Source organism: Fistularia commersonii, chromosome 28 (assembly GCF_037954325.1).
Source record: "Fistularia commersonii isolate RoL2024-O1a breed Wild chromosome 28, RoL_Fcom_v1.0, whole genome shotgun sequence".
NCBI classification, from domain to species: Eukaryota; Metazoa; Chordata; class Actinopteri; order Syngnathiformes; family Fistulariidae; genus Fistularia; species Fistularia commersonii.
Window position 1 is genome coordinate 10,576,110 of NC_141311.1, and position 144,179 is coordinate 10,720,288.

Sequence of the window (144,179 nt, forward strand, 5' to 3'; positions counted from 1 at the left end):
ACTTAAAATGATTGAGTTATTTTCTCCAGAGCTGAAACAACTGATTTTAAACATCTGTGTCTAAACTGCATCAGATGTGACTAATGTGCTTTCGTCAGACATTTACATAATAGAGAGTGAGCAAATCTTTGACTAACAAATCCTTCTGTGGCTGTGGCGAAGCAGGCATAGAAGATTAGAAACAACTTTCCCAGAAATCCTCTATGGGAGATTTATAATCAGGATCAAATGGGGTTTTACCTTAAATTCATCAGTGCCACAGTGGGAGGATGGAGGATCTTCCATCTTCTGCAAACAGCCTGTGCGTCAGAGGACATGTCGATCGCAGCCTTGGGACCAGTAAAGAAAGTTGGTCAACCATATGGACACAATCCTGTTGCAGGACAGAGCTGAAGAAGGGTGTTACTGTCCCTGTCTTCAGTTTCTTTGCGGTTAAGACATCAAACTAACATAGAGAAATAGGAGTCAGATGTGTGTCAGCAGTAAGGGCATATCTTTAAATGACTAGAGTAGCATTTTACTGAACTTATTGTGAAATTTCTGCTGTATTCAGGGTATTCTGATAATATCAGAGAGTATACTTGGGAACTTGATATCATTTGAAATGTGAAGATACGAATCGCCTTTATTGTAAAAAAAAAAAAAAAAAAAAAAAAAAAAAGGTTTTTGTCAGAAATTTCCCACAGCAAAAGTATTAAAGTCTAAAAGGGGAATTTTTTTATGTGAAAAAAAACATCCTTCAACACATTATGAGCCTGTGTCCCACAGTGACGGTGGTGTTGAGGTGTTGGCTGCCCACGGCCCCAGGGGGGCAGGCTGCTCGCCTGGTTTGCCCTCATTCCACTGAATCAAGAGAAACACTTCCTGATGAGTTCCTCCCATTTATACAATAAATCTGACTTCACTGGAGCTCCACTGTCCTCTCCTGCACACGAAGATAATAAATAAATGTTATTTCAAACCTCCGCGTCCGCCTGACCTCAACACAGCAGGACTTCAAAAGGCTTTATTTTTCAGTTTCAGATACATTTAATGGCTTTGAGAAATGTATATCTGTATTAGTAGAAGGGAAATCAGTGACCAAACACTAACTTTAATGCATGTTATTAAGACAAAATAGATATAGCATTAAGTTGCAGCTAAAAAAGCCAAAGATAAAGAATATATTTGGTGCGTTTGCAGCAGTGAGTCCTAAGTATGTCATTCAGTTTCAAATTTTTCAGAGAAACGAAAGATTTCACCTGCTTCCAAACTGAGCGTTCAGGCTTTCAGCATTATGTATGAATACTCACTTTGAATGAACTGACAACAATGTGAAAATCCAAATATTCTGTCTACCACTGTGGTCTGGCCCATGTCTTGCGGATGGATGGAATTCTGTAATTGAGCCTCAAACCAGTCAACCAGAGAATGAGTCCATTATTATTGTATTTCTCAATATTTGTTCTCCGGCTGTTTTCCATTGGATGGTAAATTAACCGATGTTTATGTTTTAAATACCCCTTTTTGCAGTGGAGTTGGTTGGAATATAAGAGTATTTGTTGTCAGCCCGTGCTCACATGGACTTCCCTCTGCCTCAGGAGACTGATGTCTTGCTTAAACAGCATGATCCTCCAATTTGTTTTCTCGCCTCCCTCCTCTCTAACCCCCCACATCTGCACATAAAATTTTGATTGGATGGATGTTAAGATGCAACTCATGTTTCACTTACTCTCAGAGTTGACAGAAATCTCTTCCTGCTGCTCCTGCTGAGTTTTGTTTTTCTAATTTAACACCTAAACCTGAATATTTGACAGGGTTGGAGAGGAAATATGACATTTCATTGCGTGATTGAGAACAGCTTCATCTCTCAATCATGTTATCAGCCCTGCACAATGCCTCTGGCTCTGTGTTTAACTTGAACTGATCCTTCAGCTAAGTAAGTCCTAGCTACTTTTATGTTAAAGGCAGATCTCTATCATGTGCTGATGTACTAAAATAATGTGCCTCCTCAACTCCTGAGTTTCATTTCCATAAGTCTCCATCTCTATAAATCCTCCTCTGTTTTGTGAAAGCAGGCAGGGAATCATGGAGCAGACGCCCCTTTGTGGCCAGGAAGGCACTGCGCTGAGCGTGACATTCAGGAGCTGTTTGTAGACACACCTTGACAGCCAGGCTTTGAGTCTGAACTTCCTTCCTACGGGCAGTGAAGGTTGGATCCAGAGTGAAGGAGTTTACTCCTGCTGCTTCACCGCTGTTATCTCTGCAAGGTGACCTTTGAACAAATCCACTTCATGGACAAGTTCTCAAACATCGTTCATGCATGTTAGACTCCTCAAAGCATCATCACCATGATTAAAACGACTTAGTACAAGCGACTAAATGGTGAGCTAAACCAACTTGATGACTGAAAGACTTGGGTTAGACATGTATGAACTTTGCCCGATGAGGGATCGAGGGCTAAATGAGTTGTCACACCAACTGAAGCCAACTAAATGCATCAAACTCACAAGAGCAACAGTGTCAACAAGATCGGTAGTTTAGACAGTAACCCAACATGCACGACAAAAAGCTCACCATTGACTTTGTTCGCGCTGCTACCTGCTCTTTCTTCCATTAGTGTAGTTCTATTCCTCTCTGTCAGCCCTTTTCCCCCTTGCTGTTTGCCATTGTTGTTTTCGGTATTCCCACCAATGCCCGTTATGTACGTCTTCTGCTGCCAATTTTCCTGTGTCCCATCTCTTCTATTCCATTTGCTGTTGGCAACGTGTTTGCAGTTGGATCAATTCTCTGTACACACAACAGGTACATCCCAAAAAAGTAGAATATCATTAATCGACCAGGTATGGGAATGCATCAACCACTGGGGATGATCATTCACCGTCTGGGATGGAGGCAGGTGGTGTCAGGGGAGGTACTGAGTATGGTTTGATATGTGTGAGACTGGGTGGATATGCCTAATGGAGGAGGGAAACCAGAGGCATGCCACCATTATGTAGATGACTCACTCAATCTGGTAAGGGCCCTGGAACTGAGGGGCTCTGGGACTCCACTAGCAATGGAAGGTCCAAGAAGCAGAGCCACACCTGCTTTCCCAGCTTGTACTCTGGGAAACGGTGAACCATGCTCTCAGTGAACCATGATCTCAGAAGAAAACGGAGGCTGATGTGAGCACTCGACAGGGGAGAGGCTGGCGGCACGAGGGAGGGCTTTAGGCTCAGGTCGGCCTGATCTGCCTGGCCATTGGTCTGGAGATGGGAACCCAAGGAAAGGCTTATGGTAGTGCCAATCTCCTCGTAGAGGGCCCTCCAGACTTGAACTGGGGGTGAACTAAGTGCCACGGTTGCTCCCAGGAGTCCATGGAGACGGTACACGTTCTTCATATGGAGCTCTGCTCTGGAAAGCCACCAGGTGCAACGCTCTTATCAACCTTACTGCTGATGTCGACTAATGGCTCCCTGAGCACAGAGAAGCAAGAGTGCCAAAATATCAAGACACGGCCCTGCTCCTCCTCCTGACATGCCCTCTTCCACCACTGCCATGGAAAAGGAACCAATGGGATGAAGGTGCCTGACTGCTGTCACCAAGGCATACAGGAGAGGGTGGGGTCTATGTCTGTACTGTGGACAAGGGGAGCACTCCAGAAGAAGCTGTAGGCTCATCGCAAACCCAGGAACTCCAGGTGAGCCGAACTTTACAATTACACGATTTGGCATTACATTGCATTACATTACATTACATTGCATTTGGCAGACGCTTTTATCCAAAGCGACTTACAATAGAGGACATAGGGACTGCAAATACACTTGCAAATACACTGGCAAGGAGAAACACAGACAGGCAATGCTCTGATTGATTCAGGTCCCAATGACAGTTTTGACATCCAGTTCGCCAACCAAGCCAAAGTTCCACTGATCACCTAAAAGATTCCCATACCTGCTACTGCCCTTGACAGCCTTGATAGTGTTCCCATCACTGTCAGGGTTTGGCTTTTGGTAGATGTACTCTTTCCAGACACACAACACACTCCCACTGATTGCCTTGTTTTGGGAGCACTAACACTCATTACTGGAAATCAGGGAGAACTTTAAAGCTGGAGCTTTGCTCTCCGTTGTTGGTAGTTTGCTTCGTCTGTTTGTGCTTCCCACTTGCTTCTTGCACTTGCGTGGGGACTATCGCTCTCCAGTTTCTCTTGTTGTCCCTTTACCACTTTCAGTCTCATCTTTCGGTCCTCAGGGACTCCCATGTCCTAGCTCACTCTTGGTCATCAGGGACTCCCGTGCACTTGGCTGCATCCCTTGTCCTTCTCCTGGTGGTGTAAACCAGAGCATCTTGCCTGGCAGCCACTCCCCAGATGGGACCCGCTCCCGGCTTACCTTGTAGGTTTATGCCAACACCTCCCAGCCTGGCCATCCTTTCTCTGACCGGGCTCCCCTCAGACAAGCCAGGACCCTCGCTACAACCTAATGCCCAGCCGTGGAGTGTTACCGGAGTCCTACTGACACCACAGCTGAGCGTCCTCCAGCTGAGTCTTATGCTGGCGCTTGGGTCTGACCCCGCAACCCCGCACCTCCACAATCATATGTATCCCCTAATAATGACTGTTTCTGGAAACCACAGTGACAAGATTGCTTTTTGGTGTTGAGATCACCTGATACCACTCATTCCAAGCCCCTCCTGGCTGGTGCTACATGTCCCCCATGTGGATTATAGAGCTGGTGTGGGGTTTGGCGGGGCAGTGGCACTTAGCTCAGTGAGCTGGGATGTCAGCATGGTAATCTGGCTGATGTGGGTGCTTGCTGTTGGGCGAGCTGCTGGATTGTCTGGTTGCTCCGCTTGTTGCCAGCGCTGGAGGGTGCACCTTGCTCGAGTAGATGTGCCCTTGTCAACAGTCTCTGGAACAGGATAGGGGATGTCGTGGGGAAGGTGCAGGTCATTTCTAAATTGGAAAGTTGTGGTAAAACACCCTTATCAGCTGATTAACAGCTGAAGAAGCTGGTTGTTAACAGAGCGTCACAAGGAGTGGACTGAGGTTAAAGTCAGTGCATCAAGAGCCACTACATGCAAACATACTAGATATAGCTTACAAATGTTGCATTCACTGTGTCAAGCCACTCCTGAACCAGAGACAGTGCCAGAAGCATCTTACCATAGCTGTGTAGAAAAGAAATGGGCTCTTGCTTGGTTGTCCAAAGTGATTTTTTTAAGTAAATTTGCCTGTCATTTGGAAATAAAGGCCCCAGACTCTGGAGGAAGAGTGAAGAGGCACAGAATCCATAGATTTTACATTCAGAAATCATTGACAATAAATATTGAAATTTTTCATATTATTCAATTTTTTTGCAATGATTCTGATTGTGGTAAATGGTTAAAATCGAGTGAAACATCCCCAGCCTGCATTCCCAGGCTACATCAGCTGAAAGTTAGCTTGAAGACCAGCTGCAAGATACTAACTGGACTGGATTCATTTTGTCAGAGGTTCTCAATGTTTTGCTCAATATACTTTGTATCTTGTCCAAAAACATTTTACCTGCTGACCTTTTTTTTTCTCTGCAACCATAGAAATAGCTGTAAAATTTGGCCAGTGATTGATGAACGTTCATGAAGTTTGGTTCTCATTGTTTCTTATATATCATAAGTTTAATTGCAACTCAGTCTTGACCTGCCTGTGGAACAGTGACTCAGTGATGGGTGGGTGTGTGTGTGGGGGGTCCGATGAGATGTATTTTTTGGCTGGTTATTTTTTAATCTTTCAAGACAAAGCAGCATGACAGACTATTGCTCATGTTAAGTGTTTCCATCCTTCTGATGAAGAAAAAGCAAATATCCTGGTCTTGTTATTTTTCTTGTTTGTTTGCAGCTCTGGAGTTATCCACATGGTGATGGCCATCCTTCCATTTGAAGGGAGCTTCATGTCGCGTAAAGCCCAACTTGCTCATGGTCCAGTCCGTCCTCACCACGGCACAAGAGGAAAGGAGGGGTGTGTATCAGCATCGTTGTGCACAGAAAGTCACAGTAATGTCACTGGTGCTTCTGGTAAACGCTTTTGGTTGATGGAAAAATAAAACATGATAGATCATCAATATAGTAAATAGGAACAGGTGACATCAGATCAGAGGGACCAGGGAGCCAGGTTCAACAAAAGAGATCAAAAACACAGTGGGACTGATATGTGTAAACTTTTTCAAAAAGGTGGCAGCAGCCATAAACATAATGGAGAACATCCAGACATTGATTGATCCATCCATCCATCATCTACGGCTTATCCAGCATTAAGTGTTGCAAAGATGCTGGAGCCTATCCCTGCTGTTTTTGGACAGGAGTGGGGTTCACCCTCGACAGGTTGCAAGTCGATCGCAGGGCCACATACGGGGACAAACAACTATTTGCTATTTCATTCTCAAAATTTTCTTTACTTTCTACATGTTTGTGGAAAGGACAGTACAGTGGCGCAGTGGTTGGTGCTTCCGCCTCACAGCATGAAGGACCCTGCTCCAATTCCCACAGGATGATTGTCTGTGATAAGTTTGCATTTTCTCCCCATGTCTGTGTGTGTTTCCTCCTGTTCCCTCACAGTCTGAAAACATGCAGGAGGTTAATTGGAATGAATTGGAAAATTGCCATGATGTGCCAATGAGAGAGTGAGTAGTTGTCTGTCTCTTTATGTGGCCCTGCGATCGTTTGATGATATTGGGCATCTAGGATAGGCTGCAGAATCCCCACCACCCTAACTGCAGGAAGAAGCGGTAGATAATGGATGGATGTTTTTGGACAGAGGGAGGAAACCAGAGAACCTGGAGGAAACATGCAAACTCCACACAGAAAGGCCCCTGTGGAAATCAAACCAAGGTCTTTGCTGTGAGGCGGGAGTGCTAACCTCTGCACCGCCCTGATATGGATATGAAAAAGAGACATTAATTTGAAGGGGAAATGTACCCATTTATTAAAAAGCTGCGTTTCCAGACCAAGTCCAGTGGGCTAGAATCTACAGCTCAGGCCCAGGACAGAGTAAATCTGGAGCAGATAAACGAAACCAGATTAAACTTTCAATATAAAGTGTCCTTCAATGTAGTACAAACTAGATTCAGACTTTTATAGTGCAGTATCACACATCATGTTTTAGTTGTACTCGCCACACCAAAGTACCCCAGGATCACATCAGGAGTCATGCGTTCAGAAGAACTTCAAATAGAAAGGTCTCTGAAAGCATTCTTCCTCCTCAGCTCGCTCTGCAGAAGTGTGTGTGGGGGGGTTTGGGGTGGTTTGAGTCAGGTCAGCTGTTCAGAGAGCTGTCAGCTCGGTCATGTTTGTGCTCCGTCTGCAGCTGCTTCACTCGACAACCTGGATCCCTGTCACGCTGGGCTTGTTAGGTTTAATTGTCTCAGATTTGAACAATGTGCAATCACTTGTGTTGTTTTCAGGAATGCTTTAGTTTGTTGTTTCATACCCAGCTGTTTCTACTTTAGGTGAGTTTTATTTCAACACATTTCAGGGCGCATTAATGTTTTATATTATTCAAATTTAGGTTTTTCCGAGTCTTTCTTTATCAATTTCCCTTCCACCATCACATCTTTCTTTCTTCCTTTCCCCGTTTTCTTGGTTCTTTCCACTGCCTGTCCGAGTTCGTCTTGCTGTTGGAACAAAACACTTGCACAAATCGTTGAAGTTGATAGATTTTTACAACAGAGCCTCCAGACAACAACATCAATCTTTTATGTGTCTAAATTTTTTTTCTATCATCTTATGCAGTCATTGAATTTATATATTTGCTAGTTTTCAACTTACGCCAACACATTTTTATCCTCCCGGCAGCTTGACTATCTTAGTCCAAAAATGACTATATGGTGACTAAAATTGTCAAATTATTGTCCCGTACAAAGTCTACAAATTTGTTTAACTAGAAAGCAGAGGTTATTTGCCATAATTATCTCACGTGTCCGACAAACTCATGCACATCAGATGCGCAAGTAAGCTATGACTTTTACTCTTGATACCATCATAAGTTATTGTGTAATTTTCAATTTAATGATGCTGATCTGTTAAGCATCACATCAGGTCGGCAGCTTAGCTCTGCCCCCTCCCAATCAGACAAGCCCTGTCCCTTAAAGCATTTGACTTGGTCACCGTACGTTCCCGAGTCCACAGGCGGTCTCCCAGAGTGACAGAGTGTGTTGTAGGGTCTCCTCTGACGCAAGCAAAGCGTTTAGTTGTAGTGTCTGGTGTCAGAAGGACGCATAGCAACGCAAATTATGCCTATAAATACACTTCCAGGTCCAGGCTATTTAAAAACCAACAGTGTCAAACAGGATAGATGGACTTCCCTTTGGCTCGGAGAATTTCAGCCCTGAAACGTTGGATTATATGTGTATTCTAGCAACGGGTCATGGTAAGTCTACCTGGAGAGCCAGTTCACCCAAATGACATTCACAAAACAAAAAGTAACTCAAATCAACCCATAGCATTTTTTTGTCATCATCTTGGACATTATATGCACCAAAGCAAAACCTAACACTTTTTCAGCAACCGCTATCGGATCCAGGTAAAAAAAAAAAAAAAACCTGTAACGGTAGAGCCGACATGAAGCCGAAAGACCTTCGCCTAATATCGGTGAATGACCACGTAATACCGCGCCATGGTTTTTAACAATTTTAAAATTCCATTGGTCTCCATTTGACACTGTACTTTCATGGCCTCACAAGTCAAAGCCCGAGTTGATTATTCCCAGTGTTGTCTTAAATAACAACCCCGAGAGGCTGAGATTGTATATTGTATTTCGAAGGCACGCCCAAGTATGCAGAGAGGAAAAGAACTCTTTCCTTCAAATACAAGGACTTTTCACATCTTTACCCACAAGCCTCCTGAAAGAACAACAAACCGATCTGGCCTCGTCGGTTCTCACCGAGAGAGTACTCCGAGTCGATCACATATAATAGAGCCTTATTTCCACAGTTGTTTCAATCTGGACATTAATTGGGTTGAGAAATTAATTTGTTTACTTTCTTCCAGGCTTTAATTTGGGATTTATATCCACAGCACATCTGTGAGCCACATGAAAAGGCTTGCCGGTTGGGAATTTTAATGGACTATGCAGCTGCAAGTTGATGCTTGGCTAATTAAAAAAAAAAAGGGGAGTTTGAGTTGCTTTCCAGAAAAAAAAGATGCAACATTAATCTTTCAACCTAACCATCACACATTTATTTGGTGCCACCAGGATAGATTTTTTTAAATATTTGACCTGTTTTCAGAGACTGATACTAAGGTGTCTGCAGGGAAGTCCATCTTGTCAGTTCACCACCAAAAGATCAACCCTCCCCCATCTCTCAAACTCTGACACTATTTTCACCTTTTAATAATGAGGCGTTTATTAAACCTCAGACTGCGGTTCTCCAAACAGCTTAACATGCTCATGATTATATAAAGAATTCTACATTATTATCTTCCATGGGGGCGAAAAAATGGTCCAATGGCTGGGTAGTTGTACGCCATTTGTCAATAAATGTGATGTAATACTCACTAGGATGATTATGAATCAAAGTGCTGGAACAGGATACATGTTCGTGGTTAACTATTCCCTCACTAGACGAGTTCTGCGGAACGTAGCTTAAACAAAAATCAAGATCAAGTACCGTAAACCGTTTCAAAAGCATAAAGGCATTTGTAATAATTGGGTGCGATGTGAGCGAGGCCTTATAAACAGGGATGGGAAGGTGGAAGATGAAAGAGGCATGAATCACCATCCGGGACTTTCCAGTTTCCCTCTGCTTTCGATGAGTTTTTCGAACGCTCCAACTGGATCTGCCACCTCCACTGGTGACGTTAATAGTAATCCCCCCCCCACGACACTCTGCACAGTGGTAATTCATCTTAATTGTGATGCGTTCCATCTGGCTGCCTCCCCCGGCCGCCCAGATGCTGCACGTCTGTTTGACAAATCGAATCCCTCGTCTTCAAAGCTCGCCGCTTTGAATCTGCAGTCTGGTCTTGTTTCGGGACCGTCGTGGCTAACACCTGTCCACAGCTGGTAGTCCCCGTCCTAGCGAGGTGCCCCGCCCTCAAGAAAAAATACCCCTCTGGTTTGTCACCAGGACAGTTTGGCTTTCCCGCCGCCGCTCCTTCCTCCTCTCCAGTCTCACTTTCCAGCAGATGGCGCTCGAAGCGAGGAGGACCAACCCGGCCGAGAGAAGCACCAAACCGAAGTACGAGATGGTGGAGCCATGTGAGTTGAAGCCGTACGCCACGGCGGTGACCACCACACCGGCGATGAGGACCACCACGCCGAAGGGGACGGTGCAGCGATAGCACGACAGCTCTGCGCCGCCCGTGGCGGCTGCGAGCTGGACCTCGTTGACGAGCGGGACGTTTACCGACGTGGCGGCCGGCCGTTCGCCGTTACTGGGTTTCTCTGCCGGCGCTAGTGTTCTCATGGTGTCGGTGTTAGCTTCTTGCATTGCAGGAACCGGCTGTCTTTTCTCAATTAACTGTGGTTCCTTCACTTCTCCCTCGTCCTCGTCTGCGGACAAAGAAACAAGTCGCTAAAGGAAACGGATAAAATGCAATATCGCACCGATTTCTGGCCAAAACCCGGATTGGCCGATAGGAACAGTTGTGTGAAGGGAACGCTAATTGATTGTTAACCCTCTTATTATGTTAAGGGTCAATTTGACCCATTGGGTCAATGGGTGAAATGGGTCAAATTGACCCTTAACATAATAAGAGGGTTAAATGCTGCTAGTCTCCTGACACAGATGCTCGGACACAAGCCGACCCTTGAAAGCTCGGAAATTTCACATTTTCTTCATCATTAATGTTCCGATAATAAAAATGGAAGTGGTAGCTTATTAAAAATTTCAGGCCTTGAATTTTACGTTTTGCAAATCAACACGAGCAAAGCTGAAAGACGCGAACCATTTCCATCGAGGTAACCTCGTGATCCTGTGGATAACTAGTGACGGAGCGTGAAGCGAAGAGTGATGCCTCCGGGATGGATGCTTCATGTTTGCATCTGGAAGGGTGGAGTTCTGCAAGACAAGATTTTTTTAGGTGGCGCAGTGGTTTGCGCTTTCGCCTCACAGCACAAAGAACCAAGGTGCAATTCCCTTAGGGGCCTTGGTGTGGCATTTGCATGTTCTCCCCATCCCATGTACGCATTGGTTTTCAGGCTCACTGGAATACGTTGGGAAAATTGCCCAAATGTGTGGATGACAGGGTGAATGACCGTTTGTCTCTATATGAGGCCCTGCAATTGATGGGCAACTGTTCTGGGGTGAACCCTGCCTCTTGGCCAATGACAGTTGGCATAGGATCCAGCATCCCCGAGACCCTGACTGCAGGACGAGTGGTAAATAATAGATTAATTTCTTTTAGTGAATTTTTTAGTGGACTTTCGATTCAGTATGGATCACTGTGCCATCACATAAAAATGATTCTTAGGACTTAATAGCATGTCCCGAGAAGTTTAGAGATTTGAACGGTTCGATGTGACTTTCAGGGGGTTGGGAGGGGTCTCAGACTGGAAAATTAAGAATTTTCACCGTCTAAAGCCTGAATATTTCTGTTAGACCCCTTCCGCCCCCCCCTCCCTGCGGCTCAGTGGTGCTTGGATAAACCCATGTAACCTCCTTTCACAATCCTAGCCACCCCCCTGACTCAGAGGAGGTGTCTGAATGACGCAGGAGCCCCCCCACCCCCGGTCAGCACGAGCTGAGACATTCCCTGGAGAGCGCAGAATACGACATTACAGGCCGCAGCGTGAAATGCAAGCACCCCACCCCATGTCTGCGGCGTGCAGGGCTGGGTTTCAGATAGTCTTGTTTTTTTTGAACAGATGCTATTCCAACGTTATCGCCGAAAGTCTTTTCTTCCGTAGAAATGAACGTTAAGTGCCAACTGAGCTGAAACTCTAATCAGTCAATGGTAAGTTTTGTAATTCAGTTTGTAAATAAATAAATAAATAAATTCCGTTTACAGCCAATAATAATCCTCTGCTCCAGCACCACCACACGTAGATGATTTCAGTTATTTTTGATTAAAAAAAAAACATACCAAAACTTATCGTTCTAATTAATTGTTTCTAACTACAGCTTCCTGTCATCTGTCTCTTTAGCTAATTGATCTTAAAACTCGGGAAAATAATTAATTAAAAAATTAAAAGCAATTAAAAAAAAGGTTTTAAAGAACAAGCCACACATTTGGAGAAGGGATGCTATTTTTTCCTTCCTTGAAATTATTCAAAGAGTTTACCAGCTAACATACTTTTCAGACCCCAAATTCAAACTATTGGTGGGAGTTTGAATTCATTAAGTTTCAGAAAAGTCCATGGGTTAAAAACGTTTTTTTTACACAAAACACACTCACAAAAGACAGACAAATCTACTCTTATTCTAAAAATCTCTAACAAAAGTTGAACTCACTTTATGAAACAGCTTAGAGGTGGAAAAAAAATTGAAAACAAAAATTTAAACATGAAAGGTTTAAAGAAGGGATTTCTGGAAAGTGGCGCCTACTCAGAATTTTGTAACATGTATATTTTGTCATTTGTGTTTCTAAACAGATTTCCCAAATATGTAAACACAAAAAGAAGAAATAATTATGCAGTTTATTGCATAATTGTGGAGAACACTGCGGGTACAAATCAGACTTACTTCCATTAAGTGACTCCTGTTGGATCTAAAACCCAAAAACACTCATCAAATGCCACTTTCGATCAATTACAAGAAAAAAATCCTGAATCTTTTTTCTTTCTTTTCTCCTAACAATTGAGCCCAATCTGCATTTGTTAAATACACAGAGAAATATCTATACAACACAGGCGAATAAATAAGCGTGACAAATTATGAATAAAAGCTGTAAAGTGAGTGAAAAACTTTTATCCCGAGGAAGGGCAAACATTTTCGAGTACAACTCGATAAACTTGCATTCTTTGTACAGAAAGAAGAGTTACCTCAGAGGTTTTTTCCATGTCTCCGCTGCAGCAGCGACTTCCCCTCCCGCCGGAGCGCCGCTGCTTCCCCTCCGAGCCGCTACGGATCTGCGTCCGAGCGACCGCGACTCTGACGCCCATTCATGAGAGACGCCTCCCCGCCCCCCCCGCCGGAGCTCCGGCCGTCCCATTCAAAACCGACTATTTCCAGGATCGATGACTGGCGATGCGGGTGTGTAAGTAGAAATAGTTAGGCTATAAATCCTTTTCCGGTTTTTTTGTTTCACAATCAATCTCTTGTGCTTGCTGTGAAAGATGCCAAACACGTTTCTAGGCTTTTATTTTGAAATCATAAGATACTCATATCCGTTTTTTTTTTTTGCTTAATGGACTTTATTCCTTTCTATTGTACAGGACTGTCTCAGAAATTAGAATATTGTGATAAAGTTCTTATCTGTAATGCAATTAAAAAACAAAAATCACTTTTTCATGATATTCTAATATTTTGAGATAGGATTTTTGAGTTTTCTTAAGATGTAAGCCATAATCAGCAATCTTAAAATAATAAAAGGCTTGCAATATTTCAGTTGATTTGAAATGAATCCAGAATGTATGATATTTTTGTTTTTGTCATTGCATTACAGAAGATAAAGAACTTTATCACAATATTCTAATTTTCGGAGACAGTCCTGTATTCACTTTTTACGATTGTTGAAAATAGACTTGTTGTTGCACACATTTGTTTCTGTTTTTTTTAAGGGGAGCGGAACTTTCAAAGAACAAGGAATGATGAGCAGAATTAGTTCTGGACACGGGGCCGCTGTAGAGAATCTTATATTAATCACGATTAATACCCGTATGTTATTAATTGTGTTACATTTAATGGGGGCAAAAAGCTTTGTTTTTTAGTCAAACTGAAGAGGGAGTATAGTTTCAGGACTGCCTGATTAAAAATAAAACTAACAAACCACCCCATATTTACAAATAAATTTACACTTTTATAACTTTTTTAAATTAATCAATATCTATATTACAGTGTCCCTTGTTTAGCCAGCTGCTGAGATTGACTAACCCTTTCACCTTATCTGTGACCCCAATGTTTCATGCCGGGTTTCTGGTGCAAGCGGGCGTCAACATCACCAAAGATCTTGCAGACGGATCCCCAACAATTTGGCGGTGATGTAGTACATGAGGCAGGAAGTGCTTGGGTGAAAGGAAAACTCCTCCTGTGGAGTGCGATGACAACTTCACGTCAGTCGATTTTTATTCTCAGACTTTCCATTGCGAGGCTGCTATGTTGGTTTGGTTGTCGTCCATCTTGATCTAGTTGGTTCTACCACCAGTTTCAGCGCCAAAAGGAGCCAGTAGGTAGACTTGTGGGACTGTGAGTAGTTGAGCATGCTTTGAATTATGGCGGGTTGTTCTTTGCACCTCACCACAACACACCCAGGCTAATTTTTTTCTGACTTCTCCTCAGCCTTTAACATCCTGCATCATTCATCCTGGTGCAGAAGCTGATGACCCATTTCCACCTACACCAAGCATGACCAAAGTCCGTCCCGCGGGCCAAAAGCAGCCCGTCTTCAAATTTACACTGGCCCTCTATCATAAAATCAATAATAAAAAAATCAGTATGGCATTTTTCTATTTCGTATTTTTGGTCTGAGTCTAAAATTTAAGTCATGAAAAACGCTGCATTTCTCCATTTTAATAAGGAATAATAAGGATTTTGTACTTCTGAATAATATTTCTATTAGTCATATTTTCCCGTTCAGGTTTTGAATTTAGAAGTTCATAGTGAGTGTTTAACAGTGAATAATATGTCATGTTTCAAATTAACCTAGATATGTTTAATCTCTGAAAGTTTTTTCCTCCCAGACATACTTTTTCCTCATTTTATGTGGTATTTAAATGTAAAAAAAAACAGAATAATTGTGGGAAAAACTAGATTTGTGTTTTGCATTAAGACATGAAAATCCATTTGCAATTGAAAATTCCATGAAATAGTTCATTTGCATTTACTGTTAACGCTTCAGAGAATGTCAGGCCGGATGGTTGGCCCTCTTTGCAAAAAGTTTGGACTCCCTTAACCAACACCATCAGTGTTATAGGAGTGTTTGTTTGAGAAGTAATGCATTACACTGATAAGCCGCTTAAGTTTTTTCAGTGAAAACTCGGCAAACATTGCCAACAATCATCCGGCTTTGTGAAAGCTACTTCAGTAAACCAGCGCGCACCGCTATGTAAATAAAGTTATTCATTGTTGCAAATTGATCTATATTTCTTTCCTTTTTTCTTTTGATAAAAGTTTCATAGAGGTGCACAACTTCATTGACAAATGATGCGATTTATAGTATAGTAGCGGAGAGTGTGAGGAAAACAAAATGTTTTTCGCACCCAACAGGACTGCCACCTGGTGAAATACGTCGACGACACTTTCCTCCCGTCCCTGCTGTCTGTTCAGCCCTCCAGGACGTTGGGCTCGAGTGCTCAGCCTCCTGCCTGAAGCTAAACGTGAGCAAGACTAAGGACATGGTCCTTAGGAGATCATCAGAAAATGTCACCAACGGCATTACCCGCTCGGGAAGTTGAGGTAATTTGAGTTTAGCGGCACAATCTTAACCGCGTTCTATTATGTTGACGATGTAATGACCTTCTCCTTCACCTGCTGGCTCCGTTCCATCACCCGACACGACAGGAATCGCCCGGAGCGAAGCACTCCGGTCTGCTCCAAAATGACCGACCGACCCATGAGACCTCTCTCCAGCTTCTGTTGGGATCCGGGAATATGTGTGTGTGTGCAGCTCCTTTCACCTCACTGAGTCTGATTGAGCAGGAGAATGGATTTTATCTGGCGTTCAATGCACGCCTGCAGATCATCAGGTTTTATCAGGCTCGTGAGTGTTAAACCACAGTTGCTGCGGTCACAGGGATTCATCACCACAATTCCAGTAATCCCTTCCTGGTGGCTTTTCATCTCTTCAGTAAGATCCATCACATTACATTACATTACAGTCATTTAGTGGACGCTTTTAAGAATAAGAATAAGAATAAGAATAAGAATAAGAATAAGAATAAGAATAAGAATAAGAATAAGAATAAGAATAAGAATAAGAATAAGAATAAGAATAAGAATAAGAATAAGAATAAGAATAAGAACAACTTTATTTATCCCGAAGGAAATTGTTGTGCCAGAGTTTCAAGTAAAACATAACAATAAAAGATAATAGTAGGAAGGAGGGAGAATAAGAAAATCCAAAGCGATCTAAAGCGACTTACAAAAATTATCAAAAGCGACTTACAAAAATTGCAGTTCAATAACCAAAAATCCAAAATAGCAGTAGTCATTATTCAGAAGTCACTACTCTGCCGAATAACCATCTCAAAACCATATACATACATACATTCATCTCTTGTTTTTTTTGTCTTTTTTTCGGGATGGGTGGTGGGGGCTAAGTGCGATTAGTGGGGTAGTGCTTGGTGAAGAGGTACGTTTTCAGCTAACAGCGGAAGATGGGCAGCGACCCCGCTGTTCTGACCTTTTCCAGGAGTTCGTTCCACCACTGAGGAGCCGAGGCCGGTTCAATCGGCAGCCAGGGGCTCGGAGTGATGGGGTGGACGGTCGCCGAGAGGTGGCAGATCGGAGGCGACGGGTAGGGACATGTGGTTCGACCATATCCTGAAGATGTGACGGGGCTGTCCCATTCACTGCCCGGTGGGCGTGCACCAGGGTCTTCAACTTGATGCGGGCGGCTATATTCCATCCCATCCATTATCCTCTTTTTTGGTTGCCAAGTCCTTGTAAGTTCCTCGTCCCAGAGATCAACGCCTCGCCTTTCCCCGTTCCCAAGTCCAGAAACCTATTCCTCGTCTTTTCTCGCAAGTTCCGCTCCTGTGGCTCCAGACACAACTTGGACCCAGCACAGCCCACCATTCATCTCCTTTGTAAAGAAACCCGTCTAATGCCTCCTGTACCTCCTGACTGTCTTTGCATTTGGGTCGGGCACACCATCTGAAAAATGTGACTGTCAAATCTTAACAGCCACAGAAATCCTTGCAAATCAGTCCTATATTTTAAACCGGCCCTTTGAGTGGCTTGATCCAGAGCTTTCCAACTCCTCAATTCCCAGCAACCCTGCAAATACTGATATATAATTGCAGAGCATAGCTTACTTCAGTCAAGTACTTCAATGGTACAATTTGCACAATTCTGTGCAGTTTATTATACCTAGATATCCACCCGTTTATTTATCAGAATTTGATGCCACTACCTCAACTGTCCCTTGGGGACAGTTTTTTTTTTTCTTCCAGTTCAGCCACCAAGCAGGACCAAATTGGAACGGCCGATACGGACTGTGGAAAGAATCACAGGTGCCGAACAGCTTTTTATTCCTGGCTCTTCCAGAGTTGGGTACCTGGCAGTAAACATCACATCGGATGCATCAAACACAGCTTTTCCCCATCACTCTGCAATACATAAATCCCCACAACACCTGAATACATGTGATGCTTTACCTGAGCCTCATTTTTTTTCAAATTACCTCATTTGTGCAACAGGCACTGAACACAGACTTTGCTAACCTTCACATCAGTAAGAGACAAATTCCTCGCATTTTGACAGAAAAGATAGTTCTGATCTTTTTCCTAAAACGAACCCAGTCTTAAACTAATCCAATTATCGATGACCGATTGATGCTCTTCTCAGCACCAATCCATCAACTTTACTTCCGGTTTTCGTCATGACTTATTTTATTTTGAAAGGCCAGACCGGAAGTGCGGAAGTCGCTCCGTCTGCTCGGGATAGCAGCTATGTCGCCGCGGTTTTCGGAGGAAGAATTCCAGAGCGCCTGGAGGGAGCTCGATGACCCGCAACTGGACGGAGGATGGGAACTTTTTACCGAAACGATGGGAGTGAAGATCTACCGGCTGTACGACAAGGTACCTGAACACACATCACGCCCTGTCAAACAGGAAGCGACATCTCAACGTTCACAGAGCCGCCGGACTGAAACGTCGTAATGGAAGTGAATGTTATTCACTTAATGTTATTAATGTTATTCATCTGATCGGAAACGCTAGCAGAATCACCTGCGGGCTTCGATAATGTTCATTCATTGATCGTGTCTATTGATACCAGACCGTCCAGAACCAAAAGTGATCGGGCACTCCAAACCGGTGTCTTTTCCTGCTCGATTTCAGTTAAGACAGTGTCAAATCACAATTTCAGATGGAAAATGACCAACACTTGTTATTCCGATTGAATTTTATATATGTATATGTATATGATATGTATACATATATATGATCATAATTAATAATATGATACATATATATATATAAATATATATATATATCATATGTGTGTCTATGTATATGTGTGTGTGCGTGCGTGTATATGAGATGAGAACAACTTTATTAATCCCGAAGGAAATTGTTGTGCCAGAGTTTCAAGTAAAAACATAACAGTAATAGACAATTACATATATATATATACACATACACATATTTATTTATTTATTTATTTATTTATTTATTTATTAATATATATATATATATATATACAGGACTGTCTCAGAAAGTTAGAATATTCTGATAAAGTTCTTTATCTTCTGTAATGCAATTAAAATTACAAAAATTACTGTTTCATAATATTCTAATATTTTGAGGAAGGATTTTTGAGTTTTCTTAAGATGTAAGCCATAATCAGCAATATTAAAATAATAAAAGGCTTGCAATATTTCAGTTGATTTGTAATGAATCCAGAATGTATGTCTTTTTTCTTTTTGTAATTGCATTACAGAAGATAAAGAACTTAATTACAACATTCTAATTTTCTGAGACAGTCCTGTATAAAAAAATGTGATATGTTACATATATTATGTGAAATACACAGACACACATACACACACACACACACACACACACACACATTTATAATCCTCATTGTAAGAATGTAAGACCTGTCTGACTCTCTGTATTAATTTATTCATTTTGTTGTTATTTGACATACACAGTACTAGTGAATGGTGATATTGATTTTTGACCAAACAAGGGGTCTAAACAATACTTTAGTGTTTTAGTCAGGGAAACACCCTTAAATGTCTGTTTAATCAGCAATAGCTGTTGTTAGCCTCAGCCACGCCACACGAGCCTGTATAGTAGTATATAGCTGTTCCTGCTCAATTCCAGGTAAAAAAAAAAAAAAGAATTCATTTCACCCCAAACCACACCCAGATCCTTCCCAGCAACCCCAAAATCCCATTGAAAACAAGCATCAACATGAACCCCAACATTCGTGACTCGCTACAATACATTGCAGAACGGACTTCTAGCAACATGGAGGTGAGTCTGATACTCGCCAGGTTGTCTGATTGGGAGAGCAGGGAGAGTCCGATATACTGATGGTCAGAAGTTGATCAGGAATATCTTCTTAGTCCTTCAAGGCTTCCGTCATCTTAATAACCCCCAAAATAACACACATTTTCCACTGGATGGGTTGGATTATCTTCATAATTAAACAGAGCCGGCCTTAACCATTATGGTGCCCAAGGCGAGATTTTATGTGGCGCCACCCCTCCATCCACCATTTACACATGCGTACACATTGCTTCTTTTAACTGTTTGTAATATTGTCTGTCTGTAACTTATTGCTGCCTCTTGGCCGGGACTCCGTTGTAAAAGACGTTTTTAATCTCAACAGGACTTTTTCCTGGTTAAATAAAAGGTTAAATCAAAAAAAAAATGAAGTAGCATTGTTTTTACCATTGGGTTTAAATTATAAGATAACATGTCACCAAATTTTCTTAGTTGACAAATGATGAAGAAAGACAAAAAAAAAAAAAAATCTGAACTACAATAGAAATGGTCCTGACCAATTTGACATTGCTTTTCATTTAAATCCATCTGAGTTTTTTTCAGTATAAAAGTTAATAGTAATAACTAGCTTTAATATGAATTTAATGAAGGAGAATATTTTTCCCGAAATTATAGCGCCCCAGTGCCGATATCATTGGCCCTATAATCCCCAATGGGCACCGCTCTATAATTAAAGAAGCTTTTTATTCAGTATCATCTGAAATTGTTTTGGTGGAAAACTACAATGTGTTTTTAGGGGAAAACACTGACTGATGCTTTGCGGCTGCGTCTCAGTTACAGAGGAACCCCCGCTGAATGTGTTGTCTGGGTACAAAATAAATCTTGGTGGTATTTGCAGGTCACAGGACTTTACGAGTACAAAGTCTTTGGTTCGCTGAGCAGCTGCTCTCCGGGGCTGTGCGCTGACGTCTACATGGACCTGGCCTACCGCAAGCACTGGGATGGATATGTGAAAGGTACCGAGCGGGGGGCTTCTGGTTTCACTTTCTTTTTAAAAAGGAAGCGTCGTAGCGAGGGCTCAAAATAACTGTTCTTACTGTTCTGTCCTTCACGCGCCACTCCAGAAACCAGCAGGTAACAAGCTTCAATGAGATTGATCCAAATTTCCACCCTGATGGTAGAAATATAGAATCATCTCTTGTACTTTCCTTAAGTGTAGTATCTTTAGATGTGGCATTCCAACACCAGTGGCGTGCAGTCGGTGGGGGGGTTACCTAAAATAAATATTAATATTGGTCCACCGATTTGTGTTGTAAATAAATAGGTAAATAAATGTTGACATTTTCTTATGTAAAAATAGCTGAATTTACGCCTCCAATTTGAGCCTCTCCATCTGGTGTAATGTCCGTAATGTGTGTGACAGAATCATTCTGTCTGATCAGATAATAAACTGCCGAGAAAAGTCCCAGGGTGACAGAGACAGTACCTGTAGGGGGCGTATGTGAGCTGACAATAAGATTAATAAAACAAGATTAATAAAACTAAATAAGGAGGACTTTTACAACAAAGTAACAGAACTTTTCGTGGAGAAGGAAAGACGCATTGTCTTCTTAGACAAATAAAAGTAAGACCAAGAATGATTTTTAGTTTTCTAAAAAATGATATGAGAAAAAGTTGAAAAAAGAAAAAAAAACAATTGAAAAATAAATGCAGTTAAGTGAATTATTCTGTTCTTTTCTAGTTATCTTCCTTATGAGAAACCTGTATTAAATGATTGATTGATTAAAGCACCAGATTTTCAAAACCAAAGTTTTGAAAATCATTAAACAGTTTAACTTAGGGTCATAATTTAAATTGTGTTGTACATCACCCTATATTTTTATTTGTTCACAATGAGTACAAATTGTTTTGAACACATGGAATGTGCATAGCACATTTGATCTATCCGTTGTTTTTGCTGCGAAAAAAATACGCATTCTTTCTGGGCAAAATATGTTCCTGTGTGTGTGTGTGTGCGCGCCTGCGTGCGTGCGTGTGTGTGAGTGTGTGTGTGTGTGTGAGAGAGAGAGAGACAGAAGAATACTGATCAGAAATGACACATTACCAGTAGTCAATATACATGGCGACAATTTAATAGGGAAATAACATACTCACAATTTCTCAAGTCTCAAGCCATGAACCTCACTGCCACGCCACTGACCAACTCCTTGTAGAAAATCCTCCCGCTATTTTAAAAGTGCATTTTCCTATTTGCAGATTTGTGTTTTGTTTGACACAGATCTCCATGAGCAGGAGTTCCAGGGGCAGAGTGCCATCTACTGGGAGGTGAAATACCCATTCCCCCTGTCAAACAGGGATGTATCCTTCCGCTGCTCGGCCCTGGCAGGGCAGTTAGTTCTCTGGGCCAATGAAGAGTGTTATTGAGCGTGTTTTCCCTAACAGACACCCCTCCCTCCATCACCAGTACATCTACGTCAGGGAGCGAAGAGACCTGGAAGTTAATGGCAGGAAGATTTACGTGATTTTGGCCAAAAGTTCCCAGGAGACGCCGTGTCCCGAGAAGAGCGGCGTGCTGCGGGTCAAAGATTACAAGCAGAGCGTTGCCCTGGAATGTGACGGCGCCGGTGGCACCAAAGGTGAGGCACGATGGCGTTTCTAGTTGTCTTTGGTTTCAATATTGTCTGATAATATTTGTCAAAAAAAAGGATTCTAATTTATTTGTGGGAAACAGAATGTTTTTTTTCAGCTCCAAAGTAAATAGCAGGAAATAAAAGGGAGTTTATTGTAAACTTTACCTTATTGGAAGCTTTTTATTTTCTAGTTTATTTCTCTGCTAGGCTGAAGGCAGAAATAGGCATTTTAATCTAATATTTTCCCATAAATCCATTATCATTCGTATTTTATTGCAGGGGGGGCTCTCTTATTTTGATACCTTTAATTTTGAAATTAATTCTCAGAATGTCCTGGATGTTTTTGTCTTTTTAGTTTTCATGAATTACTTTGACAACCCCGGTGGGATGATTCCCAGCTGGCTGGTCAACTGGGCCGCGAAGGTGAGTTCTATGACTTTGTATTGGTTGGAAATTATTGCATATTTTAGCCAAATTATCACATAAACAACAAGACATTACCCTAAAAAAAAAGATTAAAAAGGGATGATTTTGAATTGGTAATTATAAGAAAAAAAAAAAGTGCAATTTTTTTTTTTTTTTTTTTAATCTGTGTATGGAAGTGAAAAGTCAACATTTCCACTTCATTTTGGGGGGGTTTGCGGATGCAGATCTGTGTGGGTTCACGTTTCGGCATCAGCGTACTGAAACCGAGCAAGTTTTTCTTGTGTTCCCGTATGAGCAGAGCGGAGTTCCGGGTTTCCTGACAGACATGCAGAAGGCCTGCAGCAATTACGGCTCCTACTGCGCCAACAAGTGATGGAGCCAGACCTGAGTCGCCTGCTTAGTCTTGGATATGTCTCAGGTTTGGGGTGAGGTGTGTTTCAAGATCGGTGGTGGTGGTGGTGGTGGTGTGCTCAGCTGTTCTGTGCATGCTGGCTGAACTTGTTTAGAACTTACAGGGCTTAAAAATATATTTCAGCCCATAAACAAATCAGTTAGGTCAATCCTGCCTGATTGGGCTGTTCCTGTTTTTTCCATTGTGAAAACAGGTTCTGGACAAATGTAGTTATTACGGATGATTTACAGTGAAGTGGAACTCAAATGTTGTTGCAGTATGAGTTTTTTTTTTTTTGTGTTAAATTTCTGTTTTGTTCCATATGCACATACTGGAAATCCCTCTGTTTAAAATGCAGATGACAAATCTCTGTCTATGATCAGGTGCTTGTTTGCTTGTGAGTCCTCTCATTCTGAAGACTCTGTGTGCTCTGATCAGCCGCTGCTGTCTGAGAGGCCCCCGCTGGAAAATGGGTTAATGCTGTGATATCTGATGCATATATAATCAGTTATGACAAGCCTATTACTGTGTAATAATGCTGTGTTAATAAATGAATGAATCTTTAAAATGAAAAACTTTGCTTGAAAGAAATGATTGTTTTCCTTCTAACAATGTAGTGATTTCAAAATATATTTCAGCACAAGAACAACTTTTCTTTTCTGGAAAAAATGGGCTATGGTGAATAAAAAGCCAGCAGGGGCACAAACAAACCCTTTCGTTTATTTTTTAATTTCAAACCAAATGGGTGTGTAAGGGCCAGTGGGCGTGGTAATCCATGCCTTCTCCGCAGGACATGTTTGTTTTGTCCCCCCTTATCCCCCTGATCCTTTCTGCTTCGTTCGTTTTTAATGGCGTCATAATTGTTTTGTTTTATTTTATATTAGAGAGTTCCCAATTTCAATGCAGCCTCAGGGGGGCACGGACCAGTGTCTCCCTGAGCTGGTCCCAAGCCCGGATAAATGCAGAGGGTTGCATCAGGATGGACATCCAAAAACTTTTGCCAAAACCAAACATGCTAATCAAACCTAATAATCTCATACTGGATCGGTCAAGGTCCGGGTTAACAACGACCACCATTGGTACTGATGACCTACAGGGTACCAATGGAAACTGGGCTACTGTAGGTCAAAGGTGAGGCGTGTTCAGAAGCAGAAAGAGAAGTGAAAAGGCAAGAGTCTGAGACTGAGAGTAGGGACTTTGAATATTGGGACTATGACAGGAAAAGGTAGAGAGTTGGTCGGTATGATGCAAAGAAGAAAAGTGGATATACTGTGCGTCCAGGAGACCAGGTGGAAAGGTAGTAAGGCTAAAAGCTTAGGAGCAGGCTTTAAGTTTTACTGTCATGGTACTGACAGGAAGAGAAATGGAGTAGGAGTTATTTTGAAGGAGGATTTTGTTTGGAATGTTCTGGAGGTGAAAAGAATGTCAGATAGACTTACTTAAAAGACAGGAACATAAGGTAACTTATAAGAGCGGAGGTAGGAGCACGCAGCTAGACAACATCTTGTATAGACGAGGTCACCTGAAAGAGATCAGTGACTGCAAAGTAGTGGTAGGTGAGAGTGTAGTCAAACAGCATAGGATGATGGTTTGTAGGATGACTCAAGAGGATAGCAGAATTTAAACTGTGTAACAGTTTCTCCTACCTCTTGTTTGCATGCTGCTAACCGTGCATGGGCTGCGTTGGCTGCATGCAGTGGTCTTGCTCTGTTCAATACTGCTTGTACAGCAGCCAGATAATCTCCAACCACAGGACCATCTGTTGGATGTTGAAAAATCCTTTGTTGGAAATTTCTTCCTGTGTAATCACCTCTACATCTTGCCCATTTTAATTGAAAGACAAGTTTAAATATTTGTTCCAACTCCAATCCATTCAATCTATATGACTCAGCTGCCTGGAAAACTGCATCTTGGAATGTCCCCCAGCCATCCTCAGGTTTAGGCAGAGCTGCTGCAGCTTCTTCTGCCTCAGTATGTGACCATGGTCTGTACACACACATGTGGGGGTTTGCCGCATCGTGTGGATTCGGAACTTGTATCATAGGATAAATGTCAGCCTCATCGACAGTATAACTCCTGTTATGGTCCTTTCTCCGTGTGTTGTATGGATGTATTGGTTTTACTTGTTCTTGTTCATCTTTTTGTATGTCCTCATATGCTGACAGCTTTTTATGATCTGGGTATAATGGCTCTGGAACCCCTCCCACTGCGCCTTGTGGCATCTCCTGTGGTGGCGGTTGCTGCAGCACAACTTTGACGACTGTTTCATTATCTTCCTTCTGCACAAACATAGTTTCTTTACTTTGATCTTTAATTTGTTCTTTTTTCTTCTTCTGTATATTCTGTGTTCGCATAGTGGCTTGTTCTATCCATTTTTTAACTTTTCTTACTTCGTCAAACTTTTAGTCACTCTTCTTCTTGTTTTTGCATTTTTTCTGTTCATCCGTAAGTTTTTCTCGTATTATTTTTAATGATTCTAATCTTAATTTTCCATCCCAGTTATATTTCTCTTTCCATTTTCTTACACATTTTACGTTGTCTGGATCCAATTTGTGCATGAACTTCACATCTCCTTCCAGGTCTTTTTCCTTTTTACTACTGGAGGAGTTTCTCATGTTACACGACAGGTTGTTGTGGTTAACGATCAGTCACGATGTTCACAGAGAACCTCGACTGTGTCAAGCTTCTACAGAACCTAGTGTTCTGCGGACACAGCCGGTCACTGCAAACCAACTTTCTCAATTTTAACCACAACCAAAAAAAGATTATGCACTTACTTCAGAGACTGACTCTAGTCAGTATAAAAATCTCTTTGAAGTAAGAACACACACACCAGTGCACTCTACTTTCTTTTCTTCAGGGCTAAAAGTATAAACCTCTACTTTCTTTCTACGGAAAAAGTATAAACCTCAACTTTCTTTCTACGGAAAAAGTATAAACCTCAACTTTCTTTCTACGGAAAAAGTATAAACCTCACCTACTTTCTTTTCATGGACAAAAGTATAAACCATACTCAGTGTGTTAATTTGGTGAATCCTCCTCGGCCTCCTCGGTCCGGTCGGATCCCGTCAATGCAGCGATGGCAGGTGTAAAGAGGAAGTTCTAACCACCGGCCAGGTAGAGAATTCACTCCCGGGTCTTTCTCTCAGATCATCAGATCTGGCTGTCGACAGACTTCGGCGTGTCCTCCTCCACCAGCCACTTCATCGGATGTGTTGGGATCCGGGTCACGGCATCAATTTTTGTTGGAGAGTAATTCTAATTCATGCTGGTCTAAGTTAAAACCTGTAAAGAGGAGACTGAGGTTATCATAAGAAATAACACAGTCAAGCGACTATTCTTTTGAGCTCTGCAGAGGGGGAGACTCAGCGCGCTCTTTGGAGCCAAGATCCAGAGAATCCCACCGGGTTCCTCCTTGCTCGGCTTTTTATTGTGTGAAAGTGTTTATTTACATAACAACATTCATTGGATAGTATAGTTCATGCATATGTTAAGTTGTCCAGGATGATATACAGGGGTGGGCAGGTTTCTCTCCAGAAGTGTTTATCCTCGTTTAGATTTACGTTTACGGGGGGTAGGTTCTTATCTAAAGATGTTTAAGACCATTGGAATCTTGGAGGGCCCAATTCTTGTTAGAGGACAAAGGTCTTTTGTGCTCTAGCATGTCCGGCTAACTTCATGTGAGTAGTCGAAATAACATAGTTATAGAAATAGAGAGAAAACTCAAACAAAAGTGGTTGAAGCTGAAAAGGGAGGAGTGTTGCATGGTTTTCAGGGAGGAGTTGAGAAAGGGTCTGGGTGGTCAGGGAGAGCTTCCAGATGATTGGACAACTACAGCTAACGTTATCAGGGAGATAGGTAGGAGAGTACTTGGTGTATCATCTGGAAGGAAAGTAGATAAGGAGACTTGTTGGTGGAATGAGGAAGTGAGGAGTATATACAGAGAAAGCGGTTAGCAAAGAAGAAGTGGGATACTGAGAGGATTGAGGAGAACAGACAGGAGTACAGGGAGATACAGCATAAGGTAAAGATAGAGATAACAAATGCAAAACAAAGGGGGTACAATGACTTGTATGCTCGGTTTGACCTCAAGGAGGAAGAAAATGATTTATACAGCATGGCAAAAGACAGATAAAGATGGAAAAGATGTACAACAGGTCCGGGTGACTAAGGACAGAGAGGGAAATGTATTGACAGATGCTAGTGATGGGAAGATGGAAAGAGTACTTTGAAGAGCTGATAAATGTGGAAAATGAAAGAGAGGCAAGGGTAGAAGAGGGGGCTATTCTAGACCACAAAGTAGCAGAGATTAGTAAAAGTGAAGTGAAGAAGGCATTGAAGAGGATAAAGAGTGCAAAGGCAGTTGGTCCTGATGATATACCTGTGGAGGTGGTGAAGTGTCTAAGGGAGGCAGCAGGAGAGTTTCTGACTCGATTATTCGACAGGATCTTACAGAGTGAGAAGATGCCTGAAGAATGGAGACAAAGTGTTATGGTGGCCATTTTTAAGAGTAAGGAGGATGTGCAGAATTGCGGCAATTATAGAGGGATAAAGTTGATGAGCCATACAATGAAGTTATGGGAAAGAGTAGTGAAAACTAGACTGAGAGCAGAAGTCAGCAGTTGTGAACAGCAGAATGGCTTCATGCTAACAGATGCAGTATTTGCTCTGAGAATGGTGCAAAGAAGGCCAGAATGAGATGCATTGTGTTTTTGTAGACCTAGAAAAAGCATATGACAGGGCGCCAAGAGAGGAATGTTGAATGTTCGCTGTGAGACAGTGGTGAGGTGTGCTGTAGGAGTCACAGAGAAGTTCAAGGTGGAGGTGGGACTCCATCAGGGATCAGCTCTGAGCCCCTTCTTGTTTGCAGTGGTGATGGACAGGCTGACAGATGAGGTTAGACAGGAATCTCCATGGACCATGATGTTTGCAGATGACATTGTGATCTGTTGTGAGAGCAGAGAACAGGTTAAGTAAAATCTAGTGAGGCGGAGGTATGAGCCGAAAAGGAGAGGAATGAAGGTTAGTGGCAGCAAGGGAGAATATATGTGTGTGAATGAGAGGAACTCGGGTGGAACGGTGAGGCTACAGGGAGTGGAGATCAAGAAGTTGGAGGATTTCAGGTACTTGGGGTCAACAGTTCAGAGCAGCGAAGAGTGTGGAAAAGAGGTGAAGAGACGGGTTCAAGCAGGTTGGAATGGGTGGAGAAAAGTGTCAGGGGTACTATGGGATGGAAGACTATCAGCCAGAATAAAAGGAAAGGTGTACAAGACAGTGGTGAGACCAGCAATGCTGTATGGACTAGAAACAGTGACAATAACGAAAAGACAGGAGGAAGAGCTAAAGGTTGCAGAAATGAAGATGCTAAGGTTCTCTTTGGGAGTGACAAGGATGGATACGAAATGCACGTTAGATGTTTTGTAGAGAAGGTCAGAGAAGCCAGGCTGAGATGGTTGGGTCATGTACAGAGCAGGGATAGAGAATATATTGGTAGACAGATGCTGGATTTGGAGCTGCCAGGCAGGAGGTCTGGAGGAAGACCAAAGAGAAGATTTATGGACGTAGTGAGAGAGGATATGAAGGCAGTTGCTGTGAGAGAGGAGGATACCGAGTTAACCAGTCTCCGTCCAACCACCCACTTCTTGTTCCCATGACCTTTCCAGGACCTTTGTACATATTTTTTAGCCCTAACCTTCATGCATTCTTTATGTCTTTATGTTTTTCACATCCGGGCACAATGACTTTTCAGTATGTATCAGTCTCGAACACATAGGTTAGTGTAAGCTCTTTGTGTGGTGGCATCATGGGGCGACAGACATTGTCTTATTTGTATCTGAATCGTCCTTTGTTTTAGGTGTATTTATTTTAGATTGAGACTTTCCATTCACCCTTACCCGCATTTCTTATGTTGTAACCTTTTTGCATATAAAGTAGATGCATCATATATTTTAGACACCACAAATGGAATACAATTTTATCAACTTGGACATGTATTACAGTATTTATTTTTGGGCCCTGCTCAATTCATATAAGGGTGACTCATATTTTGCAGCAGTTTTCAGTGGTTTAATCTGGTCCTTCTTTTTCTTTCGACTTTTACCTTCAGGTGTTGCCACAGCGAATCAACCTTATCCATCTAACCCTATTCTCTCACACCAACTCTTCTTCTTCTTCTTCTTCTTTCGGCTTTTCCCGTCAGGGGTCGCCAAAGCGAGTCAACTTTCTCCATCTAACCCTATTCTCTGTATCTTCCTCTCTCACACCAACTACCTTCATATCCTCTCTCACTACATCCATTAATCTTCTCTTTGGTCTTCCTCTAGTATGGGGGTGGGCAAACTACGGCCTGCGGGCCACATCTGGCCCATTGGTCTTTTTAATCCGGCCCGCCAAAGATTGGTACAGAATTCATACTTGATATAAATGATTGAATCGATGAATGTGGGCGCTCAAACAGGAGATTATTTTGTTTTCGGAGCTGCTTGAGAACACTTGAGAATTTTCCTGAGCTGAATCACAGATTGGCTTTGTGATTTAGCCTTTACTGTGGACATACTGACACAAATGAATGAGCTGGACGTGACGCAACAAGGGAAAAACCGGTTTGTGCATGAAATGCAAGCAAACGTCAGAGCCTTCAAAACCAAGCTGGTTTTATTTTCAAAGCAAATGTCAGACAATGGTCAGACAAATGTCAGACGGGACAGATATGTACTGTCAACAAATGTGTTTTTTTTATTTTATATGTATCGTGTCTTATGCTGAACCAGCCCCTAAATTTTCAATGCGGCCCCTGAGCCAAAAAGTTTGCCCACCCCTGCTCCAGACCTCCTGCCTTGAAGTACCTCTCCCAGCATCCATCTACCAATATATTCACTATCCCTCCTCTGTAAATGACCCAACCATCTCAGTCTGGCTTCTCTGACCTTCTCTCCAAACATCTACTGTGCTGTTCCTCTGATAGACTCATTCCTGATCCCATCCATCCTCATCACTCCCAAGGAGAAGCCCAACATCTTCATCTCTGACTGTCATATCCGGTCCAATGTATTGTTAAATCTTTGTTTTCATTGTTGTTCTTTAAAATACAAGCTATTTCATTCGTTTTTTTGTTTGGTTAGATGATGATTTCTGCTTACCTTTTGCAATGGCCAAAAAAAACAGCAATATTTTCCTTTAAAGGCTTTTTTTAAAGTCCCTTGCCAATGCAACTATAGCATTATTCTTACTTGGTTTTATTGCAAGAATTTTCATTTTTGATATTTGAAATACATTTTTGTAGAACGCTGCATTTACTATATTATTATTTCCATCAGTTCAATTTACTTGCTTGATTTGGTCATGATTGGAGACTGTTTTCCTCTTAGAATGTAATAGATGTTTGCATCTTTGCAGATATCTTCTTTTGCAGAATCCATTCATCATGATTTGGCAAAATAGGGGGCCCCCAACCAGCATCCTGCATAGGGCCCTCACAAAGCCATTAACTGAGACGACTCGCTCAGTTGACGCAATGGCATAACCATCTCTGTTACCATCTTAGGTAACTAAACTGGTCTGTTTAGTAATAATGGCAAGTATCTCACGGCAACCCCTGTACAGGCGTGAATTTGCGCCTCTGCCTCTCCCAGTATTGACACCAATCCTCTGTTCTGCCGATGTTTGGTTCCCCTGTCTGCTCACTGCTTTGTAAAGATTAGATTAAACTTTATTGTCTTTGAAAATTAGAGGAGTCACCAATGGAAAATACATTTTCATGTTGCATATATATGTAGTTCGTTATATAGTTAATTTGCTGTGGCAACCCTTGAAGGGAGCAGCTGACGGAAAAATATCAATGTAATTATGATGGTTGCAGAACAAATGGAAAAACATTCTCTATCCCCCTATCATGACAAACATGATAATACCACGGCATAAATGAGGTGCTCTTATTGTACTCCAGTTGCTTGGCATGGTAATGGGAATGGAATGGGAAAAAAATACTTCTGTATATTATAGTTGCATTATTTACAGGTATATTATGTGCCACACCCAAATGAGAGAGATTAGCTTAAAGTGATGTCATACAAGGGAAACCAGGCCAAGCGGTAAAACTCCCACACTAACAGATAGCAGAGGTCCATTTGCCCTTCATGTATGTCCGTAAATCTGTCTTCAACCACTTTTCTGAACCAGTGGGAATTCAGTGTCATCACCCAGCGATAAGCAAGTCGATAACAGAACAACTCCTCAGTGCCAAAGAAGAACTGACTGCATTCCTCAGCTGCTGTACACGTAAATCCATTTAAGGTGTGCTACAACATTTACCACTGTTGGTCAGCTTTATGTTTGGAAACTTTGACAAGGAATGAAAGAAATCATTGTCAATGGGGAAAATGAGAATCAGGGGACTTTGCCGGTTTTGTCAAATCAATTAGTTGCTCCTTGAGATCTTTGCTTCCATCTGGTGGCTCCAGTTAGAGATCAGTCCAACTCCCAATATTTCCCAATTGCGAAGCCCTGTTAAAAATTCATTACCACCGGGTTATGACCTTTAACATTTCCAGCGCTACTGTTATATATCCATCCATGGTCCTCCACTTATCCGGTGTCAGGTTGCAGGGGCAGCAGCTGAAGCAGAGAGGCCGAGGCTTTCCTCTCCCTCACCACTTGGTCCAGCTCTTCCAGGGGAATCCAAAGGCATCCCAGGCTAGCCGAGAAACATAGTTCCCGTTAATATGATAGAGAATTAACATTGTCGACACGGCACAGAGTCATATGATCATTCACCAAAGACCAAGAGTCTTTGGGAATGGTGCTGATGAGGGACTTGTTGAGGAGATGGCCTGAGGGAACAAAATATTCATATGTTTGGTGGTTTCGGTCCTGATGGACCTGTACCTGGGGCCTGATCGGAAGCTTGTGATAAGGCGGTGAGCTGGTAGTGATGGGTCTCCTCCAAGCCTTCTAGCCCACTGCCTGGATCTGCGATTGTGCAGAATATTTACCCGGTTCCTGTTGGTGGTCCATGAGATGACTGGCTGTTTGCACGAGCATTCCAGTCTGTGCTGGGTGTGGGCAGGGGATGCAGGGTACCACACAGTAATGGAGCAGGCAACCCCAGCATCCTTATACCAATATATTCACTTTCCTGCTCTGTACATGACCCAACCATCCCAGTCTGTCTTCTCTGACCTTATCTGCAAAACATCTAATATGTGCTGTCCCTCTGATGGACTTATTCCTGATCCTATCTGTCCTAGTCGTTCCCAAAGAAATCCTCAATATTTTCCTCTTTGCTCCCTCCAGCTCTGCTATCTGTCTTTTCCTCAGTGCCACTGTCTCTAAACCATACAGCATCATTGCCACTGTCTTGAATGCCCTTCCTTTCACTATGGCTTATACGCTTTTGTCGCACACCCTCACTCTTTTTTCCACCCAGTCTAACCTGCTTGAATGCATTTCTTCAAGTCTCTTAAAAGATCAATCCGCACCCTTTAAATCACCTGGAGAGATCCATAACCAAAGCCAGGCCACTGCGACTATAGCCTCAACTGGTTTCACTCTTTGCGAAAAAACTCGCTCATCAACATGACCAGGCATCTCAAGTTAGACCGATGCCCAACCACAAGACTCTTGGATGAGAAGGCAACTTCTTCAAGAGAAAGTAAGAGGATGAGGTGTCGAACCTGCCCACCAAAGGACATTAAAACATATAGTGTGCTGCAGATGTATAAGATATATTTAAAAATTCTGTGCGCTTGCATACTGTTTTACACGACATGTTGAGAGTGAAGGATGTGGAGGTGTGCACATTTTCATAATTGAATTATCCACATTGAAAACTGACTGCCAGTGTCTGCGTCTAGCGCAATGCTCCAGATATAATGACTGGTAGATTTGTATGTCCTGTGACATTTCAGAATTGTGAAACTCACCCTGACTGTCATGAGGCTCTCACGTGTTTTACTCGTGTTAAAAAAATGCAACGATCACACCCACTGTTCCAGACAAACTGCTTGGATTTGAGCATGACTTTATAAAAACATAACATGTTTTGACAAAAGACTGTGAAAAATCATCAGAAGGAAATTAAATATGGGATCATATCCAAGATTTCAAATCCATAAATAACAAATGAATGATGTTTACTGGCTGGTAAGAGTGAATCCATTCAGACCACTCCAGTCCAACCTCTCTCGCAAGGCCTGGTTCCTGGTTCCAAGCTGTGCGTCAAGGTGAGTCTGACTATATTTAGCTGAAACGTCTCAGCCTCACGCACCAGCTGAGGTTCCTTCCTCATCCGAGTGGCATCATTCCAAGTTCCTTAAGCCAGCTTCTGAGTGCAGCAGATCAAACCACCAAGGCACCACACTTCAGACACCACCTGGCTCACATCACAACCGACACTCCCCTTGGCCCCCCCTGAGGGTGGTGAGCCCAAGGGAAGGAGGACCCGCATTGACCTCCCCGGCCGAGCCCAATTGGTGTTGGCCGAGCCACCGGGCACTCACCATGCAGCCCTGTCCCTGGGCTTGGCTCAAGCAATTTGTCCCCAGTTACCCATGTCCAGGTAAGGGAAAACCAGATGCATTTATTGTTTTCATCTTTGGGCCCCTCTGAGCCATGCTTTGTCTGATCCCTCATTTGTTTGACTTGGGTGACCCTCCCTCCATCGGCTCACTGGGATGTGCAAACCCCTCCTTCACGATAAGGTGGTGACCGGAGAGTGGTCGTCCTTGGAACCGAGCATCGATTCCCGACTTCTCCAATGGCTGTTGAAGTGTTGCTGAGAGAGATACTGAAACCCTAGCTGCTCCCCTGGTGCTGCTCGGTAGCTGCCTTCTACTCGTGGTTCATCCACGATGGGTTAAATGCACGGGTCGAATTTCACTGATGTATAACTGAAAGTGGCACTAAAGGTCTTTCCTCTTCTTCTAAATTCCATGGATGTTTACCGTTTTCTTGTGCTTTTGGTCTGAACCCAATCTGTTGAAACAGAATTGTTCGTGGCATCAACCTTTCGATGATCATGGTCATTTGTTAGTTGGATGTTCTATGAGAGAAGCGTCCATTAGAGATTAACAAAATGATTTGATACGGTGCATTAACGTAACATATTTCATGTATGATCTTAATGCAGTCCCAGTGAGACGCAATCAGTGGCAATCCATAAATGCACAGGGCTTTGCCAGGAAGGGAGATATGAACCCACCATCAGTGGAAAAGGGCATGTTCAATCTTTTGGAGATGGTTTGGGCATGTGCTGAGGAGTTGATAGTGAATAAATAGGTTGAAGGATGCTGACGTTGGAAACTGCCAGGCAGAAAGCCAAAAGGAAGATCTTATATGAGATCTTTTTCATCATGGGATGAAAGAGATGTGAGGAAAGAGGTTGCAGAGGATAGGGCTAGATGATTAACTGTGGTGACCCTGGAAAGAAAAAAATGTTAATGCATGCGAGTTACCTGGGGTGTTGAAGGGTCCCGGCAGAAATGCCTACATTGGGGCTCCCAGTGAAGCAATTTCAAGGCATTTGGCTGAAAGAGCTGCCCATCAGTCACAGCTCGTTGTGCAGAGGGTGGGAAGGATTGTCCAGGATGGCTCCCAGTTTGTCCTTCACCCTCCCCACTGCCACCGATTGAAGATGATCCAGGTTCCCTCTTGACATAGTCAGTTTCTACTAAAGGGGTAGAATGGCACAAACTGTTTAACTAAGGATGTAAGCAATTTTGCCAGAGGTGGTTAGCATCATGAGGAGATGATTAAGGCAAAAAAAAAAAAAAATTGTAAAAAAATGACTAAGGCAATTATTTTAAGAGGGTGACAATTTACTGTATGTGGTAGTTAGTCAAATGACCAAGGGAATTCAAGTATATAAAGTATATGTGTGTATATATATATGTATATATATGTGCAAGGGAGTCTGTAATGTTGGGGTTGTATTTAAATGCTGTGTATATGTTAGTACAAACCACTGTAAGGGAGACAGATTGATAGTCTGCCAAATAGGTCTAGTCGCACACGGTGAGGAAGTTTATGAGGACGTGAAAAGCGACTCAACAAGGTTTTTTTCTTCTCATACAGCTTTCCCTTATCAGATGTATAAATGACTGGGACATTGTTAAAATTTTCTGAATTTATGATCTACATGTAAACGGACTTTTTGAGGAAGTGAAAAACTAGATGGGGCTAAAGTATAACGTTCTTGTCATATATAATGTCATATTCCAGGATTCCTTTCTTTTGTTCTAAGCAAACTCCACTCCCTCTGGCTTTTTACTCATTCCTTGTTCAAACATCATTAAAGTAAACTACAATACCACTACAAACATTCCACTCTGACGGAACTAGTGACGTGAATGATGGGAGGAGACCAGCACAGATAACGAAGAAGGCAGTACAACTAGATTGCCCATCATCATTAGTTGCTGAACCTTTTACAGATTCTTTCCTGCTTCTATCAGTCTAACTATATTTTGCCAGAACTCAGGATTAAGCAGCTTCACATCAACAGCTCTTAAGTCATTCTTTTTGTATCAAAAGTCCAAGGTAGGTACATTTCAGTAATTGTTTTTGTTATATAACACTACTCACTGCTGCCATAATGGTGGTAAATGTTGACTGCTGATATTACATATTATTATTGTGATTTCAAAGTTGTATCAAGAAGATGTGGATAATTGTGTTATCGATTTATAATATCTCAAAGTATATTTTTTGAAGTGTTTCTCGATGTAAGGGAAATTAGTTATTCAGTTCTTGATTCAGCAACTAGATTCCAGTCCAATAATACTGTGTGAAATATCATCGAAAGTGGATTTCTTGCTCCCAATAAGTGACAGTTGCGACAGAGTAAAATGTTTAGAATTTTATCGCATCAGGTAATTGTACTTTCTATTTGATACTCAGTGAGGGGAAGCATGTAGTCGATTTAGTGCTATTGTCACATGTGAAACAGGACCATGCATAAAGCTGAATTTCTTGCTCATAAGACACAAGACAGGCTGGAGGGACTGAATGGGTGCATTCATGATAGGAGACAGATTAACAGCAAAGTGAGGCATGACATTCTAGTGTCAATAGAACCCTAAAGAATTCAACATTATTGAATTCATACATGTTGATTACATCGGACTCTTTCTCACAGAGCCTGTTTAGCAAGGAGGGACGATGTCAGAAATAAGATTTGACTTCTATGTAACATAGTTTTAAACAGATGAAAAAAAAGGTGGAATCTTTCACTGAGATGCCCTTTTCCTTCCTCATGTATTACTTTTGCATTTTTCACGCCTCTTTCATCACACTTCAAAACAGACTCACACCCACTTTTTAAGAGGTTGTCTTTTTTTCTTTATGTTGTTTGCCCAGATGCTGTTGCCTCCCTTTGTGCTGACTTTCCACTGACTTTCTCATATTGCTTCATATATCATATGATTTAAAACCAGCCTGACTCATAAGTAATGACTAAGATAAGCTATACTTCATTGATCACCATAGGGGAAATTCTTTTGTTACAGCAGCACAACTATTCAAAAAACATATCCAAATTCTTTCACAGTCTCTGACGATGGAAAAAGGATGTTCACCACAAGAATCAGCGCCACCGTACCCTGGCCCACCTCTGAATTATGGTGGTGAAATGCCTCCACAACCTTATGGATATCCTCCGTCATATCCCCCATCTGCTGGATACCAAGGGGGTTTGTATTTTTGACGATGGATAAATTAAATGATAATCAAATTTAGGTAGCATCAGTTATTCCTCATTTCTACACACATTATTTCAGTCACGTGAGGATATTCTTTAGGTATAAGATTATCGACTATTAAGAAATACTACTTTCTTCTCTGACTAAATCTGTTTAACTCCCAGGTGCTCCTTTCACTCAATCTCAGGTTCCTCCATCCACAGTAGGTGAGTTTACCAAGCATGCATGCAAACAAACACAAAAAGGGTGCAACTAAATACATTTTCAACAAACGGGTTTGAAATGGGGCGACACGGTGGTGCAGCGGTTAGTGCTTCGGTCTCACGGCACAAACGACCATGGTTCCTTCCTGTGTTGTTTGCATTTTGTCTCACCATGTCTACTTGGGTTTCCTCTGAGGTCTCTGGTTTCCTCCCACAATCCAAAAACATGCAGGTTAATAAGAGAAAATTACCCCGAATGAATGAGTAAGTGAATGGTTGACTGGCAACCAGTCCAGGGTGTACCACGCCTCTCGATGACAGCTGGAGTAGGCTCCAGCATCCCCTGCAACCCTGAGTGCAGGATAAGTGGAAGAGGATGAATGGATGGTTTGAAATGCCTGTGACTAAAAGTACCAGACTACATGGTGACACTCTTCCTTAGCCATAATGACCTGCATGGCATACTCAAATTATTTTTGAATTGCCATCATTTTTGAATGGTGTTTGGGGGTTTTGAAGAGGAATATGTATCATAACTAGTCACTTCTCTGTGTACACATTGGTTACATTTAACATGTATTAGATTTATTGTCATTATGGAAGCATTACAAACAAAATTTTGTAGACACTTGGCTTGACTCAAATTATAAATAGACATTGTATGTGCACAGCAGATTACAAACATATAAAAGTAGATGGTAGCAGTAAAAACAGGGATGATAGCAACAGAAAGAAACCTCTAGGTACAAATACATGAGCCATGACAGACAAAATGCAGCAAAAACTGGAGGCGTTGAGGGCGGGTTGTGACCCTTCCTTTGTGCGCTCTGACTCATTAAAACAGAACTGAAACTCTGTATTTGAGAGCTATAGTTGTAACCCGAAAAGATGAAGAAAATCAAATGCTGTGATGTGACTTTAGATAAGCAATTATGGAGAAGGATTAACTTCACTTTCGATGTTTATTATAGTGAAGAAATCACCTACCGTATATTCATGAATTTTTAGCTCATATTCAGGTGACATGTCTTGCATTGATCATTTTTAGTGACTCATGTGGTGGTAACACCTTCACTTCATGACGTCCCGGGACAAACTGTGTGTCCCCACTGCCAGCAGACAGTAATTACACAAACCAGTCACGAAACAGGCATCTTGACGTGGGCTATCTGTGGTGGCCTCGCTGTCTTCGGGTAATTCTCTTTGTTTCTCATTTAAGAGAGGAACCACAAATCTGACGATACATGGAAAAATGATACAATTCAGGGTTATGTTCTTCTTTTACAAATGTCTTTTGACTTTCAGGTGTTTCCTCTGTTGCTGTATCCCATTCTGCATTGATGCTTGTAAGGATGTGAAGCATTGCTGTCCAAACTGCCGGAGAATAATTTTCATTTACAAGAGAATGTGAAATCACCTGGTCAGTGAATGGAGGAAAAGCCTATTCACATGATAAGAATACTTCAACATTTCCAAGTTATTAGATGTTGATTTTCTGTGTCAGCAATGGTGAAATATTGTAACCACAGTGTAACAGCAGATGGCATCGGTCACTTGTATGATTAAATGATGGGTGCACACGTCTGCATATCTAACTTCCATACATGAAGTCTAACTACAATAAGACTCCGGCAACAACATATGTGCAAAAACCTTACATTTACTCAAGCCAGCCAAATTTCTGCTCCGATCTGTGTACTCATACCTGTAATCCTTTGTGTAAATTTTCCATTTTTGTGTTGTCCCAAACTATTGCATCCTCCTGACCTGCTTGTTGCAATTAAGGATACCACAATGCATCAATAATATCATTTTGATTATTTAGAAATGTATAGGAACACAATCTTAGATTATTTGCCCATTATTTTATCTTGTTTGAATGTTTATCTTCATTTCATTTTCTTCAAACTTCCTGTACTGCACAGATAGTGGAAACAGCAAATATGTTTCTATTTAGGGTTACTTCGTTATAATGGATAATTAATACACATCTGGGGTACAACTGCTTTTACATACCTGTTTGTTATATATGTTTGAATCGAATAGATGTACTTTGTGAACTATGTATACCACTGTGAATTTTATGTAAGCCTTATCACAAAAAATACATAATCTCCATGAAAATTATCAAGAATATATGACGCTGCATCGTTTTGTACGGTCATTTTCTTTCACTTTGTGTAAATCATAATAAAACTAAATATTTCTATATTTTCTACATTTGCTTGTTTGTGGTGGATTGACATAAAATACCTTGAATTCGAGCATTTTCTCAAAATAACAGACTGAACTTAATTCAGCTATCACGACAAATTCACCCCGAAAATCATAAAAGGGGGTAACTTTTGCTAAATGGGTCAATTTTTGAGCACAAAATGTCAATTTAATGCGTACTTTAAGCTACTTTACCAGCCAAAACAATGCAAGTAGTGATGTAAATTAAGTACAATTAAAAATAGCATACAACGTAATGGCGCAAACTGTTAGCATGGACGTGATTGTTAGGATAGCCGTAGCTAGGTCACGTGACCTCGTCAGTAACTCAGCTGTTGTCGCGGTGCTTTCAGGGAAATTGGAAAAGGGTTGGAAAACAACCTAAACGGCAACACAAAGGACTGAAAATCACTCCTGATTTTATGCTAGACTAATGTAAATTGCACAAATACCACGCGAGCTATTATTTTTTCGACCTGATAAACGAACTAATTTTTCTGCCCTGCAGATGTGATCAAGAAATTTCAGTCTGTATGTCTCAAATAGGCTATGGCTTACTTCTTATTTGGTAGGCGAACGCATTATTTTGTTTTTTTTAGGCACGGTATTACATCTTTTCATTCTAGTAAAATGAAAATGAAAATAATAAAAAATAAAAAAAAGAAAATCGTCCGTGGAAAGGGGATCCCGATTTTTTTGTGTGTTCCTGAATGCAGCATGGGACAAGTAAGGAAAAGAGATCCACGTAGCGTCTTGCATTGTAACAGTCCAGCCTTGTCATGCTCTCAATGTATCCCGTTATTTCTCAATAAGTGAATTACCGTGTCATAGTGGCGGCATAACGCGGGATAATCCCGATTGTTGGAAAGTTGGGGACAAAAAAAATGGAGCTGGAAGACGGAGTTGTGTACCAGGACGACCCGGGGACATCAGCGATGATGTCTGAGCGGGTATCGGGCCTGGCTAACTCCATCTACCGCGAGTTCGAGAGGCTCATCGGTAAATACGACGAGGACGTGGTGAAGGAGCTGATGCCGTTGGTCGTAGCCGTCCTAGAAAACCTGGACTCGGTGTTCGCGGAGAACCAGGAGCACGAAGTGGAACTGGAGCTACTGAAGGAGGACAACGAGCAGCTCATCACCCAGTACGAGCGGGAGAAAGCGCTGAGGAAACACGCCGAAGAGGTACGGTTCGGTTCGGGACCGGAACCGGAGAAGGGAACCGGGATCCCGTTGGGAAGGCGTGGACGCGTTGTTTGTTTGTTTCTTTTTCTTTTTTTTTTTTTTCCTCAATATAGTCGACACGTGATCGGGCAGCATCCCGTTAGCGCTGTAAACAACACCAGCGTCGGACCTTCGACTTGGCCCTCTCGGTTCTCGGTGACCCCACGTCACGTCCCCGTTACCCCTAGAAGGGGAAGCTGCTTATCGACCTCCCCGTCCTCTCCAAAAAACACGCAAAACTTTTATTACAAAATAATTACGACTGACAATCTACTATCAGCCGAGTCATCACGTCAGGGACCCATGAAAGCGTGACTAATGGTTCACAGCAGGTGAGATGACTCAGCAGTTTTGGCCATCATTCAAAAATCAAATGGACTGAGAGGAGAATATTAAAAAATAGATAAACGTGTGGGTTATTTGACAGTTTTTTATCAAGACAAATAAAGTATAACTTTCCACTTTTTATTCCAACTTTGCTTTGAATTATACCGACCTCTAAGAAATGCGGTTAAAGGCCAACGCGCTGTGTCTGATTGAAAAGTTAAAACACAACGTTGCTTCTTGAATAGAATCAAAGACCGTCTGCCTCTTTGCAAAGAAAATCCTTTTTTTAGTCTTGCTGATCCAGGAGATATTTGGTACTCTTTTGAAAGCCTTTATTGCCATTGCTTGGAAGTGCAATGAAATTTAAGTGGCTGATTCACCTATGGCAGCAAGAAAAAAAGAAAAAAAACACCCACACATTGCATGTCACACATTCACTCACTTTTAAAATATATTAAAAAACAAATCGCAGTTGAGGTGAACCAAAAATCGCCATCTACAGAAAAACTGTGTTAAACAGTGCAAGATTTAATCGATAATATGATCCCTACTAGAGATATTCATCTTTATTATTATTCTATAAAGCTGAAATATTTAAACTCTCTGACCACTTCACATCTCCACTTATTTCAAATCCTTATTTTCAAACCTTATAAACTACTAAGTAATAACACAATCCAGTCACAACTTAGAATCTGATGTCTGTTTGCCGTTCAAGCAGCACCTAAACATTGACACAATTCCAATAAGAAAGGATCTGTCCGAGTACTTTTTTTCTGGGATAAATGGAATTTGCAGTATTTAATGTGACAAAATGCATTCTTTTACTAATTCAAATATGGCAACAAAAGTAGAACAACTTCATCGCGTTCGTTTAGGATCCACCGTTGTCAAATCTTATTGCAGCAGCCGGACTTTGTTTCGCTCCTTGAAGACTTTCACCTCTCGAACTGGCGGACCCTCCACCAGAAGGAGCCTCTCGGATGCGACGTCTTCAAGAGATGGAATAAAGTCCAGTTTCTGGGATAAGATTTGACTCATATAGAACCTGACCTGGATTGTCACTGAGAACCTTCATGGGATCATGGGTTTTAATCGAGGAGGCTGGTGTGGTTCAGCAAATGTGCTCCTCCGGGGGAGACTACATGAGGAGTGATGCGATTTGATTCGAACCGTCTGTCACGAGCTGCTTCCTTGACCTAGGCCATTTTTACAACAGACAACAGGGCCAGCATGCGGCCAGTCTGTTTGTACACACACTGACGCTGAGGCATTGTGACACCCCAGCACATTAATACTACCATAACTGCACTGCCACAAATGTAAAATACGTATAACACAAATGCACATTTTAAGTTGAAACTGTTGGACTGTTGCAGGGAACTATTCTTTGTCCACATCCCTGAGGAGTGAGCAGGGGTGCACTGAGGGAAGGAGAACAGTATATTAGTTCCAGGTCATGTGACTCTTTGTCACAAAGTAACAGAAAGGGAACGTCCCCCAGCTTTTTTTTCGCCACTTCTTTGTCATGAGTTTTAATGTCAAATCACTTTGTTTAACTCAACCCCCTCCGTTGAATGAAAGAGGGGCGTCATACTTCAGCGTCCAGAAAGGATGAACGCTTCGGCCTTTATTGCGATTTATCAAACCGTGTTATTTTCTGACTGCCCACGGACCGGCAGGTATCTCACCGGTTCTTACGTTGTCAGCCTTGCATTCTCCGATGAAGTGCAAAGACTGTGGCAAGTACAGACAGCTAGGGGATATACCAACATTTTTCAAAATACTGTATTTGTTTTACTGTCCCCCAGACCGTATGGCGCCTCTTGGTAGTTCGACTGCCCACAGAAGAAGATTGGAAACTGAAATGGCAAAAAAAATAGTTCACTGCCACCCACGTTTCAAAACCAGCAGTGGGTTGCAGATGAGCTATAATATCAAAATAATAAGTGAGCAAACATTTAGGGCGGAAATAATGACCCATAATGACCCAACTGTAGGGTCATTTTTTGTGGGTGAAGCTGCATAGGTATACATTTGCCTTATTAAACTAATTGAAATACAGTGACATATATTTAGTACTTCGCAGAGTGCATGGCACGATGAAATTTTGCACGACATGGCAATTATGACATGATTTAATGACATTAAATTACATGTTTTTTTATTTCTTTGTATGTTTCTTGAGATATAAAAATGTGAACTTACCTAATCAAGAAATGTATCCTTTTATTTAACTTTGTATGTTTTGGTAATGATTCAATTTAGTAACACATTTTTTCAATTCATTTTTATAATATTTCTTTATCAGCAAATTAATTGGATTTGTTCAAAAGCTGTGATGGAATATGCTGATTTGAAAGCTATGACCCCAAAAATTCAACAGGAAATTTTCTGGAACGTTTGCTCGCAATAACAGCAACAATTTCAAGAAAATACCCGAAACTGTGAAAGAAATGCTTTAATGGAATAGATACAGATTCCTTAAAAACCAAACTGATAAAAAGTCTGAACATTCGTTTGGCTTTTCTTCTTTACTAAATTATCCGCCAATATCAGCTTCTAAATTATTTAATCAAAGTGTCGGATCCACTTCTGCTGGAAGTTGGTGAACCAGGAGAAATTATACTGACAAGGGCAGAATGATAGATCTGATAAAATAAAAAAAAAGTTATTAGTTTACTGAAAATATTGCGCAATATTATTGTGCAATACTTACGGCACTTCTATCACCAATTGTTTATTGTAAATCTTCTTCCATGATGTCAGCTTTCTTCACACTCACATCTGATCAAGCTCGCTATGTTTGCCTGTGTGTGTGTGTTGATATCTCCGAGTAGAAGTTCATTGAGTTTGAAGATACTCATGAACAGGAAAAGAAGGACTTGCAGAACATTGTGGACAGAATGGAGTCCCACTCCCGGCAACTGGAGCTTAAGGCCAAGAACTACGCAGACCAGAGTGAGTACAAACAGACACACACAGACCATTAAACTGATTTTTTTTATGCTAAAAGCACTGAAATATTTTGAAACAATGGATTTCTTTGTACATCAACATATGTCTCTCTGCCGCAAAATAATTAGAAAAAGAAATTAACAGTTTAACTATTATTTGAAACACTGTAATAAACAATTAATGAATTATCATCAAGTTTGATGGTTTATAAGCCTTGTCCCATGTTACAGAATATTCCGACATTATTTGGTAACTATTTAATAATAAAAACGTGTATGAAAAGTCTCCTGCACTAATTGAATTGAAATCTATCTGTGTCCCTGCTCTGTTCCTCGTAACCTTCTCTCATCGTACCATATAGTTTATGGTCCATTTTATGGCTCGCTGTTCCTCATTTTTCTGACAACATTAGTCACTCATGCGCACTTACACAACCAAACACATTCCCACTGTCTTATTTCTTGCTCTTTGTGAAGAATCCACAATGGGATTATAGGATTTTCTGTTATTTCCATCCTGCTAATGTGCCACTGCATGACTGTCCATCTTCTGGGTGGATTAAGGATTAGAAGCAAGACTCATAAAGTTAGTCTTATCAGAACAGATTCCCGCAGTAACCTGTGGTATCTCGCAGCAAATGGAAATCATTCCTTCATGCAACGCTGCAGAGAGGAAGCGAATGAGACCGCAAAATGAGTGATGGGCTAAACACTGATAGCGCATCAGTTTTTTTTAAACAGTATATCTGTTAAGTCATTTTGTTTTTTCATTCACATTGTCTAGCTGTGAACAAATCAGAGCTCCTCCACAGATGAATTATGAATCATCTACTCCTCGTGTTGCAGCTGCACCACCCTAGCCGTCAACATCCAGAGGAACTTCCTTTCTGGGACAGTTATAAAAATCCATTATAGTAACAAACAGGAAAAGAGCAGCAGTCAGTTTAGTTTTAGTGTAACATAGATTTCTATTCCTAGATAAGAAAGATTAGCCTCACTGTCAGAAGAGCATTATTAAAAAGCCTTGCGCATGTTGGTGTTTAAATCAAACACACATATGGTTGATACAGCAAGAGACTTGATCTTACTTCCCTGTTTGAATTGAAAGAGTCATGATTGAATAGCAAAACTACCCCCCTCCCTCCACGTGCACACTCACACACACACAAGCAGTACTCAGTAATACATCTTGTACAAGCGGCACTAACTGCTGTAATTGATATTTTCCAGACTGTTGCAGTCGCGCTCTGCATGGTTCAGGCTCAAACTGACATGCTAAGAGGAGATTAGGCGCTTTTGTCACTTTATAAATCATCCTGAAATTGAAATGCCTTTAGGGGAGATTACCTTCTGCGCCTCACTGTGCCTGTCAGTTTGGCAGGATTGTGCTGCAATTTGCACATGCAAATAATACTTAACAGATAACAACTTGGTTGACATTTGATTTTTTTTTTTTTATATCAGAAGAGTCTGATTGAAATGTTTCCATTGATGACAAAGCACATTCCCTTTATCGCACCTGGTAATATGACTGCTTTAAACAGAGGAGTGTATTTTGCTTTTTGTTTTCCAGTTAGCAGGTTAGAAGAACGAGAGCTGGAGCTCAAGAAGGAATACAATTCCCTCCATCAGCGACACACAGAGGTAAAGCGGGGAGAGGAAGGAACTGGAGGCTGGTTTGGAAGTGTTATCTTAAACAACATACACATGACATAGAGTCCTCTGGGCTTTTTGCTTTGATTGTTCCAGATGATCCATAATTATATGGAGCATGTAGAGAGGATCAAAATGCAGCAGATCAGTGAGACCTCAGAGTCAAGCAACGGCGGACGAGTCAGGTAAAAGCAAGTGAAAAACAAACATCGTGGCACTAACCCCATCTTTCAAAATCCGCCGAGATACCTCACTGCTATTGTCTGTCAGACAGTAATCACAGATTGGGCTTTTCCTTTATGCTTCTGTAGAAGGGAACGTCCTCTTTCTCTGGGAATCTTTCCGTCATCTGGCGGGGCGTCTCTGATAATCCCAGAAACTCAGGCCAGAGCAGAGACACCCGGCACAGATGGTTGGAGGTTCACCGACCCAACACAGACCCGCTCCAACACCAGCCTCAAGGTGGGTTTGTTGGTGAAACGTTCACGTAAACCTTGTCACAGTTGTTAAAAAACAACTTCTATTTGTGTCAGACGATGTCACATTTTATAATAAGGGATTTGGGGGAAGTGAGATAAAGCTTGACCAAGGCAATAGTATAACCGGTAAATACTTCCAATATCTTGGATTTCTTTCTCCGCTGCAGAGTGTCTTATCTGTCAGCAGTCTAATCCGGCTACTTTTAACAATAATTGCCTCTCAAATGGCTAGAAATATTATTCCTCCACATAGAATAATATATATAATAATCAAGATCAACAATGTTAAAAGTCAGATCCTTAGGACATTTCAGTTGCTATCCCATCCCCTGGCAGAGTGTACCAGCTGCTCTGCAAGTGCCAGATGACAGGGGAATTTTGGCTTTGCCTCCATTTAAAAAAGGAGAGCCTTTGATAAGGTCTGGACGTGCTCGTGCGTATTTTAGTAGGCATTCGACAAAGGCATCTCTATTTTCAGACATCCTCCCCTCTGCCATTGATGAATATGCAAAGTCGTCTGATCACCCGCCACAGCAGTCAGGAGAGATCATTAAAAGGAACCGTTTGAATATTCATAAATGGTAACCATTTTTAGCTTTGACGAGGACCTCGGTGTCATGCTTCGCTTGAATTTCACGCATCACGATGATGCACGTTATTCAAGTCCACGTAAAATGAAAAGCACTGGGTAAGCAGCTCATTGTTTCCACAGATGCCATTTTAACTGGTTCCCTCTTACGGCTAGAATTCAATCTAAATTACTGCACAGAGCAAATAATTTTTAAGGAGATCGTGGGTTATGTTTGTATCAGTGGCAGCGAGGGCCTGCAGGGCGACAATGTTATTTTGTCTCCATCGCTGGGTTTTTGTTAAAACTAGGACATCAGCTCTGTCTCCCGGTGCATGATGGGAGTGTTGCCGCTGTATGGCTCTCAGCCAGTCACTGAGGGAGGAAAAAAAAGGCCAGCAGGAATGTGATTTTTTTTTTTTTCCTGTCCAGTGTCACAGGCCTGTCACTGTTGAGCCACGGAGTGGCTTAGACATGTAGATATGCAGACAAACCTATTATAACTGAAACACAGACAACATTCTCCTTTTGGGGACAGATGTTGTCGCGAGTTAAAATTGTATGCTAGTGGTGTGTTCATGCCTGCATTCAGCCACGGTTTAACTCCCATCAATATGCATAAGCTAGACCATTTCCATTGTTTTCAACCTGGCGTAATTATATTTTCTCAATCACTGCATTTATTGTCTTTGAAACAGATTTTAAAAATGGCATTTGGCGAAGGTCAATATAATGTGGAATTATGATACAACTTTGAGTCACATACAGATAATTTTATGTCCAAAAAATGTATTGTAATGAATATTACATTTTTTGGACAGAAGACCTCGTCTGAGTTTTTTTTCCTTGGACCTGACTGAAAACACCTCTGCTCGGGTCATAGGAAGACGGAGTGTCCGGTGGTGCCTAACTTATCTTGGATTTTTGGACTTGATACACTCATAAAAAAGCTGGTATTGCTGGTAATATTTCCGTACTTCAATTTTGTTATGTCGGAGTTGCTGTCAACACGATGCAGCCCAATTCTGTTGCTGTTGTTAGTCCGTCACACCTGGTGTTATTTTTTTAACACAGGGTTGATCCATTGGCAACACCTCTGCTAAGACTGACACTTGCAGAAAGAGAACCAAATGTGAAGAAATAGATATCGATAAACTGCCAAATGAAATTTCATTTACCAGCGAACCAAATATTGACTGAAAATCCAATATCCAACATAAGTGCACTTCGCCACACAATATATACCTTTTCCATTCACTTCACGGACATGCTCCTTCTGCACATACAAGCTTCATTTTTACTCTCCCCCCCCCTTCCCCTCGAAGCAGTTGGACTTTGCCGACCCTGCAAAGGAAAGGGAGGGTAAGAGTGCGCCAGACTCTACTTGGGGGAATTCACTGGCAGACGACTGCAAGGTAGTTGGATGAGTGGCGGCTGGTGGCGGCAGCAGCAGCAATAGCAGCAGCTCACCTGCTTCGCCTGTGGACAGCACTGTTTGTGTTTGCGTGTGTTTGGGCTTCAGTAGGCTCCTCCATCATGCTGTTTCATCTCTTCAAAAGCATCGCCTCTTACTTTATGCTTTTAGAGACCATGAGTTCGGCGATCACCTTTGCTCCATGCAACCATGTCGCGTGCGTGCGTGCGTGAAGGCTGCATAGGGATATTTTCCAAAAAAAAAAGGGGGTGGGGGGAATATTTGATGACAACAATGAAGTCAATTGCAGCATGGTTGCATCTTGCATCTTGCTCCAATAATTTGTTTTCCATCCCATTTTAAATGCATGATATTTTTAGATTGGAAACATTTATCGGTCATTTCTTAACACTCATTTGAAAATTGAACATCATCATATATGTCAACAATATTGTGTCTCTAATTGATGTAGTTTTGTGAAAATGCGTTAAATTAAGTGTCCAGCAGATGTATGATTGCAGCCTCTGTCAGTTTTATTTAACCTTTTTTTTTTGTGTGGATATTTTGTCGATTTGAGTTGTGTTTCGCACCAGAGGCTGAATGGCACCCTCGACTGTGGCAGTTATCCTTTTTTTTTTCAGTTAAAGTACTGTGACGTTCTATGTGGATTTAAACTGCGTCGTTTCTGTTGTCGAAGACGGAGCTTCTCCATCCATCCCTTCGTCTGTTTATAGTTTGTGCCGTCGCTGTAGACTTTGTTCACATTTCATGAGCTCCAATTTGACAAAAAAATGTAACAAGTCGCTTAGTGTTAGTTGAACAGCATGTAAAACAAATATATGATCCATTCTGCAGAATGTCAGAGCTGAAGGCGTTTGTCCTCTGTTACACCAAAGTGCATGTCCACTAGTTCTTGTCCAGTTCCTGTGTTATGATGTCATGTTCAAGTTAGATTATAGACTGATGTTTTTTTCACTCATTCGATTCAATGTTCCGTGCATTTCTTTTTCACAAGTTTTTATTAAAAACAATCAACGCGTCCCTCACTTTCAAAAGCTCCATGTTTGATACTGTAAATATGTCCCCCATCGCCACAGGATGAACTGTCGGATTTCAGTGGCTCCAAGTCGGCCACACCAATGTCCACCACTACCTCGGATGCAGAGAGGGAAGATGGGAACAGTAAGAGCATGGAGGTGCAAGCTGCACCAGGGACCAGATCTATATCAGTAGGTAGGGTCCAGTTTAATAGAAGAAACAAGTATTTTTGAACTTTGGGTATACTTCTCCTTCTACAGGTTTGGGAACATATTCACAATGTGATAATGGGGAACTTCTACATGGCGAAAGGCTATTGTCTTAAAGGGCTCAGGTGGTAAAAGGGATCGTTCTGGAACCCGACGTTACTATTTCAATTCCCAACCTACTTCCCAGGCTGCTGAAGTGTTATTGAGCAAACATCAAATCCCGACCTGCTACCTGGACGCCGCTAAATGTCCGCCCGCTTCTCATGGTTCATCAATGATTAAACATTAAATATGTTCGCTGATGTTGTGATGAATGTGACAATTTCATCAGTGTGTGACAATAGTCCAGAACTAAAGACAGTCTTCTCTAATCAAGACTTTGCGATTTTTTTGTGATCACGCAAAAAGGTTAATTATCTGTTAACTAGTTTTTTTTTTTATTGCATGAAATTATAAAATGTCTTATTTCGCCCAAGTAATTTCTGCCGGGTTTTCACGTATGTATTTGCTGTCTTCGGTATTTGTGTGTATCTCTGCAGGTTTGCCTGAAAATGAGGACAGTTCAGATGTGCAGGACATCATCGAGTCTACACCTGAGCTGGACATGGATCTGATTGGATACAAAGCATGCAGGTAGTATAGAGAAGTCCAAAGGGAAACAAACAAGAAAAAATGCCACATTATGGCGTTATAATTTTTTTTCCCCTTAGTACTCCAACCAAAGGCATCGAAAACATGGCATTTGACCGCAATACAGACTCGCTGTTTGAGGAACTGTCGTCTGCAGGCACGGGGCTCATAGGGGATGTGGATGAAGGTGCAGACCTGCTGGGTGAGTTCGCTCTGACATCATTTGAATACGGATCTGTTGAAGGTTTTATCGCGTTTCGCTCACTGCCAGAGATGTTATAACGGTAAATAATGAAGTCTTAAACTTCTAGATCAAAAGTTATATACAATAGAAGAAAATCCTATTACCTGTCTTTTTTTCTGAATGACTCCGCAGTGGTTTTCCTCAGCTCGCAGCTGCTTTGAACACAATAATACTTGTTTAAATTCACTGTAACTCCTGACACCAAGCTATTCGCTTAATTGCCCTGCCTGTCGCTTGTGATCCACATGTTATGCACAGTTAGTCATCAACCTGTGATAACACCAGCTCTCTTTCTCCCGTGTCTCATCTCCCTGCTTTTATCCCAGTGGAGTACTCCGGTGTGTATGACCTCAATCCTTCCCCTCCTTTTTAACATCCCTTCTGACCTCTTCACGCTGCCCACTTTCTTCCATATTCCCCTCCTCATTACCTCTGATAAGAAGTGGTTCAGGTTGTGTGATGCAATGATCTGCGGAGCTCAGTTGTTTCTGTTTTGAACACGCCCCATTTTCATATAGTTGGCCAAACTTGTCTTTCACAGCTTAAAATATCTTTTGGCCGATTAAATTTCTTTTGTCTTTCCTTCTTTTTTTGCCGGGATGGTCAGATTTTACTCGCTATTAAAGACGCGGCGACTGCTATTTGTATATTTGCCATGTGGAGTCGGTGGCTACATGTGTAGCTCTGGCTCCTCCCATCATTTTATTCATTTCACTGTCTCAAACTATATATCCATCTCTCTCTCTCTGTCTCTCTGTCTCTCTCTCAATCTCTCCCTTATTCTTTGCGCCTGACTTGGATTGCATGGTTTTCTCAGACCTTAGTTTGATTGGTAAGACCTCACCCACTCTATCCATCCTCCCCCTGTCCGTCATGTGACATGTGCTTGCTGTGGGTTCGTGTGTGTTCGGTTGCACCCTAACATAGTTTTTGTACTGTGAAACCCGCAGTCACAAAAGTCCCCTCTTAGACTCCTTTTTGTTTTGTTTAAATGTTTTCTTAGTCCTGTAGCGTTATTTTGCTGTCGTGCCCATTAATTGTAGTGCTTAAGTAGATAGATTTATTTTCCTTCGTGATGGAGTGAAATTCTAATGTGCAGACCGATTCCGTTCAGGTATGGGTCGTGAAGTGGAAAATCTCATACAGGAGAACTCACAGCTGCTTGAGACCAAGTAAGTATACAACTTCAGGACGGTAACTAAATCCAGCCGACTATGAAAAAAAAAAAAAAGAAAATAAATCATAAAAAGATGATTCATGCTCAGCAAATGCATTGGTTGGGGTTAGCTCCCCCCCCCCAAGACGAAACACAATAATTACATTATGTACCAAAGCTGAAGGCTCCCTAAATACAGATCAGACAATTTATCAGACTTATAAGAAGTGAAAATAAGTGTTTTGCACTTCAGAAGCAAAATTACATGAAAGCGGTGTGAAAGCTGCAGTTGCTTCCACGCGCAGCTGTAAATGTGTGAAACTGGCAACGGCATATGTGTATTATGTATTTATATACTTTACATGAAAAACAATTGATTCCCTGAGCCAGTTAACACTGCACACCCTTTTCATTTTGACTCACGGTCTCTGTTTTTATTAGCCTTAGTGATTTCATTCTTCATATGTATATGCTCTATAATTATTTCCTATTTCAGAATTTTTATGCAGTTTGCCAGTTTAGTATCAAATGTTAAAATCGTAAATGGGATTTTTATTTGATTTGAAAAGGGTTTGCTTGCGTTCTAATGGGTTCAATGCACTGCTCAACTCTAACATTAATAATTGTGGTCAATGACTGTGATTAAATTAGTGTGAATGAATGCCAACAAAATATTTACAAGGGCGCAATCAAACAGATGTAGTTTCCTGTGTCCTATGTAAATCCAGTGCAATCTTATACTTGCTTTCTTTTGGTTGGTTCTGAGGGTGCAACTCAGTTGGGCGTGCAGAAAATGATAGTCTATTCAGAATTTAAAAAAAACTGCATTCTTCAGAACTGTTGCTGAGGATTTAGGCATGAACGTGAATATCCACATTCTTCTGCCCTCATGCTAAAATACATCGCTTGGAGCTTGACAAAAAACAAAGATGTCAATAAGCCTAAAGCTCAAATTAAGAGTACAGATTTAGTTTCATATATTACCGGCTTCTATTGTGACCTTGAAAGGTTTGTCCTTAAGAAAAAGAAAAAGAAAAAGAAAAAGAAAAAGGATAAAAATAAGAACAACTATATTTATCCCGAAGGAAATTGTTGTGCCAGAGTTACAAGAAAAATATAACAAAAATAAAGAACAGTGGAAGATTGTATAAACAGTAAAAAAAAAGGGGGAAGAATAAGGAATACAATTAAAACTATAAAGTGTCTTAAGTAACAAGTGGAAACGATAAAGTGTCTTAAGGTCTGAAGTACCAAGTGAAAGATAAGGAGTGCACAAGAGTATGAAAAAATATTGTACATGTAGCTGTTATGAAATGTTGCACAGTTATGAACATATATACAGATAAATAATTACAATTTACACTAAGTGGGTGAGTTTTTTTTTTTGTTTGTTTTTTTTTAAGGTTTAAGATTTTAATTGGAGGACACAGGTTTTTTTACATATTTAAAAATGTTAGGCATAAACCTTAGCCATAGCAAACTCTGATGACGTCACTTGAGGCAGGACTTTCCATTTCACGCAGCTCCTGGTGTCACAAGGAGCACGTCGCAGCAAGGGCTGACGCTTGTAGACAGAATTTCATAGCTGAAATGCGTTCATTTTTCTGATGGAGGTTTTCTAAGTTGAAAAATCATGTGACTATCATAACGTGATAGAAAAAATAATATGAGAGGATTTTATGCTACATCTGTCTAAACATTGACATTTGGCCCCAACGCTTTAGCATTTTATAAGCAGAGCCATTACGGTAACCCCCTACTTTTAAATCCCCTTAAAATGTTTCTTTCTCTACAGGAATGCCCTGAACGTAGTGAATAAAGACCTCATATTGAAAGTGGATGAGTTGACCTGCGAGAAAGAGATGTTGCAGGGGGAGCTCGATGCTGTGCTTCATGCTAAGAGCAAGCTGGAGGACAAAGCCAGGGAGCTGGAGGAGGAACTGAAAAAGTAAGTCGTACCATGGACCTTTGGCGAACTGGAAAGCCATCAAAAAAAGACATTTTTGACATGACGTTGTGCGGTTGTTTGCACTTCTGCCTTACAGCGAGAAGGTTCCTCAACGCCAAAGTCAGCTTTATTGTCAATTTCTCCATAAATGTACTGCACATACAGAGGAATCAGGAAGACATTTCTCACTTTCCCACGGTGACAAGAGCTTAACAAAATAATAATAGAGTGCTACGATTCTGACGGGTGCCCCTCTCTGTGCGGAGTTTGTATGTTCTCCCTGTGTTTACAGCCCAAAAACACACTGCAGGTTCATTGGAGACCCTTAATTGCCCAATTGTGTGAATAAATGAGGGAGTTAATGTTATGTCTCTATATGATGAGGGAATAAGGGAATATATATAGGCCTGATCAACTGGCCAATGACTGCTGGTACAAGGACCAGCCCGCCGCTACTGTGACTGAAGGATAAGTGGTATAGATAACAAATGAATGAAAGAATGGGTGACTTATTCCACTCCTTGACCCCTCTTTTTATTGTTATTCATGCCATGAGAAAGTTATTCAGAGTGGATCATCTTTTCCAGATCACGAGTGGAGATCGAGGAAGTAAAACAGAAAAGTAAAGATGAAGAGGATGTGAGTATTTTGTAAATTGACAGTGACGTTCACCGATTTATCTCTTGTCACTCCCGAGCCGACAAGGTTTTTTTTTTTTTTTTTTTTCTGTTCTGTAATCGGCGTTTGCCACAGAGCGACGTGCCAACAGCCCAGAGGAAGCGCTTTACCAGAGTGGAAATGGCCAGAGTCCTGATGGAGAGGAACCAATACAAAGAGAGACTAATGGAGCTACAGGAAGCTGTGCGGTGGACCGAGATGATCAGGTGTGGAGAGGAGAGTAGAAGATGAGCAAAGATAGAAACATTTACACACATTTCCATTAAATTTATGACCTGCTTTTTTTCAAAGACTGTCTGGGATTCATATACCCCCCATCAGGTTTCATATACATCGGGGGTCCCCAAACTTTTTCCCGCGAGGGCCAAATAACTTTTCCCTTCTCTGACGGGGGGCCGGGCCGGTTTGTAACAAAAAGTGTGACGGTCGCAGACATTTATTGTTTTCCAGAAAGCCACACATAACCAATAATTAACCCTTTCTGGGATCTTGAAAGTCAAAAAAAAAATCAGAAAATAAATAATAACATGATTAATGAAATAAATAGCACTATTTATGAAATAAATAATAACCAAATAACCCTTTTCAAGTTTTTCAAGGATAAAAAGACAAAGGAACATTAACTTTCTCATAGACGCAACTGTTTGCAGCTCTCGTATCAAATTCACAACCAGAAAATAAGTAGGCTATGAAACCGAACTGATACCAACACCTGCGTTCTCGGATCTATTTTTCTCTTGCCTAATCTTTTCGCCATTATTCCATATTATTTGACAGGGGTGTGTCCAGGATTTTTTTTTTAAGGAGTGGTTTCAGATAAGGCACAGACTGCAGAAGGGTTGAATTGAATGCTATGTTCTAAGCATGCACAAATTACGATTACGTGGCCAGAATTAAAAAAAAAATAAATCATAATGCATCTCTGGTATTGTTCAGGGGCCGGGCACAATGTGGAGACGGGCTGTATCCGGCCCACGGGCTGTAGTTTGTGGACCACTGATATACATTAATGTTTCTTCACATTATCTATGCAGCGTCAAAATCCCATTTTGTGTCTTTTTAGAATAAGTCTAGATGTGGTTGACTTAAGGTACGTGCCACACCCGGTTGATTCATAACAAATACAAACGTCATCGCCTCCACACAAGTTCTCGGCACAATTGCGTGTGGATCGATTGTGATTATTGCCTTTACATGCTGGCGCAAACAAAATCAGGGTAGAGGGGGAATGTGGTGCACTAACTCAAGTAGATATAAGGGAACAGGAAACAGTAAAAACTGGTAAAACAGGGTGACTGATATCTTGCTCTTCTTTTCTAGGGCTTCGAGGGAAAATCCAGCACTCACGGAAAAAAAGAAATCCAGCATCTGGCAGTTGTGAGTCCTCCCAAGTTTCCAAATTTGAAGTCTGTCTAAATTTATTTTCAATCTTTCGACCGGGCTCTCGCTCTCAAATTATCATTCAAATACATTTTTTTCCTCATCTCTTCCGGGGGGATTTGGCAGCATTAGGTGAAGACGGTTAAGTAAATCTCTAAGCCAAATATCACTGTCTCTTGCCCTCTTTCTTTGACAAAGAGCTGTTCCTTTATTACGACTGGATCCAACTTCAATGTCTCTGTCCGTGATATACTCTCTCCATGCAACCGTGCAGTTTTGTTTACCACAAACTGCTCAGGCATTACCGTCCCTGTGCCATGGGCTCTCCCGTCTCCCGCCTGCCTTTTGATGTTTTTTCCCTCTCTGTCTACTCGCACGGATCAGAAGACAGACAGAATTTTCCCCACAGTCCACACACACAGATCAGTTTTTACATTTTTATATGATTGAGATATAAGACGATAGAGAAACCGTACTTTTTTTGGGACATTGGCAAGCCAACTAGTTGCACTCTAATTCAGTGCTATGATGATTTGAGGATCGGTTTCAGTAATGACATTTGAATTTATTATATTGTATGGTTAATAACGGAAATGGTGTCTGAAACAAATAGGATGTCGAGGGCAAAATCTGTAAATAAGGGTCAAAATTGTACTATTTATACAATTCCTTTTCTTATTTGTGTCCAGTTGGGAATTAAAAAGGTGGAGGTGCCAAAGCTGAACGCATGTGTGTTCGTTGAAATACAGTATGCCCTTGTTTTTTGCGGGGGTTACGTTCCAAAAAGAACCCATGATAGGCAAAATCCGTGAAGTAGAAACCTTTTTTTTTTTTTTTACAATTATTATACAATGAAATACTCTATTATACATTGCTGCTGTCGTCTTAATGTTTTTTTCTTCCTTCGTTATGGAAGGAACGGACGATTCATTAATTCCGTTATGGCGACCTACAGCCGCATAGCTTTTACCTTAGCATGTCCAGAAGTTTAACTTTATCTGCAATAGATAGCATCTTCCGCTGCCTTTTGTGTCCTGCCGCAGGTGCTTTTGTCGATCCAGAGCGTTTTGTCAACATTAGGGGTTTTAGAGAAACTCAAAATTGCAAGAGAATTTGCACGTACGTAATGTGAATTTGGCAAGCTGTTTTACGTATGTGTACATACTAAACTTCAACGTTATTGACGCACAGGTAGAGAAGAAGCGGAGTGACTTTTTAGCCAATCAGAATGCAGAACACAATGCCAGTCCGTGAAGTAGTGAAACCGTGAAAAGTAAACCGCTAGCAGTCCAGTTCACCATACTTAATCGAGCTGTCAAATCAGAACTCAGATCCATCCCAGCATGCTTTATGTCACAGTATAGTAAATGTTGGTGGTTGTTGCTGTTGATGCTGTTTGTGTCTAGACAATTGGTGACCCCTCCCCTGCCGCCTTGCTCTTTTTCCCTGCATTTTCCCCAATTGGCTGTCTGCGACTTGGTCACCTTCAGCTTCAGCAGACTGTTTAGCTCCTCCTCCAGCGCCCCTGCCATTAAGAAGATGGAGCCTCAGTCCAACGTAAAGTTCAACTCCCCCGGAAGCCTGGTGAAAAGAAGTAGCACCTTCTCCCAGTTCCCTACCGAGAAGTCCAAGACCTTCGATTTTCTCAATGAAGAGTGAGTCATGCAGTTTAAGGGGCAGTGAACTTTCTTTATTTTGTCACAAAGGAAAGGGACATAAGGGAACTCAAGAGAGCAGTATGTACAAACTGTTGTAACCCAATTTGCTTTACAGAAAATAGATATATTTATATACCTGTATATATATATGTTTAATCGTTCTCTATGTTCTTTCTGTAGAAAAGACCAGTGTAGTTCGCCATCCCGCAAAGAGCAGAAGAGGGCCCGGTATAGACAGGTCAAGGCCCACATGCAGAAGGAAGATGGACGGGTTACTGCTCACGGCTGGAGCCTCCCCAGCAAGTTCAAGGTCGGGGAATTCTCCAATTTCAATAGCATTCTGAAAGAAAAATATGTCTTTTGATTGGTTTCTTATTTCCATAATTTTAAAGACACGTCCGCAAAATCCATCCTTAAACATCCATGTATCCATTGATGTTTAAGTCAAGCTATTTTGTTGAGGCTGCAAGTCAATCATTTTGACTGACTTCAAAATATCTTCATTAGGATGAGACCTGCTTTGTCATTGAAGGAATTGTCGTTCCTAATTCATACATTTGTGACAACACAAATGGATTTTTGGGAGTGATCTTACAACTGGGTTGCCAAAGAAGAATTTTTTGAGGCCTGCAAGGGCTTCAGTGCATTGCCCCTCACCCATAAAATAGTCAGGGTACTGCACCATTTTATGTATTTGTCTTGGTGAAGTCATACTGCATGTGCTTGGGCCTACATTGCGCTCCCAGGATTCTAGCCATTTGTGTATCTCCGGGGTCCAAAAAAGATTGTTCTCAAGAGGGGCCTTTACATTTTGTGCATCCACTCTGTGGAAAAGTCTTCTTTCCTCCGAAAATAACAAACATGCGGTAGGTTAATTGAAATCCCTAATCGCTCTGTTTCCTGACTACATTATTGACAGAAGAGTAATATTTAGAAGTATTTCACTGTGTCCTGCTCTTACATCTTCTCCTTTAAACAGGAAAAGTGTTTTAGATTTCTCCTTCTCCTTCTCCTCCTTGTCCTTCTTATTCTTACCTTTATTTCTGTTAAAAAAATACTATTCAGCACTCTCACATCTGCGACATATGTTTTATTCCCGGAAAAGGGGTCAAACGGTGGGCAGGTGGAGAACAAAATGAATTTACCTGTACCAGTATACTTGAGACCCCTGGATCAGAAAGATGCTTCCATGAAGGTAACATCTGTTGGCGTGTGTTATTTTGCATGTCTTGTATGACTCTTAATTACTACAAAAGTTGAGTAATGTCAATGTATATTTTAAAGTATTCCTTGTCTGTTTTCCAGCTTTGGTGCGCTGCGGGTGTCAACCTGTTAGGGGGAAAGACTCTACCCACATCGGATCTAATGAGGCTGAAGGGCTCTCAGAGCAGCTTGGATCAGTTAGAGCAGGATAGTAAGGTCAGGAGTGTATTTCGCCATGATTTCCGGAAGCTTCGCTTTTCGTGTTCTCTTGATAAAATGTCAACTTCTTTTTTTCCGAAAAGGATCAGGAGAAAAGGGAGCACGAGAAGGAACGGAAGCCAATCCTCCAGGAAGAAGTGTCCAGTAAGGTGTGGGTGTGCACCAGCACCCACTCCTCCACCAAGGTTTTGGTGTTGGATGCCAGTCAACCATCTGACTTGATTGACAGCTTCTATGCTTGCAATACCCATGTTGTCTGCATTGCTAGTGTACCAGGTATTTTTTTTGCCCCCCATAAATAATATAATACTAGAGTGAAACCTTGACTTACGAGTGAATCAACTTACGAATTCTGTTGCTCAGTGAAAATCTTTGGCAGACATGAGTTAGGTGTGCATGTTGTCGACTTGTCCATAAAGAGATGGAGAAGTTGTTGTCGGTGAGATACCGTGACCGAGAGCATCATCGGTGAGAAGGCACGACACATTTATAGGGATTTGGTGCAGCAGATGGCAGGAACATCAATTGGATAAGGGATCGGAAGAGTCATTCAAAGTCGGTTGGGTACGGTTTGATCATTTTTAAAAAGGGGACCAAGAATTCACTCCATTGCTAAATGAAGTTTTTTTAATAAAGTGCAGCACAGACTGCAAGTTGTCCGATCTCCCCCACGGCTCCCAACATCTTTGTCCGACCTAAAGGGTGAATACACTAAAAAAGTGTATTTCTTCACATTTTACTTTTTTATTATTATATTATTTTAATCTTAATTTTACGATTATGATATAATTTTTTTTTATTATTATTTTTTTTTAATTAATTTTGATGGGGAAATTGAATTCCATATTTGGGCAAATTGGGTGATGAGCTTGTGCACAGAACAGATGAAACTCGTAAGTCAAGGTATTACTGCACATTCTTTTGAATCAATATATCCAGTTAAGCAATTACACATTAATTGTTATTTTTTCTTGCAGGGGTGTTGGACACTGATTACCTGGTAGGTGAGGAGGTACCTCAAGACTTGGAAGCAAGTCAAAGCGACAGGGTGTCGCTGGCTGGCAGTGTGGCCAGTGTCGGCTCCAACGTCAGCGACAGTGCCATGGCAGCAGAGGGGACCACCGCCATCCCACAGACTGCCAGCTCAGGCGCCGCTGACCGCTCAGCCGACCAAAACAGTCTCTCCAGCTCAGGTGCAAGGCTCGATTGCTTTTCGTTTCTCCTGAACCGTTAAAGAATAGGTCACAAATGAATATTCTTGGTTTATGTCTCGACTTGTGTATCCCTCTGTGTTGTGAGGAATACGCTTGACAAAAAACTCCGACATTAGTCAGGGTTACTATGCGAGAGAAGACTATCAGCCAGAATGAAAGGAAAGGAGTACAAGACAGTGGTGAGACCCACGATGCTGTATGGACTAGAAACAGTTACAATGACAAAAAGACAGGAGGCAGAGCTAGAAGTTGCAGAGATGAAGATACTAAGGTTCTCTTTAGGAGTGACGAGGATAGATAGGATCAGGAATGAGTCCATCAGAGGAACAGCACATGTTAGATGTTTTGGAGAGAAGGTCAGAGAAGCCAGACTGAGATGGTTCAATCATGTACAGAGGAAAGATAGTGAATATATTGGTAGAAGGATGTTGGAGTTGGAACTGCCAGGCAGGAGGTCTAGAGGAAGACCAAAGAGAAGATTTATGGACGTAGTGAGAGACGATATGAAGGTAGTGTGTAGAGAGGTTAGATGGAGAAGGTTGATTCGCTGTGGCGACACCTGCCGCCACAAAAAAGCCGAAAGGAGGAGGAGGAAGAGGAGAAGAAGATTATTGGACCAATGAATATGATACCTTTTGCTTAGGACTGCTAGTTAATGGGGTAATGAAGTAATCGCCATGTTGATTGTAATAAAGTTTGTTGGAAAGGTCAACTCTTCTTAAATTTTCAAGTCAATTTGACTTGACTAAATAAGGGAAGGTGTTGACAAATTTTATCCTTTGCATTAATAATTCTGGATATTTCACTTTTCTCATCTTACTTAAAAGGCATGAATATTTAGCCTCCTGAAACCCAGACTTTTCATAGTTATTCGGAGCTCAATAAATGCAAAAGTAAAATCAAAGATATTGGGAAGGGTGATGATAAATTTCCACCTTCCTAAAATAGAAAAGTCACAGATTTTCCATGACACTGTTGTATGACTGTTGCGGATGTTTCATAGACCTCCTTTAGTATTTCCCGACTCAAAATGCGTGATTCACATCCTCCACAGCCGAGGTGTCAAGAGAGAGCATCCCAGCGGAGGATGGGGTTCCCCCCGCCGAGGAAGCAACCGAAGCCACAGAGGCTAACGCCGGCGTAGGTGAAGACGGGGAAGATGAGCAGGGAGCGGATCAGAACCAGCCGGGAATCTACACCGAGCATGTGTTTACCGACCCACTCGGGGTCGAGCCTACTGACTCCCCTCCTCTCGACACACAGCGGTGAGGAATCTCATCAACGTAATCACCGTAGCTTTCCCGTTAGGATAACTTTTGGTTATCCTGTCTTATTCCCAATGTGTTTGTGAGATAATCAATGGATATCTCATTACGTCGGACGAAAATCAGGATATTATTCATCTGTGCCAAGATGCTGGCAGATAAATAATAAATACCGTACATTTTTATTCACAAATGGAGGCTGGAGGATTAAATAATGTTTTTTTAAGCTACAATTTTCAGGTTTACAAAGAAGACTTTTTGATTAATCTCCCAGGTTTTTAATCGCTTTAATCACGGACAGCAAATTGTTCTTACTTCTCTTTGCCTGAATGGCGGGCTTTTTTTTTAATTTATTATTTTTATTTTTTTTAAGCCCTGTCAGCCATGTCAAAGATGGGTTGTGGCTCAATAAAAAAAAAAAAGGACAGTTAGGAAGCATGTCAAAAGGGAATTGGCCGTCGTTATACAACACCATAAAAAAAAAAACAGCAGCACAAATCAATCACTAATATAAGGTTTAGCATCATTAGTCATCTGGAGATGTCGATCGATCGCCCACCTGTGTTTTAGCTTTACATTTTTTTTTTCCAGAGGCTCTGGGACATCCTTGCCTGAGGAGTCAGACCCTTCAGCAGGAGACGCCCAGAGGATGAGCAGCGCTCTCCCTACCATGTGGCTGGGAGCTCAGAACGGATGGTGAGCAGCATGGCCAGCAGAGGGCGTTACGATTACACTAATACTGGCAATCATAAAACACAATTAAAAAAAATTCAAGTAAAAACTTTTTTTTAAATGATCCAGTGTTATTTTCGTAATTTTTTTTCATTTTATTTTATTTTATTTTATTTTTTTTATGACTTAATTCTTAATGTGGCGTTCTTAAGCCGATGTATCACCTTGCCCTTTTTTCTTCTCCAGTCTCTACGTCCACTCGTCTGTGGCCAGGTGGAGGAAGTGTCTTCATGCTATCAAGCTGAAGGACTCCATCCTCAGTATAGTGTGAGTGCACAAAACTATTATTTAAGGACACAAACAGACACATGGATATACAATGCGTATTCCATGTATACCAAAAAATTCATCATTTTACACAGGCATGTTAAAGGCAGAGTTCTGGTGGCACTGGCCGATGGGACATTAGCAATTTTCCACAGAGCAATCGGTAAGTTATCTTTGAGTGGCGTAGAAACCATGTTAATCTATTCGATTAATGATGCAAATCTACAATTACCGTGTCGCCCGAGGCAAATGTGATTTAAAAAAACATTTTCTCTATTAACAACGTATAAGGGAGTAAATAATTCGGATGATGGTTTAACGCCATGCTTTTTATTTTTTTTCCAAAAGCAGATGGCCAGTGGGATCTGACAAACTACCACCTGCTGGATCTTGGTCGACCCCACCACTCCATCCGCTGTATGACTGTCGTCCACGACAAGGTGTGGTGCGGCTACAGGAACAAGATCTACGTCATCCAACCCAAGGCCATGAGTATAGAGGTATGCCTTTTCTTTATCCGTCAGTCACCCACAACTTATTTTAAAATGTCAATTTTTTCTTTCTGTTTTGTTAATAAATCAAAAAAAAGGTACCCTTTTAGAACCTCACTGTGACTTTTTCCCCCTGTCATTTCCATCGACCTATTAAGTCTGGAATGAATCCAATTGGCTTACGTAAAAATCATTGTCATAATGGTCAAAAATCAGAAAGGCATCAGTGCATAAGTATGTTTACAAACATCATAAGAGTTAAAGGACTAAAATTGCTTAGACCTGTGTGTTAATGACTTTGGTATCATTTTTTTTCAACATCATTTTTGTTTCATTAACCCCAAATCAATATTAAACCCACTTTTGTTATTTGTCAAAAAAGTCAGCTCTGGATGGTTGATTATCAATGAGAAATTGCAAAAAAAGAGCTTACTTCTTAAGAAGCTCTATCATTTTCCGATTGCTACTTAAGGAGAAAAAAAAAACATCTCACAAATAGCAATCGTGTCATTTCATCTCTCTCCCGAGCAGAAATCGTTTGACGCCCATCCCCGCAAAGAGAGCCAGGTCCGGCAGCTGGCCTGGGTCGGAGACGGCATCTGGGTGTCCATTCGACTCGATTCGACCCTTCGGTTGTTTCACGCCCACACATACCAGCACCTCCAGGACGTGGACATAGAGCCCTATGTCAGCAAGATGCTTGGTACAACCGCTGGTCAACATCAGAAATGATTTCCCCTGGGGATCTGTAATAATGTTAATTGCTAATTTTGAACAACTTTTCAGATGTAGTGGAAAATGCCAAGCAGATCTGTCTCTGTGCTTGCAGGTACGGGCAAACTGGGCTTCTCTTTTGTAAGAATCACCGCTCTCGTGGTTTCCTGTGGCCGACTCTGGGTGGGAACAGGAAACGGGGTGATCATTTCCATCCCATTGTCTGAAGGTATGGTGCCGCCATTTCATCAACAGGCACAACAGACATGTCATCTGGTTTCATGCTTTTCAAAAACAAGCTGCAAACAAAAGGCCAATGCTGAAATAAATAGTTCAAGATTTTCTGATGTGTAAATATACAACTCAAACTATCATGCATATCGGAATATATTTACTCAAAATTGACGCAAAACCACGCCTTGTGGGTTCTCTCTAGCCAGCAAAGGTGAAACATTTGTTCAGGACTCAAAGCCTTGGTTATTTAGTTCCTTAACACTCATTATAACACTGAAGAAATCAATCAGCACATTAAGATCCTGCTTTCACGAAAGCAATCAGAATCATTTGTAACGATATGATTTTCTTTTTGTAATCTATTACAATATAAATGTCATCTAATGCTGCTGCTAATGACAGTAACAATAGTTTTAATAGTATTGTATTTTCTCCTGTTAAGTCAGCTTGATGTAATACCTCATTCGTAGCACACATTCAATAAAAAGTTATATCTCCTTTTTGTATTTTACTAACCAGATTTTAGTCAAAAAAAGACAGTCTATTGCAATTTCAATTACATTTTGATGGAAATTGAAATCGTCTTTGCCTGATTTCGAACATAAAGTCTTACACTCATATTCTCTTTGCCCTTGATACTTTATCTTGTCTGCGTGCTTTTTTTACTTTTCATCTCTGCTTTCAAATAAATCTGCACTCTTGCGCACACTCTTCACCCACACACTTTATACCTCGCGTCTTCACTCACCTTCAGAAGCCGGGGGGTCTGTATCTTGAGTCTCTCTTGGCCAAGGCTTCAGCCGCTGCCACCGAGGATACTTGAACACGTTTCCCGACTGTACGCATGGCAACAAACACTTTGAATCTTAAAGATTTTTTTTCCAAAAGTGACAACAAAAAACTTGAAGATTGTAGAAATTCTATGCAACGTGTTTATTGCTCATAGAGTTAAAAAAGAAGTCTCTTACTGGATGAGGGGATCACATGGTAAAACATGCTTGCGCAATAGTTAGGACCCTTAGTAGATTCCCACAGGGGGTTTTCCTGTGTGGAGTTTGCATGTTCTCCCCGTGTCTGTGTGGGTTTCCTCCCACAGTTCTAAAACAGTTAATCGGAAAAAAAATGGAAAAATCGCCCGGATGTTTGAACGAGAGCGAGGATGGTTTTTTGTTTTTATATGTGCCCCTGTCATCAACTCTTGCCCAGTGACAGCTGGGATAGCCCGCAGCATCCCAGTGACCCTGAGTGCAGGATAAGCAGTAGATAATGGCTGGATGGATGGGGATCACATGTTTGTGTGTTGAGCTCCTTGACTTTCCTGTGTGATTCCCTTCCCAATTTCAGAAACATCTACTACTACTATGTTTTTTCTCAGTCACAGAGTTTTTTATTGACCATTACTGTCTCTGGCATAGATGATTGTAAGATGTTTTTTTTTTTTTTTTCATGGATTCTCTGTTCCTTCAGCCAGCAAGATAACAGGGGGGGTGCCAAATTGGCCTGGCAGCGCCGTGCGGGTTTACAGCGATGACGGTGCAGACTGCGCAATGGCGGGAAGCTCTGTGCCGTACTGCTCTATGGCCCACGCCCAGCTGTGTTTCCATGGACATCGAGATGCTGTCAAGTTTTTTGTTACCGTCCCAGGTGAGCATTGACTTTGCAAGAGGAGTTACTTTAATTTTATTGAACCATTACCTCTAATATTCCAGTTTCCTCCTCTTTTTGTCTCTGCGGTAAATTAAGCGCTACTATTGGTCATTTGTTTTTTTGGCGACAGGTCAGGCGATGCCCCCACCGGGGAGCGCTGATTCAGGCTCCGATGACCCTCCATCCGAATCCTCTGACACGGCATCCTCCGAGCCCAAAACCTACCTGGTCATGAGTGGCGGAGAAGGCTATATCGATTTCAGGATGGGTGAGACAACAATACCAGATTGGTGCTTGAAGGCCACAGAGGATCACACTGAATGTGTGCAAGGAAAACACAGTGTTTGAGTCTCTCTCTGAGAAGAAATGCAGATGTGGGTCTAATTGTAAAATAGACGTTGACCTATGTGTCTGATATTTAGGGCTTTTATAGATACAGTAAAGCAATATTGTAGTTGTTGGAAAAAAATTTCCACTGGTAAAATATTGGATCAGATTTTAATGTCTAAATTCCCAGCAACCGATGTCAACATCAAACTAACTAGAAACTGGCACCATAACAGCGTCTTGTATTCATTGATGGTATTATTTTCCGCTTTTATGACATCTGACATTAACTAGGTCTCTCTGAAATTGAATAAGCATCATCCAGCATTAAATTGAATTTTATCTCATTGAAACTTAATTTTTATATAGGCATCTTTGTGACCCAAAATTGATATATTCTCTTGACATAATTCATATTTTCAAATTGGAATTAAAATCCCTCTTGAACTAACTTCTTTTTGGTGTTAAACGAAAAAAATGTTTAGATTCAAAGCAATGTCTTGTTGCATGTTGATATAAGCTCAAGAAACATATCAATGCAGTTGAAAAAAAAACTACATGATAAGTCACAGACCTTTTGTTATATGAGTCCTTTTGATGAAAAAAATCATTTGCTTAAAATGTGAAGAGTCTTTGTTGATGTATTATTTACGCTACAAAACTAACCTTTTGTTTAAAAAAAAAAAAAAAAAAACCTTTGGATTTTTTTCTCATTTGATTAAAATCTGTTTCTTTTCAGGCGATGACAGCGGCGAGCTGGACGGTTTACCGGAGCAGACAGCTGGCCAGCCCTCGGCGCCCACCAAGGCCGAGCAGAGCCACCTCATCGTGTGGCAGGTCACGCCCTCCAACGATTGAGATGAGCAGATGGTCACGACCAACGCATGTCCTCCTTCCACTTTTTGATTTCATATAACTGATTGTCCTAAATGCCTGGATAGTTGACTACTTTGTAAAAAGAAACTATTATTTTTAGTCTGTATTTTGTACAGTTTAATCCTCATGAATTTGGAAGTGGCTGTGCCGGAGTTAACGTTTAGTTCAAGAATACGTCCACGGTCCGAGGTGCTCCTGTCTCCCGGGTTGGCGTGTCGGAGAAGCTGCTGCACACAGGAAAAGGGCCAAGCACAACATATAAAATCATATGATCAGGTGAAGTGTGTGTGCATCGCGTGTCGCCACAAAGACACGGCGCCTGAAACATTTTTACAGACCTTTAAAAGGGAACAGGATGCTTTGATTTGAACCGAGCTATATTTTATATCATACACGTTAAGACTTTTACATTTGTATACCACGACGTATAAAACGTATGTATGTGTGTGTGTGTGCGTGTGTGCGTGCTCACAGTACATGGATGTCTTACTTGTGTTGAGCATTCTGTAATCCTCTTTATCAGGGCTGGGTATCAACCTTCCATATAATATCCAAGTCGAAAGGTATAAATACACTGTATTTAAATAGAACAAAAAAAAAAATAGCAAGCACATTAAGTATATGTTAAGCGGCAAACAGGAAGTGTGCTTTTTCACAGAAAAAGTTGCAGACTTTTGAGTTGTTGTATCAATTTGTGATCGAGACCCAGCCCTGTTTATTCCACAACTACACGCTCTGCTAAATCACTAAGGCCCATGTAGTTTGGGCATTTATAGTAATAGAAGATGCAGCAAAATGTAGGTTAGCATTAGGTTGCAGGGGGGAGGGGCTCTCGAATGACTGTCCTTGTGTGTGTTTATCTATTTGTCTGCGTGTGCACGTGTCCAAAAATGTTGCCCCTCGTTGCCACCTTGGTGTTTCCTGTTTGCTTCAGCTCATCAGCACTTTAAAATGTCCAATTTTTAGAGATGCTAGAGGAATAACCAGCACGCCGTACCTGCGTGCCCGTCGCCAGAAGGGAACAATTGTGCAAAGGCGTTACCCCAGTAACCAAAGGACACAAGTAGCACCGTGAGAGTATTCCATCAGTCCAACCATTTTTAGAGGTAACCTTTGTGCACTGTATATTTTCAGGATTTCCTCAAAGGAACTAAGCTTGAATAAGGGAATTTGGCAGAAAGTTACATTTTTGTTCGGCACCTTCCAGTTGACCTGTACTTAGCACTAAAGAACGTCTCCTGATCGCGACATCGTTGTTTTGTATGTTATTGCATATATTATTTCGGAGGCTGAAAGGAAATTATTATTCTTAATTTGTTGTTGTGGCTCTTGACATTGTTTGTGTTTTGTACACTTTTTGAAACACTTTTTTACGTGTGTCGTGATGAGGATGGAAACATGATAGGATATCAATATGAAGGAGGTGTTTAAATTTGTTTTTATGTCTAAAAACCTGGTCCAAGCTTTGTCTTGTGTTTTTATTTCCAAAATACTGTTCAAAATGTTAACTTTATATTGTGCTTTTGCCATTCCAGTATTTATTTCCTTTAACAAGCCTATCCAGGTTCAGAATGTAACTTTCTACAAAAGTAAAATGTAAAAGCAGACTATTGAAAGCAAAATAGTCCAATGAGTTTACATGATTGTTAATAATGACTACAATAAAAACGAAGTCATGTAATGTTTTTTTTTTCTTTTCTTTTGACAAACTCTTCGATCAAAATGAGCAAATAATAATTTCCATTGTTTTCAACAACACATTCATGTACTAAGCTATGCATGTTTTTTAAGACGACACTGCTATGGTATTGGCTAAATCTTTATTACCACCTTTTTGGGTGGAATGGATATGTGTGGGTGTGTGTGCGTGGGTGCGTGTGTGTGTGTGTGTGTGTGTGTGTGTGTGTGTGTGTGTGTTTGCCATGTTTGTTTGTAGACATTTGGGTCTGAATGCATTTGTGTTTGTTTTTGCAAATGTGCAGTGTATGTGTACTCAGTGTGTGTCCATTTGTAAAGTCCCAGAGAATGGTCATCTTCCACATTGTGATGGGCTCCTCTGGGTGCCATAGTGGTGGTTCCTCCCAATCAATGTTTGTTAAAATAGCGTCATAGCCTTATTTTTAACAATCTATTAAACTCAGTTTCATGGAGAATCTGACGCCTTGTCTCATCATTACTAACCCTCTAAATTTTTTTCTCCTGGCAAATGAGAATGTTTTGTGACAAATGTAGTTGGCATGAATGTAAATTAAGCAACAGAAAAACAAAATTGCTATTATTTAAAACCTTTTGTGTTTAGAAATAACAGGAAATTCCTTTTGCTTATGAGTTTGTAAAGTACAGGACTGTCTCAAAATTGGAATATTGTGATAAAGCTCATTATCTTCTGCAATGCAATTAAAAAAACAAAAATTAATTTTTCATGATATTCTAATATTTTGAGTTGGTTTTTTTGAGTTTTCTTAAGATGTAAGCCATAATCAGCAATATTAAAAAATAATGAAAGGCTTGCAATATTTCAGTTGATTTGTAATGAATAAGGAATGTATGACATTTTTGTTTTTGTAATTGCATTACAGAAGATAAAGAACTTTACTACAATATTCTTATTTTCTGAGACAGTCCTGTATATCCCAATACCTCTGACAACCATTTTATATATATTTTTATGAATGAAAATATTGCAACAGGAAATGTAGTATTGAGATGAGTTTCCTGACATTTGAGTTTATCCTGCTTGTATTAACTTTCTATACATGGATTAAAAATTTTAGCGTGCATATTTATATATTTTTTTGTGTGCATACATGCATGTATGCCTGTAAATGCACTAACACAGATGAAAATATCCATGTGACCACCAGATGGCAGTATATTGACAGTGTGTCTTCCCCCCCCCTCAGTTCTGTAGTCTTCTAACTGATCTGCAGTCTGGTCACATCAGACATGCCACCTTTGTAGTATAATATAGAAACATTGCTTTGGTTTCCATTAAAGACCAAGTAATAGAAGGATGGAAAATGTGTTCATTAAAACCCAATCTGTGTCCTCATTATGGTCTTGTAGAATGGGAGAGCGTGTTTAATGTAAGGTTTAAACAAAGATGCTCCCATTTTGTTCACGTTGTGTCCCTGTGATCTGCTCCTCTGCCGTCAGGGGGCCGTGGTCCTCAAACCCCCGTGCAGGATCCTGCATCACCAGGCAAAACAATGAAATTACATCAGGGTGCAAAGCCCATATCTCTCTGTCCCCCCCCCCGCCGCCCCTCCTCCACTTTAAGCCATGCGGGGGCTGACAGCAAAGCCTGCACACACACACACACACACACACACAGACACATTCTCTGGGCTCTGACGTCAGACTGTGTTGTAGCTCAGCCTAGGGATTCTGAGAATGTGAAATGGAAAGATTGTACTGCATTACTGCTGGGATGCTGCAAAAAAAAAAACCCAGAACTGATCCCGGCTTCGTGTGTTCCAGCTATTTCCTATGAGGATCGGGGATAAAATGTGCTTAAAGCAGAGATGAAGCAGATGTGTCGAACAAAAGCTCCCTGGCACAATAACGCTGTCTAAATTGTGTCAGCAAATGTTCATATTCATGATCCATGAGGAAGTTTGTGCAGGATTTGAATGTCTTTAAGGGATGAACACAAACATCATCAGTAAGAATAAAGAAAAGCGCTGGAAGGACTTTCATCTGACAAATGCTTTATCTTCACATAGGATGGGGAGACTCAGTTCGTTGTTGTTTACAGTCATATAACGAAAGAATAAAATCAGGCAAGTATGCAACAATATTTATGTGAAGACCAGTTGTTACATAACAGTCGCAGCTCTGTAAGTCTCTTCATCAGCATGACTGTGCGCTGACAATAGAAAGTATATACACTGCTCAAAAAAATAAAGGGAACACTTAAAAAACACATCCTAGATCTAAATGACTGAAATATTCTTTTGAAATACTTTGCTCTTTACACGGTTGAATGTGCTGACAACAAAATCACACAAAAATGATCAATGGAAATCAATTGTATCAACCATGGAGGTCTGGATTGGGAATCACACTCAAAATTAAAGTGTAAAAACAAACTCCAGGCTGATCCAACTTTGATGTAATGTCCTTAAAACAAGTCAAAATGAATCTGTGTTGCTTCCTGAGTGGACACTATGATTTCACAGAAGTGTGATTGACTTGGAGTTACATTGTGTTGTTCAAGTGTTCCCTTTATTTTTTTGAGCAGTATATTTCTAAATGCTTGACACTGGCGATATCGTGTACCTGATTTGCTTATTTTTCTTTTTATTCAATACCTCGAATTGTAATTTCCAACTATCTGGTAAAAATTCAAGGTCTGTTTCTTCGATGTATCTTTAAATGTATTGTAGTGTTTTATTCAGGGAAACAGACTCACCACACAAGCCTGCAGTACAACTAAATGTTCCTGCTCAATTCCAGGTAAAAAAAAAAAAAGCAGAATTCATTGCACCCCAAACCACACCCACATCATCCCCAGCAACCCCAAAAATCACACAGAAAACAAGCATCAACATTCCTGACTTTCAACCGTATCATTAATAGCAACAATTTGTCAAACAGTTTGCTTTAACTGTATTTAGAAGAACATGGCTATATATGGAAAATGTATGTGTGCATGTAAAAGGGTAAATAGATAGGTTTGTATGCACACAGGCATGTATATATGTATGTACAGGACTGTCTCAGAAAATTAGAATATTGTGATAAAGTTCTTTATCTTCTGTAATGCAATTAAAAAAAAAAACAAAAATGACTTTTTCATGATATTCTAATATTTTGAGATAGGATTTTTGAGTTTTCTTAAGATGTAAGCCATAATCAGCAATATCAAAATAATAAAAGGCTTGCAATATTTCAGTTGATTTGTAATGAAACCAGAATGTACGACATTTTTGTTTTTCTGATTGCATTACAGAAGGTAAAGAACTTTATCACAATATTCTAATTTTGTGTATCAGGGAAATCATGCAGTATATTACAATGATCTTTTTTTTTTTAGAATACAATCGATGAGCATGATCAAATCATAGAAGCCTTTCCTGGATGCAGGTAGGAGACTTTGAGTGGAGCACATTTATTTCCACGAGACATTTTCATACTAAGAGAGACCGGTCGGCGAGCGGTGATTTGAGTGGGTTGAGATATTCAAGAAGTTTACAAAATCAAGGGTGAAATTCTGGAGAGAGACGAGCGTCTCACCCGATGGCACCCAAATGAGGAATATAGTGAGACGGTGAAGGGAAGGGGGGGGATCATGATATAAAGATCCCCCTGCCAAGTAATTCAGCTAAAGGTCATGGCAAACAGACCTTTGTGCAATTCAGCTCACTTCATAACTAGGTGGTTCGAGTTTGTTTTTTCTCTCAGTTCGTATTGCCTCAAATCTACACGCATTTGTCAGCACTGCCTCCCGCCGCCCCCGTTAAACACTCATAACTTCAATAGTTTTCTGTCATTATGCCAAATAGTTCCTCCAATGAACAGCTTTAAAACTCCATAAATTTCACAGGGCTATAACCCAGAGTGTGACAATCTACACAGTAAATAACTTGTGAAACACAATTATACGAATATGTCATCGAGCCCCCTCGCACAAAATATCGTACTGTTATAATATCCAATATATTATTTCACCGACTGGCAATTTGCATGGAACCTTCTGCTATAAATACAACAGATTCAGCCATACACGGTTCAGTAAAGGGAGTTAGAGGGGTGTGTGTACTTACTTCGATTTTAATTAATCAGACGTAGAAGAGAAACGAAAGATTTCGCTCCGAAAAACTCGTGAAGAATTTTGCTCTGGTTGTCCAGAATACAATAACCAGGATTAATGTCACAGACATCATTGCGATCTAATGTTTGTCAACTCATACCCTGTGTGTGTGTGTGTGTGTGTGTGTGTGCGTTTGTGTCCGTCCGCGTGCACTCTCACATGAGATTTAAAAGCCTCCTTTAGTCCTGGTGAGAGTGCCCTTGGTCTCCCGTGGAGGTGTGCAGTATTTCATGCTGATGGCTGGCCGAGGCACTTTCTGTGCCCGACGCAACAAAGCATCGTGGTGTTCTCGGAGCAAACTGTGCACGCTATGAACACATTAACAGCCTGCAGGTAAAGCTTTGAATCTTTATGGCTCGAAAATGGCGTTTTTCTAATGCAGATGTGGCCCGATGGCTCCCGAGCGTGTCTGTTTGTGTGTCTATTTATAGCACATGACAAAAGTGCTGAGGGGGCTGAACTGGGGTTGAAAGCACGGGCGCAGTTTAATGTGACACCGTGCGGTGAGGCAGAGGTTATATATCGGTGTAAACCAATTGGATCCTCTTCCTCAGTTTTTGACATTTAGTGATTTTTTTTGGGTTGGCCAAGCTCTCATTTGTTCTGTTTTTTTTTTTTTGTATGTCATGTTTGTGACAATACAACCAAAGAGGAAAAAAAAACAGAACAAATGGAAAACCATAATTGGCCAGATGTTATCTAGTCAATGCAAGAGGCAGTCTTTGACACTGCCCTGTTGACTATTTACTGAATAAATGTTGATTTTAAAACGCGTAAATACGCAGTTAATATTCATTATTCATATTCATTTAAGCATGCAGCTCTTTTGCTCCCCTCTGTGTGTGTTGGACGAACAAACTCCTCTGCCGTTGCAGTGACATCACTGCCCGGCGGCTCGTGGCATGACGGTAGGCAAGGCCAAAAGCAGAAGGGAGACATGCAGGGTAATATTACCCATGAGCCTCACTCCTTTATTTATCCCTGCGGCTCCAGGGGTCTGGTTACTCTTTCATCGACGATGTGCGCACTGCCGTTATCGTTCTTTCTCTCGGCGTTGTTTCTTTGTACAGCAAAGTGGATGGACCGCTGGTTGGGTTTTCTTTTGAATTTCATGATTCATGAGGCTGCTGGTAGTTTTCTTTTCAAGAGCCACTTCAGGCTTTTCAGTCACTCCGGACTTGTCTTATGTAATCAGCCGTACAAGCCAATAGCACCCAGCAGCTGCTGACACTTTATCACGGCTCGGAAAAAAAAAAAAAAAAGTCACCCACATGTATTCGGCTATGTTTTTGAACAAGTTTTGCTAAATTTTCAGAATGACCCAACCGGGCGTCCACTTCTGAGTTCCGAAATTCATCTCGTGACCCTGAGTCCACATATGAAGATGCAAAATGCCAAGGCGAGTTTTCCTACTCCTTATACTCCGTTTACTTAATGGTGCCCTCTTGTACTCACACAGACAGAGAGAGAAAGAGTTCTTACAATTCATAGCGGTGGCGAAAACAAATGATGGCGCTGAGTATTAAAAACAACACTGAGTCACTCCAAACTAAAGTGGAGAAGATGCCAAAGTGCAACAGCTTTTATGGTTTATAATTTAACATGTTTAGCTATTAGCTTTTTTAGATTTGTAGAGCCATACGTGTTGAAAAAAGTCCCGCTGATACACAAATGGGAAATAAAGCAATGTACACTAAACCGAGCCACAGAATTTAAACAATATTTAAAGCTTATACATTCACTCCCATCGAAGCGGGTGTTGCGTGTAAATCTTTTTCGTCTGAGAAATTTTGAGAAAGTTGTTAAACCAAAAGTTTGTTCATTTTTCAATTTTAGCATGGAAAGAAAACATGTTTATATTGTTTGTTCGTGCGTGCCGAAAAATATTGGATTAACCAAAAATAAACAGAACTGGATCTGCAGCTCTGGCTAGATATTAAGTTATTTTTACTGGCCAAATATCGGCCTCTTTTTTTTTTTTTTTTTTAATAGACTTACTGGGTGACATCAAATCTTTATTCATAGGAAGTTAAATAAATATTCCTGAATTCCAGCAAAACCATTTACTTTCATTTCCACTTATTTTTGAACAGGAGTCAGAATCTACTTTTACACAGAATATTCAAACAAGCAGTTCAAACTGTTCTGGAAAAAATCCCACAAAAACATACAGTCTCTGCGACTGGAATGCATTTCCTCTGGCGGGCCGGCTTCTTCCTACCCATATTGGCCTTCTGTCTGCGCGAGATTTTATTACAAGTCGCGCAGGTACAGTCATACACAATTGAGAATGTGTCTTAAGCGAGCCGCGTGCATTTTCAGTCAGTCCGATCAGCGTCAGTCGCATCATTTGTTTTACTTCCACCGAATAAAGACACCATAACAAGAGATTCAAACAAAAACAATAAAGGTGCCGGCTCAGAAAAGCACAGACGATAAAGCCGCCGCTACCTCTTCACCCTCCTACGTCCTTCCACCCCTGACTCCCCGCTGCCTTGTTTCATCCTGCGGCTCCACCGCCCTTTCGGTGGAAAACGCCCCCCCAAACACACCGCGGTGTTGGATCATATTTGGCCATGCTTGCGCTCTGAGGAGGACTGACCTTCCCCGGAGACCCTGCGTGCCACACTCATCTAAAAAAAAAAAAAAACACAGTGGGGACACCCGTGTAAATATTGATGTCCTCCAGCATCAAAAGCTGCCACAAGCTGACATCATTCTATATCCAGGTTTTGTGTGTGTTGTTCGAGTGTGTAGCAGGAAAAAAAAGAAACGTCAATACATCTTTTTAGATTGAAAGGGTGCGTGCTTTTGCTGCTGCCACATTCAGCGTGAACATTTTTTTGAAGGTTCAGAATGTCTGTGCAATAAATGTCCTCTGAGACAATGGACATGCAGTTGTATGTTCTGTGTGTGTGTGTGTGTGTGTGTGTGTGAGGTCATGTTGTAAGTGCCCTGCAGATTACCGTTGGACAGTCAGATAGACTAAGAGCAATTAGCAAAACCCTGCTAGTTCTTAAGTTCTCAACACTCGATGTTTCAAATCTCTGGTAATTATAAAGTTTGATGAAATGTATTACTTTGCCAAATTAAAGATCTTTGATTGTGTTGATTGAAAGCCAACGATGAAACATCTAAGCATCTAAGTACATTGGATTTCAGTGTTTCAGTGTTGGGGAGGGTATTGTTGAGAGTTTGACCATGGAAGTATTTTATTTTTAATTTACTGATCTGAGTGAAATTCAAAGAATATCTCATAAGAAACGGGATTACAAAGTTGATTTGTAACAACGCTCATGCTTTCCTGATCAAATATTCTGCCGCCGCCATTCATGTGAAAGCTCAAGACTTCCGCAGCTTAGTGAGAATGGACTTAATGGGGAGGGAGGACACATTTTAGAAATGAGCACTAATTGCATATTCATGGGCGACACTTTATTCCACTCGCACTGGAAAGGAAAACATTGTTTTGCATAAAGGTTTCTTATCTCAGCTAATATCCATCTGCAAGCAGAAAACTTGAAAATGCCCCAAAGGGAAGTGGGAAGTGGTAAAATAGGGTAAAGGACAAAGTAAGACTTAATAATCTGTCACTCTAAAAAAATAACTAAACTTCAAGGCTGAAGAGTAAAAGATAGCGGACATAAATTGACTTGAAAGTTAGTACTTGGTATGCATTCAGCCCATTTATGCCCTGCTCTCTTTAACAGCATTTTTTGACCAAGTTAACATTTAAATATAGGTTTTAAGATGTCAGCATTTATGAGGCTGAAGCACTGTTAGCAAAATGCAACAAGTGGCAAGGATGAATATAGATTAATTAAAAAGCTATCTAGCGACACACAGCAAAAACAAAGTAAATCCTAAGTATGGAAAAATTATTCTGTCATATATAGCATGTCTGTCATATATAGCATGTCATATAAGCATGTAAATATTGTATATATGTATATAATATATATGTATATATAAATTATATATATGTATATAAATAAATAGATAACATTATATATATATATATATAATGTTATCTATTTATTTATATACAGATATATATAATATTTACATGCTTTTACGTGGTTAAAATAAAGTCTGTCTATGTGCATTTGACATTCTGCAGGTCTTTCAAAAATTGATGGAATATTCAGCTCTTTACCTGATACTGAAAAAATTATTCCTTTTAATGAGATGCCTGCAGACGCTTTATTTGCACACTGAGCTTTGGCTGTTCTTTTTTTTTTTTTGTGTGTTTGCAGTTAATAATACAACATCCTGGTAGATAACGGGTGTAAAATCAAACAAAAAAAAAATGATTTAGCAGTATATGTTGGTTTGCGGTGATGCCACCTTCTCTGGGCGAAATACAAAGTCTGCATGCAATAATCATATAAACTGCAACATAGGAAGTGATTCAGTGTGTTTTGATATCTAGTTAAAAACCCATTTGTAGACAAAAATTAATATGCATAATCTTGTCGATAGAACTTATCGACTATGCCTAAAACTGTGTTCACTGTTTAGAACGAATTAATTCCGTTTTGCTCAGTTATGATGTTGATGCCGGATGCACCCATAAAAAGTAAAGTTATAAAATATGTGATTGTAGTTAACAGCGTGATAGACATTTTTTACAACCTAACTATTCATGAGTGCCTAATTTGGCCACTAGGTACTTCTGCAGGCCATATAAGAAATGAAACTCAGATCAATTCCACGAGTTGCATGTCAGGTTTTAAAATGTAAATTTGATCATTTACAATAATGCTTTATACAATGCCTGTCCTTGCCTGTCGCCCCATATCAACAATCCTGTCATATCTGTAGCTTTTGTGGCTTTCAGTTTTTCCTTTGAAAATGCAAACATGCTTGCAAACCACCGATGTCCTGTTGTGGGAACTGTCATGGCTGTGTTTGTAATAATAATGAGCAACATGTTGATTCTGCTTCAGAGTGACTTTACTTATGCGGTTGTGTGTTTGTTTAATCGGTGGGGTTCACGGCGATGTCAGAGCAAAGGATAGCGTCAATCATCCGGCGTGCTGCTTTTTGCGCACGATGACTGTCCTTGCAATATCACGGTGAGATAAACCAACCACAGGACGGACAGTTGCAAGGTTACTTGTTACTGAGATGTCAAGGTAACTGAGGCCCATTAAAAGATAACTGAATGCTTGAAATTTATATTAACCATCCTCCTTTTTTATTTTATTGGAACAACTGCCCCTCAAATTCTGTGGCCGTGGAATTAATTTACTGGGGGAAATAGTCTTGCGTGCATTGGATCACCACAAAATCGCCATTCATATTTCATTGTATTTCTTATTCTTCCTCCTTTCTACTATTATCTATTACTGTTATGTTTTTTTACTTGAAACTCTGGCACAATAATTTCCTTCAGGATTAATAAAGTTGTTCTCATCTCATCATCTCAAAATCCAACTTTAGGTTTCTGATGTCTGTTTAGGTTTCTGTTTATTTGAGCTTAATCTGTTCATGGATTAGATTAAATTAAATATGTGCTCATATTAAACATCACCAGTGAAGAAGGTCATTTAAAAGGCATTTAAAGAAAAGAAAAATCCAGGACCATGATGATAATGTCTATAAAGTTCAAATGAGGCAATCGGATATTTCGATTATTCACAAGAATAAGAATAAGAATAAGAATAAGAATAAGAATAAGAATAAGAATAAGAATAAGAATAAGAATAAGAATAAGAACAAGAACAGCTTTATTTTAATTAATTAATTAATTAATTTTTATTAATTTTATTAACTCTGTGTATGTTCTGTTCCTTCTGTTTTTTACTTGTGAAGCGTCTTTGAGTGTCATGAAAAGCGCTATAAAAATCCCATGTATTATTATTATTATTATTATTATTATTTATTTATCCCGAAAGAAATTGTTGTGCCAGAGTTTCAAGTAATACTTTGCATTACTTATAATTAATTAATTAGAAGTTCTTATTGTATGTAAATAATATTGGCAAATTCCAATTGTAATTGTCAATAAATTGATTAGTTAATAAATAAAGTTGTATATCTTATCTTATCTTATCTTATCTTATCTTATCTTATCTTATCTTATCTTATCTTATCCTATCTTATCTTATCTTATCTTATCTTATCTTATCTTATCTTATCTTATCTTATCTTATCTTACCTTTATAAAAAGCTAATGGGTATTCGCCGTGCATTTCACATCCTGACCTTCAGTAGTGCTCCATGTATCAATCTACCTGTCAATAACTGTTTTATGGTTATAAAAACCATCTTATTTTGCATAAATGCATAAATCGCAGAGATAACTCTTGATCCAGGTCTTTCACCGTGCCCAAAATGAAGGTTGCTGCTTTCCCAAAAAAGATGTCAGTTTATCTGTCTTTTTAAGATTTCCCTATTTTTCTTTTCTCGTAGTGGAGTTTCCCTGCACACTTGCTCACTCAGCTGTTGATCCACTCTGGTTTCCCCAAAAGTTTTGGACCGCATCATTGCGTTTAAGTGTCCAGCAGTGATTTGGTGTCTCGTTGCGGCCTTGGTTAGGCAAGGCAAATTTATAAACCCAGTGTGGCTCCAAACACGATGTCAATCGGTGGCAAATAACAAGCACTCCCACCAGTACAATTTGCAGTGTTCCTCAGTGTCGGGGAGCCATGGGCTCATAGCTAAGCGACCTGAAAGTGACGAACAATTCCTTTTCCTGGCTGTAACAGACCTGCGAGCCTCTGAATTGGCCGATCCTTCTTACCAATATCCAGCTTTTCTTGAAAAGCCCGTCTTGAAAATGGTTTTGACAACAAATCTGCACCTAGATCAATTTCTTCTCTTCTTTCAGCCACCATGGGTTGACAAAATAGCTATTATATCAACACAACTATATTTGTGTTTGTGAAGGTCACTACAGATGCAGTCTGCTAGCTCTGGCTACTACACTCTCTAACTATCCAATCAAAGGGTGTGTGACACGCTGACGTTACCGTACCCTTCTAGAAGGCCTTGGTGTCGCAACTCAAAATCTGATTGGTTGAAGCAACAGTTTAATTGACATTTATTTTTTGCTAGAGTGCCTGTGCCTGCAGGCCTCCAGGCAGATTTCTTTGACTTTGACCCTGCGTGCCAACAAATAATGGCTGAAATGTGATTGGTTAAAGGCTTGAACATGAAAACACATGTATTCATGGACAAAATCAGTCTGCGATTCAGATATTTTTTAGGCCAGCAGAGAAGGCGTTGCGGGCCCTGGCGGCCCACCACTGGGTGTTTGCCCAATATAAAACTGTTTCAACAGGAACAGGCCTCATCAAATTCTGTTATTGTTTCCGTGTTTTTTAATGGGTGTTTTTACCTTTATTTTACCACAATCAATTAGCTTTTTTCCAAATATATCCAGGAATACCAATTTTCCTGAACAAACCTCAAGCAACTTTGAGTCTTCATATGAGTAAACATATACATTCTATGACCCATACTCTTCATTTCACATAACTGAGCCTTATATTCAAGTTTTGAAGCAGGTACCAACAGAAAAGTGGTGAAGAAATTAATATCACCTTGTTTTACATTGTATTGTTGTTGGATTGTATTATTTTCAAAGAAAATTTAGTCAGATAGCATGTGAGCTACACCCCGTGGGACTCTCAAACGCCAGCTCAGTGTGATTTTTCGAGAAAAAGCCACCACATGATGTAAAGTGGGCGGTTGAATCACATGCCTGGATCATGTGCCACATATCTACATCCACCCTCCTCGGGCCCCCAACACCAATGCTATTGCATACTGCAATATTCTGTGGGTTCATAGTCCTTTTTACAGTATATATATATTTGGCCCCGATCCAGTACATTCTAGTTTGCTTTACCTGAGGGGGCATTTGCTCTACAACTACATCTGCTGGGCTGCATGCACTCTGGGAGCTTAGAAAAAATGGATTATACAGTTTGCGATCCGGATGCTTCAGGATCAAAGGGGAAAGAAGAGAGACCAACATATCTTTTATAGAGCAAGAGGAGATCAGCTGCTTTTATATTAGTGCAATGAGATAGGTCATTAAATGGAATTTTGCATACTTTATACTGCATGAAATGATGCAATGAGGCTGGTTACATAACCTTACTTTTTCCACAGCTCTGAAAAACACTGCGGAGATGTTTACACACAGAAATACACGGTGAATATTTTAGCATTGTGTACCGTGATGTGATTATCAAGTATGCCGGGATACGGTGGCAGTCATGCGGTGAGACAGACATCGATCTCTGACAGGAAGACTCACAGAAGGACAGATGGCGGCAGATACGCTAAGTTTGCAATCCATTTACTGAAAGAGCACTGGATATCTTGGGGTTTGAGGGATTTGTCATTTTTTATCGCTACTTAGCAACTGTGATCGCGAGGTAAATACCGTAAACGCGGGTTAAAGCCAGCGGCGTAGCGGTCGTGCTTCCGCCTCATGGCGTGAAGGACCACGGTTTGATTCTCGTTATGCATGTTTTCTCCTTGCTTGGGTTTTTCCCAAAATGAGAGAGTGAATGCTTGTTTGTATCTAAATGTGGCCCTGCGACGGGACTGGCAAGTGGTCCAGGGTGAACCCCACCTCTCCCGAAACAGGCTCCCGCGACCCCGACGGCAAGATCAGGGGCAGGTAATGGATGGATGGAAATCCGCAAGCAGAACCGCCCTTTCTTTTATTATTGACAAAAACCAAATTGTGCTTCGGTTTGGGGTTTTAAAGGAAATAAAAGATTAGGGGCATCGTTTTGACTTTCTTGCCATGAGCTGGAGTTACAGGTAAGACCAACCGGTCCCGCAGACTAGATCAACATGATGAGATGTTGGGGATGTGGGTGGGCGTTTTCATGGGTTTCTCATCCCTCTTGCTTTTTTTTTCTCTTTCTATTCCCAGGACTTCCTCCACTCATGAGTGTTTTTCTATGCTGAACTTCAAGTGAGCTGAGAAAGTGTCAAAGATAATGTTCCCATGGCAACTCTTTCTTTCTCTCTCTCTCTCTCTCTCTCTCTCTCTGTCTGCTCGTGAGACTGAGAGAAATGTTGTTGGAAGCAATTTCAAGCAAAGCAAGAAACCTGGAGACATAAATATGAAGTATGTGTGCAGAGTAAAGGTGAATGTTGATCTGGACAGTGTATTTCTCCATTTTTACTTTGACTAATATCCCCGGACAGAAATAACTGGGGGATGTTTCTTTCCCCTCTCAATTGACACTAACCGAAATCCCAGGCTCATTATTGGACATTAATGTACTACTCTTTCAAGTTGTAAACCGCCACCATGCATTAAATGGCCCTCAAACTTAGTAATTGCTTAAAATGAGAATAGAAATTAATTCGAAATTTGAAAAAAATACCCAAAACGCTAAATATGTTTTAAACACTTCAAAACATTCTGGTAAATTTAAATAGACAATTGCAATACTAAAAAGGCATTTGCACTCTTTGGTGAAATAATGATTGCTTTTACAGTTTGACTAATACAAATTCAATGTGAATACTGAATAAAAAAAAACAAAAACAAACAACAATAAGAGGAAATGCACAAATATCTGACAAACGACACTAATATCACAGCTGGAAAAGTACCTCTTCAAGGACAAGGTGTGTCCATACAAATAGAAAAGCCCGCATTTAAAAGCCATATTTTTCTGTTCCCTTTTTGCATAGATTCTGCAGAGCTTAAATACAGTCAAATAAGAATCCATTGTTAAGGAACAACAGCAAAAGAGTGTGACCTTAATGTAAACTTAATATGAAGCTGAGAGCAATGTGCCATTGGTGCTTTACATGTTTTACAGGAAATTCTTTTTTCTTTTTCCATAAAAGGAAATTGAGTTCTTCTGTAATCCAACCACTGAAAATGATTTTCTTGTGAAAGAAATTAAGTTGTAGCTGGCTGAGATCCCATCAGGCAGATTGTTTTGGATGTGCCTGCATTGATATTTGTGTCACGTCCAGCTTGGTGATAAATTACTTCAAAAACTGTTGCTGCTCCTCAAGAATTTCCTCTTTGACATGAGTCAGTATAAAATACACATTTTTACAGGGCAGATGGACAAGAAGCACTTTTGCCATGCCTGCACATATGCTTACTCCCTTGGTAGAAACTGCAGCTGCCGAGCAGCTCATTGTGATGTTTGAAATCTTTAAGCCAAAGCTGATTGGGAACCGCAGTATCTCATTCGGATGCAAAAGGGTGCCCCAGTTTTTCTGGAGATCACAAATCTGCTTTGACAAACCAAAATTGATAGCAAGTTTAAGCCATTGTAGTTTGGGTGGGGAGTCTAGCCAAGAGATGCTTGGTGCTCAACCACCTCCAACCTGATCTCATGTTTGTTGTGTTTTTTTTTTTCTATTACACATTATAAAACAAGTGGAACCAGAAATAAGTATACACTATCTTTGAACATGAAGTTGTTTTTGCAAAATAGATGTTATATTGAACATAGGCTTAGTGGATCTTGGTAGCATCTCACACATGATGTGGGAAGCCTGAGGTAGAACTACTGTCAAAAGGTGACTTTTTAAATGCAGGGAATTGCTATTTTAAGTTTTGTTTATTTTTTTATAGGCTAAAAGACAGATGACAGACCATAAATGAAGAAATAGATGGGTTTTTAACCATGTCCACTTCATCATCAGGATTGGCCAAAGGTGGATTTTATATTGTCTTTACACTGTTTGGTGTCATTTGCCTTCGCTACCATTGGTCGATGCAAACAAGTCAAACTTAAATTAAATCATGCTCATTATGTAAAGTAGTGAAAAAGAAATCCACATTTTATATCCTACTATCAGGACTCAGGATTGCAAAAGGGGTTTGAAAGGATGGAGAAGTTTGAACTCAGCTGTATCTTACACTGGCAGTGATAATATGTTTAACACATAGCTTTGTGGTAATAAATAAATTCAAAGCTTTAATAATGTTGTCCGTTTACACATTTAAAAATACATTTTCAAATACGGTTAAGAAATCTTCAAATTTCAATTTCTGAGCCTTTTCCCTTTCTTCTGCTGCATCTACATCCATCAAGTTCTCAGACACCTCGACACACACATACACACACACACACACACACACACAAATCAGGATGAAGGCAAATTAAATGTGGTAATACATCTGGTCGGGCTGCAGCGGCGGAACATGGTTATCTGACCTCTGAGACTCAGTCACTTTGAGAGAAAGGCCAAAAGGCCAGCAGTAGATCGTAGCAGCTGTGCGGAGACTCCCTTCTTTATTTGAAATATCGCCTCTGCGTTCATGAGGGTGGAAGGTGCACATAATAGGATTGCGGGGAATAGATGTAGGATAGACTGGAAATCAATACAGCCCAATGACAGATCTGGAGCCTGGCTGTTTGAAGAGAATAATTGGATTCAGTTTCATTTCTGATTCAAACATGACTAAGAGTCCAAGAGTCTACATCCATAATGGAAAATTAGTCTAAGCTCCCTCTTGTCTCTGTCTTCCTCTCTATCCTGTTATTCACTATTTGCCTGACCATCAGCCCGCTGGGAATCTGGGCAATTTTGGATATGGATCTTTACTCGTGCCTTCTTATCTTCCTTTTGCAGAGCGGCGTCACAAAAAAAATCTTCCCTCCAAAATTTACATATGGTGACATCTCGTACCTATTTGATTGCAGATTTTTTTTTTTAATCTCCTGTCAGAGACTATAGAGTGTAAATAGACACACAAATGTGTGTGCTGTATATCCGCGTCATAAATAATTTGATTTCACATAGTTTCAGCAAATGATAGACGCTGCCAAGACAAAAGGAGTAAAGTAAAATGATGCTAACTGCTGTCTTTTAGTGTTATACAGTATAACAGAACTTTGTGTGAAATCTAAAAGTACTGCATTGTTGCATTATCTTGGACAGTGCTAAATTGACGATGTAGGTTAAATGACGCCAGTAATGGCATAGCTTAGCACATGGCAACTTTAAAAACGTGTGTGGTGTCAAGATAGGGGTTAGGCGTGTTAGGTGGGGTTTCATACATTTAGAAGTGTTCTAAAATATATTTCACACTAATCATATCTTTATTACCGTGTGTGTTTTTGTCCCAAGGGTGTCGCAAGTCCTGCCCCCTCCCTCTGAGGTATCTGAGGTCGCAGTGTTTGCCCATTCCTCCCGTGTCGCGTTGGCACAGCACACAATGCCCTTTAAGTGAAGGAGAGCTGGCTGGGTGTGAAAATGCCAGTGTTTGGGAAACTTCTTGGGCACCGAGGTGGTGGAAGGAACGCTGCCAAGCATGCGGGCATTCTACACTTTCACCTTCTTACAAATACACAACATTTACCCTTCGATGCCATGTTTATAAATGTCTTTGAGCAACACAAGCGATGAATTAAGGGTCGTTAAATGGCATTTTCACTTTTACTTTAAGGGTATGTGATGAATATTGCAACAGAGTGCTCAAGTATCAAGCATTTGAATGCCACCTTGCCTGAGTACAAATATAATGATATCGAAGACCATAAAAATAGCCGAAAAGCAAATGCGAAAACCTTTGTGTGTATGCGCACGCGTGTGTGTGTGTGTGCATGTGTGTGTATTTGAATCGTTTTTAGGCAATCATTGCATGTTCAGTATGTCACCAGATGCCACCATCTTTGTTATGTAAACCTGTCATTGCATAGCTAACCTGTGATTAAAATAATGGACCAACTCTTTATAAGAAAATATCACAGCATATTATTATCATTATAATCATCAGAACAATTTTATGGATCATTTTGTGATGACTGATATTAACCAAAGTAGTTATTCAACTGTACAATTCTTCCAAGCAGAACATAAAAGAGGGAGCTGCAAATAGAAGACCCACAGTCATCTTTTGTTTTTCATGGAAACTTGGGGGCAAATCATAAAATTTTGCCTGCAGATACAAGGCAGCGGTTTCGTTTTGGGAATAAAAGTTGGTGCCTTGAAAATAATGAAACCTATTAAAAAAAAAAAAAAAAAGACTTCTAACCGATACGAGCACCAGGAAGCAAAATTAGTGGTTATTTGCATTCCCATCTTTTGATACCATTTAGTTTGACTGAACCACAAGAAAATAAATACTATTCCCTTTTGTGAAAATGACTTGAGAAAATAAGAAAAGAGGCTGCTTATGCATCACCTTCTCACTACTGCTCCTGTCACCCGGTCATTTCATCCTGCACCGTGGTGTAGATTTTTATAGTAATAATAATATCTTTGCTACAGTAAAATATTGTTTTTTTAGATGGGGTTTAGGTTGTGTATCTGAGGAGAGAGAGGGAGAGAAAGAGATGGAGATTCAGGGATATGAATTTTTAATGTCTGATATGTGGGATGAGGTGAAACTGAAGTGTTCTGTGAGGATATGGAGAGACGCCTCTCAAGCACTGTGAAGGTGGCTGAAAGTCAACGTGAAGAGACTGGTATAGAATTATGTGTGCGTGCACGTCGGGTGGCTGATATCGAGTTTTTGATTTCTGCTCGGAATCGCACGCGCAACAATGTCACTTTCACACAATTGCACTGTTTCTGAGACGACGCTGATCGGGATCAGCCACTTACCCGAGGTAGATTTGCTATGTGAACGGTCACGGAGAAGAGAGCACCTGAGGGGACGGAGCTTCGGGGAGTAGCTTTGCAGGGTATGAATAGCAAAGCTAATCGCCGCAAGCCATGGGAACTTGTGAGCGGTAGGACTAAGAATACGCCACATTGCGGTTTCTGTTACGGAGAGTCGCTCTGCCAGGCAGGACGGTGACCCACAGTGGGAGAGGATTGAGGTCAGCTCCATGCTTCCTGCCACCGAAGCCAGTCCAAGTTTATACAAGTTGAATAAGAAGTTTTGGAAGTTATTTTGGTATCGGTACAAAGAAAGGAAAGCCAGAATATAGCCATCTTTGCAGGCTAATTTTAAAGTGCTAAGTTTGTTATGTAATAAAGGAAAAGAAAAGCTTGAGCTGAGATTAAGTAGTTTTATGTACATCTTTTGGTGCAATGTTACATAAAATAGTAACCAGGAAAAGAAAAGGAAGAGCCTGTAAACAAACATTTATTATTAGATCCCAATTGAAAAAACAAAGCAAAACGAAACAAAACGATTTTATTATAGAAATAATCCAAGTCATTTTCAAGTAGAACCAAAATACTCTTGCATAAATAATTACATTCTTTTATGATCTATATAACTGCATGTCAGGTTGAGGAGTGCTGGAGTGCAGGGGATGTTGGGTGAGAGGTGGAATTTTTTGTCGTCCAATAGCCAGCTGATCATAAGGAAGACATATAGAGACATGCAACGGTTTGCTCTCCTGCACACATTTTCAGGGCAACTTAGTCTTCAGTTGACCTTCTACAAGTTTAGGTCCGTTGGAGGAATGTTGAGAACCCAGAGAAAACACCTGCAGGCAGCAAGAGAGCATGAGGAATCCAAGCAGAAAGGTCCAAGTCGGCCACTAAAATCAGAAACCCTCTTGCTGTGAGATCGGTTATCTGACCGCTGCACTGATGTGCCACCCCAAAATGCAATTTTGAGGTGGTCGTCTGCTACATAGAACTATCAGGAAAGACACCAAAAATTGTTTGGACAGGCACATTCAAATGTGGGACGCCACAGAATGGATAAATCAGCTTTCTACCTCTTCTGTAACTGAAACTGAGAAGCGCAGCTAAAATATATTTTCCAAAGAGAAGAAATCCCCTCCATTGCTTTCGTAATCGTATCCACCTTGTCAGGAGATGTTACACACCACCCTCCTCGCTCTTTTTACTCTTCTCCCTTTGCTCACATATAGCCTCAAGGCTGCAGGGCTACTTTTGATGCGGCACAAATGAATAACTTGAAACCTTGCATGATGAAGTCTCATTGATTTTATGATAATTCAAGCTGCCTGGTACGGTCAGTAAATGTGCAGTCATTAAACCTTTTTTCCATGGGAACATCGCTGATGTGTAGTTTTAACATTGATCAAATCTTCATTTCTGTGTCTTATATGTTTGAAGCATAAGCAAAAAAAGTGTGTTTAATGTATGTACATTACTTTTGGGATGAACTAGCAAGAAGGTCAGCAGTTCGATTCCAACATGTGTGGAGTTTATGTGGAGTTCTCCCTGTGTCAGTAGGTTCATCCTAGACCCTAGAGTTTCTGACACAAGTGAATAAGAGAGTAAATGGTTGTATGTCTCTAAATGTGGCCCTGTAATTGATTGGCGAACCCTGCCTCTTGCCCAATGACAAGAGGAAGGGGAAAGGCTGTGGCCCCCTGCAACCCCGCGCAGTTAGGAGAATGAATGAATGAATGAATGAATGAATGCTCTTTCACAGTTTCCAACTACTACTATTAATAGTAGCTTATTATTATTATTGTTATTATTAGTAGTAGTAGTATTATTAGTAGTATTATTATTATCACTATTGTTATTGATATATTATTATTATTATTATTATTATTATTATTACTTGTAATAATAATAATAACAACAATAATAATAATCGCTTATGCATGGTCTTATAATAACAATTATTTTATATTATATTATATTATATGATATTATTCTATATTATATTATCATTGTTATTGTTGTTGTTGTTGTTGTTGTCATAGTACCTCAGCAAACACTCAGCCATAATTCATGGATATTCCATGTCAAGTTACAAAAATAATAATAGCTTATAATAATAATATTACTAATAATCATAATTATTATAATGATGATGATTATTACTATTATTCTAGCAGTTATTGTAGTAGTAGTATTAGTATCATCATCACTATTATTATCATTAATAGTAGTATTCGTACTTTTAGGATTAGTATTAGTATTAGTATCAGTATTAGTATTAGTATTAGTATTAGTATTAGTATTAGTATTAGTATTAGTATTAGTATTATTATATTGATCATCACTATTCATTTTATCAATACTAATCTTATTATTACTATCACCATTATCATCTTATTATGTTTTGTTGTAATGTTTTTGTGCCCTGTTTTCAACCAGCGTTCGGAATGAATGTCAGTAAGGTATGAGATTTAAAATGCATAGGCCGTAGGAAACATAAAATGGTCCTTTTTTTTTTTTTAAATTGACACAGGATGTGAACGTCGAGGCTGTACGACATTGTTAGGCTGTGTCTCGTTGAGACAGTATGAATATCTATCGCCACAGTTAGAAAATCATTACCTCTCACTACAAATTTCCTGCCGGGGTGAAGGACAAGTGACAGCATCTGACCTTCACTGGCCGCCCTTATGACAGTTTCTAATTGAATCCTGCCATTCTCCTCCTGAAACAAGAGCATTTCATCATACATTTTTCATGCAGTATTGACTCTCTTGTCAATAATAAAAAATAAAAATAGAGGGGTGAAAGGGCCAATAATATTCACGACCTAGACTCAGGGTACGAGTGTAGGTTGAGGATCATGCAAAAAGAGCGTCAATTCTGCCGATGTTCTTTGAAACCTGAGGTTTTATTTTTCTTATTTGCAGCAAAACATCATAGGTTTATCAATTCATGTCAGGCTATGTTTGTTAAAACATGACCTGCCTTTTCACTTCTTGGGAGGCTGAATGCGGGTTTTCAAAAATGAGCTGAATTCTACATGGGGGCTCGGAGAAAAAAATGCCTTGCACAACAGGATGTATAGAAAAAACAAAAAAGAAATGAGTCTGTGATTAATTTGTAAGGACAGCAGTGTTCTTTTGGAAAATGTTGTTTAAATATTGTTTGTCCATAGTTTGACCTTTGACTGGTGATGATTTTCATACATTGTAAGTCATCACCAGAGCTAGTAAACACTAACTTTGCCATCTCTCAGATCAGCAGTCTTATGGTTGACAAATCATCCGAAGAAATTTCTCTCCATAGATATACCACCTTTATTTTTATCTCGCCTCAGGTTCTCTGCTCTCCTTTTTTTTTTAATACATTTGCTATTTCACCCATTTTCTTTCAAATTCATCCAGTCACATTGTTTTAATGTTCTTCCCTCTCTAAAAGTTCCCAACTTTTACTCTGAGCCTACCTTTGAACCTACTCATTTCCCCTTGGTTTCTGTAAATCTTTCTAAAGGAAATCTGCAGGCCGCATGGGCAATAAAAAAGAAGCAAATATTTCTTCTGTGGAAGTGAAAGTGGAGAATGCAGAGGAAACACTCGCACATCTTGTTGGGCCTCATTACGGTGGGTCAGTAGTGTAGTTTCCCATTACGGCAAGCAATTTCCAAATGTGCGAAATTTTGATAAGGACTTCATCTACTTAAGGAATAGAATACGAAATAATAATAATAATAATGATAATCACTATTATTATTCATTCATTATCTACCGTTTATCGTACAGTTTGGGTTGCAGGGGATGCTGGGGCCTCTCCCAGGTGTCATTGGTTGAGAAGCGGGGTACACTCTGCTAAATGTGGAGAAAAACAACCTTTCACAGGGCAGTTTTCACGATTAACCCTCTGCATGTTTTTGGACTGTTTGGAAAAACAGGACAACTGGGAGGAAACCCAAGCAAAGAACATGGGTGATGAACCAGGGTTCTTGGTGCTCTAACCACCGCCCACTATTACTATTACTATTACTATTACTGTTACTATTACTATTCCTATTACTCTTACTATTTATTTTATTTGATTTGATTTAACCTTTATTTAACCAGGAAAGTCCAATTGAGATTAAAAACCTTTCTCAAGGGAGTCCTGGCCAAGAGGCAGCGAAAGAATACAGTTACATTTAGAATGAAATTAAAATTACATACAAATCATAGTTACTATTACTATTACTAATGCAGCATCAGAGGGGAACTAGCTTTTGTCTTTCTGAGCCGGTTGCAATCCCAGATAAATGCAGAGGGTTGAATCAGGAATGCCATCTGGCTGAGGATTTTGCCAAATATGTGAATCATACTTAGGACACCAGGCTTGGGTTAACAATGACTTCCATTGGTGTCAATAACCTGCAGGAAACTAGTGGAAATTTGGGCCACCGTGGGTCAAAGTGGGAGAGGAGGAAGGCGTGTTATGAAGCAGAGAGAGAAAGTCTAAGATTGAGGATAAGAACTTTGAATATTGGGATGGGAAAAGCTAGAGAGTTTGTTGACATCATGCAGAGAAGGAAGGTGGGTACACTGTGTGTCCAAGAGATCAGGTGGAAAGGCAAAGCATGGTATATAGATGGATTATATACAGAGAAAGAGGTTAGCAAAGAAAAGGTGGGACACTGAGGGGACAGCGATACAATGAAGTTTTGGGAAAAAGTAGTGGAAACTAGACTGGGAGCAGTAGTCACCATTTGTGAGCAGCACTATTCATGCCTAGAAAAGGATACTACAGGTACAAAATTTGCTTTAAGATTTCAGGTATAGAAGTACAGAGAAGGCCAGAGTGAGCTGCATTGTGCCGTTGGCGATCTAGAAAAAGCACACAACGGTGCAAGACATGTATGCTGTAATATTCTGTGGGAATATGTGTACAATATCTGCATTATTTGGATACGTGTTCTCCACAATGATTGGTCACGTCATGCGATGCTATACGCACACTACGTAAACTGTTAGTAAGCTGTATCAACCGCCTGGAGAACGCTCTGCCATTAAAGCACACACACACTCAAACTGTCGTACTGACCGTTATTGTACACACCGAACATTTCTCAAACCGAGAAACATAACATATGCTAGCTGTGGGACAGTGGTGAGGTGTGCTGTAGGAGTGACAGAGAGGTTAAAGGTGGAGGTGAGACATCAGGGATCAGCTCTGAGCCCTTTCTTGTTTACAATGGTGATGGGTAGGCTGATAGATCTCCATAGACCATGATGTTTGCGGACCATATTTTGATCTGTAGTGAAAGCAGAGTAGGTGAGGGAAAAAATTTAAAGCGGGTGGTATGCCCTTGAAATGAGAGGAATGTAGGTTGGATGCAGCAAGAAGGAACATATGTGCGTGAATGAGAGGAACCCAAGTGGAACAGGGAGGTTACAAGGCATGGAGATTAAGAAAGTGAAGAATTTTAAGTACGTAGGGTCGACAGTCCAGAGCGATGGACAGTATGGAAAAAGGTGAAGAAAAACTGTCAAGCAGGTACGGTATCTGCCAGAATGGAAGGAAAGGTATACAAGACAGTGGTGAGAGCAGCGATGCTGTGTGGCAGGGGTGGGCAATTAATTTCTACAGGGGGTCACAGCAAAAAACTGAAATTCTAAGAATTTGATACTGCTCAAAATACATTTTCTCATTCAATCTCTTTTTTTATGCTCCACTTAAATCAGATTCTTTTGGTAATAAGAAATAAGAATATTCGGTATCAATTGTCATTTAGGTTGAAGGGGGAATTATAAATAATCCTACAAAAGTTATTGTTTAAATGAAACAAACACAATCATACCATCACATTTTAATATCATTTTTAACTGTAATGGTGTGTATTATGCAACAAGTGAATTTCTCCAATGTGCAATCAATAAGTCTTATCTAAAAGATCAACTGATCAACTTTATACATTCGCAATAAGTGATTTGAATCATGTTTATAGTTCGGTTAAATTTTTCAGTGGGAGAAGTCTGTCTTGGGCTAGGACAGCTGCAAGGTGATCATCAGTAACGAAAGATGTGGATTTGTTAAACTTCATCACTAAAAATGTCTGCTCACATACATATTTTTGAGCTTGTCTGGAAAATTCTCCTTTTTGAGTGAAGAGTAAAAGTCAAGCAATGGGACCAACCAGAAGTGCTCTGCCAAAAGTGAGTCAGACTGCAAGTAAGTAAGTTCCAACCAAACATCACTGGATTGTTTTCGACTGTTTTCGATTGTTTTAAAGTCTTGAAATCACCTTGAAAACTCAACATGAAGGGCGTCTAACACAAAAAGTCCTTTGCTTTGCAGTTTGACATTTAGTTCATTCATCTGAGCAGGCCCATCTACGGTAAAACCAAGTTTTGCCGACCAGTCTGCCTCTGAAATCTGAAGGATGGGATTTTTCTTCTTCTCACAAAACTCCCGAATCTCCTCTCTCGGGTCCCCGAAGCCTTTCAGCACTTTTCCCAACCTGAGCCACCCGACAGCCGTACGGTAGCCTGCGTCACGGTGGTTAGTCTCATTTTCCTCTAAAAGTGCAACGAAATGTCTGCGATCCAGAGCTCTTGTTCTGATAAAGTTAACTGTTTTAATTACAACTTCAACAACATGATTCACTTTTAACACCGACTTGCACAACACTTCCTGATGCATAATACCACTCTGCCTTAGATTCTCTTTAAAAGACCAACTTTAAAAAACACAACTTTTTTTTGTGTTTTCAACACATGCATTTACCTCTGTTAAGAAATCAGTCCCCGTTGTTGTCCCTTTCATTGACCGCATGTCTACCAACTCCTGCAAAGTCTGAAATGAGCTACAAGGCAGTGTCCCATATAGCACAGCTCTCATCCAAAGCCAGGGAAAAGTACTTAAAGTTAATCACGCTGTCCTTCAGTTGTAGCTCCAGGTTTTTCACTATGTCCTCAATCCTTCTTGTTACGGTATGGCGGGAAAGGGAGACGTTCTCAAAAGTCCCTTTTTTTTCGGGACATAATAGTGCAGACGAGTCCACCAAACACTCCTTAATAAACTCCCCATTAGGAAATGGTTTGCGCTTTCTGGCGATCTTGTGAGATTTGACGAAATTTATCTTGACTGTTGCACCTCTGGATGCCAAGCGTTTTGTAAAAAGTTTTTTTGAGTTTGCAACTTGGCTAGCAATAGATGACTCAATGGCGCACTCTTTATCTATGTCATGTAGTGACAATGGAGATTGTGATCCTTAAACACGCAGCTTTACCTTTGACTTCTGCAAAAAATATTTCCCTCTCCATGCGTCGTTTAAAACGCGGCATTCAGAATCAACTTTTCTTTTTAACCGTGAGTCGACATTTTGGGGGGATCAGGGATATTTGGCTGCTAGCATAACCTGTCACTGTGCAGACAGTAACATCAACATGCGTGCACTCATAAACAATTCGTCAAACCTTTTTAAAATAAAAGAATGTTGCATCGCATCCACACCAAAATACTTGTTTATTTATATCTTTATTTATATGACCAGCGGCAGAAAAAGAGAGGATTAAGATGGTGACGTCATTGGAGTGAGTCCATCAGAACAACCGCACAAGTTAGTTGTTAATAATAATAACAACGATTATAATATTGTCAATGACAATATGCATGTAGAGAAACACAACCATTTACTCCCTTATTCAACCTTCATATAGAGATATAAAATACTCACTCTCCCACACACACATGTCAAATAGAGACGTACAACCATTCATAAACTTACTGCATCTGCAGGTTAACTTCTTTCACTTTAAATGTTGTGCACCTTAACTTTTTGGGTTCCTGTCGTAACCTTGTTATTTAGATATTTGTGATTCTACGACTGCATTGCGGGTCTTAGAGAACGCAATTTCAACACATTGTATTTAAAAATGATAAAAAAAACTTTGAAACCCCTTTAGCACCAGGGGGGCAATTAGGGGTTCAGTGTCTTGCTCAACAACACTTCGACACACTAGTACAGGGGTGGCGGGTCACAATTCTTATTCCATTTTTATGCGCCGGCCAACTAGGTGAACAAATTGGAAATTGTAACTTAAATATTTAAATTTTGGGGCATTTTATTTCTATTTTAAAATCATTAACAATAATATAAATGTATAAACCGACATTATTTTGTATGTAATAGTCCATACGAAATTAAACAAAAGTAAAAAATAAGTTTCTAAATTCAATATCGATTGAAAATACTTGTTAAGATATTCAAAGAAAATAGTTTGGTGAAATGTCCAGGTCTGCAGTAGGAGGAACCGGGAATCAAAGCATGTTGTTCTACCTCCTGCGCCCTGTTTGTGCAACATATGTCAAAGTAATGATACTTAATGATATTTAATGATACTTAGACTTTGATACACATGTCAAATAGAGACATACAACCTTTCACACTGTCATACACATGCCATGTAGAGACATACAGACATTCAATTTAAATATAGACACATACTGTTCACGCACACAGTCACACAATTTAGGGTCTAAGTATGTTTTTGGACTGTGGGAGGAACCTGGAGGTAACCCACACAGACATGGGGAGAACATGGAGAGTCCATCACAAAAATATACATTTTTATATTAACACTTGATAGTGTGGTCTTGACTCTACATTAAGTCCACTCTGGTGTGGATTGGGGCAAAATAAGTGAAATTGGATTTGATTTTCTTACTTGGTTTTCTGCCATGAAGACTGTGTTTTTTCACCAAATAAAGAGGCGTGGGAAACCTCTAAATTAGTAAATGCCATGACGGGGCGCTTTCTTTATTCTGCCTATATTATTTGCAATTTTACCCGGATAAAGCTCTGATCCAAAACAAGCCCAAGCTTATGCCCCTGAACCTTTTCATGCTGCAAACAAGATGATAGTAAGTCGTCGGCAGATGCATCAGTGCTCTTTTCTAGGGTAAGTTGCAAGTGTGTATGAAAAATACTGCAATGGGAAATGCATTATTGATATTCAGCTATAGCAGATATGAATTTCGAAATAAGCTATATTTGAGGTCGCAAAATGCTGATGCAGAACTTGATGGAAAATGACCATATCCAGTGACCTATAATGTATGGTATGAAGATGTAGGCTCAGCATGTTACGAGGCTAGGGATTTTCTTTCTTTCTTTCTGTTTTTTTAATGTGCTGAAAAAGTGAAACAGATTAAGATTTCATCAACTGCAGCATTGTTAGATTACGGTAGCCAAGAGGAGATATGTGAATTTACCCAGGTGGAACATGTTTGACTGAAGAGATGGCTGGTTTCATGTGAATGCCTGGAGTACTTAAGATGAACAGAGCATTTCTGGTGAATATATTTCTTACACTATTGCAGGCTATTTTCGAGAGATTCAAGTGATGTCATCAGACTCAATACTAGGGTTGGGCCGCTAGTGTCCATCTGACATGGAGTCCATTTCAATATCCAAAAAAATCAGGGCCTAAATTTGACTTGAGAGTTATTAAGTACCACACAAAAAATGAAAAATGGCAATGAATAGGGAAGTGTTATTTTCCTAAGGTTTGTGCACTTTTGCAGGCATAGCCTGCTTTTGCAGAACATTTTTTATAGCTTGGGAACCCGTGGCTTCGGCTGCTATCTTCAAAAGTTTGCAGAAGCATGCCAGCTGTGTGTTGTTCCACTACTTACAGGCAGATATTCTCTAAAAAAGTGCTATGAAAAATACAGCAAATATGTACTTATCAATGACTGTAATGTAAACTTTAAATCACCCCAAACACAATGTGGATATAATAGTAAGAAAAGGAACATTTTTATTTCTGCTTTTATTTTGTGGTTCTTGATTTTTCAGAATATATCCGTTTTATTTTGTTTTTCCCTTTTTCATGACTATCCTTTCCTGCTTAGGTTATGCAACACATCTTGCAAGAATGGGGAAAAGGCTTTAAGGATTTAAGTAAGAATTTCCTTTTAAATTAGAAAAATGAATCCCATACAACAACATCAACAAAAAAAAACTTCTCAAAAACCTTTCTTCCCTGGAAGAAATTTTCATAGGAATTACACAAATGTTTTTTTTCAGAACTTTCATCTAACTGTCAAATCCAAATGACAGCTGATCTTTGTAACGCTCGGTAGGCAGGTGAAGCCGACATTAGATAACTCAAATCTACTCACGCACATCCGGTCATGTTTCGATCATCGACTTTTGCGGCTCTCATATTTGCCCCGTGCTGTTTGCGGTGTCACTGCGGCATATACTTTATGATCTCCATGGTTTCGGGGGGCTCAAAGATGGGATGGATCACGGATAATGAACCTGTGGAGGTCGCTATGTTAGCTTTGTGTCACCGCGGAGTAAACACAGGACTTCCACCTGGATTTAACCTTGCATCTCTAAACAGAATAAGCAAATAGCAAAGGCTTGAAACCTTGGTCACATGTCTCTCGAAAGATAAAAACGCAAGGAAACAAACAGAGAGGATTCTTCGGGAGGGACTGTGTTAAATTTTCCTTCATTCCTTATCCCCCACCCCCCATATCTATGTGCTCTGTACAGTTGGATTTACACCCCCTCCTGTCTGAAAGTGCCCTCGCCCTGCTTTATGGTATCAATATGAATCAGAGGTGGAGTGCAGACAGCAGGGAGTGTAATATATATCCAATGGTTCTCCTCCAGCAAGTCCATCATTCTGCCTTTGCGGCAGGTGCTGATTGGACTTTAGTGTCTTTTGTAAGAGGGTTTCTCCCCTCTATGGAATAATAATTTATTCTAAATGTGTTTCGAACTGATTAAAAAAAACTGTTTGCTAGAGTTTCACGCTGCAATGACAGTTTGTTCACGTCTGTTCTCTGATGCAGCTTGGAAAAACTCTTTTTTTGTCTGAAGAACAAAGCTTTTAAACGACATGGTGAAGCAACTGTAGTGTCAGATAAATCCCATGAGCCTCCATAAAATGACATATGAAAGCTACTTTGTGCTCAAATACGATGCATAGTGTCGATACAAACACACACAAACACTGTGTATATATATATATATATATATATATATATCAGACTATATAATACAAACACACATTGATTGCATGTCTTATGTTTAGTTTATTAGTTTGTATATATGATATCTAATTATAATACCCTCCCATTAACGTGTTCTATCGAGGCCACTTCAGTAATCCACACGGCCTGCGAGATGTCAACATAGCCAAATGGAAAGCCACTTTCTCAGATTGAGTCATAAAAGATTATAGATGGCTGTCAGATAGCAAAGGTGCTTTAATTGGAATCAATGAGAAAACGCAAAGCCAATCAATATGTCAGTCACCCGTGACTGTTTATATTAATATGCCCAGTGCATTTGTCATGTATGAAGAAAGTAGGAACCTTGGTGATCATTCATGGCATAAACAGAGATGCTGTTGCAGTGCAAAATGACAGAAGTTAATGATTGGTGATTTTTATCACCTGCATGATAAAATGCAAAGTCTCCAGTTTAACTGGAGTCAATTCAAAGTACTCAGCTGGTTTTAATTGCTGACCCGTTTACTTTTCCCTTTCCTATTTTTCCAATCCTTCATCAGCCCTTAAAATTTCCTCAGCTTGAGAATAGGAACAGATGGAAAGGGGAGCGTACTGTTTGACGCCAGGTGGTCAAGCGGGGGAGTAAAAAAAAGGAGGGATGGAGGAGAGGGGGAGGAGAGAGACAGGGAAAAAGGGAAAAAGCCAAAGTGTACTTGTACGGTCATGGAACAAGAGTGCAGACTGCTCTGACCTGTGATAAGGCAGTGGTGACCCTTCCCTGAGCCGCCCTTTTCAAGCATGTGGATTTTTCCAGATCTTTGACCTTGCTTTTAGTAGATGGCTGAGAAATCACCTGCTGTTCGCTCTTTCCTATGGGTGTCCTCGTTTCTGCACTCACGACTTTTAGTTTTGTTTGGTGCCAGAAGGCTTGTGCGCAAAACAAAACAAAACAAAACAAAACAAAACAAAACAAAACAAAACAAAACAAAACAAAACAAAACAAAACAAAACAAAACAAAACAAAACAAAACAAAACAAAACAAAACAAAACAAAACAAAACAAAACAAAACATCTCTTTTTCTTGACAAATGAAACAACAGCACATACTCGTACTGCGTTACCCTGATTAATAAATTGCATTTAAAATGTTTCATTTAGATAGCTGCCACTGATCTTACACATAAGTGTGTGTGTGTGTGTGTGTGTGAATCATTTCAGCCAGTGCATTTTAGTAACACTCAACAAATATTTTTTTTTTTCTCTGACCATCCCTCCTGCACCAACCACTGTGAAATGACTTGACTGCATGTGTGTGGAAACTGAAAATTAACAATTATTACATTTTTTTTTTTATACTGACTGAAAGCTTTTTTTTAAACTACCACTCTCAGGTACAACACATCTTTATCTCAAGGTTTCAAGGGGCTCATTTTTCTCGCAAGCAATAGCAGATGCTTTTGTTGCATAAAGGGTTAAGTTGGACTAATGTTTGTTTTCTGTCGTCCTTCAATGGCAAGGTTTGACAAAATGCTGACCTGGAAGGAGGTGCAGTAGAAATAAGTGTTGTGACTGCCAATGATAGCTGGAGATGCCGATTCTCCTTCTCCGTTATTCTTCCTTTTGCAACCTTTCTCTTTTCTCTGTGTGTGAGTTCTTAGCTGTAAGTGTGTTAATGACTGTGAGAGTGTGTGTGTAAAGACCGAGCCATTGCCGTGCCAAGAGATGCTCCGTTGCTTCGATGTGTGCCAGACAGAGGAAAAAAACTCCGGGGAACAACCTTTACTTACATGGATCTGTTTAGACAAAGGGAACCATGGCTGATAAAATTATCATTACCACAATAATCTGCATTACAGGTTTTTTTTGTTTTTTTTTTGTATAAACACCACTGCAAATAGCTAGATTGCTAAACCCAAGTTTATTACAGCTGTATTGTAAGGACACTATCAATTGCGGATGAGTCGATGGGAGAGAGGACGCTGCCAATGATAGGAGTTAGAAGGCGGTAGATGATACAGGGACTTACAAGTAGACAGACATAGAGAGTCAACATCAGTTGTGGGGGGAAAAAACTGCGCCGTAAGGTTCATTCATGTGTGTAAAATAATCATCTGGACCAAATGAGGAGCAAAAATGTGTCTGGTACAATGTATGCTGTTTTCATTTAGTTACATCTTCCACAGAGCAACTCTATGTCATCGCTGACCCACAATTCACATCTAAATTTGCCCCATATTTTTGGCAAAGGATGATGTCAGTGATCGGACTGAAAATATAATTCATTGGTAAATAATAGCGTAGGAATCTGTTTTATATCATTGGGGTTGTTCGTTGCACCGGCCTGTCTTCATGATCTAAGGAACATGCTGACTTGGAGAATTTTACATACAAATCTAGTCCCGTTTTAATTCAAGGTTTTCCAATTATGTTAAAATGAATGTCCTGTGCCTACATGAACCAGCACTGAGTGTCTTATCTCCTAACATCATTTGTCTGAGAGGTAATGATGACTCACTGCTGTGCAAAGTAACCACAACCCAACCCTGATCTCTCGCAGGAGTTCCTCAACCTCAATGACGAGTCACGATGATAGAAAAAAAACCCAGGCTGCACCTTTATGTGAAGAACCGATAGTTACGGGATATAAATAAATATCTCCTTTTGAAGCTTCACATGAAGGCAAGACACCCAAAACTTCTGACCATATGTGAGTTTTAGAATGTAAATCACCTGGCAAACTGACAGTTTCACCTTCTGGTCTTGACTTTTGCAGAGAAAGTGGAAGCTCAAACTTTTTAACGGCGCTTTCTTGTTTATCAAGAGTGGAAAATATGAAACGCTGTTTTCGGTCAGATAAACCACATATTTTAAACAGCTGATGATCCGGCGTGCACGCACATATGTTCGCCATACCTCCCCTCCTCCCTCCCAGCATATCCACACACGAACACTAGTCAATGCTTTGAAATGTTTTATAAAACACATTGCTATTTATATAGGAATGAAAACAAAATAAATCAGAACCTGATGTAATATGATTACCAGTCGTTTGAGTCGAGCGGATTATTATTCGGGACAGCGTCAACAGACAGACTCCTTCCTGCTCGTGATGTCGCACAGATTTCAGGAAAACTCATGCCAACTAATTAGAGAAAGATAGAGATGGATTAGGATGAATGAAAGCGTGTTTGGTAGGTTGTTTGCTTGTCGCGTATTGTGATGTAGGGACAGATGGCTCGGTTATTTGTACAAGGTCCATAACAACAACGTCTTCAGTTTTCTGGAAGCCCGGCGATACAGAAATGCAGTTTAAGGAAGGATTACATTATGCAATCTCACACCTGGGTACACTTCAATTTATGTAGCCCTGTGGAGTCGGTACTGAAATTCAGTGCAGTAACTGTATGGTGGTAAGGAACAGGTAGCAAGGAACGCAGAATGCTTCTTGCATTTTTGGAAGGGCACCTGTCATGGAAAATTTTTATCTAGGCTAATCCAGCATCTTGTCCTGGTGTTACTTATAATATTTATAATGGCTGAATTCCAGTTGGCTTATTGCTGGGTCATGACAATGTGAAGTGACACAGCTAAACACAGATATATATATATATATATCAGAATCAGAATCAGAATAAGAATAAGAATAAGAATACATAATTGATCCCCAAGGGTGAAATTGCTCTCTCTCTCTTTCTCCACATACACACACACACACACACACACACACACACACACGCACGCACACACACCTATATATATATATGTATATGTGTGTGTGTGTGTGTGTATGTATGTGGTTAAAGCTATATATATCTATATATATATAGATATAGATATACATATAGATAGATAGATATATACATATGTGTGTGTGTGTGTGTGTGACGATTGAAGGCTGAGTTTTTTCCACTAGAAATGTGAAAAAAAGAAAATCCTGGTTGATGACAAATTATAGCCTCTGGTCCTTGGGAGAAAATGAATACAGCCTAAAAGGAAACCCTCAAAATAATAACAAATTCCATTCTCAAAGTCATCAAACAAGAAGCTATTCTTGTAGGAGTTGCATTGGCCAACACAAATCCCCCAGCAAATGATGTATTTGTGGTTAAAAGAAAAGTTTGAGCCGCTAGATGAGCCACTGTGTCATGCTCTTCTAACAGCCCCATCTACTCTCGCTCATTGTCAAGTGGAATTTATTGTGTCACGTTGTCGGTCTGGCCTGCTACAGCAGTGAATACCAGAGTCTGTCCTCGGGGTAGAAAGTAGTTAAAGCTTCAGTCAACTTTCACACACATGGAGTGAGCACAGGATTGCAGTGAGATAGAGACTGCTGTCCCTTTTGGAAGCTTCTGGTATATTTGAAATTTAAGTTGGGAACTAATTGTTCCATAGAGTCGCTGCATTTGAATTTTAATTCTAGGCCTCGAAGCTTTAAGATCTGTTTTCATTGCCTGTTTTTGACAGATGGCTCTACTGACAGAGGACTCCAGTGTTGCAAGAGGCGGGGCCATTTAGACTGCACTGACCAATCACTACGTGGGGTGGAGACGCACTTCTACCCGGCAACAGACCGACAGAGTTTCTTATTGCTTAGCATAACTCAGGTGGGTTGCAAGAACCACTTATTCCTCAGCGGCAAGCAACTTTTGACCTTCGGATAGGTGTCAGTTTGGAAATTATCATACAGAATAATGTGACAGACTATATTTAAGCTTTGAAGAAACATGTATTAAAAGAAATAAAAATATATTTAAGCTTTGACTATATATGAGTCATTCCACCAGGTCTTTAACAATTTCGGTCCAGCCATGATGACGCAGCATGGAGGAAAAAGAAGAGAAAAGTGTATATCCCGGTGACTGAGGGACACTTATTGGACATGTCAGAAGAGAGGAAAAAGAGACTGTGTTTGCACAAGCAGTTTTTCTCTACTGGAGACTTGACAGTGCATTTTTAGAAACTTGGCAGGTTGACTGGTAGAGTGAGTAAAACATTAACACTCCACAACCTTTGCTACTGCCAAAGGATGGAGAGTTGGAATCCAGACAAGGGGAGAGCTCAGTCAGTGTCTAGGCGCACGTGCACGTTGTACTATGAGCAAAATGTAGGTGTGCACATGTGTTTGTGTGCAGACAACAGAAGCGGGCAACGTAATTTTTATGTTATCCTCGTTTGCCTTCACATTCCCCGTCAAGATCTGCGGCAACTGGAAACACCTTCCAGCATAACCTTATCACCGCTTCGAGGTTTCAATTATACCCCTGAACTTTTCCGCTGTTTTTCACACTTTGAGAAATATTCTGCTATTAAAAAACAGGGTTTATGCCTCTTGCACCACAAAATCTTGTCCTTGGAATGTGGCTCATACAGGCACATTAACCGCAACATCATTTATTTTGGATTTTGACACCTCTTTCAAAGTAGAACCTGTAAATCTCAGAGCGACCGTGGAAGTGTTGACATTACCAATTCATGCAATAACAGAGATTGCTGAGCACACACTAAGGATATTCAATTTTCACATTATACATATTGCAAATAGTTTTTTTTATCCTTCATGCTATTACATAACTCTTAGCGAAGCAATCACACTTTATCAACCCTGCACTTTTTCGACGTATATAATTTATCCAAATGGAAGCAGATAATGCTGAAGTATTTAAATTTGTTTATATATGGCAACAGAGTTTATCTTAACACGCTGTTGTCTCAGCAAGGAAGGCTTTACTCTCATGCAGTAACTAATACATCAATCAATGTCACTCAACAAGAAGATACAAAAAGTATTATGGATAGGCAGAATATGAAAGAGAAATTTTAATAAAAGAGTTTAGCTGACACTTTAAGTGACTGAATAAACAGTAAAATGTGAAACTCACGGGGCATAGCCACCGGGCAGAAGTGTGATTTTAAATACAGATGATAGAAGTGTATTAGATCCACTGTGTTGCCAAGCTGAATTCCCCTGAAGATGCGGCTGTTGGTGACAGACACCAGCCGGCAATGGGAGATGATGATGTGGTAGATCCGCCTGCTTGTCGCTCAGTTCTGGCTCAAATGTCCCAGCTGATACCTCCGCCAGGTATCGGCCATGCCATGTCTCCTCCTGGATCTACAACTCCAACTACCATCACCAACTCCTTCCCTGACATGGCCGATAGTGGTATTGAGAACTGGGAGACCTTCAAGCTAAAGGTCAACCAGTCCGCCTGGGACATCTTGGGGGGATCAAGACCTCCTCCAAAACAGCCATGGATCTCACAGCTGGCCTCAGTTGGGACTTGACCAAGTACCAATAGTTAAATGCTGCATGGATTGCAGATTCTGGAGGAAAGAAAGTGAGCGCCCTTGTTTCAGCAGTGGTAGCAGTACCTCGGCCAGGTCAAGACTACCCTTGTATAAGATGCTAACTGAACCTCATTACCACAGTAAATGACAAGCTTGAATGCTGGAAAGAACACTTCAGTATTTTACTCCATCATACTCCAGTCCCAACTGACCCAACCTGGTTATTACCACCAACACAGCTACCTCCGATTGCAGAATCAACCCAGTCAAAGCCCACGTAGACAGAGCCGCACATCGGAAGCTCAAAACCCACAAAGCCGAAAGGAATCTGTGCAATCACCGCTGAGGAGTTAAAGCAAGGCGTCGGCTTCATGGTCCAGTGGCTCGCTCACATCATCAACCACACATGGGTGGCCGAGATGCCTCCCAGCGACTGAAATTCTGGTGTCATCTTACCCTCCTGGAAGTAGGGAAGTAACAAGTTTTCCTGCATCAACCACTGGGGGATCACTGCTCTCCATACCTGCCAAACAGTTCACCAAGATCATCCTCACTGTGCTCTCCTTGCTCCAAACAAGTCGGCTTTATGCCCAACCAGTCCACCACAGATCAGATTGCCACCCTCAGACTTATCATTGAGAAGGTCAGGGAGTTCCTGAAGAATCCACATCACATCCTCACACACCTCAAAACTCCCTTCAATACAGTTGACTATGCTTCCCTGTGAAACCTCCTGAAGTACAATAGTGCCACCGAAGATCGCTGCCATGTTCCAGCAGCTATACAGAAAACCTAGGAGCTGTATCCATGGGAATGGGAAGGACCCTGGCTGATGAGATCCTGCATCATTGATCATCTAATGATCCAGCTTTGCGAGAAGGTTCCGAGTATGTCCCTCTGCAGCAACCAACTGGCTAACCTGAAGTATGCAGATGACACAATCCTGTTCAGCTCCCCCCTCCAACACCCAAGCAGGACACTCACTGCAAACTATATGGAAGCAGCAAGGAGTGGCCTCCAGGTGGGCTAGCAGAGGACCAAGCTTACGCATATTGGCAATGGACTGAACCGTTCTGCTATGACTGTTTTTACCTCCTTCACCTCACTGGGCTCCATCATCACCAACAATCGTAACCTCAAGCCCCAGATTGACTGCATCCGTAGCCTCGCAGAAGCAGATAGTCCACCACTCCGTTTCATGCACGACAAAACTGCAGATTAATTATACAGCATTGGCCCTGGCCCCTGAACAAGACCCTGGCCAAGAGAATCAGTGGCTTCAACAGCAGAGTTCTTCGGAGCATCGAGAAATCCAGATGGCCCTTTCACGTCATCAACATTGATTAACGGGAACACATCCACCAGCCTCCTGCATCTCAATATGCCGCCCAGCATTGCATCCGATGGCTCGATCGTGTCCTCGGACTCGGCACCCTAAACTCGCCATCCCCTCATTCGACCCCAGAGCAGCCCTCCAAAAACAGGACACGTGGCACAGTCCGCACGGGATGGCTAGACAATATCAAGGAGGACATACAACATCTGATAATAATCTTGCAGGACAGAAAACCTGGCCAAAATCTGCTACTGCTGGCAAACTCTGGTGAAGCTACGCACAGTAATGTCTGTGTTGATCTATGTGCAAGAGCATTAGACTTGAGAATGGATCCGCTATACACTGCACTTTGAAAAGATGCATAGCTATAACAGTCATGTGTTTCATTTTAATAATTTTAAATTTGCAGATTTTATGCATTTGGATGAGTCATATGGCACCGTAAAAGTCTCAAGCACACATAACCCAAGCCAAATACCACAGACCTCAACAATAACGGTGACTGTGTATAATGTTTGAGTTAAAGAGAAGTGATCATTTGTTTTTTGTGTAGAATATGTAAAAAGATATTGATCACATTATACAATCAATTAAAAATAAATTGCTGTTTGACGGTTTATAAACACCATGAATGAACTCTCTAATCATTTTTCTGCAAGCTGTTCCTTAAACAGACCAAACCCAGAATATATATAGGAATACCAAGGAACATATAATTTTGTTGGAAAAGAAGATAATAAAAATTCCAATACTGAAAATGAAATGCATTAAACCCAGCCACCAGTGAAAGATGAACTGATGTACAAAATTCCCTAATAATTTCAAGTCACAGAGCATCATACAGGTATTAATTCAACACAATGATCCTTAACCTTGATTTCATCTGACTTTAACATGTAGTACATATATTTTAGACAATATTTTTTTTTTACTACTGTGTGATGTAGTATTGAAAGGTTGATCAGGCTGAACAGGATGACTGAGACGAGCTGTTTTGCTTTCTGAGGGCAAGAAAAACCTACATTTTCATTAGAATGTCTCAAGTATGTATCAAGGCTCTTGAATTCTATCCTCAATTAAAACCTCTCATTTATAGCAAGCAAAAAACATGCAAATGCCCGACATTTGTATTTCGCAAGGTGCATTCACTCTAAGTCCATCACCTGGAAAAATTAAATATATGAATCAATCAATCACCAAATGTGGACCCATCTGGTCAAATGGGATCTATTGATGTGTCTGTTATCAGGACGCAAATATTATAAAAGTTCATTCATTGAAAAACAGAAGGACAAAGCGGCTGCAGGATGTAGCCTTGTGGTGCTCAAGAATAGGCAGCACATTCTACGTTATATAAGAGAAGACATCTAGATCCCCATGTGAGCCAGCTACATATTACCTGAAATGCAGCAGTTCAAAATGCCAGGCTTGTACGTGGGTGGACAGCCTTTGGAAAAATCACACACGCCAGTTTGACTCTTGTCTTTTCCACTTATTTATTAAGAGCAAAAATAGTTTAACTTCCCCAGACACTTGCTAACTATAAACAGATTTGGATTTTCTAGTGGTTTTTATTTGGATGCAATTATGCAAATCAAAGCTTCACAGCTTCAGCATTAGGACAGTTCTTGCACTGTCCAAAGTCTCGCTCGAATTCAAAGACCCTTTTGTGAGAATGTGGAGCCCAGTGGCTTTTTTTCTCCCTATCCAAACACATATTGACCAAGCTTAAGCTTCATCCCGCACACAGAGATTATTTCAGTAGACAGGATGTGGTGTTAAGGGTCACTTCCTAAAATGCCTCACAACACAGATACAGTGATGCCATTGAGTTCAAAGTTGTGCAGTCAGACCACTGTCTGGGAAGAATACTCTTCATTTTTGGTTTGATTGGAACGTGCAAATAAAACTTAATCATGAGATAAAAAATTCTTCAGCTTTTTGAAAATTCTCCTGCCTCTAATAAACCTCTCGGCGGTTGCCGGCGTACACTCATACACTCGAGTGGCCTTCTGGCAAGAACACACAGCTGGCAATGTGTCGGAAATGACAGCGATGGAGGCTGGAGGTTTCACAAATGTGAGACGTACTGATAAAGGACCTTGCATTAGGATCATACAATTCAAATTTGTTTTAGATTAAATATTGAATGGATTTTCCCTTAAAACTGTTTTCTCTGAATGTATCTATCTATAAAAAACAGAGTATGGATAATTCCAGTTGATGTGACTGCTTTTGTGTCAGAATGGAACCATGGCAACATTTAGCCGTGACTAATATTGAGTGTTTGAGCAAAAGTGTCTAATTTGCTAGAGGTAAGTTTCACTTATCATCCAGCTTTTCCATCTTTGCGGCTTGTGGTTCCCATTTGGATGATGGATGCACCATTATTTGTCAGCAGGCAGGGATGTGCATTTATAGCACATACAATTGCCAGTAGACAAAAACTCTTTTGTGTGGGGGCTGGAGAAATGCATCCTGGTGGAATTGGAGTTTGTGTCACTCCGCAGGTGCCTCGCTGATATTTGTATGATTTCAAAAGTAGATTTTGATGGCTATCACAGAGAGTTACGCATTTTTTATCAGCCATATCAAGAGGCATCTCATTTTGTCAGTACAATGAATTGGATGACACGTGCCAGGTCAGTTACTTTTAGGATATACAACTGAAAATAATAATTTACTTTCATTTCAAAATACTACATTTTCATACACCATAGCCACTACAGTCAAGTGGGACAATAATAGCTCAGGATTTGCATTGCTTTCACCAAAAGAAGAACCAAATGTTTATTTTGACCTGCATTTATCCAATATTCTGTGTTTTGGATACCCTATTTGCGTATTTTTGATTTATTTCTTTAGATAGATTCGTACTTTATTAATCCCTTGCAGGAAATGATATATAACAGCAGCAGTAGAGTCATGCATTCAACATAAGTAGGCACAGGTTGATAAAGTGCAAATTATTGCAGATAGTAGAGGTCTGTTATTGCACATTTAAGATTTTGATTGGGGCTGTGAGCTCCTGTCTGGAGTAAACAATGGGCTGCTCACTCCTCCGCTCCTGCAGATCTCACCACTGCTCCATGTGTACAAAAAGTCCCGTAATAATTCCTCTCCAAGTAACAACAGTTATGTAATGTGACTGAAAGTACGATATAATACTCACAAAAGAGTAGTTAAGTTTTATAAACGTACTAAAAAACACACTGGAATGCAATGGGCTGTTGCTCTACCGGAGCCCTCCCCAATCCATATCTATCTATCTATCTATCTATCTATCTATCTATCTATCTATCTATCTATCTATTAGTCATCATGGAAATGTACTATTCATATTTACTAAAACTTCATATTACGAAACATTGTCATGGATTCACATGTCACGATACCTGTTCGTTCAGCTTTTGTTATGTTTTTGAATTAACTCAGTCTTAGAATTTGACGACAGATATGGGGATTTTAAGATTACCTTAAGCACATAGGCAGCTGTAGTATGTGTGTTATTTTTTTAAGTTAGAAGTGCAATAAATTATTTGTCGTGGATACCCTTTCCTCAATCTTGAATAATTCTATTTAGGGCTCTGTTTTGTTATGTAGAGGAACTTTATCACAGTATGACTCATCCCAGCAAATCGTTTAATACATTGCTATAGGCTACACTTTAGGCTTTGCCATTGTGATGATGCAGGCCTTGTCGGAGATGTGCAAAAGAAAGTGTTCATCATCATCCATCAGTGCAAAGCCAGTTGCCTCTGCTGCCGTTGAATGCAAGAGCAAATGAATAGGTTGCAAGACGCATTTTCTTGAGAGGGATAATAGAAAATGGAAAGTGCTTTAGTATGCGTTGGTATGAGCTGCTGCTGCTGGCTAAATATTTTGACTCACATTCATGCAAGCATGCATGTTAAATCGCACTTACTGTACAAGCCAGCAGCACAGCCACCAAACCTTTCCTTATTTAGCAGGGCTGTGAGGGAGACCTTGGAAACAAGGAGAATCATCATCTTATAAGTGATCTGGCAAAGCAGGAAAAGAAACAAGTTTTCAGATGTTGTGTGTTGGTTGTAATGACCTGCTGAAAAACTTTCTTTGGGGAAAAACTAGACAAGAATTCTATATTTAAAATCAATCTCCATGTTCTAAGATTTACCCCAAATGATGTGTAAAACTTGAATTATGTAACTGCAGGGGTCGGGTTTGGGCATTGTACTGACTTGAATGGGGTTCATTTTGTTTATGAGTTTGTCGTTGTGAGATGATTGCATTCAGTGCGATGTTAGATTAATATGTGTGTGTTTGTGTGTCGTCATGGGAGCGTGACAGAGTTTAGAAAAACTCTTCCCATGAGAATCTCAACAGATTTGACGACATTGTTATTCTTTTCCCCGTTGCATGAAACATTTCCATCCAAAGCTGGTGGTGAGAGATGGAAGTTTTGAGTGAAGAGTCACTCTTCACCCCTGAACTATTATGAATGGATTTGTTTCTGATACAGATGATTATTATATCAAGAGGCATTGACTTATTGCTCCTGTAAACATTTACTATCTGACTTCTCCTTACTTTCCCACTGTGCTCATCTTATATTCAATCTTGGGGAGTCAAAAAACACAGATGAAGAGCATCTTGAAATCACAGCGACTGATACGTCGAATTAAAAGCAAACTAGACGGCAATGCTATCTAACAACTATACAAAATACAGCATATATTAAAAATATTCATTCAATGCAAAGCTTATCCTCTTCACAGAGTTCATTTTATTATGTTGTGTTTTATTGCCACGTCTATGGTAAGACAGTATTCCAGTAGGGCAGGAAATAATATAAAGAAAATCCTACTATGTGCGTAATGGCAAAGGGGTTACCCCAGGGGAGGCTGAAATAACCTGGGAGCAGGGACTGGAAAGTCTGACTGGGATACAAAGCTGCTGTACGGGACTGAAATTCAGTAGCTCAGTGCGTAGCTTAGTTAATTCTGAGACGAGTGGCCAACAAGCCGCATGTGGAAAGTGTCCAGGAAGCCGCGGTCCCGAGTCCAACACACTTGAATGTAATACAGGCATCCTGGATTAACTGTGAGGCTGACAGCAGTACTTTTGATGGCGGAAAAGGAGGCTGGGGCAAGGAGCAGGGCGAGAATGTCCGAGTTTAAAAGGGATTCAAGTTTGGCGGATTTGGATGTCGGTTAGGATGAGAACTCTGTTGAGCGCAGATGGCTTTAAGGAAAAAGAATTCAGAAAGTACATCAAGCAGCAAACTCCAAAATGTTATGTATTCATTTTCTATATTGCTTATCCTGCAAACAAGGTTGCAGAGACTGCTGGGATCAGTCCAAGCTGACAATGTCTATGAAGGTTTTCAATTAACCTACAGCGCAATTTTTGGGTTTTGCTATTTTTTCTGGGGCAAGAACATGCAAATTCTATAGAGAAAGGTCTCAGTCAGTGTAAAATGGGGAATACTAACCACTGCTCCTAAATGACCTCTACTATTAACTATATGAATTATCTTTTTAGTTAATATTATTTGTTTTTAATGTAAATACCAGACATTTTAATTCCGATCATCTTTTTTCTTTAGCTGATATTTAATCTGACTGTGTTTTCCATCGCTAATCCAAGAACAAATATTCAATCCTGAGGTCAGGAGTGTGTGAGAATAGCTTTTAGTTATATCTCTGGCAGTTCTGATCATCTTCATCAACATAGAGGGTGACTTTAAAAATGAAATGAAAATGGCTGAATTAAGGGAGCAATTTTTTCTCCACTAGATTCTGGAAAAAGGTATTTACTATGTCAATTTTACTAAAATAACTACATTTTCCAATTTTTTTTTCTTCCTGTCTGGTACTTTTACCTCCCTGCAAATGTTAGGTTTCAGAAATTGAGACTTGCTGCCTTTTTGTGATAGAATCAGTATACACATACTGTTTAACTGAAGTACCGTCTCTTATTTCCAAGCTGCGTCAAGTCCGTCCATATCCTTTAAGGTGTGTAATAGGAGGTGAATTGAACCTTGCTCCATTGGTAATGTGAGATTGTGTTGTCAGATCACTAAATACTGCCTTCATTGCTGCCCCATTGCCCATTTCCAGTGCCCATAATTTACCTCTCAGCAGCATAGGCCACACATATTTTTAGCAAGCTCAATTTTGCATTGATTATATCTGCTCTTGTTTTTATGTGGATGTCTTGGAGGTGAGCCACATTCCTGCAGCCCTTCATTGTCCTTGAGTCTGCCATGTCATTATGTGTTCCTCACATCCCTGCCTATGGTCAACCAGTGATGCCTCTCCTGACCTGGACATGTCAGATATGTCATGAGGTTTGTATAGTGTGTTTATTCATTGTACACTTTTCTTCCTGTATGAGTGCATATATGAGCCACGGCTTCTGCACAGATTTATTTTTGTTGCGTTTTACTTGTATTCTATTTTTGTTGTGTTAATCATAAAAAATAGCCGGTGATTGACATCCAGCTAAATGTGAATTCCACAAAAGCATCGGGATATGATTCAAACAAAGTAGTAGCATACAAAACCAAGCATGAATATAACCACACATTTCAGTGATAATCCATCATCACATGTACATTAAATGCTTGTTTCATGAAGGAATCAGAAAAACGGTATTTGTCCCCGAGGGGCAATCAGGAGGGAACATGGGGTAGCAGCATCAAAATTGTGAATGATTGTGAATTTTGAATATCAAGAGTAAAAGAAAAATAAGAATAATATGGGGGTTGGCAATGAGGGGTTTGCAGGGTTGCTGGGAGTTGAGGAGTCGGACAGCTCGGGGGACGAAGGTTGCTCTTCTCCTCTGGGTTTTGCAGGTGGGGCAACGGAGTCTGCAACCAGAGGGGAGCCACTCGGGTGTACGACATGGGACTGATCTGCGAGGATCTTTTTGGCCTTTTTTGATATTTGACCGTCACTGAAGCCCAGAAAGAGGTCTGAGGGGTTGGCCAATTATTTTGCAGCAAAGGAGGAAGAGTCAGAGAAGACACATCCTTTATTTTTGTAAACCTGTATTTGCCATCTTCTCAGTGCAGTTTGAGTTCTCTGCCAGTAACAGTCTGACCTGAAACAACCCTCAGTGCTCGGATAATGATTTTTCCACTTGCTCCCGCTCTCGTGTTCCTCGTCCCATCTCGGGTGGCCGCTGCTGCTAGTGCCTTTTCATGTTTATATGAATGCTGATCATTAACAAGGGCCTATCCACCAATGGCCTGTCCTCTAGAGTATGAGATCACCTTCTTCACTTCTCATCCGTCCGTTATCTCTGTATACCGAGGCACTGTAGGTCTATACACAAAGGAGCAAGTTTGGTGTCACCTCTAGGACACTAGCTCTGAACAAGGAGACCATTGAGTGGTGCAGCGAGAGGAGGGGCGGATTGGCAGCCCTGGCATGTGGTCTGCCATCACACGGGGGGGGGGGGGGAATCAAAGGTGGTGAGAGTGAAATACAAACGGTGGAATGGGAGCTAATGTGTGTGTTATGCCGGGGATTGTCAGTGTGTGGAGTTGGTTGTATTATTTGAACAACTATTGAAAGTTTTGCTGTTGTTGGTTCACTGACCGCAAAGGTGTTTGTGAGTTCTGCTTATTGTAACTGCATCAAAACAATTGATAATGGCCCATTGGCTGAACAGGGGAGGAATTTTGTTTTGCAATTCCATCATAAACACCAGTTTTATTTTGAATTTTGTTCACATGGCCATTGGCCAACCCTAACCTCACCCTCCCACTCATGCTTTATTGGCCCCCATGTGTCTTCCATTTTTCTGCATAGCTCTCTCTGTTTGGCACCTATCATTTGCCAATTCACCACAGTCTGTCTGTTTTCTGTTTTGTCTACTGTCTGTCATTATTGCCATGGTCAATGTCTCGGTTTTTGTCAACTCTTTAACTACGGAATCATTTGGGACGTGGCTCAAACAGATTTGTGTACGTCCTAGTTACAAAACAAATTCTGAGTCCAGTCTATGTGACCTGACCTCTGAAAACACTGTGCTACTGTCACCACAATCTTTGCTTCGGTTAAACACACACATTCACCAAAAAAACAAACCAAAAAAAAAGGGGGAAAAATAGCAATGATGATTAAAAAACTTTTTTTGTGGCTCTCTGTCTTCTTCCGTTCACATACACAGTGTTTTTCTGTGCCATTTCATTTTCTATTATTTTACCTGGAGAACAGCTTCTTACACTTTGTCAAAATATTCACGCAGCTCATATTATTCTGCCGCATTCATTTTGACAAAAGTGTTTGCACATGACATATTCTAAATGCCAATGCCATCGTAAAACATTCACCTCTCTATTAACCTCCTGAGACACAATCCTTTGTGTGTCATGCATTTTTAATTTCTTCTATTTGGCAACATTGTCTAAGTAAGTATGAAAACTCAGCAATGTAGCTGAATATTAAGTTATGCACAAAATGGAAAAAAAGGTCCTCATATGAGAAAAATGGTCTTTTCACTCTCATGATTCCACTTGCTGCAAGCAACAAGAGCAGGGGATGTAAGTTTTGCAATACTCTCAAATGTGTTCTTTTATTTCCTAATTAAAGTTCTAAACTTGCTTGAAAAATCCATGCATATTCGTCTACAAAACATCAATAAACATTAGCAATATAGTCTAAGCCATTGAAGCAGATGAGTTTTTTTACTACATTAGTGGCAGTACTTGCTCCTTACTATATTTTTTTAATATTGATTGAGTCATTTGCTGTTGCTGCAACCATCAGGTGTACAATATTTGTATGTATGTATCAAGGAGAGGCGGCCATTGCAATTAAAACAGGCTTTTATACACTAATATCATTTTGACATAAAACATACCAATGATAATTCACTTTCCCAATGTCCCAATGACATTTGTATGTCATTGGGACATCTGGAGAGTGAATTGTCTTCATGATGCCATGACATGAACCATAAACATGTGATCACATCAACTTAAATCAAATTGCAGAAATGAAAATTTAATGTTGTATACACAGTAAAACATTATGCTAATAGCACCACATTGGAACAGTGGTTAGCACTGTTGTCTCACTTGCAAGAAGGTTCGAATTCCCAGTCAGCCAATCAGCCTTGGGGATCTTTCTGTATTTTTGAGGTATTTGCACATTTTTACTATATATGCATGTACATGGGAGTGTGTGTGTGTGTGTGTGCGTGTCAGTGGAGGGTTTCTTCTTTGAGAGCACTGGCTAAAAACAAGCCGGTTCCTTTACATAATAACCAAGTCTGTGTGAGAGTGTAAGTGACTGCAGACAGCAGGTCCTACCCTTGGAGGACATGACAAACACAGTCTTGGAGAACTGATTTGGTATTAAATTGAATAATATGATAATCATGACCCCATAGGATTGCCTTTAATTACTTTACTTTATTTATGGTAAATTCAAAATAATTATCCATAGTTTTGCGTTCATCACTCGGGGATACCGGATCATATCCCGGCTGTCATTGGGCAAGAGGCAGGATACACCCTGAACGGGGCACCAGTCGATCACAGGATCATACATAGAAAGACAACCATTCATATTCACACATCTGGGCAACTTTTTAAATATATTCCATTGAATCTCCTGCATTTTTTTTTGGACTGTGGGAGGAAACCGGAGAATCCGGAGGAAACCAGTATATGTAAAATCAAATTTTTTTTTGCCACTTCAACACAAGTATTATTGCGTTATAATCATTACATTTTAATCACTTCACTGAAAATACTTTCACTAAAGTGGACCAGAGAGAGAAAGTCATCAAGGTTTGAATTTGCTTTAGATGTTTATTAGTGTTTTTTGTTGGTTATGCACTTGAATTTAGACTATTTATTTCGAGGACGTTATGATGGTCTGATCAAGGAAAAAAACTTTTTGAAATATAATGAAAAAAATTATCCTTGTATGTGAACATCTTTAAAAAAATACTTAATGTTCAAAGAGATTGAGCTTAATGTTTATTTTATACGTATATCAATTAAATCTATCGATCGATCCATCTATATGGAATTTTATATGGGATTTTAGAACTATGTATGTATATTCCTCTTAGTAATTTAGTTATTTATTATAAAATCTATTGTTTATCCATCCATTTTTTAAATTAATTTATTCCAGTTTTTCACAAAACCAGACTTTGGGCTTGTATCTAATAGTTGAAAAAATAGTTGAAAAAACCATCACGCTACTACCATTCAAATTAGTTAATCATATATCAGTAATATATACATAACTGGTGCACAGTATAACTTTTGCAATGCTAAAGAGCTGTCGTAGCAGCAGCTAAAACAGCAGTAGTTGTAATAGAGATATTAATGTCCAGTATTGAATGAATTGATATTGAAAATAAGAAACTGTGACTTGAAGTGATCACATCTCAGCGTAAGAGGTGGATCTTAAAATATCCACCTTGTCCTCCTTTCCCAGGCTTTTGTTCCGCATTGTTACTCCCAAAGTGCACTGTCACTATCTTCTGGACTGGGCAGCAGTGGATGAGGGATGGTGACGTTGATCAGGATCAAGTTCTTGATGTTGAACACGGTGAAATGTTCAGCATTTACTTTTCAAGCTGATATCTTATACATGCCCCCTCCCATCTCTCTCAACTCGCCTTAGTGTGACGTTCACCACTGTTGAGCCCTTCATCAATCACCACTACCCATCTATCTCATCCATCTTACTGACTGATGTTCCTTACCTCATCCCACCTCCATAAATCAAGCAATAAATGCATTCCAGCACAGTGACTCTCTTTCTTTTGGGGTTCAACCACTTCTCTTTTCTTATTGTGATTCAGTTTCTTTCAAAAAAGGATTTTTACTTGGAGCTCAAATATCGACATGTGGAGTGACCACCTGTTTGTCCATGATGTTGGAGGAGAGTGCACAACATTTCTTAAATAAGGATGACCCGGTTAACCCCGCTTCGCCTTTGTGTCACCCTACCCCTTGATATATCAGTAACATCGGAGTGCATTCTCGATTGCAGCACATACTGTATATAATGTCATTCGAAGGCTTAAATGATTTAAAACAATCAAAGAGGTGAGTGAGAGGGAAAGACATGGGGGTCGGGGGAGGAAACGGTCTGTTTGGATGCATTACCATGGCAATTATGACTTCACTTATGTGCTCAGTAGTGGTGGTGAAGGCAAACAATAGTCTCATGATGACTGAAAGGCAGTGCTTTAAATAACTCTTGCAATAGCGATGCAGATTATCCTAAAGAATCAACAATCTGACAAAAAAACAGTGCTATTGCTGCTGCTTCTACCTCTGTATCTTTCTGTCGTGGGCGTCTGCTGCTGCTGCTGCAGAGCTAGAGTTACGTCAACCTGCCAATAAATGGTGTGCATGATGGTGTGGAGGTGAAGAACATGTTCCAGTCAGCTCAGTCATTTTTAATTGAGTTATAATTTTAAAAGGATGGACATAGAGTACAAAGCAATACACTGTGGGATTTGCTGCTATGGAGGAGTCCTCTCAGGATTGCATTCTTTCTCTATAATTCACATTTGCATAATTGAAATCAAATCTTACAAAGATACCTCTCCTCTCAGAATGATGTAATATAATATAATGTCAGCTCAAACATGATCTCCAACCGTTCCATTTTAAACTCCTGTGTAACTGTTCAACTAAAACTGAAAAAGACCATGATGGCAGGATTCATTACAAATCTGGCACAAGTGGGGAAGTCAAGGATATTCCAAAGTCAATACGGTTTATCAGCCGGCATCGTGAACGTCTGAAAGAGCAATATAGAACCAAAAAAGGAGGGATAAAGGCAGAGAGAGAGAGGTAAAAGAAGGTCAACAAAATGTGCAGAAACTCCACTGGACGTTAGTAGCTATTTACATTTTGCAATTTGCTTCTTTGTGGTGATGAGAGCAGTATTTACCTGAGAAGCGTAAATAACGTGATGTTATATCTAACAGTGCTAAGAAATGTTACTTCTTTCTTTTCTCTCTCACTGCTACATTTGGTGCGGCTAGAGTTTACACAATCCTGCAAGTTTTATTACTTGGCTCACTGTAAACCGGCCATTGAAAGTATGAATCTGTACTTTGTATCTGCAGTTGTCCTTGCCATCCATTCTTTCATGGCCCTGTACTGATATGTGAGTTTTGACAGCTGTAAGCAGTGACAGCGCAAGAATCCCTTAACTTTGTCTCCAAAAATCAGCACCGTGTGACAATGACCTTAGGCCTTGTCATTTGATTCATAAATCAGATTTGTGTCAAATCAGACCTTTTTCACCTGTCTGCCCTTTTATTTTCAAAAGAGCAGATATGGCATGCGTTTTCTAGACATCACAAACCATATGCAGAGATTGCCCATGATGTTTTGCTAACTTGGCTTAGCTACACAGAATTACAATGCACTTTTTTCTGTTTTGAGTCAGAGTGCAAGAGAAGAATTGGATTTGGGCCGGCCAAGGCCTCGGTCACATATTAACATTCCTCCCTTCTAGTACTGACTGCAGCACGAAGTTGCTGTCTGAAGATATCACCTTCAGCACCATTATGTCAAACACGGTTTGTGTATGCTGTGTGTATTGTATGTTTGATCATATAATAATAATAATAATAATAGTAATTATTATTATTATCATTATTATTATTATCATAAATAAGAAGGAATATATGTATTAAACCCTTTCCATAAAAGTGCTGTGCAAATTAGAAAAATGTGAGTAGGACAATTTAAGAAAATAGAAAAAAAAAACATTCATTTTCTGTTCTGTCAATCTTGTGGTCAGGAATATGGTGGTGCTCAAGGTTTCCAATTAACCTGCTGTATGTTTTTGGACTGTGGGAGGAAATCAGAGAACCCAGAGGAAACCCTAGCACACATGGGGAGAGCATAGAAACTCCACACAGACAGGGCTGCTGATGGGATGGAACCATGCACGTTCTTGCTGTGAGCCACTGCGGCACCCATAAGAAAAGGGAAAAAAAAACTGTTTAAATCTTCTTGTTGTGGCAACTGGACTTGAATTTCTTCACTTGAAAATGTTTCACCCCTCATCCAAGAGGATTCTTCGGTTCTGAAAGGGAAAAACTCAACAAAGAAGCTCAACCCCTTTATGTGTGTGTGTGTGTGTGTGTGTGCACATGGTGTGTGTCTTCTGGGTGAAGAGCCATTCCAAAGGGTACATCTGTCCTAGTGACATGGTAGACACTCAGGATCCAAGGATCAGGGTTGTTGATTCAGTTTTACACACCCTCTCTGGTTATGAAATACAGCTCAGATGCAGTATTTTATATGAATGTAAAAGGCTGCGGGTAGCCGCTTCCTCCAAAGGGCCGGTTAGAAATTGCCGGCGAATGTTATCGAGAGATTATTTTTCAGGGCGTTTGGAGAATCTGTATAGCAACATTAAATTATGTTAAATTGAACAAACAATGAAAGATGGAGACATTTAGCGTGTCTCCACAATGAGTTTTAGTATGTCACTGTTGGATTAATGACATGATAATGTCATATATTCGCTGAATGTTAATCTCCCATATCATGGTTACCAAATGAGGACTTTATAATGGGTATCTTAAAAGCAGCAAATTCAGATGATCTATAATTGAATGACTTTGCATGTGCCTAATAGATAATTCAAATGTGCACACACAAACATTTCCACAGGATGAGTCACACAGGCTGCTGTCTATTGCAATCTACTTATATTTCCTACATCCTGATTCTCATTCATGGCCAGTCAACCATGGCTTTGTGATATTGGTTCACCACATGGACTCCCTGGGACAGACTCTAAATAAAGGAAAGGTTAATTTGCTGTGCTCAGTTGAAGCACGCATCAGACATTCCATGATACCTTATCTGTTTCCAAAACAGGTTAGCTGTTCATAGTCACACCCTGTTAGCACAGCGCATGTGTGTGTGTGTGTGTTTATCCATGTTCATATGTTTGAGTGTGATTCACTGATAAAGGAGCAGGAGATCTTAAAAAGATATGCCACCTAACATACAAGTGAATTATAATGTGCTGAGCCAAGTGAAGCGGATATCTGGAAACATTGCAGAAAAGGCTGGCAGTTTATGGTTCGTGATTGCGCTCCATTGCGTCTTTTTCAACCAGATGCACCGCAGGGCAAGTATTTTGTAACTCCCAAGTAAGATAAAGCCTTGTGTAAAGAATCCTATCCAATGTTATGGATATCAATGACACATAATATCACCTCCCATGCATAATCCTTTCAGAAAAAAACAAACGTGAATTATTCATGTTTTTACCATGATCGTAATTTGAAGCGGCTTTATTCATATATGAGTCAATGAACAGATATTACATTTGAGGGTTACTCTCACTGCAGAAAATAATGGGACAAAATGATTTTTCACCCACAAAATTCCATCAACTATGTGTTGGTTAATAGACTTTATATAAAATACACCAAATGCATCATTCATTATATGTGCTGATATTTTGTCCATGAAAGGGTCACAATCTGACAGAAGGATATTGCAAATCTCTATGACGCCTTGCCCCATTCATTTGTCAAAATGGGTAAAAGTATGATAAGGAATGAGATTACTACTTCAAGCAATTACAAAACTGCTGCTGCGGGCGTTTTCTCCAGTCAAACCAACAACGGACACATTTCAGCTACTCACATGTTCAAATTGTTGTTAAAAATGTGTTTTTATTGAGTATTAATTGATTTTCAAAGACATTTCTGAGAAGAAAAAACGTGATGTGGTGTGAACTTACTATGATCAGCTGATCTGAGTCATCTTATCTGTTAAACAGCGTTGCCATGGAGATAATGACTGAGACAAATAAAACACCTAATGATATGATGATTTTTATAACCCTCCTTGCTGATGTCCTGAATATGGATAATGGATTTAAGAATTTGTTTTTGAATATTTTACATCCACCTTAATGGAAATTTTGGCAGTCACTTCCATCACTTGGAGTGTTGTGGAGAAAAATGTTTTTGTGTTTGCTTCAATGCTCAAAACCGCATATGAAAGAACAGGAAGAGCACTATGAAACCTTTACACAACAAATATGTTGTTTGTAATTTCAACATTTTCGGCTGCATTTTGAAAGTAAAGAGTGTGAGGACAGAAGACATCTGTGTCCTTTGCCAGGTTGTTAAATTTCAGGGGAGTCTGGCAACAGATGAGATCTGCATAAAGCAAAGGTACACTGTGCCATTCTTATCTCTCTATGGTGACATAATTGTCCTTCAGGCCCCGAGTCAAAGGGAAATTGGGTGGAGTTGGAATAGTGGTGAGGTGTGTGTGTGTGTGTGTGTGTGTATGTGTGTGTTGGGGGGGCAATAGATGTGAAACGTGAACCTACTGAACCACCCTTATCTATGCACATAGAATGATAGACCAGTGAAAAAAAGAAAAAAAAAGAATATACCTGCACCCGGAATGGTATCCATGTTGAATTGATTTTGTGCTAGAAGAATTGCTTTTGTGCCAGTGTTTTTGTTTCTCCCATGTCAATGGTTTTAAATTTCACAGTTTGGAAAATATTATTTCTGAACCACTATGATTAATGACTTTCTCTTATATTAATTTCTTTTTAACAAATTTATATTTTTAATAAACAGCGACTTTATGTAATTCCTGGAAATACTTCAGGATAGTGAATCATCAAAGAATAAAGGGTTAAAGATATAATGTCATTTTCCTGAGCACGTTCATTTGCTGTCCTCCCAGAAAGAGAATTTGTCTGCCAATTCCATGGTGTGATACAATTTGCATATTCCTCACAGCATGCAGCTGGGAATCACAATGTCACAGTGCCAAGAGAGTAAACTGTGGCCTAACATCTATTAAAGACATTGTAAAAAAAACAAACAAACAGATATCTAAATTACTATTGTTGTGGATGACAAACAGAATCTAGTTTGCTGCGAGTGAAATGATTGATAACAGGTTGCTCGATCCCACCCAAAACAGCTTTCTGAAATATTGGCGGTTTATAGTGCTATTTAAAAAAAAGCTGAATCCCATTTGAAGGTAGATGAGATTTCTGCTGGTGCGTGACCATTAACTCTCAATTGATTGTTGACTGTGTCCCTGAAAATAGACATACACACATACGGTTTGTACAGATGGATGTGATTACATGTTCAGGGAATGTGAGCCCGCTGAGAGAAGTATGACTGCATTTCTCAGTATGTGGCCAGTTGAACATACAAATTAACCAAAGAATCTTTGCAGATAAAACGCCCATCTTTTTTCCACTGAACACAGTGTAGGGGCCGTTCGTTTCATCATTTCTTGTTTTTACCTGCATCTCCGCACATCCGCACAACATTGAACAATTTCCCAAGCATGGGATCATTAAAGTACATCTTATCATCTCATCATCTCATGTATCAAGCAGACTATTTACTTTTTAATGTTGTGTGCGCGTTGTAATTATATGCCGTTGTTCCCCAGGGGGGTTATAATCCAAATTGTGCCAAGTCTGCGAACGGCTCTAAACAGTTTGAAGGTTTTTTTGAGACCCTTTCTCATGTCAATAAATGGTCTCCATGAAGAATCGGCATTACTTCAATCATTTTGTTTTTCTATTTTGACTTCACTTACTTTTTGTCCTCTTTGATTCGACTATATTTTTCTTCATCTCTTTTCCTTCTTGACATTGTAGCTTCATAGAGGTCACTCGTGGCCCTCAAGGCACAAGTCTCTCCTCTCTCCTTCTTACCCCCCCCCAAACCCCAAGCTGTCCTTTATATCGCTGTTTCCCCTCCTTGCACCTCTCAACTCTTTCAACTAACAGAGTATTGCTTCCCAAACACCTCAGAGTGTTTCTGGACCTGTTCACACAAAACACCCAAGTCTTCCAATCACATACAATCAGGTCTACATGGAGGTGTGAATAGAGAGCAATAGAACAGAATTTCCTGGACCACATTCCAGACAACCTATGTTCCCAAGTCCACACAAAACAACTGCAGAGATATTAGCAATCTGAAAAAAAAAAAAAAAATCCCTGTGGTGTCATGCAGTGGGAGTCTTATTTGAATTTAGGTTTTAAAGAAATTGTATGTGAAGTATATCTGCCTCCTGATCGCGGCTGTGAAATCCAATTAGTGGAACACGTGAGACATTCGAAAGCCAAGTGTGATTACAGTCTATCTCAGCTGAACTGAACATTCCTTTCAACAAGGTCATAATAAAAAATAAAGGATAAATAATTGACATTGATTTTATTTTTAGTGACAACAGTGGAAGGGAAAATAAACAGTACATAAATGGGGTAATAATAAAAAAATAAAATAAAATAAATATATTGCATTAAAAATGGCTGGAAATTTGGCGAACACAAATACAGTATCTCATATCTCATATCATGGTTACCACAAAAAAAAAAAAAAAATAGCAGAATCCAAATCACCAACCCTTCACCTTCTGAATGGAGTGATGCTCACAGTAGGAGAAAAAGTAGGGAAGTCATAAGATATTTTTGTATAAATACATATTGTTGTTAACCTTGTCCTTAAAAATTTTCATATCCTTTTAGACTAGGTCAATTTTTGTTTTTTTGAAGCTCCTTGCAATTGGCTAACTATAGGATTAACCTGCAGGACTTCCCAACTTTTGGATGAAAGATATGAAAAAGATAAAATAAATAGAATTTAACAAAAAAGGAGAAAAACACATGACAGAAAATCTTCAGCTAATATGATTATTTTATCCGTACAGTGTTTAGAGATAGTTACACATCACATACATGTTTTAAAGAAAAACTGCAAAACAGGGCCTACTTTTATGAGGAACTCATATTCTGAGAAACATTGGACTTACTGAAATGCATTTATATTGTCTTTTTAAATTTCTTCTCTGTTGAGGTTGAGGCATATACTTTGGAATAAACTACAGCAAATAACTGATCAGAAAATATTTAAAAGTATTTCTTGCTGTGAGGAATATATAAAAAAAGCACATAGAGACAATCATCTCTATAGTCTGAGTCTTTAATATGAGCTACTGTTTTATCAAATTAAGAGAGGATATGTCATTATAAAGTAATGAACGATTGGGTGGAGGGTTGATGGCACATTAAAAAAAGGAGTGTGATCACATAATGTCAGGCGCTAACCCACACACAGAGGTATGCCTTGTCACTACCATGGATATATCAAGACACCTCAGCATCTCCCTGTTATCTTTGTCTCTATTACATATACCTCATTACTTACTGAATGGCCATATCCTTGAGGCACAGGAGATGTCAGTGTGTTATTAGAGACAGTTTAAGTACAAAAACGCCGGGGTGGGGGTTGGGGTGGCGTGCGTGTGTGCTATTTCTAAGTAAGCTACATTTAGAGGCCGAGCAAAGCTTTCCTATTGACTGCCTTGCTCCCCTTTTTAGCCTTTTATAAATCATGGACACGGAGCGGGAGAAATGCAGAATGAAATGCACTGACACCAGGGTAAGCTCATGTAACCAACTCATGGGAACATATAGTTCCGATCAATACTGGCACTGCGCCAACTTGACCATTCAATTGCGTTTGCATGTCTGTGTGTGTGTGTGTGTGTGTGTGAGTGACTGTGTGTTTGCTGCTCAGACATTATCCACTCTGTAGTGTTTACTTCCACAGTCATTGTATGCGGGGAAGACAACACAAAGAGGCAGAGAGTACAGAAGCAGATTAACACAGGGATATAGAGCCCAGATCCAGTTACTGAGTCAAATTTAATTTTCTGGTACGTGTTTCATGAAAACTCAGTAAGGTAAGTAAATGAATTTTTTTTGAATCCTGCTTAATGATTTTACACCCCGTAAAAAACAGGAGCAAACCATTAAAAGCCTCCAAAGAGATAATATTTTCACTTATAGTGATTAATCAAATAACAAACTCCAGTATGTCAGATATGTTTATATATATGCTTCGATGTATTTACAGTGACTGCCTCACAGTCATTGTAAATATATCCACCCTCTGAATCAATACTGACACCCTTTTGGGGAGGGGGGGGGGTTATTTCCATGTGCACTTGTTCATTTAAGCCTTGCTTCTCTCTGCAGATGGATGTATTGATGTCGCCCCAGAAGGCTTGCTCTTAGATAAATTATGTAACAATCTCAGTAGGTTATGACGGTGGCCGGGCTGGAGAAATTGTATTTGTGCTGCTGTTGTGAGAACCGATAATATAACCTCTATTTAGTATACTATGTAAATCCTCCTTTTTGTGCGACGTGTGAGTTACTGCAGGTATTTGATGCATGATATTTGAAGGGCTGCTCCAGCTGAGAAATGATTCCCAGGCGGAGGAATAGTGATATTTATAATTTATCATTCCCTTATAACGCTATGTAATATTGGTGTAGAAAATCAATCAGTCATGAAATTGAGTTGATTAGATTTTTTTTTTTTCAAGATTGGATATTTCCTGTATCAGGGCTATTTGGCAATCGTAGTTTTTTTGTTGCTTTTTTTTGTTTTCCTCTGTACCTATTGTGCACAGTCAAAAGCCTCATTCCAGTTAGTTTCATGGAAATTATCACAGGTGAATTTCAAGTATCAAGCTGTACTGTCAGGCTGCTATACTAATTGAGAGAACCAGTTATCCCATCTAATGAATATTTATATATCTAGGATGATTATTATTTTCATTCTGTAGACTGTCTGCAGGACAGATTATTGAGCTTCTAAAGTATTTCAACAAAGAGAAAGCATATAAGCACCTTGGCATTTTCTGTCTTGGCAGGACTTTTATGATTCCATTTTTGTGGCTGCCTCAGTTGAGAATAAAAGCCCTCATTTTGGCAGACCAGAAAAACGAAACAAACAGTGTGCCAGTGTTTTTTACCCACAGTCTTTCCTTCCCCTCTCCCTTTCTCGCCGTCTCCTTCACTGGGAGTCTCACCAGCTACCTCATTTACTCTTCAAAGGCAACGAAAAGCATCTGTCTATTACGAGGAGCCCAGGGCGCTCTGCGGAGTTGTGTTAAGTAATAACAAGCAGTGACGTCAAAGGCTCTCCGTCTGAGCTGGAAAGAGGGAGGGCGAGAGGGCGAAAAGGGGATAAAAGCAAGGGAGGAGGGGCGGCAGACATGGAAACACAGTGTGTGAGAAATCTCCCATGTGAGTCTGTTGCTTCCCTTCTGTTTATGTGTCACTGCTAAATAATGAGCATGGACACTATGCAAGTATTTATTTTTAATTACATGTTGTAAACACATATGTACATTCTGGTCATCCTCTTTGAAGTGCAAATTAACGGGAAAACAACGGGGCTTTTCTTGGCTACCGGTGCTTTTTCTTCTCTTAACCCAAAAAAATAATCAGAGCAGCATGTTTTGTTTTGATCCGTCATGTGTCTTCTGTTAAGCATAAGGCATTGAATGTTCCTTCGGTGGCCTTTTACGTCTACGTGATAGGATACATCAGATCAGATCATTCAAGGACTTTACAGTCTTGTGTAAAACACTGATTACATTTTTTATTTTGAGGAACCTTGGGTGACTCAAAGTATAATCATTTTCGACCGTCGGGATATATTTATCTGCATTTTTCTAAATTATCAAGGGCCGTCTGTGTTTAGAATTTCTTCCATCCAAGTAAGCCAGGAACAGCTCAATTTGGCCTGATGACTAATATCTTTGCAAGACACCAGACATTTAAAAACTACGTTTGTTAAAATTCCCACCGACCCTCTGCCCACATTCCTGCAGTGAAAGCACAGATTGTGACTAAAGACCAGTTGGGGGATTAGAGCTCTTTGGGTTCTGAACTCATTTATAAACACAAGTGACAGAAGTGGGAGCAAGTGGAGGATGCATTAGAGGATTACATCCTAAGACAATATAGCAGCCTTAACATGCTCATTATGGCCGCTGACCTTGCTTCTCCAGGTGATGGCCTTTCTGCTTCTTTTCTGTTTGGATTAGAACCGCAAAGACCGCAAGCGTGCTCGCACAACTGACACACTACCCAATAAGCGCAAGACTGAATAAGCACAAACTTTGGATAAGTCCTAATAAGCCAGTATGTTTTTGCTCTGAGATGACATGTGATATTAAATTGCGCCGAGCTGTTTACAGTACGAAACAACCTGGAAGCCGTTGCAGAGAATCCACAATGCTGTCTGCAGCCGATTCAACTTCCACCTAACTTCGTGCCTAATCTGAAACCACAGGGCAACGTCGAACCGTAAAATCTCTCATCTATTCAGCTTCTGTCTGATCTATCATCTCTCTCTGTGTATTTCAGCCCCACAGTGTTTTCCATGGGAGCCCTTTTGCACACATATCCAGCTTACAACGAGCACATGACTCTGCTTGGCGAACCTAAGTGTGTAAAGAATGTCTAAAAGTCCACTCTGTCAGCAAGACTGCACAACTAGCAGTCTCTCCATTTCAGGCACACATGACAAAAGTGAACTCTCACAGAGGGAGTGAAAGAGAGAGAGAGAGAGAGAGAGGGGCGAATAACAAAAAAAAAAACCCTCCAACCTCCAAAGCTTTAAAGAAACAACTTGAATGTGCATGGTCTGACGTATTGATCTTGTCATGAGTAACACACTTACTTACCAAAACTGAGAAGTGAAAAACCAATGTGAATAAACTGAAGTGATTCCATTTGGGCTTTAAATAAGGAATGTTTCCATGACAACAAAAACGCTGTTAAGAAGTACCGAAAATGACTTCAAACCATATGTACACACACACACACACATATATATATATGTGTGTGTGTGTGTGTGTGTGTACATGTATGTATATATACTCCTACCTATGTGTTAATGCCCTTTAAATTTAGCAACAGCGTGCGTTCAGCCGAGCAATGACGTAGGCAGCCCACATCAGCACCTTGGATACGAGCACACCATTCACCGTAGGGCTCCTGCCCCGTTTTGGACCAATCAGCGCTTGTGTTTTCTAGATAGCGTTCAACACCACCCACACTGCTGCTATCGGTATTGTTCCACTGTGGGGAATCTCCTCTCGGGCACTGCATTCATCATGGACGGTGGGCTTCCATAAAGAACACACAGAATAAGAATAATGGAAGAAAGAGGTCGATCACTCTGCTGACAGATGGAGTAGACTAGTCTTGGTTAACCATACAATAGCAGTGTCTCCAATATGTCTCACAAACGTGGTTATGTGTATGAACCCAATCCAATCCAACATCTCCACGTCGACATAAGCGCCACAATCAATCGGACTGAATCATAACTGGCTTTATATGTTATCCTTCGTGGCAAGTATTCATTACTTTATTGCTTTTGCTCACAGTACAGACCTATGTTATCTTTGACGCAAGCGCTCGTCAAAGGCGTCTCTCCCATTTCACAGAATCAGATGTCTTTGATTGACAGTATCTATTAGCCAATAAAAACGCAGTGTTCTATCCCAACCCTAGGCGGGACTTGCGCCCTTGTCCAATCACAGCCTCTTATATTGTTTTGACCTCTGAAACCGCATCACCGCCTACCTCATGCCCATGGCGGAGGAAAGCTATAAATAAGGGCAAACCGGCCACAGCGGCGAACGAAGTCGATCGACTCCCGAGAAGGAGGGAGCTACTCTGCTAGCCTGCTGAACGAGGAAATCTCACGAAAATAACCTTCAACATACTAACCGAAGCAAATAGTCAACGCCAATCCTCCTACATGTACTGGAATACTTTTTTGTATTGTTGATAATATATTCAATGTGAAGAAAGTATTATTACTTTTTTTCCCCCCGATTTGCACTAACTAACGGTACTTCAGAACTACTGAGAATCTTTATTTTTTACCAAACAAAGTAAGTATATTTCCGCTCATACGCGTCTTTTATTCGTGAACTTTTCAGACAGTCGCATTTACTAAGCTGGTTTGCTGCGTCAGTCCACGAAGTACGCGGAGGGTGTGTGTGTTGGGGGTGACGGTGGGAGTGCGCGAATGCGCGTGCACGCGTCGCTTTTGAGTCGCTTCGGTTTTATGAGAAAAGTGTTTTTGGCTGTTTGAAAGAGGTTTTAAGTGGTTTGTACGTGGTCGTCTCCTCGGGTTTTGTCGTTGTATCAACACTGCGGGCCGTGAAGAGCAGCCGCCGCAATGGAAAGATGAACCTGTACTTGGTCAACAGTGTGCGGAAATATTGGGAGTCGTTCACACCCTGTTTGCTGAAGGCTAAACTGATTCAAACAACTTTTCGGGTGAGCAACCTCCTCGAAATGGCTTTTTTCCCCCCGGTTTAAAGGTGGGGGTGTCCTTTTTGAATAACCGATTTTCTGTTTTCGACTGATATGATAGTTTGCACTCCTATTCCTTTGCGTTTCGTGCAGATCGCCCAGAGATGGGTGTAGCCTATATCAACACTGGAGAAAAGTAGGAAGTGTCTCACACACATCAATCGGGGGTATTGGAGACCTGAAACCCCCCCCCCCCCATAAACCAAAAACAAACAAAAAAGAAACTCTTATTCGCAGCTGTTGAAGACAGCGTCGACAAATCATTTATAGTTTTAATATATGACTTTGTTGCCTGCCTCTGTGTGGAGGCTACCCAGGGGGCTATTATGTAACAGGATTCTCGAGTGTTAGCGTTAGAGTGGCCTACCTGTTTGTTGACATTTAAATAAAAAGGCAGTTGTTCAAAATGTGAACGATGAACAATCATCACGCTGAACCGGCTCCTTGCAAAACGTTTTTATGGTTAACTTGCTGCAAAACTGTACTGTGGTATAAATTGTTAGCCTAACAACCCTCCATAGGCCTCCTCCAGTTAAGCTAACGTGTTGACATTTATGTATGGAGACATTAAGCTCTCTCAAGCAGCCAAAAGAAATGTATTAAAATCACGTCTTTGATATTTGATAGTATGACATGGTCATGATCTAAGAGTGTTGTTTCTTTATAAATTCTCACAGGAAAAAAAAGACACAAAAACAAACCAACATACCCTGTGGAACAACACCACCGCCACCACAACCAGCACTTTTGCTTTTGATTCTTTCTCATCATAGTTACTTTCCCCATCCTGCCTGGAGAGCATCTGCGTTGCCAACCACGGATAAGCAAAGACGACCGAGTGGACAAAGTCAGACACGCCTAATCCTCACTTGCCCGGTACACTTCAGCAGTTAGTTATGCAGCTTGAAATCCAAGTAGCTCTCAACTTCATCATTTCGTACCTTTACAACAAGTTGCCGAGACGGCGGGTCAACATCTTTGGCGAGGAGCTGGAACGGCAGCTGAAGCAGAAGTATGAGGGACACTGGTACCCAGACAAGCCATACAAAGGCTCAGGATTCAGATGCATACACGTAGGGGAGAAAGTGGACCCTGTGGTAGAGAAGGCTGCCAAAGAGAGTGGGCTGGACATTGAAGATGTCCGCAACAACCTGCCCCAGGACCTCAGTGTGTGGATTGACCCCTTTGAGGTGTCCTACCAGATTGGGGAGAAGGGTCCCGTCAAAGTATTGTATGTTGACGACAGCAATGAAACCGGAGCCACTAGTGGAGGCCTCGATCTGGACAAGGAGATCAAGAACAGTTTTAATCCCGACGCGCAGGTCTTCATGCCCATCAATGAGCCCCTCAATGGCACCTCTCCCGGCTCCAGCTCGCCCTCGCCTCCTTTCGGCCATTCCGCGGCAGTCAGTCCCACTTTCATGCCCCGCTCAACCCAGCCTTTAACCTTCACAACCGCCTCCTTCGCCGCCACCAAGTTTGGCTCCACTAAGATGAAGAGCAGCGGGCGCAACAACAACGGCAACAGTAGTGCGGGGAACAAAATTGCACGTACTTCTCCCACCAACCTGGGCCTGAATGTGAACGGTCTCCTGAAACAGAAAGCCATCTCCACCTCCATGCACTCTCTGTACGGGTTGGGCCTCGGAACGCAGCAGCACCCGAAGCCCTCTGCCCTTTCCCCGAACGCCAAGGAGTTTGTGTTCCCCAGTCTGCAGGGCCAGAGCAGCCAGAGCGCTCTCTTCCCTGGGGACAGCTCGCTCAGCCTCAGCCCGCTGCAGTACAGCAATGCCTTCGACATGTTTGCGGCCTACGGTGGCCTTAATGACAAGTCCCTTATGGATGGCTTGAATTTCAGCTTAAACAACATGCAGTATTCTAACCAGCAATTCCAGCCTGTTATGGCCAACTAGTACACATGAAGGTACTACTTAAGCTACTACTTCTTCATATATGAAAATGACCAGAGATAATGTGAGAGGGTGAAGTAAACACAAATGCACATTTCAAAAATTTAAAAAAAGTGTAACCAAGAACAGAATGTCAATGATTAAAGAAAAAAGCGACTTGTCAGCTTCGAGATCCATGTTACGAGTCTTAAGAGCATGAGCCCGAGGGTGAACTACTTTGCCCCCTTGAGTTAAATTTTTTTTTTCTTTTCCCTGAATGGTGAAGCTTGTAGTACAAGATGTCCAAGCTTGGTTATCTAAACTTGCATCCAACATGCATCATTGTTATTTCTTTTGCCAACCAAGCACAAATATTTTTTTATGTTACTGTTTTAATATATAAAAATCGAAAAAAATCAAAAAAAAAAACAAACAAAAAACACCACCACGAGTCATGGCCTCTTTCAGTATTTTAACATAACTGGACATCGCCAATTTTTCAAGAAATTGGCAAAAATAAGTGGGATTTTCTGGTCTTTTTTCTAATTGTATAATTTAATTTAGTACAGAGTTTGTAAAATATCAGAGTATCTATTGTTTCTACGACATGGTATTGCATTTATATCTTTTTACTACTCCAGTGATCTGTGATGGCTGCAGCGACGTTATGTTTTCTTTTTTTATTGAAATTATAAAATGAATCCATCTTAAAAAAAAAAAAAAAGGAAAAAAAACATCGACTATTCTAAAGATTGTGTACAGAATATTCCGTAGTGGTGGGATTTAAGAATATTTGCTTTTTTGGAAAAAAAAAAGAGAAAAAAAAAAACACAAGAGTTGTATTTTCTGTTAAGAGTAAAAGATTTTTGCTATATTATGGACAAAATGTAATCGTATATTAATTTTGTACCTACATTGTGCAATACTTGATAAAACAAACGGTATAACAAAGTATTCAAAGTCAGTGTCTTACATGTTAACAGGGACTGACAGTTTATTAAGTTTGTATTAAAAACCTTAAAATAATTTCTTGTTCACTTCGTCATTGGTCTCTGTGGTTCAGATGGTTGATACAGGTGCTAAAGGAATACAAACACTCAACATGTGGGGTTTTTCTAGCACGTAAGAACAAATCCAGAACCGGGTCCCTCTTTCAAGACCGTTTCAGTCTTGGATCCCCCGATCATTGACGTTTACCTGTATAATACATCACGCTGCTTTTACGGTTTTAATAGTTACGGTCCGACTAGAAGTATAACAAGACACAATAGATCATTATATGAGGGGAAAAAAAAATTGCTGGACAGCCTTATCGGGACATTTAAATTATATTCTGCATGCAGCACTTTTCTATACAGTTCAATCCTTCAGCAGCCTTTGGTCCCACCATGTGCTGGAACAGTTGTTATGAGCCAAATGCTTTGACACATAGGGGCATTGGGAGTGTTGTTGTGTCAACGCTTATAACCTCCTGAACTGTAGCCTGCTCTCATATGTACAGCAAGGTTGTTCGCTATCAGGCTGCTAAACCCACTAACAGATAGGGAGCGCAAACAGCAGAGCAACTCGTGCTCCACACTGGCCCTATGTTGGTAAGACCGACCCGCAAGTTACATTTTATCAATGAAAGGTCAAAGTGAGGAGTGGCACACGAGCACTGGAAATAACCAATTTTGTACATTTCTCCACATGATCATAAGTGCACCAATGAGATGGTCGGTTATAATTCACCCGGTGTTCTCAATGCCTGTTAACACATTACTTGCAAAACCAAGCCAGATCAGAATGAATAGCTGTACATGGAATAACATGTTTGCTTCAGGTTGCATTTAGGCTTTTTATATTTTAAGGTACTTTGAATGGGACTAAACTGCACCAAAGGGTGTCTGCTGCCCTGGTTTGCAGTTCCCCAGTGAAACCTATGTACTTTTACTGCAGCAGGCTGCTTTTGCTGAGAGCTGTGTCTGTATCCTGCCAGTACTGGCTGACTAAAATCTCTCTGACCCTGCTGGCATATCATGGTCCCTGTGGGGTTGGTTCATCATCGCTTGTCTGTCTGTGTGTCTGCTGATACACTTGAGGCATGATAGTGCTTTCTAAAGTTCAGCATGTGTCTGTGTGTGCTTATCTCATGTCCTGAAACTGTATGTTAGGTGGGGAGCTTGTTTATTTTCACACATGATCATTGGATGTCAGCCTGAAACATTAACAACTCCTAATGGATTATAATTCATTTTTACATACACTGATCTATATGTCTGTAATTTTCCGACTACAAACCCTAAACAAGAGTCAAATGGTTGTCTTTGGCCAGTTTATATAATACAGTATTACACAAAGAAAAAGGTTAAGACTGTTCTCTCCTACCACACTATAACATCGTTCAAGGTCATCACAATCCCCTCAGCATAAAAACAATACTGAGGCATTAATACTCTGATCCAGTTAGCGTTGGTAGAAAACAACTTCCTTTCAAGATGTCCCCAAAGATGGATTACATCTGTAACACATTTGATGACCAAAAACAATAACTGACTTTATCTTTCACCTTTTTTTTTTTTTTCTGAAGACAAAACCTCAGGGGTCGAGTGTCAACAGATCGATAACTTAGTCACTGCTGATATATCTGTGTTTTTGGCCAGGCTTTGTTCACCTTAATATGGCATCTTCATAAAATGAATTGTAGTTTTATTGTACTATGATGAAAAAGTGGGGGTTAAACAAGGCAGTTAACATGCTAGTTATAGTAAAACACTTGCATAGCATCACTCACACGTGAAACACAGCTTAAGCAATAAAGAAAGCATGTTGACGTAAAAACATGAACAATAAAACTCAAAAGAAATTTAGTGATGTAGCCCACTTAATATTTGAAGCAAAATAAAAATAAGAAATGAGGAATGAGAAATAAATTACACTGAGTGTTAATGAGGTAAAATATAGGAAATATAACTCATGTGAAAGTAACAAAGCCATCCATACAATTTATTAGACTATTAAGTCTGTAGTTTAGCCAATTAAGTGGCAAAAAAGGCTGATGTCAAATTCCTGATTTTTATTTATATCGAGGGTCGTCCTGTGTCTTGAGCCAACGTTTCTGAGAGCTAACTCATCACTGCGCCACTTGGATTTCTGCATCGATTGCAACTAGTTCTGACGATGGGTTGGCCTCAGCTCATTTGCTTTCTTTTCCTGATCAGTAGGCAAAGTTTGCACTCCTTTGTCTTTCTAGCTTGCCACTGTTAAGAGGCTGTTATAACAGAAAATGGTCTCCTTTTAAATTCCATGTTTGCAAAAATCACATGTATTGTTGAAAATATCAGAATAAAGGCACCAGAACCTGCAGCATAAATGCAGCCAAAAGCAGATTAAATTGTCTGATTGGGATCAACATGGGGCAACAAAAAGGATTGTGAGAGAAGAGCCACATAGCAGCAGCCGTCTGGTGCCAAACCCACCTCCCAGAACCTCCCCAGCCCCCACCAGTGCCCAATCTTCACCCTCATAAAAGCAGGTGGGACTCAATGCAGCCTGAGATCCCAGCCGTCTGACAGGACTTTATGGTAATGTCACCCTGCTCTGCAACTAACAGTTAATAGCTTTTCAGTCCTTTCTCTCACCCCTCACCCCCATCTATTTCTGGAAGCACGCTGGAGCTGATTGAGCAATGATAAGCTGGAGGGAATGTTGTTTTCCTCTGAACATTACTTCACTACTCCTTATCTGGATCTCGCAAGGAGAAAGTAAGGGCTCCCAAGCCAGCATAAAGGATTTCATACTGTATTCACTTAACCTTTATAGGAAATTGACCTATTTTATATCTTCCTTTTAGCTTGAGGTAATGAAAGATATTACATTTGTTGACTGGTTTCACCATGGAAGCTCAGGCAGAGACCAAGGGTATTGACAAAGTTGCTTTTAGCAGTCGCTCACACACTTATTTGAAACACACGAGCAGTGGCTGATTGACACTCAACGGTTGCAAAAGGTGGTCACGCCCAATATAGAACGAAGTCACATTGATAGCAAATGAATAATACATGTATTTTTTGAGGTATCTTAAAAAAGCCTTTTCAAAGATATATAAGTGTTTGTTTTGTTTCTTCATACTGCCCAGAGTGTCTGTGTATGTGCTGTCACCCCCGTCTTTTTCTACCCACACACACACACATATTCTATTTAGAATTTATGATGCAAAGTGGGAGTTGTCTGGTTTGCTTTGTGCACTGAATATATACCTAGCAGACGCTTCTGTGCCCAGCCTTGTTAAACTGCAGCTGCTCTTATCTGCAGAAGGCAACCAAAAGCAAACATAGATTCCTGTGCCTCCCCTCCCTACCTACATCTCTCGGGCTGACACATTTTGGTTTCCAGTGCAGTCTATCTCATCACTCCCATACCTGCTACTGAGCCCCCATGATAATTTGCAGCTGAGGGACGGATGGAAAGAGAACAAGCTAGCAAGGTTTTGGCATTGTTTGAATAAACTGCAGCTACAATGTTTATGACAGGCTGCGTTACATGCTTTATAGATTTATCTATTATGCCATTTTAGATATGAAAAAATATTGTACCCTAAGAGGTGATGCATTTATTTACTTAATCCAATCTGTTTCTCTCCCATAACAAGTGAATTTGATTTGTTTTCATGAGATCTTGAGTTATTTATATCGTTTCTCAAAATAACAAGAGTGTTTTGTCGGAGATGAGGGGGATAATTTTCTTATAATAAAGACATTTTTATTTTCCTAAGATACTGACACTATCAGTTTGAGAGAGAAAGGAAATTATTTTCTATTAAATTAATCACATGAATGCAGGACACATCATTCATCATTACAGACCTGCAAAAATATGGTCATAAGGTAGCCTTTCTCAATCAAGGTGCGGCAGAGGCCAAAGAAGCTACTTGCTAATACCTAACGTACACAGTCGTCTAACCACAATAGACTCACAGATAATGCACACAACAGTGCACGTTTCATATTAGGCTATGCACAAAGAAGGGTGTCGGTAAAATGTACTCAATGCTAACTATACACTGTACATTTGTATTCACAGTACAAGTGCACATAGATAACATAGTTGGATCCATAAATGTTATCATGGACACTGTAATGTGCACAAAGGTATTATACAGTTTTCTTAATGTTAATACATCAAAGGTATAAATACATATATATATATATATATATATATATATATATATATATATATATATATATAAGGTGTATACAGGTAACGTACACCTACTATAACCAGAATAAGTTCATCTACTCTGTACATTAGTATGCATATTGCATTCAGATAATATCAAGTATAATATACACTCTACATTAGTATGCAGAATAATGTGCAAAGGGACAACTTACACTTCATCAATATTCTCCTTCGCCTCTGACATTGCAACAGTGAATGACATTTCTGGTGGTTATTCAGTTTTACTTGTCGGTTTGTTCAATTTTCCATGTTTGTGTTTTCTAGGGAAAAAAAAAACATTGCTTTTATTTCAAGATCATCCTGCAAATGACTGGATACTAACAGTTTAAGTGTGATGTCTTGGAATTTTGATTTCAGTATGCCCTCTGTGTGTTCCTCTGCATCCTGATATGGAGGAAATAAATGGTCCGTTTTGGTAAACTATACCAGCCTGTTGTTGGAACTCGGATATATAACGGTCTGAAATTTTAAACAATTCTTTGTACTATCTAAATATAGTTTGGATATAGTTTCTGCCTTTTCTTTGTAATAAGAGGTTATATTTTTTGAATAAAATCCCTACAGGGCAACAAAGACTGCCTCTCCCAACTGGTCCGTCCAGTTGCTGGGCATTTAGCTACTTTCAGCAGTGTCCAAATGACATGAATCAGCTTGTCATGTGGGAATTAATCAAGGCTGTGCAATCTCCAGATCTGTGGCTGGTGGTGATCGTGGGGGTGTGAGAAATGATGGCAAAGGAAGGTATAGGGGGGTGGACACCTGCTATTCATCACTTCCCAGCATGGTTGTGGCGTCTGTGCTTGAGAGCAAGAGAGGGACACTATAGCAACAAAGAGGCTTAATGTTCATAAGAAACTGATTTGTAGCCAGGCTAGAGACTGGAGAGGTAAATCATGAATGAACAAGTGCACAAAAATACACCTATACGTGCAGTACAATCCATAGATGTACACACAAAAATGCAAAACAGTGTGAGCACAGTTTGCAGAAGCTTTGGGATAGGCATAATAAAACAGAATTATGCGAAGCAAGAAAAAGTCAAGCCGCAGTTGTCTCCATTTTGTGCTTTTTCCAAACAAACATTTGGTAATCCATGTCATAAATAAACACATCTACTTCAAGAACTTCCTTTAGTGGTAAAAGTAACTAAAAAGAGTTTTTTGCTACAACGAGAATTTTTATTATATTATTTATTATATTATTATATTATTTTTTATCTTATTATTTTATTTTATCATTTGAGATATATTTGAATGTGTGAACTTTATAAATAGTTCATGTTGGTCTTGATTTGAGTGTAATCTATACACAACAGTGGCTTATCTGAATATACTATCTGCTATTTGCTTATTACTATTGCATAAATCTATATGTGCAAATGTCAAAAAGATAACCGGTCACTGACATGGCAACTATCAGCATGTAGCTTTGAGTTGTAAAATGTGCACTTTGATCCCCCGTTTTATGAAAATGTGAGCAAAACTCGATTATTTCGTCAGCAGGTTTTATGCAATTTGACAGATTTGTATTTGCAATAAGAGTCCGTCAGTCATATTATATTTATTATCATTCCTTCCAGTCAATCGTTACCCGTCATATCTAATTTCTGTCAATTTCATCATGATGTTAAGTATTATATTTTGCACAAGAACGTCTGTGTGGAGGTCAGGCGTTCCTCCATTACAATATAACAATCTTAAAGTTTCTCCTTTTTCTTTCTGCATGATATGTATTGATCCAAAGTCTTAATAATAACCATATCATTGGTCAGTCTTGGTTAATTTTTTTTGGATTTCACCATTATTTTCTGCAAACATTTTAGTCTCAGCATCAGTGATCTCTCCCTCAAATAAAACATCAAAGTAGTGACATGATTTGTGCTCTGTGCACACATTCCTTTCCTTCAAAGTAGCCTGCTGTGGAGATGTACACACAAAGCCAGTGTGATAATTAAATTTATGTGAGCACAGAGAGATAGAAAAAGTGGATATTTCTAAGAAAAGTTAGTTTACGTGTTTTTTTAAGCCTTTTTTTTAACATCGTTTCTGAATGACACTTAAGTTATTAACAGCTTTTGTCAAATTAACCTGTTAAAAAATGTCTTCACAGCTGGAGCTGCACTGACTTTAAGGGGTTGGAATTCCAACCATCCCACTAATAGGGCATTCTGCTTTCACATTCTGCTTTGACACACATTACCCTGTTTCAGTGTGAGGCATTTTGACAAACAGAAATGGCTTTTTTACTTATTTCAGATATAAAGTAAAAAGGAAAAGAGAGAGAGGCGACATCATTTAATATGATGAGGCCATCATCATACAGTGACCGCTGAGAGCTCGACACATTACCACAAAAGAAAGCATCTTGATCAACCCAAACATAAATAATTGAATGAAAAGAAGACATTTTGCGCAAATACATTCAATACAGTTGGAAGACATTTTGGATTCAACATAAAACTCATTAAGAAAAATACAATCTGGCAAATTCTTTAAACCACGCTGCATCAAAAACACTGCAAATACTTCACATAACAAGAGAGGGCGTGTTGTTATTGCCACTGATGTGTCTCTGTGCTGCAAATCAAGGTGACATATGAATGCATTACCAGCTTTCACAAGCCATGACGTCAATATTGTCAATTTTAAATGTAAAGACATGTTGATTTGAAAGTTATACCTCCACATTTAGTCAATTCTCATTTTCAAATGGTCTACTTCTCCATGTGAATGGTAGATTAACCTCAAGGCAAGCTGCAGAAAAATCATTGTCTTTATGAGTAGTATCTAAAATGGTATCAATGATTGACTGATTATGTCCAAATGAATAAACATTCCACTTTTATTTTGATTTTACTCTATTGCAAAAGATATTTACCCGTTATTTTGAGGCTTATTTTTTCAGCAAATACAGGTAAGAGTATATACAGTGCATTCATATACATGATCTGCAGCAATTCCTTTTTTCTCCTCACACACCAACTCATACTTTGAAGTGAATATGATCTGTTTTCCTCATGCCTTGAGAGAGGACTAATATTTACTGACAGGTATGGCCCAGTTTGTGCAATGATCTTGGGAATGTACCACACACATGTCAACCAACATCTGTGCACAGGAAGGCTACATTAAGCCAGACTTGGTGATTATGAAGGAAATTCCACTATCTGGTTCTATTTTGGTGTGTTGAATCATTTATTTCCATACGAGTCATTGGTGACAAAATGACTTTTGAGGCTATTGTTTGAAATAAAAAGTTTCACATTTTAAGCATGTTACAAACCTCCATGTCTACAGTGAATGCAATGGTTGTTGAAAACATTTTGAAAGAGTTTTAAAGAAATTGATTATTGCCATTATATATTCATTCTCTATCATCCAATACTGTCTCCTTCCAAGTGATCAGTTCAGTGCTTTGACAACATTGGAATATCGCTTCCTGTTTTGTGTCGCACTGTAAAACTCTGCTCATCGAAGAAATGTCACATATCATCCTGAAATACTTAAGTACTTCATCGTGCACCGCCATTTGTAACACAGATAAATAGAAAATGGGCGTTTGCTGACATCTGTTTTGGCAGAAAGATAATAAGAAATAGTTTCTGGATTCATTCGACGATGATGGTGACTGGTGATGGAAGTCCATGGTCTCAGCGATACACACTGAAAGACATGTGAGGACTTGATTTATGGAGAAACTGTTTACTTTGAAGATCATTACCAAACCTCACAGAACTACAGCACCAAACACAATGAGGTCATGCCGGCAAATGTGTCTTACAAATTTGACCTACAAAAGTGTACGTAACCCCAGATATATTTTCTGTCTTTTATTAAACATCACGGTCCTGCCAATCCGTTTGGAAGGAAAAAAATGTGTGAAAATGTGTACATTCAAATCTCAATATATTTCAAGCATCTTTCATTTGAAGTGAATTCACTTCATTCAGGGAGTTGCCAATGACTACTGGAAGCCTCACAGTGGATCCGCTGTCTGATTTGCAGCCATTGAGCAGCTTCTCTGAAGTGGTCGGGGTCAAGGGGTCTCACAAAGAGGAACTTCTGTGGTGGCAGTAGGCATATCCAATGCTTGAACATACTGGCAAAGTTTTGCTCATAATCTTGCTTTTACCATTTAAACCAAACAAACAACGCTTTCTCATTCAAGGTGTGTTAATCTGCAGAATCAGACTGTAATTTGAATCGGAATGGGTTGCAAACACAGCAGATGAATCATCCTTGAAATGAGCCATGTGGTATTTATGCCCTAATGTTTGTTTTGAAGACACATTGCAGGTGGACTAAAATGATGTCACTTGTCTCCCACTCAAAACAAAGATGTTTAAGGCAACTCTTTGTTTGTGTATGTGTGTGTGTGTGTGTGTGTGTGTGTGTGTGTGTGTGTGTGTGAGTGTGTGTGAGAGAGAGATGTGCTGATGGGTACTCCGTGGGTGGTGTTGCATAACAACGTCAACACTGAAGCAACTTCGATAGATAAATGGTGGGGGGGCTGCTATTAGTCGAACACACACTGCTGTCTGAGTCAACTGCTGGCATCATGGAAAGCACACACTGAGCTGCGGCAGCAGCTGCATGCAAACAAAACACTTGTCGAGACAAACATCAAGTAAGATAGCCGCTGAGGTAGAAGGGGAACAGAATCAAACTTTTTATTCACAAGGCATTCATTATTATTGTCAATATCACTGGACAGGGTTCCTGTTCTGAGTCTATTCACACATGTAAGAATGATTCCACAAGTGTGACTGCAGTTAGTGTCTGAGGAAGAGGAAAACTAACACCAAAGATAAAAAAGAGACATGAGTTAAGTTGTATTTGTTTAGTCCTGTTCTACTTTAAGTATTCCATTATTTTTTATTGAAAAATTCCTGGACACCTCATTCACACCACAGCCTTCTGGCATTTTCCCTGCAATGTCACCAAAGCCCCTTTTATATAGAGAATGACACTGTTTGTTATGCTTTGTTTGTGTGCACAGAAGCACAAAAAGGCAGAGCCTATGATTGTATACAATGTTGTAATTTTGCGCAAAATAGCCATTATATGGAAAGGCAACAGCTTTACTCATGTCAGTGTGTTGTATGTCTTATATCATCCTGTGTTTTTCATTAAAACAAGTTAATCTATTTCTCCACTCTTTCTTAGTGCGATTTTACAGAAACTCAAGGTTAACAGCAGTGTGGTATCAAAGGGCCGTGAAAAACGCTGTTCTCAAAGTGGGTGTTCGCCACTAAAGATTTCCAGGCAAATTTATTTCGGCTCTCATCTGTACATGAGCCCTTTCAGGCCAAATGCTGGAATATTGCTGGGAAAAACTGAAATGTTAATAAGGCTGCATTAGCATAAGTTTGGAAGTGAGATTTTTCCCTTTTGGAATACAAATAATGTTGTTGCTCTTGATATACTCATTCCAGCCTTCTCATATTCAAACTGAGATGTTAGAATACTATGATAATAATAATCAAACTGCACTCTATCCGTCATGTGTTTTTCCTTATAATGCTTTAATGCAGGATTTTAATGATTTAAATTATCACAAGAGTCATGGAGAAGTAGGGTTTGCATGGCCCAGTGATCCTAGGAGCTTATTATTGGTGGTTTTATTCCCTTGTAAAGGGTCACCCAAGGCATATAGGTCCTAACCCAGGGACCAGACAAAGTGCAATCCAGAAGACCCCAATGATGGACAACATTGATGACTTTAATTTCCCTTGCCAAGGCCCCCTTCTAGAGCCAGGCCTAGGGATGAGGCTCGATGAGGCTCAAAGTGCCTGCCTGCTGGGCTTGCACCCATAGGGCCCAGTCAAGCACAGCCTAAAAGGAAAATCTGGGTCTCCCCTCCTATGGGCTCACCATCTGTTTGCGGGGCCAAGGGAGGCAGCTGCCGTCTGAACTGGGTGGTGGCTGAAGGCAGGGACCTTTGCAGTCCAAACCTTGGTCCAGGAATGTGGAAGATTACCTCTCTGGTAGGGAATGAGCCTGGCGCTTGTGTGCAAGGCCAAGAGGTTCTAGTTAGATACAGTATCGACTCATCTCAACGCATAGCTTTGCATCCAGAAATAGGGTTTTTGAGAGGGGCTGGACTCTTCAACTACAGTTGTCCCCAATGACGGGTGCCGACTAGGTGTGGTCATACTTTTGCCCCCAGGATTTTGGTACCTGTACATTGAGATTTAACCAGATGCCGGTTAGGTCTGGCAGGACCATAAGCATTGTAAAGGGTCTGCTCGGAACATCTGGCTGAGTCCATTGTGAGAAAATGCTTCAAGTCTCACCTCTGGCAGAACTTCCCCATGTCAGGGTCACCTGTTATGGCAGTGATCCCAGAACTCATTGGTGGACATCAGTGGTGAGGAATGCCATCAAGATGAAGAAGTCCAATCAGATCTTTTTGGCCTGTGGGGCTCAAGAGGCAGCTGACAGTTCCCAGCAGGCCGGGTGCAAAGCATCTTCAATGATCACCGAGGCAAAAAAAATTTGGGCGTAGGACAGGTTTGGTGATGGGGAACGACTTCCAGACAGCTTTGAGGAGATTGGGGTCTACCATCCGATGGCTCAGGAAGAAGAAGGTCCACACTGTCAACACTGTATATAGTGAAAAGAGGTTGCTACTGACCTAACTGGAGTACTTTGAATACCTCGTCAATTCAATCAACACCCAATTTTTGTCCTTGTTGCAGAAGAGTGGACCAGCTCTATACCCTCAGTAGGGCCTTGCAGGGTACATTGGCGTTCAACTAAGGGGTCAACATGTGCTTTTTAGACTTGGAAAATGCCTTGGGGTGCTCCGGGAGTATGGTACCAGACCCCTTTGATACAGGCCATTCAGTCCCTGTACGACCTCTGTCAGAGCTTAGTCCATATTGCCAGCAGTAGTTCGGAGGTTGGAGGTTAGTTTCCAGTGAGGGCTGGACTCTGCCAGGGCTGCTTTGATGCTGTTTGATGCTGTTACGGGATAACATTGCCAAACAGAGCCGAGGGGTTGAGGGGATCCAGTTTAGTGGCCAAAGGATTTGGTGTCTGCTTTTTGCAGATGTTGTGGTTCTTTTTTGCGTCTTACAACCTTGATCTCCAACTCTCACTAGAGCTGTTCCCAACTGAGTGTGAAGTAACTGGGATGATAATCAGGACTTCTTAATCCAAGGCCATGCTTCTCAGCCTGCAAAGAGCTGAGTGCTCTCTCCAGGTCAGGGATGAGATCATGCGCCAAGTGAAAGAGTTCCCGAATCTCAGGGTCTTGTTCACACGTGAGGGAAAAATAGAGTGGGAGATTGACAGGCTCATTTGCACAGAATCAGCAGTAACGCAGACCCTGTGGTAAAGACGATTTCAATGATTTACTCGTTGAAAAATGTTCCTACCCTAACCTATGGTCACAAGTTGAGGGTAGTGACCAAAAGATTAAAATCTAGCTATAGGCGGCTTTTCCTCTGCATTGGGAGAAGCCAAATGAGTTGGTTCAGGCATCTGGTCAGGATACCTCACGGACACTTCCCTGGTATGGTATTCCTGGCAAGTTCCACCGGGAAGAGTCCCTGGAAGACCCAGGACACACTAGGGGAGCCATGTCTCTCGTCTGGACTGAGAACACGTCAGGATTACCCCGGAAGAGATGGATGAAATTGCCTAAGAGAGGGATGTCTAGGCCATCTGCTCAGACTGCTGCCCCCACAACCTGACTCCAGATAAGCAGTCATAGATGGATGGATTGATGGATGAAATCAACAAAACAATAAAGAGCAGGTAAGAGTACAGATGAAATCAAAAAAAGGAAACATTAATAAGACACTGATTTAAAGTATACCTGACGAATTAATACAAATAATAAAACCTAATACAACCTAATATTCTTTTTCAACATGAGAAAGTCTTCGGGAGGGTACTCAAATAATTTCATTTGGACAGAGTTTTTGCAATGTAATTCTTCCTTGTGATCTTTCCTATGTAAAAAAATTATTTAAAAATATTGTTTGATTAAACTGGAAGTTACAATGCATTTCTGTTTGAATGTAACTTGCTGAATCAGACTGGGAGACAGGGAAACACATCAGTCATCATAAAGACATTTGAATACACAACTTCATGTGTATGATAAATATCACTATTAGCCAAATATAAACCAACATAAAAATCTTTTCACCCGTTTTGCCACGTAATTACTTCCTGTATCCATTTTTGGTTAATGATTCTACAGTTTGCCTACAGCCTCAACGTCCTCTTGTGCAAAATGTTTAGACACGCAGGGGCAGAATATAATTACATCAACCACAAATGACATTACCGCTCTTCATTTATCATCCAAGTATTCGGTTTGTGTTGACGATCAGATCTTTTTCAGCATGCAAACCTGCTGCTGTGTTCTGTCTTGCCTGCTGTGAAGTCATGCTGACGCACAACTGTTCTATACAGGGATAGAAACGCAGCTCAACTAGACTAATTTGAGGGTCATATCTGTCTCTGTCTCTAAATTTCTCTTCTTCTCACCATGGTGTGGCATCAAACTGAGCTCACCAGACGCTTGCCTGGAAAGGAAGAAAGAAAAAAAAAATCATCTTAAGGAGGATTAAGTGATTAAGGAGGATAAAGAGGTAAAAAAAACAACCACACTTATCGGTTGATTTACACTAAATCTTGGGTTTGGTTCAAATTAGTTTAACTCAAGAGCAGGGTCAATTGATGTGTTGAAGTGGTGCAGATTCAACAGAACACTTTGTGAATCATCCAAGGATGAAAAGGAACAAGCCCACTGCTCAATGTATTGACCACCTCCTACGTGCCTGGCGGGTGTTAAGTGGAGCAAAACTCCACAGCCTCTTTCCTGTGTGACTCTGGAGTCACAGTCACCACATTTCAGGCCTGTTCATGCTTCTCTCTCCCTCAGGCTGATAGTATGCCACAGTAGGCTGATAAATCATCAATCCCATTGTGTGATATAGTGCCAGCTGAGCTGCCAGCCATCGCAGAGGATTACTGGCAGGGTTATTTTTATATTTATTGTAGTTTTCTGGGGGCTGCATACAGCCACACAAGGAGGAGGAACTGGAAGGGGAGAAGCTGCAAAAAGGTTTTGCCAGGTCATGTCACTAAAATGTGATCTGTAGGCCGAATACGAAAAAGCATGGCATGACTAAGAGGGATTCAGATATTAAGGTCCATTACATTGAAGCATTGTTCTGTTTGTGTGTCAAAAAGACATAAACTCCCATCCACTATGTTTATTGTTCTACCTCAATAAAGCAGCATTGTCAAGCTTTAGCCTAATCATTTCTTTTAAATTGCAAGTCAAGTAACAGGTTTTTGTCCCCATGGGAGGTAACTTGTGGATAAAAATAACACTGAAAGGTTGCAGTGCAATATATTAGATCATTATTTCAACTTGAAACACTGTCATAAAAATGTTATTTGAATTTGAAGACACACATCTAGCAAATCTCTTATTTCAGACTTAATTACTGATTTTTGGAATTGACAGAATCAGTTGATGGTTGTTGCAACTTATGAAAAAGAACTGGAAAAGCAGGAGAAAATAAAATATCAAACAGGTAAAATACAATGTTAACCAGTGAGAGCCATTACCTTATGCACCATTGCTTATCAAGTTTTTGCAATGATTTTGAAATTTTTTTCTTGATTGTCTGTCGGTGTGTGTGTGTGTGAGAGAGAGAAAGAGAGAGAGAGAGAGATACAGGTTGAAAAACACAGGGGATGTGCGTGCATGTGTGTGAGTGTGTGTGCCTGTGCGCATTTCATTAGAATCTGGTTTGATTTAAGGCAGTTCTTGGCAGCGCTCCATCAGCACTGCAGACGTCAGCAGCTTGGATAGCTAGCTGAGAAGGATTGGATTGAGTGTGTACGTGTGTTTGGAGGTAGAGCAGATGGAAGGAGGGCAGGCAAGATGGAAAGGTAGAGGTAGGTAGGGATGGTTGGAAAGATAGTATTGACTGCTAAAGTGATGCAAAAACTTTCAGAGGGAGATATCGTAGAAAAATAAAATTGAATTAAAAAATGTGCATTATCCTGTGCTCTGTGTGTGCATGTGTGTGTAAAGAGATAGGTAATAATAGATGCCTTTTCATGTGCTTTACATGAAAAGGTAATAATATGGAAAAGTCCTTTTTTTAAACGTTATCAATGCTCCCTAGGAGAAAGCAAGCATTATTTAATAGAGTTGACTATAATATCAACAATAAAAATATCGCGCTATGGAGTAAAACCTAATCAATACAGGGACAAGACATAGTTCATGAGAAACAGAAAGCCAATAAGCATGACCACATTCACAATGGACAGGACATTCAGGAAGCAGCATAAAAGCAGTGTTGGGCCTGGTAT

General features: G+C 40.3%; 5 protein-coding genes across 15 annotated transcripts; 4 read left to right on the forward strand and 1 right to left on the reverse strand.

Moving 5' to 3' along the window:
- Window positions 1–9,315: 9,315 nt before the first annotated feature.
- On the reverse strand, window positions 9,316–13,057 carry tmem100a (transmembrane protein 100a). The gene is made up of 2 exons (XM_086176237.1): window positions 12,920–13,057; window positions 9,316–10,489 (listed from the first exon to the last, which is right to left on the reverse strand). Exon 2 carries the CDS (start codon window positions 10,425–10,427, stop codon window positions 10,032–10,034), a length of 396 nt encoding a protein of 131 aa, XP_086032363.1. The 5' UTR covers window positions 10,428–10,489; window positions 12,920–13,057; the 3' UTR covers window positions 9,316–10,031.
- Window positions 13,058–17,670: 4,613 nt separating this feature from the next.
- On the forward strand, window positions 17,671–23,370 carry pctp (phosphatidylcholine transfer protein). Its single transcript, XM_086175648.1, has 6 exons — window positions 17,671–17,836; window positions 20,112–20,229; window positions 21,492–21,571; window positions 21,678–21,849; window positions 22,199–22,266; window positions 22,568–23,370. The coding sequence occupies exons 1-6, from the start codon at window positions 17,708–17,710 to the stop codon at window positions 22,640–22,642; spliced, it is 642 nt and encodes a 213-aa protein (XP_086031774.1). The 5' UTR covers window positions 17,671–17,707; the 3' UTR covers window positions 22,643–23,370.
- A 3,238-nt stretch (window positions 23,371–26,608) lies between these two features.
- On the forward strand, window positions 26,609–38,766 carry LOC147217576 (LITAF domain-containing protein-like). 3 transcript variants are annotated; one of them, XM_086175540.1, is made up of 5 exons: window positions 26,609–26,684; window positions 36,204–36,345; window positions 36,519–36,560; window positions 37,606–37,750; window positions 37,863–38,766. In XM_086175540.1, the coding sequence occupies exons 2-5, from the start codon at window positions 36,213–36,215 to the stop codon at window positions 37,966–37,968; spliced, it is 426 nt and encodes a 141-aa protein (XP_086031666.1). In that variant the 5' UTR covers window positions 26,609–26,684; window positions 36,204–36,212; the 3' UTR covers window positions 37,969–38,766. The 3 variants fall into 3 exon arrangements, with proteins under 3 accessions (XP_086031666.1, XP_086031667.1, XP_086031664.1); XM_086175541.1 differs by lacking the exon at window positions 26,609–26,684 and adding an exon at window positions 32,840–33,215; XM_086175538.1 differs by lacking the exon at window positions 26,609–26,684 and adding an exon at window positions 35,037–35,194.
- Window positions 38,767–39,482: 716 nt separating this feature from the next.
- spag9a (sperm associated antigen 9a) lies at window positions 39,483–67,675 on the forward strand. Of its 9 annotated transcripts, none has more exons than XM_086175531.1 (31): window positions 39,508–39,955; window positions 43,162–43,282; window positions 44,852–44,922; window positions 45,028–45,116; window positions 45,243–45,393; window positions 47,304–47,393; window positions 48,490–48,625; window positions 49,179–49,272; window positions 49,350–49,471; window positions 49,840–49,851; window positions 50,628–50,685; window positions 52,465–52,617; window positions 53,205–53,256; window positions 53,371–53,501; window positions 54,616–54,672; window positions 56,166–56,330; window positions 56,514–56,643; window positions 57,439–57,528; window positions 57,639–57,752; window positions 57,839–58,031; window positions 58,733–58,948; window positions 60,024–60,234; window positions 60,826–60,930; window positions 61,153–61,233; window positions 61,329–61,396; window positions 61,582–61,733; window positions 62,256–62,427; window positions 62,554–62,667; window positions 64,140–64,316; window positions 64,450–64,587; window positions 65,386–67,675. In XM_086175531.1, exons 1-31 carry the CDS (start codon window positions 39,656–39,658, stop codon window positions 65,502–65,504), a joined length of 3,882 nt encoding a protein of 1,293 aa, XP_086031657.1. In that variant the 5' UTR covers window positions 39,508–39,655; the 3' UTR covers window positions 65,505–67,675. The 9 variants fall into 9 exon arrangements, with proteins under 9 accessions (XP_086031661.1, XP_086031662.1, XP_086031663.1 ...); XM_086175529.1 differs by lacking the exon at window positions 49,840–49,851 and adding an exon at window positions 50,331–50,345; XM_086175532.1 differs by lacking the exon at window positions 49,840–49,851 and adding an exon at window positions 50,331–50,345 and having other exon boundaries at window positions 61,585–61,733.
- Window positions 67,676–126,026: 58,351 nt separating this feature from the next.
- Window positions 126,027–128,791, forward strand: LOC147217578 (protein Tob1-like). Its single transcript, XM_086175562.1, has 2 exons — window positions 126,027–126,291; window positions 127,396–128,791. The coding sequence occupies exon 2, from the start codon at window positions 127,615–127,617 to the stop codon at window positions 128,629–128,631; it is 1,017 nt and encodes a 338-aa protein (XP_086031688.1). The 5' UTR covers window positions 126,027–126,291; window positions 127,396–127,614; the 3' UTR covers window positions 128,632–128,791.
- The last annotated feature ends 15,388 nt before the right edge of the window (window positions 128,792–144,179 follow it).

Bases quoted from the DNA above. Each gene is read 5' to 3' on its own strand.
- tmem100a (XM_086176237.1), bottom strand. From the start codon at position 10,427: ATGCAAGAAGCTAACACCGACACCATGAGAACACTAGCGCCGGCAGAG.
- pctp (XM_086175648.1), top strand. From the start codon at position 17,708: ATGTCGCCGCGGTTTTCGGAGGAAGAATTCCAGAGCGCCTGGAGGGAG. The intron at 21,850-22,198 runs GTGAGGCACGAT...TTGTCTTTTTAG, and splicing joins CGGCGCCGGTGGCACCAAAG to TTTTCATGAATTACTTTGAC. The intron at 22,267-22,567 runs GTGAGTTCTATG...CCGTATGAGCAG, and splicing joins TGGTCAACTGGGCCGCGAAG to AGCGGAGTTCCGGGTTTCCT.
- LOC147217576 (XM_086175540.1), top strand. From the start codon at position 36,213: ATGGAAAAAGGATGTTCACCACAAGAATCAGCGCCACCGTACCCTGGC. The intron at 36,346-36,518 runs GTTTGTATTTTT...TTTAACTCCCAG, and splicing joins ATCTGCTGGATACCAAGGGG to GTGCTCCTTTCACTCAATCT. The intron at 36,561-37,605 runs GTGAGTTTACCA...GATCATTTTTAG, and splicing joins GGTTCCTCCATCCACAGTAG to TGACTCATGTGGTGGTAACA.
- spag9a (XM_086175529.1), top strand. From the start codon at position 39,656: ATGGAGCTGGAAGACGGAGTTGTGTACCAGGACGACCCGGGGACATCA. The intron at 39,956-43,161 runs GTACGGTTCGGT...ATCTCCGAGTAG, and splicing joins TGAGGAAACACGCCGAAGAG to AAGTTCATTGAGTTTGAAGA. The intron at 50,686-52,464 runs GTAAGTATACAA...CTTTCTCTACAG, and splicing joins TCACAGCTGCTTGAGACCAA to GAATGCCCTGAACGTAGTGA.
- LOC147217578 (XM_086175562.1), top strand. From the start codon at position 127,615: ATGCAGCTTGAAATCCAAGTAGCTCTCAACTTCATCATTTCGTACCTT.